Raw genomic sequence first — 144,179 nt, 5'->3', positions numbered from 1 at the left:
AATTCGATCATTATGCCTGTGACATACCGCGCAGTAAATACATTTCCATTGGCAGTGTATGGCGAGCGATATGCTGAGATAGGTCATGTTATGATGCGTGTATCGTAATGTGTTGCATAATTTATACATTTCAAACCGATTATAACACCCATACGATAAGAAAAATAACAAACATTTCGTTTAACAATTTCGATCCGTTAAATTAATATATTTGTTTTTTTTTTTCAAAACTAGATAGTTCTATCCAACTTATTACGGAGGTAATCAACTGGCTCTTACAGCTGCTTTAAATGTATTTAGGAAGGGAAAATGGAAGGGCGCATATTGTGCTTCTGAATGCCTCAAAAACTGCATTCGGTAATCATTTCATCACTATTCTAAATTCTCCACAATTTCGTGGTCCAAACTGCAGCCATTGAGGTTCTGTGAGGGTACAGGGAAGCAACGGTGGGAACAATTAAAATTTTCTCATTAAAGTCTCTGAGGGCAATTGTTGTCAAAGAGTGGTGTGAAACGCCTCCAGTACCAAAGTCGTTGAGAGCAAAGGGAAAACTATTTAAATTAGCCTCATTTTATGCAGGATTCCCTTTTTATCTTCTGTAATAACGAAGAATTTATAAAAATACAAATAAAATTATATTATTATTATTTTATGACACAAAGACAAAAATTATGATGGCGCTCATTAATTTATTTAATACAAATACGCTTTTTTCAAGATATTTGCTGTACAAAATTTAGATAAGTGATTTATTTTCGCCGGTACATTCAAAATATGAATGAATGTGTGTTTGAACAAAATCAGAAAAAGGATGATTTATCTGCCTACCGATAATATAATGTTTAACAGAAAATAATGTTTATTGTCTTTTAAAAATTGTAATTTTTCTAATATCTGGTGATTTTTCACCATATATTTTTATTCATCAGCATTAAATCAGGAATCAAGAAAGGTGTATATGTATATGCTGTTATTTATAGATTACCAAACACGAGTAAATGCGAATTCTTAACATATTTTCAAAGATGGAGCATGGAAAATTTGCAAGATGAAAATGAAATAAATACTCTTAAGACATAAAAAGAACGCATAATGAGTACATAAAAAATAAAATAAACTCGGAAGAAGGGGATCCCAAAAAAATTTGGAAAAGCATAAAAGAATTAGTACATGGCGATAACAAATACGACATAAAAATAGTCAACTTACCAAAAGATATAAACAAAGAAAACATCGCTATTAGCTTTAATAAATATTTTATAGAAAGCATCACTCAATTGACATTCGTAAATTATTTATATTACAAACTATGAAATATTTATTTAAAAACAAAAATAATTTCAAAATAAATGAAAACAGAATGAGCAAAAGAATAAATAATATATTTTACACCCCCCAAACCAATACTAAATTAATGCAGACACATAGCAGTTTCATTAGTCCTCGTACATTTAACCTTCTACCACTACAAACTCAAATGATAAATAAAAAGATAGAATATATTAAAGAGGTAAAATTATGGCTAAATGAGGCAGATATTGAAACGCTTTTACTATAAATTTATTTATCCTTTCTACAACTCACTTGCTGAAACTTTATAAACTATTGTACATAATGTTTTCTCTTTACTTTTTATAATAACTATAAACAAAAAAAAAATTCTACTAATGTATATTATACTTAAGGTACTTGAAATATAGTAATCGTTTTATATTACCCACACTCAGGCAGTGCCTTAGTGGGTTTTCATTTCTTGTGTATACTATTTGGTATTATATATTGTGTTATTATATGCTATCTATTAATATGTATAATATGTGTATAAAATTGAAAATAAATAAAGTAATAAAAAAAAAAAAATTTAAAAAATGAACGAATTAATACCTAACATTGTTGTCGACCCCACAAATGATAATAACAACTCAAACAAAGAACTATTAGTCTTCGAAAAATAACTGAACAATATTTATTTAACATTTTAAACAAAATTAAATAAAAAAAATAGTTCAGATGGATTAACTATTAGTTCAATAAAATATGCTTTTCCAGTAATTGGCTCTACTCTATTAAATATTATTAATCAGACAATTGAAGAGGGAAAATTTCCACAGTCATGGAAACTATCTACCATTTTACCGGTCCTAAAGGTTAATAATACCAGAAAATGTGAAGAATTTCGACCAATAAACACCTTACCGAAATATGAACGGATACTTGAAGTGATAATAAAAGAACAAATATTGCAATACTTAGATAATAACACAATATTTTATACCAAGAACAATCGGGATTAAGATTTAATAATTCTTGTGAAACAGCGTTAAATGTAATCGTTGAAGATTGGAAAGAAGGAATGAATAGTATTAAATTTATCTTTGCAATATTCTTGGATATTTAAAGGGCATTTGAAACTATAGATCGAGAAATATTGATAAGAAAGCTTAAAGAAATTGGTTTCTCAACTGTAGCCAATAAATTAATAAAAGAGTATTTGAAAGACCGAATACAGGTAAAAACAAAAATAATAAATTTTCAAAACCAATGGAAAATAAATAAGAAGTACCACAGGGATCAGTCCTTGGACCTCTATTGTTCATACTCTATATTAATGACATGGTGAAAATATTTCCAAAATGCAAAGTACGACTATTTGCCGATGATACACTAATATATAAATTTGGAGAAAACTATGAAGAACTAATACATATTTTAAGTAATAAACTAGATAACGTATCAAGATGGATAAACATAAATAAGCTTAAATTAAATACGAAAAAATAAAATGTATGGTAATTGGTTATAAGAAAACATCCAGTGAAAGCAAAATCAAAATTGATGGTGAAATTATTGAAAATATTACCGATATTAAATACTTTGTAGTTATAATAGATTCCAAACTCAACTTTAATAAACATGCTGAATATACCCAAAAGAAAATTGGAAAAAAAGGTATCTTTTTTGGGAAGAATTTGCGAAAAACTGTCCGATAAAACTGCAATCACCATTTATAACTCCATTATTGCTTCACATTTTAACTACTGCTTAACTATTCTTTTCCTGTGTAATGACCGAGAACAAAATAAATTTCAAATTCTCCAAAATAGAGCAATGAGAATAAAACTTGTAATGATCTGCCCTTTCTACTTCAAACTTTTCCTTCTCTTCTTTCTACGATAAATTTTCTGTAAGTCCCATAGGAAACTTTTCCATAAGGCTTTGGTTATGTATATCCGGGGTAGGAATATCCTCCCTGTGGTCTTTATAAGCCTTTGCTCCTCTATTTATTACACACCCCTTCAAGTGTGTACATCCTAGATTGTCTACGTGACGTACGACCTTGAACGTACTCATTTCACGTGACGGGTAAGTATAAAAAGGCTTCACCGAACGTTGTGTTGGTTTTTTGTTTCTCGGTTTAGAATCCTAGTTATGTATGTATGTGTGGTATCCCTCGGTTCTTTTGAGATAGAGTGAGTTGAATCCATTACCGCTGTGTTTTAAAACCATTTCACAAACCTTATCTTCTAAGTCGCCTGCTCCCCCAACTAGCTACGCGATTCTATCTATCGTAGGGTTATGTGAGTATAATAAAGTGTTAGATTTTATATATGTGATATACATACGATAAATTTATGGTGTTAGTTGTCGGCGCCATCCATGTATATATTTTGGGAGGGGAAGGAGAGGAAAGGAAATGAATTTTTTTCAAGCTAAGATTGACTCCTCCGCTTACCAAACAAAACTGATGGATGATAATTCGAACAAGGCAATCGATATCTGCGTGTCTGGATATCACAACCAGCCGGGTCTCCCCTTGTTCCAAATCGGCAACCTTCACGCCAGAATAAAGAAAACCAGGTCTCTTCACCAATTTCAGAATTGCCCCAATCTCAAACACCTCCAGGATAAACTACTTTACTGAGTGTAGAAGGGGAAAACCATAACATCCCTTTATCACGAATCTAGTCGCGAAAATGTGACACGTAAGGTCCTAAGTTACGTGCCACCTCTAGAAAACGTTGTAACTCCCACGTCGTCGGGGATTTACATCCCTTTCTAGGTCAATACATAGATAACACACGACAATCTTGTCGACATTTTGCCTGCTTATTAACGATAGGTTGTGTGCCTACCCATTCAGCCAATTATCATGTGAGATATATGTAAGGTCTACTCGAAATGCCAAATTTGGGATGAGGACTGTCTGTATTTTAATATTTGGTTCCAGTATTTATTTTATGAGGTTACTAGCATCCTCGTGTATTAGGTATGGGTAACTTCTACTGAATACCTATCCTCTCAGGTAAGGTATAAACGGATAATTGGTTTGATTTTTTGCATTTAATTTAAAGAGGCTGCCTACCTCTCGAAAGATACCTGTTGAGAAAAGTTGTTCGGTTGGTAGTTTTATTTCGGAGATTACCATCTCCCTCTTTCGACTTTAGATTTGTTTTTGTGCATCCCAATTCGTAACTTAGAAAGTCAAATAATAGATGAAAAGTATTAAATTAGAAAGTCAAATAACAGAAGAAAAGTTTTCATTTTGTTCCGTCTGGTTGCATCCGATCGCTTTCAATTCGGGACGGCATACGCTAGCAAAACTTCCCCTTTGACTGACTGTACTCCGCGCCTCTCGGCCTATATATGAAAAGGTCGTTGACTCGTCTCTCGCTCACAGCTGATTGACAATGCGTCTAGCGTATCCCTTCTTATGGGAAGATTATTTGGGTTGCAGGCGTTGCAAACTCGGTTCCTGTACCTCGGTTGTATCCTATTATTAAAAGGGTCCTCTGAAATTTAATAAATAATATAAAAAAACTCACCCTGTTAGTCACCTCCAAATCCTCGTGTGAAACTTACCTGGTTACACTATATAGCTAAATCACTTTAATTTTCGACCTCCTCCCTACGCTTATAAAAGGGTAATTAAATATTCCTGTAAATAAAATTGTACCTCCCTAATCTGTTAGGATTCGAACCCACAGTTAATAATCTATTTGATTCTCTGGTTTTCGGTCTCCGTGGATAGAATGCCATCTCGCCAAAACAATAACTTAGCCCGATTAAACACTTCCTGCCTTTAAGTACATTCACTCTATTTTAAAACGCAATCAATATTTTTATTATTTTCATGTTTTTAAGACAAGCAATCTAGTTCGAACTGTATACGAAATCACGTTTAAATCAACACAACTTTATAACACAATCGCGATTGCACAACACCTGGCGCCCCTGAGGTGGGTTTTTACAAAACGGCGCTCTACAAATTATCCAATTATTATTATTGTCATTATTATTAATTGTTTTCCCACTGAGTCGAACCACTTTCACTTCACACAAACACCGGATCAATAATCTTTCACTTTAATTCAATATTCCGCAATATTCTCTAATACCATTTGAATTCAATAATTAACTGCAATTTCAAACAACACTTCTGATTTGTATCCCTTTCTCGGGGCTGTCAATCCACCCAAGTTCAAAACTCGACTGCCCGTCCCTGCGCCCTGTCCCGTGTGAATGTGTTTACTCCAGCCCTGTCTGTCAATAAAATCTCCCGTCGTTGTCTAAACAAAATTTTTTTTGAGCACGTTCGTTTCGTTTATTTTATGTGAGTGTCCAAAACATCACAAACTCAGGCGTAATAGATATTCAAAAGTAAATTAAACTTTAAAAAAACTAAATTGGCTAACGGTGAAAAAGATGTTCACCTTGAACACGATGATATTTGTACACAAAATAGTAAACAACCTGCTACCCAAATATTTTGCATATAAAATTGTATACAACAAGGACATACACAAACATAAAAATCATAGAAATCAGGCTACCAAAGGACAAGGTAAATACTCAGAATAGTATACTATATAAAGGGATGAAATACTATAATGCGCTGCCGGAAAACCTAAAGTCTGCCCCAATTGGAAAGTTCAAGATGTTGTGTAGAAGCCACATCAAGAAAGAAAAAATGTAGTATATAAATTAATTAGTAATTTGTAAACTTAAATGTACAAATTACTAAAATAAATTTAATAAATAAAAATGAAATAAATTTAATCCGAATGACGAGGTTGGAGCGCAAGAACCCGAAAGTAGTATAAAATGTCTCGCAAAGGGCGAAAGCCAATAATGATCTGTTTAATGAATCCGGGCGAAATGCAGCCGTCACTAATTGCAGCGTGTATTCAAACCAACCAATGCCATTTGCATTTATTTTTCGATGTAATCACTGAACCGTGCTCTTTCTTTTTAATTAAATTAAAGCTGTTCTTCAGTTAGGATTTTATTAATTTATTAAAAAAAATGTTAAGGAATTTACTATCTTATTTAGTAGCAGTATTATATGATTCACCACCGGAGAGTAGAAAATAAGTACCCTTAAGCAAATATCGATGATTGACCATTTTTGTGCTAGATTGATTTATCTAGTAATCAGGTTTCGGTTGACATGGACATGGACAGTGTTTGTACTTATTATATATCAGAGTGTATGTAATGTCTGTTTTTACATTTTAATATGATACTTACCTAAAGATACTACTCGACTTGCTTGAATTATTAGTTATCACCATAATAATCTTTTAAACAAAATGTCAAAAAATACGATAAAACGGCTTTTTGTCATATTTTTTTAAAGATATAATATTTTATGGTTTAAATGACACTGCGACCAGCGATAATCTAGTTATTAAATGTTAAATGGAATGAAAAATATATTTTACCTATCTCTTAGGACAGCCTTCGTTGTTGAGTATCTTTAGGTAAGTTAGGCCCTCGACCATGAATCCGGAGGTCACTAGTTCGAATCATAAGTAAATTTTATTGAATTGATTAGTAATATTTGTAATTAACACAACCTTAACCTGAAACAGAAAAGACTTAGATTCAGTCGCATCTAAGAATTGAAACCAGGACCTCTGGCAAAGCAGATTCACATTTTTTGCTTGAAAACTGTTACAATTGTCTAAAATGATTGAATTTTACGTCTTGATGTTGTACTCAATAAGTTATTCCACTATAAAAAAACTATTTGAGAAATTATTTCGCTATACAAATATTTAAAAAAAAATTAGTGTACCTACAATAGCTGCATGCATTGGAGTTAAGAATCTGAATGTTGGAATCATATGAAGTATGCATCTTAGAACTAGAGGTGGGTCCTATGAGTAGGTATTTTTCGTTACTGGGTACAATGAGTACAGGTACAAAAAAATACCTGGTAAAAATACCGGTGACAAAATACTCAAAAGTATTAGAAAATGAAAAAAATGCAAATACTGCAAAATAAAGCAATGCGAATAATACTTAAGCGCAACATATACACACGGATAAGAGACATGTTAAAGGAGCTGAATATTTTGACGGTGAAGCAAACTGTGTATTTGAATGTACTTATTTTTATACATAAAATTAACATAGGGATGATGTCTAAGGAACTGAAAAGAAAAATAAATTACAATAACGAAATACACGGACACGGGACGAGAAATTCTAAGCAAATTAGATTGCCAACAAGAAAAAAAACAAGCACCCAAAAATCTCTGATGTACCAGGCCGTTCAACTCTTTAACAAAATCCCGAAGGAAATTGCTGTGATAGAAAATATTAATAAGTTCAAAAATGAATTAAGAAAATATGTCTATCTCAATTATTAATGTTTCTTTTTTTGTGACTTTATTGAAATATTTAAAGAAAGATTATGTTTGCCAAACAATGTACATGTTTATAAAACTATTAGCACACACGAAGATGTGAGCTAACTTAAGATTAATAAATAAAATAAAAAATAGAATAAGTAATTCTAATGAACTCGCATAAATTCTGCCCACATATTCCCCACAAATATTCTACGGGAGCTTGATTCCCCGTTTTATTATTCGTAATCCATGGGGGGGGGGGGGGGGGGTTGTTAGAGAATTTCTATAAACCATGATTCCCCACAAACTTTATTCAAAATAAGTACTCCCCGCAAAATTTTGAAATCCATGGGGGTTGTTACAGAACTTCGCTGAAAAAAAATTCCGCACAGGCAAAATCATCATATGTGATTCCCCACAATAATTCCATGAGGGGGGGGGGGGGTAGCTACGGAATTCCATTTCGAAAAAAATTCCCCACATTTTTCCCGTCGCTAAATAGTCGCTAAATATCAGGTCAAATACCAGTCACAAATGCTACCCTTCAAGAAAATACCTATCATAAATACCTACTAAAAATACCCAACAAATATACCCGTAAAAAATACCTATCAGAAATACGTACTAGAAATACCCTTCCAAAATACCTATCAAAAATACCTACTAAAAATACCCATCAAAAATACCCATCAAAAATACCCATCGAAAATACCTATCAAAAATACCTACTGAAAATACCCATCAAAAATACCTACTAAATATACCCATCAAAAATACCTATTAAAAATATTTGTCAAAAATACCTACCAAAAATACCTGGTAAAAGTACCTATTAAAAATATTTAGTCCCGGTATAAAATACTTATGAGTATTTTGGAACCAGGTATTTTAGAGATGTGTTACAAGTACAAAGTATCGCATGGAAATACCCGGTACTTTTACTGGGTACGATAAATACGCCTCACCCCTACTTAGAACTCGGCGTTTGCTACTTTTTGCTGCTTTATACAAATACATATCTGCCTTATTTGAAATTGAATTGGATTAATATAACTATTTCAGGAATAATTTTAAAATACAGATTTACTTTAGGGGAATATAACAAAATTTCTCAGAAATTGGATAAATCCGATAAGTTTTTTTTAGGTATTACCAATCGATAAATAACATTTAGGGTACATAATAATAAGTAAAAATAGTGTTTATGTGCATATTTTAGCAACCAAAATATCTCCCAATCAACATTAGAATTCCCGCATCTAGGTACGTAAGAAAAATAAATTGTGAAAAACTTAGGATTCCATAGGTTTCTAATTTAATTGTAGTTTTACGATAGTGAAAACTTTACCTCATTTTCATATAGATCAGGGTGTATGTATAATAGTTATAACTCCACAAAGGAAGGTATAAAACTAAATTTAGCATTTTATCTGCATGACAAAGGATACGTAGTATCTTTTTGGTTTTCCCTTTGGCCTTTTACGGTTTTGTGCGCAGCGCCCGCGCCACTACAAGGCCCGAGCGAAGGCTAATCGCTAGTGAAATTTGATTATTTCCATGTAAAGAGGAAACGTTTTCCCGATGGTGTGTTTGTTGTTTTTCGGTATTTATTCTGCGGTATATTAGAAATTTTAACCCTTTTTACTGCATTTTGTCGCAGCGTCTGGCTTTAGTCTAGGAAAAAATACCAGAACAAAAGTTTTTCATGTATGCAATCGCCATGAGAACCAGCGAAGAGAACTTTTTGTACGCGGTGTTAGAATCTACAATAAGACAATTTATATAAGGCATTTTTAGGGACAGGAAGGAGATGAAGTTCTGGGAAATAAAAAAAAATGGTTTGAGTGGTGGTTTAGGAATCTGGGGGTAAATGTATCCATCTCAGTGCAGTGCAAGGTGATGGGTCAGAGTCCGACGTGAAAAGTCCAAAGGTCTCCCTTAGCCATTTTCTCCCGTTCCGACCCGCCATCGCACGAACGGATAACTCATAACATCTTTAAAAAGTTATATAAAGTCATGGAAAATGATTAAACAAAAACTTTATTAACTGGGTTAAGTAGATTAGGGTAAGTTAGGTTAGGTTTAAAAATTTTTTCATCGTTTCTAATGATTTAATATCACTTTTTAAAAGTGTGTTGAATTGTCATTGTGTTGATTTATCATGGAACCCATGGATATATCGTTACTTTTGTAAAATGTAACCCTTTGTCGGATACATCGAGCCATAATCGGCAGAACAGCGTAAGCGACGTTTTTTGTCAAATTACGATTTTTAACGAAAGCTGTTCAATTTTACCTAATACCTATGCGATAAAAATATAACAGTTCTATCTTACGCCTGACGCTTTTTCGGTACCTGTGCCTTTTAGCGTATGAACTTCCTTACAAATCTTGTAGACGAGCAAAACAGCGCAACCGACGTCATTTGATAGCGTAAGCGACAATATGGTCGGTTACGTTCTTACGCCGAACGGTAGAGAATGTTCCAGTTTTGTCAGTTAGCGTCCATCGGATGACCAGTGCGAACGTGTCAGCGGGTGGCGGCGTCGCTTTCGATTGCAACGGAAATTCTACACGGTAAATCTATTTAATTTAACGTTACGTATTTAAATATTAGCGTATTTAGTTATATAATATTAGTATAATTACTGTTACCTACTACGCACTGTGCGTTTAAGGGGTAAAATGTCATTGTGTTATGAAGTAAACTAATACAAAATATTTTTCTTGTGCAGATGGCTCTACAAACTCGAACGCGTAAGATGGTAGAAATAGCATTACAGTCTATAGCCAATACCTCTTCAGGTTCACCGATTATTCTGCCAAAGATAGATAGTGATTCAAGAAAGTCACCTACATTACCGAAACATTTGACTACCGTTCGTCTAGTAGATTACACTGATAGCGAAAGTAATTCGATGGACATTCTGGAACCCTCCGATAATAATTTAAGAACAATTTTATGTATTGACGAAGAGCCCCATAATCAGAAAATAGATGTTTGTGATGGGAACACTTCAGCAACAGCACATTTAAGTCCAATTGTTCAATTCTCCGATACTGAATTATGTTTAGATTTCGAACCATCTGAAGAGTCTTGGAAGCCTGACTCAGATGATGCAGATGCAGAAATGAGCGATGAAAGCTTACTTATTGGCAGTGTTAGTGATCCACATTTATCTGTTGGATATGCTGGGTTAAGGAAATCAAAATTAGTCCCAAAGAGAGTGCGAAGGAGAGGAGAAAAATGTACTGGACAGCACAAAAGTGTTAAACCAAATCCGTTTCTAAATAAAAAATGTGGCAACAATTGTGCCATTCAATTCAGTGAAGAAGATCGCCTTAACATACATGCATTTTATTGGGGCATGGCCAGCAACCAGCGGCAGAGGGACTGGCTTCTTTTGTGTATAAACAAACAGCCAATCAAAAGAGAAAGGGCTAAAAATGATAGCAGAAGAAACACATCATATAAATATTTCATAAATTGGAACAAGAAAAGAGTTCAAGTCTGTCAGCAATTTCTTTTGAAAACTCTTGACATCGGGAAAATGACTATCAGGCATGCATGCAATAATATTTTAGAAAATAATTTTTCTAAAGCCGATATGAGAGGAAAGCACGAACCATCCAATAAAACGGACCAAGAAAAAAAGGACATGGTAATAAAGTTTATTACACAATTGCCCGCTGTTCCATCTCACTACTGTCGAAATAAATCTTCGAAAAGATATCTTCCTGCCGATTTGCGTAATGTGAAAACTGTGTATAAAATATACATTGAAAATGTTAATTCATTAGATGAATCTGGGCATAGTAACATTTGTTGCGTGTCGTATCTTGTGATTGTCCTTTTTTATTTAAATTTATTCAAGCCTAAACTCTTTCACTTTTTCATTTTATAATCTCGATGTGTAGAGCCTTTTACATTATCTTTTTCTGTCTGTGCCACCTTTTATATTAAATCTTTTTGTCTATGGCACGTCATAGTGTAATATTGTCATTAATTTCGCATCTATAATATCTTGTGTCTGTATTCACGTCAAATATTAGTGTTTTGTTTTATATAGTTTGTTGTGATCGAGATCTTTTGTTTTATTCTTATTAGCATTCAATTTTACATTACCAGTATCACCCAACTCTCGCTTCTCTCTCTCGGTTTAATGTCTACCCTCTTCTGTGTTACATATTAAACATATTAACCAAAAACACAAGTGTTTTTAATGAGAAGCGAACCTCCATCTATCTCAACGGCAAGCCAATCCTTGTCGTGATACGAAAGAAGCCTACACGAGCCGATCAGCCTTACAAACTGACTGGAGGCTTCTGGACTCCACACGAAGACGCTGCTCATGGTCCTTCGAGCCGGATTGCACCAGCAATCATCACCCAGGCCACCACAGGAGAAATCAGCAATCATCACAGCAAGCACCAAATTAAGTCAATCCTTTCAACTTTCCCTCCTTACTGTGTTAATATTTTTGCTGTTTCTCAATCATAACAGGCACGGATCTCTAGTCATCTGACAATGGCGGACAACCTGAAGGCTTTCATAGCCAGAAGAGGTCAGATCAAAGGGCTGATAACGAAGTTTCAGTCATTGTTAGATGAAGACCGAACGTATCCGTCAATCATCCAAGTCCGATTGGCAAAAATCGAACCTTTGCATGACTTATTCATGGAAATTCAACTTAAAATCAGTATGTGTGATGAAAGTTTGAATTTCGATTCGGATGATGACACCGATCGCTTTGAAACAATGTATTTCAAGGCCATCTCCGAAGCAAAATCGCGTCTGGCGAGCGATTCCAAACTTAATTCACATCAATCACAATCAAATATAAATTCCAAAATTCAATTACCAATTTTGAGACTACCTACTTTCTCCGGAACATTCTCTGAGTGGACTTGTTTCGAAGAATCTTTTCAATCATTAATTGAAACAAATCAGGAATTATCTGCAATTCAGAAATTTCACTATCTTAAATCGTGCTTAACCGGAAACGCTTCCAAATTATTAACATCTCTGGAAATCTCATCAAATAATTATCAAATTGCGTGGAATTTATTAACAGATCGATACGCAAATAAACGCTTAATAATTCAAAACCACATCTAAGCTATATACAATATTGCAAACATTAAATTTGAATCTTCCAAAGAAATTCAAGCCTTTTTAGATCAAATTTTAATTAATTTACGGGCTTTGAAAAATTTAAACCTACCTACAGAACATTGGGATGCCTTACTAATTCATCATTTATCAAAAAAACTTGATCCAATAACATCTCGCGAGTGGGAACGAATTCCCATTCCTGAACCAAATACTTACGTTCATTCTATGGAAACATTCATAAAGTTTTTAACCGATAAATCTATTATGCTTCAATCTATTCCAAAGTCATCTGCAACAGCTCATAAATCTGATAACATTAATAGCAAAAAACCAAATTTCACTTTTGTAACATCTCCAAATTATTGTTGCAATGTCTGTTCTGAAAATCATACTATCTATCAATGCCCTAAACTTCAGAAAATGACTCTTCAAGACAGAATAAATGCATCTAAGACTTTTAAATTATGTTACAACTGTCTAGGAAAGGGTCATTCTTATGAACAATGTCAAAGCAAATTCCGTTGCAAAACATGTAACAAAAAACATCACACTCTGTTTCACAAAGAAGTTTAAACTGAATCTAAACAAGGTCCAATCATCTCCGCTACATCCATGGCGAACGAATCTCATGCCTTACTATCTACTGTTATTCTCAATGTGAAGAATGCGCAAGGACATTTCATCCAGGCCAGAGCTTTACTCGATTCTGGCAGTCAAAGCAACTTCATTACCACAAAATTAGCTACGCAGCTAGGCGTTCAGCTAATAAAGTCAGATAGCCCAGTTACTGGAATAACCGGCGCATCATTCAACAGTAATTTCAAAACTAATATAACCATTGCTTCACAATATAAAAAGCGTTTTGTAAAACAATTATCTTGCATCCGTTTAAATGAAATTACTCCAAACATTCCAGTACACAAAATCACCAGCAACGCAACAGCTACGCTCCCATCTCACATGAAGCTAGCAGACCCAACCTATCATGAACCTGCATCAATCGACATCCTTCTTGGCTGCGACATGTTCTGGAGTTGCCTAGAACAAAGGCGAACAAACATCTCAGGAATGCAACTTCAACAAACCGCTTTCGGCTGGGTAATTACACACACCGACACACCAGCTGACGAAGGTATTTCTTTATTTTCCATTAAAGACAACAATTCCCTTCATGATCTCATGTCTAAATTCTGGCATATGGAAGAAAACCTTTCTCATCCACCTCAGTCCTTGGAAGAAAAGGCTGTCGAATCACACTTCATTGACACACATTACAGAAATGAAGATGGTAGATTCATCGTGGAGCTTCCGCTCAAGGGAAACCCACAAGACTTGGGTTCTTCGCTAAACACAGCTACAAAACGATGGCTCTCCGTTGAACGGAAACTCTCACCTCCACTACAATTGCAATACTCTGAATTCATGAATGAATATATTCACCTAAACCATATGTCTGAAATATCTATTAAGGACAACACTTCATCCTCTAACCATCATTTCTACTTACCTCACCATTCTATTCTACGTGAATCCAGCGAAACCACCAAACTGAGGGTCGTGTTTGATGGATCTGCGAAAACCTCCTCAGGGCTCTCTCTAAATAACATCCTCATGGTTGGACCGACCATTCAAGATGATCTCCTTTCAATAATCCTACGTTTCAGAACTTACAGATATGTAATATCTGCGGACATAGAAAAAATGTACCGTCAGATCTTAATAACTCCCAAACATCGTGATTTACAAAGAATTGTTTGGTCAAACCCATCTTCAAACAAATTGTCTCATTTCAGACTCAACACAGTTACGTACGGTACGGCATCTGCTCCGTATTTAGCGACAAGATGTCTACGGCAACTAGCACTGGATTCACAAGAATCGTCGGCAGACGCAAGTCAGCGCATCCTACATGACTTTTACGTCGACGATCTCCTTACAGGAAGTAATGATTTTGAGACAACGCTAAAACTCAAGTATAGTATAAATTCTATATTAAGTTCTGCCTGTATGAATCTACGAAAATGGAAATCCAATGACGACAATCTCATTGCAGACGAAAAATCCCTCAATCAGTCTGTCGATTCGACATTACTGGGAAAATCTGAAACCTCCAAAACACTCGGTCTGAGTTGGAATTCTACTCTGGATACACTTAGATATCAACCTGCTACGTCATCTGTAAATTCATCTATAACTAAAAGAAATCTTTTGTCACAAATCGCAAAACTATTCGACCCTCTCGGTCTAATTGCTCCAATAAATATCACTGCAAAATTATTCATCCAGGAGTTATGGCAATTGAAAATTGACTGGGATTCAGACGTTCCAAGTCATATTCAAACTTCATGGCTCAACTTTCAACATCAGTTGAAAGACATTAATCTAATATCTATACCTAGACATGTACCTACAATTAAGGAATATTCTGAATTACACGGATTCTGCGATTCATCAGAACGCGCATATGGAGCATGTATTTACATACGGACATTCGAAAACGGCATCTGGATCTGCAGATTGCTATGCGCTCGCTCAAGAGTGGCGCCTCTGAAAAAAATCTCCTTGCCTAGATTAGAACTATCAGGAGCTCTTTTATTATCTCAACTCATGAAGAAGGTAACAGACTCATTAACATTTCAAGGATCCACCTCTTACTGGTGCGATTCTACGATAACTCTCGCGTGGATCGCCGCATCGCCCGCACGATGGAAAACCTTTGTCGCCAATCGTGTATCGGAGATTCAAGACACAACCGCTCATGGACAATGGAGACATGTTTCAACCAAACTAAACCCTGCTGATCTCATATCTAGAGGCGTTTCTCCAATGGATCTTGCATCTTGCAAACTCTGGTGGAATGGTCCTCTATGGCTATCTCAAAATGAGACACATTGGCCAACTACCGTCATCCCAGATTCACCAGAACTTCCGGAACAGAAAACCACTACTCAAGCATTCATAACACAAATACATAACACTGACATCTTTGATCGTTATTCTACTTTACATAAATTGCAAAGAGTAGTAGCTTATTGTATTCGTTTCAAAACTAATGCTCTCCGCAAGTTTGAATCTCAAACAACCACACTAACTGTACTTGAACTAACTACTGCAATGACAACACTTGTTAAAATAGTTCAAAGGCAATGCTTTGCATCAGATATAAAGGCATTACAGTCAAAATCAAAATGTCTTTTGTCAAATAGTAAACTTCTCTCATTGAACCCATTTTTAGACTCGGAGAACGTACTGCGCGTTGGCGGACGTCTATCAAATGCAAACCTCACCTATAATCAAAAACATCCTGTAGTTTTACCTTCCAATCACCAGTTTACTAACCTAATCATAAATCATTTCCATCGTCAATTATTACATGCTGGACCGCAAGCGTTACTCGCATCCATTCGTTTACAATTTTGGCCACTCTGTGGAAGACGCACCATACGCAGTGTTCTTCGTAAATGTATAGTTTGTTTCAGGTCAAAACCTACAACAATTCAACCATTAATGGGGAACCAACCGCAGTCTAGACTGCAACCAACACGCCCGTTTCTTACGTGTGGTGTTGATTACGCAGGACCTTATTACATTAAATCTGGAAATATTCGTAGTAAAACAACTCTCAAGGTTTATTTGTGTATCTTTGTGTGCTTTTCTACCAAGGCAGTTCATCTTGAGCTTGCTACTGATTTATCTACTACGGGTTTCCTCAAATGTTTCAATCGCTTTATCGCACGACGTGGAAAATGTGCTCATATCTACTCAGACAATGCTGGGAATTTTGCAGGAGCTTCAAATGATCTCAAGTCCTTAACCTCTTTTTTGCAGAACTCTTCGACTCAGAATGAATTTTCGGATTTTTTCGGTTCTCATTCTATTCAATGGCACTTTATTCCAGCTAGATCTCCTCATTTTGGCGGATTATGGGAGAGCGCAGTGAAGTCAGCCAAGCATCATTTGACTAGAGTTCTCCGTAACTTGTCATTGACTTTTGAGGAGCTGTATACTGTCTTAACGCAGGTCGAGGCATGCCTCAATTCTCGTCCGCTCACCCCCCTTTCTACCGATCCATCTGACCTCACTCCTCTCACCCGGGTCACTTCCTTATTGGCGAATCTTTGGTTGCTGCACCTCAACTGGACCTGACCGCTACGAATTCTGGAAGGCTCTCCAGATTTGAACGAACCACTCAGCTCGTTCAACATTTTTGGCAAAGGTGGTCTAAGGAGTATCTCACTCTCTTGCAGGAACGAGCTAAATGGAGGACCAAAACCCCAGACGTGCTGCAACCAGGCTCCTTGGTACTGCTCTTTGACGATAACTTACCTCCTACCAAGTGGGCTCTTGGTCGCATTCTGACACTACACCCTGGCACTGATGGCATCACACGAGCAGCTACTGTCGCTACCTCTAAATCGACAGTAACAAGGGCTGTCAACCGGCTCTGTCTACTACCCGTTGACCAGACAACATCATCATCGTCATCAGCATCATCATCATCTCTGTCACCTTAGTGACTTTCCTACAATAACTTCTCCAGTGAATTCCTATAAAAACTTTCTCCAGTGAAATTTATGCAATGACTCTCCAGTGACATTCTCCATAGTGAAACCCAGTGAACTTTACTTTCATCGACTTCATCATGATTTTGTTAACAAACTTAGTTTGTCAAAGCCGGGAGTATGTTGCGTGTCGTATCTTGTGATTGTCCTTTTTTATTTAAATTTATTCAAGCCTAAACTCTTTCACTTTTTCATTTTATAATCTCGATGTGTAGAGCTTTTTACATTATCTTTTTCTGTCTGTGCCACCTTTTATATTAAATCTTTTTGTCTATGGCACGTCATAGTGTAATATTGTCATTAATTTCGCATCTATAATATCTTGTGTCTGTATTCACGTCAAATATTAGTGTTTTGTTTTATATAGTTTGTTGTGATCGAGATCTTTTGTTTTATTCTTATTAGCATTCAATTTTACATTACCAGTATCACCCAACTCTCGCTTCTCTCTCTCGGTTTAATGTCTACCCTCTTCTGTGTTACATATTAAACATATTAACCAAAAACACAAGTGTTTTTAATGATAAGCGAACCTCCATCTATCTCAACGGCAAGCCAATCCTTGTCGTGATACGAAAGAAGCCTACACGAGCCGATCAGCCTTACAAACTGACTGGAGGCTTCTGGACTCCACACGAGGACGCTGCTCAACATTGTGAGTCTGAATATTTTTAGAAAAATATTTAATACGAATTTCAACTTGGGTTTTCATTTACCTAAAAAGGACAAGTGTTCTTTATGTGAGAAAGTGAAAAAATTGTCCGGCGACGAGAAGCTTCAGCAAACTGAAATGGATATTTACAAAAGTCACCTCAGCGAAAAGGAAAAATGCAAAGAGATCTTCATTAATGATCAGGCTAAAAGCAAAAATGATAATGATATTTTGTGCGCAAGTTTTGACCTCGAGAAGGTGCTAAACACTCCCCATGGAGAAAGCGTAAATTTGTATTATAGTCCAAAATACGCATACTATAATGAGAGTATCTACGAAAGTGGAACGAAGAATGGATATTGCTTTCTATGGGGTGAAACTGATGGCAAGCGTGGCTGTAATGAAATCTGCACAATAATATACAAATATTTGAAAATGATTGAAAAAGCGAGGAAGAAATCCAAGGTTTTATTGTACTGTGATAGCTGCGCTGGTCAAAATAAGAACCGAGCAATGTTAGCTATGCTCTCTTATTTCATGAAAAATGCAACTTTCATTGAATCTTTAGAAATACATTTTCTGTTACCAGGTCACACCATGATGCCGGTCGATTCCATTCATGCGACAATTGAAACTTTCATCAGGCGCAGGGTGATTTGGGCTCCATCAGAATGGCCCACCATAATTTCCAATGCCAGGACACAGCCCAAAAATTATCAAATCATTGTTGTGTCACATGCAGAATTCCGGGACTGGAAATCCTTTGCTGCTGCTTACATTCCTTCAAAATTTAAAATTAAATTTGGAGAGTTACGACAGGCCTCATTTAAAAACAACTCGTCAAATATTGAAGTAATGTACGGCTTTTTCAATGAGAGTTAGATTGAGCTTTTAGACCTGGACAATGCAATCAGATCCCGATCAAGTGCCGCGATACTTCAATCGCTACCACCAACATTATACAGTGCTAAATTGCCAATATCGGAGATCAAGTATAGGGATCTTAAAGGTCTCTGCGAGAAAGGTGTTATTCCTGAGAGGATGAGGCATGAATTTTTGGAACTGCCACATGGATCCTCAGTGGAAGATACCTTACCTGAATCCGACCAGGAAGACATGTGAATAGTTTTGAAAAATGTGGCTCAAACCAACAAACTTTTGAAAAATTGCCGATATAAGTGCTATTATTAAAAAAATATATACGTTGTATCTATTATGTTTATTATTTGTTAAAATATTTTCGTTTTATTTTTATTGTTTTGGAAATAACATTTTTATTTTTATTGTTTTTAGAAAATAATATTTTTTCTTAATTTTCCCTGTAAAGTACAAGCAAGATGATTAAAAAATATTACTTTAAAAATATATATGTTTTTTATTAGTAGTTAATTATGGAATACATTTATTGCATGATAAAATTTTTAAAAAAATCTACTCCAAATAGCGTAAGCGACATTTCAGAGGGAAAAAAATCTGTTAGGGTTACAGGCAAAACAGCGTTACCGCCACTATCTTGACAACTGGAGGCATTCAAATAAAAAGTATTTTCATTTCATACAGGCAGTAACCAAAGATTATCAATCTTGATTAACCTAAATCCTTTTTGGAATCAATTAAGAAAGTTAATTAAAAAAAACCTTCTCCTGTATAATTTACAAATTGTCGCTTACGCTGTTCTGCCGATTATGGCTCGACATGTTCGGCATTTGAAGTGGAATAAATTGAATAATATTATACGACTGCTGGTCTGGCGGAAGAACGAATTTTACAATCTTACAATCTTTCAGGCTTGTATGTACATGTTTTCATAAATAAACTTTTTTTATATTTTGAAATATTAAAATAATGTTTCAAAAATTATTTTTTCATTCTCGTAATAGGTTATCTGAATTGATGAAGGTAGTAGTCACAGACAGACGAACAGAAATTATATTAACATAATGTTTCTTTTCATATTACAGCGTATGTATAATATTTTATATTGACGGCCTGCGTAGTCAAGGGGAAAGGCTCTTTATTAGCAAGCTGGAGGTTACGCGTTCAGAATGCGGACGTGCGGAAGTAAATTTTGATTGATTAATTAGTTTTATTTCACAAATTACTCGTTGAAATTAATTTCAAGTATATTTTCGGAATATAATAATAATAATAATAAGTGTTTTATAATCTTTTTTTTGTGTAACAAATAGATATAATGATATCCTCACTGGGATCTCCCATGCTGAGGATTTCATTTACATATTATGTATAATTTAATTATAAGAAAATTAATATTACAAAGTTACAAATAAATTTAATTATGAACAAATATCATGCAATATAATTTTTTTTTTTAATAATTTTAAAATAAGTAAGATGTTTTTTGATATATATATATATGTTTTTTGGTATAGTTATACATATGAAATGTTTTTTGGTATAGTTCAGTTGATTCTGTTTTAGTCTGTGTTTGATTTCAGTAAATTTTCTATTTCAGATCTGAAATATATACTGAAAGCCCTAGTGTAAAACCAATATTCAGAATTGAAACGTTGCTTGAAATGGCTTTAACCATGTTTAGTGACTAGATCTGAATAGCCAAGTACTTCCCCACCTTCTTCTTACCCATCTCCTTCCCCTTCTCACTACCTTCAGCCTCACAACATACCTCATTTGGGGATGCCATAGTCTCACTGGCGCCAGACGTTTGGGGGCAGGTCGGACTCGCGCGGTTTCACATTAAAAAAAAAAACAATTTAATAAAATTTTTGCTTAACTGAAGGCCGGGAGGAAAAAGACCACAAAAATACATCGAAAGATAAGGACGTCTTAAATTATCCAAAACCAACAAAATTAAAAAAAAATACAATTAAACTGCAATGGTATGACAGGACTGAGATTTACGTGCAGCAATGGGTAGAGCTTTGAAACAATATTATTATTTTTTTTACATTATAGAAAGAAACAGTAGGTACACCGGCTACAGTGAAAAAACAATTAACAGACAATGAATATTTCAAGGGGGGTACTTATGATATGTTTCCTTGAAATGTTTTTTAATTGCTTGCTTTTATACATACTATTTAGTAATTACCTGGTAAAATGGGTAGTGCGTGGGTTTTATGTATGCGTGAGCGTATATGTATGCGAATTGAACAGTTTATATCAATGACATGACGCTCCTTCTAAATATAGTCAGTAAATTCGAAAAAAAAATCAGACATATATTACTGAACGGATGCAGACCCCTGTTTATATGCAAATTATTTGCTGCAAGTATCTACAAAAGAAATCATCGAAACGATATACTGAAATATTTATCAGTAAAACAATAAACCAGGTATTATATAACAAAACTGTCAGGGTTACCAATATTAATTTTCAGAATGTAGAGGAATCATTTCATGGTAAACCTTTTTGATCTTAAGCTTTTTTATTCATTTTTTAGAGAGGCATGTACTCTCAGTATTGTCTTGGTAAAGGACCTCCATTTAGAATCGTAACATTGGTTGAAATGGATTTAGTCGTGTTTGGTAACTCCCCAACCTACTCACTCACCACTTCCAGCCTCAAAACATACTCAAATAGGAAATATTGGGATGTCATAGTCCAAGGCAGTTAAAACTGTTAATTTCACATAAAATTAATTTTATCTGAATTTTTATGAATTCACTATCGACGCTTTATTTTACTTTGATTCTAACAGCGATACGTATATAAAAAAAAAAAATAGTTGACTAACTTAAAGATTATGATCTCATACGTTAGTTATACGTGGTGAGACAGGGTTGCGGCAACACTTGGAGAACTTGGAGAACTAATTAAGCCGGCGGGAAACAGCCGGGGTTGGAAGTGTCCTTCACAGTCAAGACATCAACGGGGGAGCAAGAGATCTTACAACTTCTAACTATACTATTTTTCTGCAGTAACAAGATCTGTTGTTTTAGATTTTTTCAACAAAATAGATCTATCTACTACATACGAAAATCAGGAGAAATTATCATTCTCATTTCATTGACCACAATATTATATTATACCAGGTAGGTACCTACCCTACCTAAATGTATTCTTTTCTTTTTAAATTACAATATTTGCTAATATTTTAGATATTTTCGCTATCCACGGTTGATATGTAAATTGTCATAATGGCTATTTGTGAATTGCAGTGGCATGACATTTGACTGGTCGGTGGCCGAGTTGACATCGTGCTTGGGTCCCACTCAGGCGTAGGGTGTTCAATTCCTCGGCTGGCTAAGTCCTCCATCACAACACAAGCAACATTTTCAGCTTACTGTGGTGGTAGTAGGAGATTTTCAAATATTGTCAGGTTATTCGTAACCCGGGAATGTTTGTCTTTCTTCAAAAAAAAATATACATATAGAATGTCATTTTTTGGGATTTACTTTTTTTTAAATTTAGAAATATTTAAGCAATTTTTTAATCTCAAAAACAAGATCAAATTAGAGGTGTACCTACTTCAACTTTTTATTAAAATTTAATACTTATTAGTATTAAAAATTGTAATTTCAAAATCGTCTATGTCTAAGGACGGGTTGTTTCGGAGAATTTGAACAATTCATCAAATTTCAACGTTCATTTCCGGGTTCTGTGAAAGTCCTATTCAAGTTCTGTTAATATATCATTATAGGCTAGTTGCTTGACAAAACTGAAATTAAAACAGAACTTGAAAAAATCTTTCACAGAACTGGAAAATGAACGTTGAAATTTGATGAATTGTTCATACTCTCCGAAACAACCCGTCCTTAGTCAATAACGACGATTATATCGTTAAACCCAACTATATATCGACACAATTGCCTACCTATATTTCCATAAAAACTGGATTGGTGAGTTATGTTACCTTTAATATAAATTGGGGTTTTTTATTTGCTATCTCAATGCATATGTATATTAAATAAGAAAAAAACTAATTTCGCATGCAGTCAAGTTACTCCTCGTATCATCAAAGCAATGGGCGAAAATTTCATTTCTGGAGAAAAGCGTAATATTAGAAATAGCAAAACAGTTTTCAAAATAATTACAACAAAGTCAATGACAGACGTCAAGTATAATTTTGCTCCGTATAAAATAGTGGAATAACACGCAAAAAGTTTATTTTAAACATTATATAACTTGTGTATCTGTGCATCATAGTGCGGCGGAAATTCTGGAACTAATTTTATGTATGTACTGAACTGCATTCTTAAGAGAAACTCACTTAAAAAATTTAAAAAACTGAGATTTTAACAAATTATTTGGATACACTACCTACATATGGCATATTTATTCTACTAGTCAATAGATGTCAGTAAATACCTACATGCATTAAAATTATAAAATAAACTGAGTTACGCCTACGAATCAATAGATGGCAATGTTTGCACACTTGTGAAGGAAAATATTTTTAATTCAACTATTGCCCAATAGATGGTGATAGTGTTTATAAACATCAAAATAAAATTTTATTTTATTTTTATAAAAAATAGAAATCAAAGTTTTTATTGCACATTGGATCATTTACTAACCTTATGTCCAAACCAACTAAAAACATGGAAACAAGGTCTAACAAAAATACCAAAGATGACCCAATATTCGAATTCATCAACTCAAAATTCGAAGAAATGAAAACAATTATGTTTAAAAAAATAGAAACTGAGCTTCAAGAAATAAAAACGTTTAACAACTTTATTAACGATAAATATGATGACATCATTCTCAAACTGTCACAAATCATGGACTCACCAAAACAAATAAACAAACTTAAGGAAGAAATGGCAGAAAAGGAGAAAAGATTGGCTGCGATGGAGATTCACCTGGCAGATATTGAACAATCAGGCCTATTAAACAGTATCGAAATAAGCGGCCTTAAATTACAAGAAAACATACCCCCAGCCCATACTGTAACCCAGATTGCTGAGCTCGCAGGAGTCACCATATCACCTGAGGATTCATTTAAAATTACAACTACCAAACCAAATAACCAAAAAAAAATTACAATTAATTTTGCAGACAGCAAAAAAGTTCACATCATGTTAGCAGCGAAACATACTGACCCGATAAAAAAATTCAACGGGAAAGAAGACCAATACGTCTATCTAAATCCGGCATTAACCCAGTATTACAAAAATTTACTTTGGAACACCAAACAAAGAGCCCTAATAAAAGAATATAAATATGTTTGGGTGAAATCGGGAAAAATACTTATAAGAAAAACTAAAGATTCAAAGGTTGTCGAAATAAAACATCTTAACGATATACCTACTAAGATGATTTAAACAAATCAAAAAAAAAACCTATAGACACTTCATCTACTCTATATCTTTATAATGGCCTCTTTCACAACGGAAACACTTGAAAAACTGATACCTAACCCAATAATCACCACAAATACCTGCATGTTAAACCGTATAATCCAGGACGAGTTACCGATCCTGAACATAATTCATCAAAACATTCGAAGTATTAACAAAAACTTCGAAGATTTCACTGTGCTGATAAATGAATTATATTTAGAACCTGACTTATTAATCCTTACAGAATGTTGGATAAATTCCTCAACATATGTGCATAAAAACATCAACAACTACAAAGTCTTCAATACTAAACTTCACAAACATCAAAACGATGGAGTAATTGTATATTGTAAAAATAAGATGGAATGCAAAATAGAAGAAATCGAACTACAAGACGCAAACTGTTTGAAAGTAAAACTTGATCAAGACACATGCATCTTCGCTATCTACAGATCCCCTTCATCTACAAATTTGTCACCATTTCTTGAATCACTAGACTCCATTCTACTTCAAGAACGAAACATCAGGAACTTGTTCATCATAGGGGACATCAACATTAACATATTGGATACCGGAAGGCAACATCCACAAACACAGGAATACCAATTACTACTCCTCTCCCACGGGATGACTGCCGCTGTAAGGGAACCAACAAGAGTGGATCACAAAATTAATAAATCAATCCCCTCGCAAACCTGCATTGACCACATAATGACAAAAACAAATAAAAAATATTCCACAATCATACATCAATCCACTATCACTGATCACTACACTTTAATTTTTAACATCCATGCAAAGGAAAATCGACCATCGACTCAAAATTTAACGGGGAATAGACATGTTATAGACTACAACGAACTAAAAAATTCACTAAAAACTGAAACCTGGGAATTAATATATAAAACTGAAGACCTTGAAGATGCTTGGAAATTATTTATTAAACTATTGCAATTAAAAATACATAACCACACCTCAATAAAAACTTACACATATTCACACAATAAAATTATCAAAAAAGCATGGATCACACCTGGCCTACTAAAATGTATAAGAAAAAGAGACAAGCTCCATCAGCAAGTAAAAAACTATCCATACGACCTTTCCTTAAAACTATTTTACAAAAATTATAGAAACATCTGCTCCAATCTTACTAAATCGGCCAAACAAAATTACTACAGATCTAAAATTCATCAATCCAATAATAATCCAAAACTTCTCTGGCAAATAATTAAAGAAATCACCTACACAAATCAAAACAAAGCAAACCCATTGGAAGAAATCAACACAGAGAACGGCACACTCTCGCTCAACAAAAACGTACATCAACTAATTAACTACACAAACAACTTTTTTGCAAACATAGGCTTGAACTTAGCGAATAAAATAACCAAACCCCAACACTATAACCCAAAAATAAACAAACACCCAAATCCACAAAGGTTTAAATTTGCTCTAAAACAAATCACTAAACAAGAACTAATACTAATATTTTCTAAATTCAAACCAACATCTTCATCTGGTAGTGATGAAATCACAATGAAAACATTAAAATTTATACAAGATGAAATTACCGAACCGATACTCTTTCTAATAAACAAATCTATTACGGAAAGCAGATTTCCATCACAACTCAAAATAGGGACTATTACACCAATCTTTAAATCAGGAAATCGTACAGATATCAATAACTACAGACCAATCACAATCCTGAACACATTATCTAAAATCTTAGAAATAACAGTTAAAACTCAACTCATCGATTACCTAGAATCAAATAAACTATTATCACCAAAACAATTTGGTTTCAGAAAAAATCTAGGAACATCCAACGCCATAGCTTTAGTAATTGAATATATTAAAAATTCTCTAGATTCACATAAAAAATGCATTGGAGTATTTCTCGACCTTTCTAAAGCCTTCGACACAATAAATCACCAACATCTTTTTGAAAAACTAGTTAACATAGGGATCACTGATAATGAACTGATATTCTTTAAAAGCTACATGGGAAATAGAAAGCAAACTGTGAAACTTAACAACATAACCAGTGAGTGTATTGATGTCAAATGCGGGGTGCCTCAAGGAAGTATTCTGGGTCCGATTCTGTTCCTAATATACATTAATGATCTATGCCACATAGAATGTGACGGAGAAATCATAAGTTTTGCGGATGATACTGTTCTCCTTATAAATGGGAATAATTGGACAGAAACATTTAAGAAAGCAGAAGACACACTAAACAGGATTAAAAAATGGCTAGACTACTATTCACTTACACTAAATGCTAATAAAACCAAATTCATCACTTTCAAAATAAAAAAATACAAAAAACTCTGAAGAAAACCATAACTTGAAAATTCATAGCCCGCATCACTTAAATGAGCATTGTAATTGTCCCTCATTAGAAAATGTTGACCATATAACGTATCTAGGTCTAAAAATAGATGGGAATTTAAAATGGACAAATCACATTAGCTATTTAGATAATAAAATTAAAAAACTTAGTTATTTTTTCAAAACTATCAGGAATGTGCTCATTAAAAAAGACTTAATCAAAATCTACATGGCTCTCTGCCAATCACTGTTAGAATACGGTATTATCGGATGGGGCAGTGCAAATAAAAACATACTAAATCCACTTATCAAATCTCAAAAAGCCATAATGAAAATCATACTGAAAGTTCCTGTAAGAACTAGCACTAACGAAATCTTCACCAATCTTAACATCATGTCTATTAAACAACTATATTCTAAAACTATACTCATTTACATTCATAAACACAAAACACAAGAAATAACAACAAACACGTACAATAGAAACACTAGATCTCATGATCAAAAACTTATCCAACAAATAATTACAAATACAACTTTTGGGCAAAAAAGCTTCTTATATCACAGTATTAAACTCTACAACAAAATACCACTCACACTCAAAAACCTCAACACTTTAACATTTAAATCTGAAATAAAAAGCTGGATACTTAACATAGGAAGATCTGAAATAGAAAATTTACTGAAATCAAACACAGACTAAAACAGAATCAACTGAACTATACCAAAAAACAGTACCTTACTTATTTTAAAATTACTTAAAAAATATATATATACTACATTATACTTTGTTGTAATATTAATTTCTTATAATTAAATTATAATATGTAAATGACATCCTCAGCACGGGAGATCCCAGTGAGGATATCATTATATCTATGTGTTAATAAGAAAAGAAGACAATAAATCATTATTATTATTATTATTATTATTATTATTATTTAAAATTCAAATCGGATTTAGTTTCGAAACTTTGTGCTGCATTCCGACTGACTATTTACTTAGAGTGAATGTTCATGCCTTTTATAACAGGTTAATATCAAAGTCGCATGCACAGTTATATTACAAATTCAATTGTTACCATGCTTGTTTGTTTGACTAACAGAACTATCTGATGCATGAAAAACTTGAGTAAAAATATGACACTGTATTTCATGAAGCTTCGGCATTACAATAGATAGTGATCATTTCGTCGTTTTTTGTTAAAGTCATTGTTTGTCACATTTGCGAGAAAAAGTACAAAAATATGTAATATACCCGTACATTTAAATTTATGAAGTCTTGTCGCGTGAACGTGTGTCTAATAAACAAGTTGGAATACTTAATTTTTAGATATCAATCCATGGAAGTTTCTCAAAGACAAAAGTATTATGAAACGTTGGCTCAAGAAGGAGAATGAAACACAACACGGCAGAATACCATGACAATGTAAGTCTACATAATAACATGTCATATTATTTAACCAAGAGTATTAAATAATATACCACACATCTAAATGGGAGGTGAAGATTGCCCTAATTATAGGTAATTTCCAAATAGGGGGCACCGGCAGATGATGTAGACTATAGAAACGACTAATGGTATTTTATAGAGGTAACTTAATTATTTTCTATATTTTCTATAAGTGTAATAACCTATTGACTAAAACCTCAAACTGTTTTTTTTTTTTTTTTTTAAAAAAAACAAACATTCCCGGGTTACGAATAACCTGACAATATTTGAAAATCTCCTACTACCACCACAGTAAGCTGAAAATGTTGCTTGTGTTGTGATGGAGGACTTAGCCAGCCGAGGAATTGAACACACTACGCCCGAGTGCGACCCAAGCGCGATGCCAACTCGGCCACCGACCGGTCAATTTTTGTTATTGTAATTTTTATTTTTATTTTATTTGGAAAACCAACAGTTATAATTATTACAAGGTATGGTGTAGTAAATGTTAATTATTTAACCAATAATAGGTTTTCACTTAGGTATTTTAATTATTTAGTGAATATATATAATATTTATGTAAGAAAAAAAGTTACATTAGCCTATAGGGATGGGATGGCGGAAGGGAGGGGTATGGGATGGATCTAGTCTGTGTAATGTGTAGCATGTACGTATGTATATTAATAAAAAATAATAATGATAGTATAATTATTTATAGATTTTAGGTTTGAAATTGTGGGGTGCTGAGTTAAATAAGTCTAATTCACTGTATGAAGTATTAAAATTGTATGAAGCACGGTGAATAAAAACATTTTGTTTTGAGTTCGTGTTACATTGAGGGATGTTTAATGTGTGATTATGTCTGGTTTGTCTGATGGGTACTCTTAATTGAATTATTTCTAGTAATTCCGGGCAATCTACCACAGAGGTGGCAATTTTTTGTACTTAATTTTTTATACTTAATCATTGAAGTAACTTTAACATCTTTTGGTTGAGCCCTTTACTAAATTACTTTTTGCATACACATACATTTCACACAAGAAACACACACGGACGAGACCATTGTGCTTTGATGAGATGTTATTATTGTGTTCCGTAATTCCAAATACCGTCATCCGATTTCCTACGATACTATACCTTTACCGCTGATAACAGCTCTTCTTTCACCTCCCGCCGCTACCGGTGCGTTGTTCGCCGTTAAAAGTGCCTTCACCGCAATCAGTGTATTTATCGCTAAAATACACAAATTCGTCAGTGCCATGTTCGTTCTTCGTCCATGTCAAGTAACAACTCGACCCGCGCCTTGTGAATTCCGCGAGTGATGCAGCCGCAGCAGAAGTTCAAAGATTTCATTCGGTAAGTCCATTTACAACTACATTTGTCATTAGTTTTAAGGTCCTTGAATTCAACACACAAAATTTACACATTTACATATCAACTCTCAAACGAAAAATGTGACCCAAAAAATCAGAAAAAGATTCGGTCGTATCTAGAAAATTAACCTGGTATCTCAGCCTTACCCGGGCTTTGCTTTGACAACTGAACTGATCTGACCCTATACCTCTCAGTCGTATTGAACTACCAACATTATCTTCATCTCTTTAACGCATTTTATTATTATGTTGCTATCTTTATACATGATTTGCAAGATTCTATCCGAATTTAATTGCAATCTAGATAGTGTCTTGGAAAAACGTATCCATTTTTATATTTTATTTATTTAGGTATTTTAAATATGTTCACTGTTATCTATGTCCCAATCAATCCTTATACATATATTTAAAATATATATATATATGATTTTAGAATAATGAAGAACATTTTTTCAGTAATTTTCATTTATTTTGTTGATTCGTAAAATACCTTTTTTTATTTTAGAAGAGCTTATTTTAATTATTTTCTACGTCGTTTTCAATTTTTTTTAGAAATTTAATTGATGTATGATCATTAATTATTTTGTACATTAAACATAAAGTATAAATATAAGCGGAAAACCGAATAAATAAATTTACAAAAAAACAACTGTTCAATCTTAAGTTAAATGAACAAAATTAAAAAAAAAACATCTAACGTAGAATAACTCTAAAGACATGATAAAGTAAATCATTATTGTTCTATTATATTAATTTATTATTGTCATGTGTGCTTAACGTATTTATGCATAGCAAAAAAGACCACCATTCGGAAAAGAACAATATTTTTTTGTGTCACATTCTTTGTTTGAAAGTTGTTAAAATTATTTTCAAGAAAAACAATGGTTTGGTTTTCTTGAAGTATTTGCTATGGCTTATTAACAAATACAGCTATTTAAATTTTTATTGTTAATTCTAAAAATTGTCTGTATTCATATTAGTTATAAATTATGATGATTTATCTTATGTACATGTAAATATTTTCGAAAACAAGTTACAAAGCATGCAAAAACTACTTTTCTTCCCATACAGATGCAAAACGGCGAGCATAATTAACTCCAGTTCTTTTCCTCCTAGGCAAACACGAACATTGTTTCAGGCAAAAGGCGGGAGTAAGCGTGTTTGCCGACAGCAAGTCACTTTTCTCGCGTAAGACAAATAACTGAAAAAAAAAATCAACACAAAGTGCCGGAGAAAAAAATCGTTTGTTCCCCTTCCTTTGGTCGGTATGAAATTTGAAATGCCTTTGTACTTTGCTACGTTTCCTTTCACCTTGAGCACTTGTTCTGGCGCGGAACGAGAATTTCCCCGCTTGTTGTCGCTCAAGATCCCGCCGCTACAAGCGCGCCGCGGCAGCTTTCTTTTCAAGAATTCGAAATAAAGGCGTGTGAGTGAGTTGTTGTAGTATGTAAAACAGCCGTCGTAAGAGAAAATGCTATTGCAAGCTTTATTAAGATTTATGAAAAAGTATTTATTATATACACCTACTGTGGTTTTGTAAAATAAATTTCTAGTAAAGCCGTTGAAAATAACAGCCGTGGATAAAATATTATTGCTAAATCCTTTTTTTTTTAATTTTTTTTTTTTTTATTTTTTTTTTATTTATTTATTATTTAACATTATAAATGATAACAATATGCAGACTTATAAATAATTTGTTCATTATTATTCTATTTCTCCATAAGTTGAGCTCCAGGAGCTCGTGTTTATGGGAGGAGTCTTTACATTTAGTTCTAATGATTTTTTAAACAATAATCAAAAACTTTTGAAATAAATACAAACATAATACTAACATAGGTACACAAATTAGAAAATTGTTTTTTTAAAGATAATTAAAATAATTCATCTTTTTACAGATTAAGTAAGCGTGAGGAAATTAAGGGTACAATATATAATATACAATATATACAATATATTATCTGTCTTGTTTTAATTTCAGCGTTCATCCTGTTCATCCTACCACTGGCATCTTCAAACGGCCTCCGTGAATGAATGGTTAAGAACTTTGTCTAAGAATCCCTTCGAGCGTAAGATATATTTTTTTGATTAGTTAATGTTATTATTCAGAATTGAAACTTTGCTTTAAACAGCTTTAGCCGTGTTTAGTGGCCAGATATCAATACCCAGATACTTCATTTCCTTCCCTACCCCACTACCTCCAGCCTCACATCAGTTATTGCGTGGTCTGTCATAGGAGGGAAAGAGAGAGTAAACGTATTTTTAATTTAAAGAATGATCTGTCGCAATGCGTAAATATAAGTATACAGATACACACGCAGGCAAGACTTTGACAAAAAATGGAAATACTAAAAAACCACACACAAAACTATTGTGTACGTTTAAACTTTTTCCAGTTACAAATTGGCCCCTTAGGGTAAAATAAACATACCTTTGCCAGAGAAGACCTGGAATTAGTAAAGTTACGTTTTCCTGGAATAAACTAGTTTTTCTCAGGCAAATATGCTCTAAAACGTTACTTGTATATTTAGTTGAGAAATATAGCATATTTATTAACTTAAAAATAAAATTTGTTCACATCTCGAAACTGAATTTGTTTATTTGGCCCTTAGGAGCTGATTGGATGTACTAACTTAATCAGATAAACATCATACCTACGCAATTAGCACAAAATATAGCATTTATTTACAGCAGAAATCTGATATGTTATTTATCTTTAGTAGATCTATTAACAGCCTTGATTTAAAAAGTATGTTTTTTCTTATATCTTAATTGATAAATCTAACTAACTAACTCACAGATGGCCAGGAAGGACCGACCGACAAATGACTCGATCTTAGCACACGCTCCTTGCCTCATTCACATGCATCATCGTCTCATACATACTTTTCTGTTATTTCGACCTTGACATGACTATCAGTTATCTGGTTTCCTATCGTGTGATGCCTTCCTTGGGCGTCCCCGACTAATTCTGCCAATCACATTAGCGTCAATTTTTCCTTAAATTCGAAGTCAAATTTTCCTTAAACTCCTTTCTTTGTTCACTAGCTCAGCATACCAAAATCATCTTATCGTCCCTTTTTTAATCTTACTCGTTACGCTTACATCTGCCTTGCATTATCAGCGAATCTCCACATTTCTCATACGATCACACATGGATTTACACACATAAGTCTCAGGAATCTCATTTTTATAGAATTCAGTATTTTTTATCATTCATCTGCCAGTTCCATGCCTCATTGCCATTCATTAGGATAGATCCCAGCACTGCATTGTGGACTGCTTGTTTTGTTTCTTTAGACATAATTATTATAAGCCGTACATTTGATGTAACATTTTATTTCAAACAAAGAATTACACAATTTGTACAAAAAAACATCACTATCTCAATAAAAATACTTATATCAAATTTTCTTCAGGCAAGCAGGGACCAATTCCAAATAAAAAACGAATATATCAGACTTCCCACAGAATAAATATGTTTTACTGAACTTATTAAAATGGCCACGATCTTGAAATGGAAACGAAATGAGTAAACAAATTTTCACACAGACGACATTCAAAACGTTCGAGTTTACACAGGTCTTTACTAGGATTAATCAATTACACGTAATAATTTACGTATCAATTACATCAAACCTTTCTAAATTTAGACAGTCTGTCAACACTCCGTATTTTTTAGCACCCATTTTTATTATCCTCTGATATTTGAGGAACAATTTCCCTATCAAGAAACTCGTAAAAAAATGGCCCCAAATTGATATCAAACGGGCTACGCATAATTTCCCACCAAAGTTTCGCCGTTATGATAGTTCTAGCTATCGAGGATCTGGCCCGTTTATAAGGTTAATAAATTCGGTGCCGATAAACTCGCTATAAATAATGTTTGAGCACCTAAATACAGGCCTACGATTTTATTAGTTTGGTCAGGCGATATATTTACACATTCAATAACCCGTCAAATATATTGTGAACTCGATATTTCATGTTCGAAATTATGCTTTAGTAGCTTTCGTTTACGAAGAAAACAACGGCTATTAAAGTAATTTTACATTTAAACTATGCAATTTAAATCTACTGTTTGACCATGAACTAAGTGATTTTTTCGCTTTCTAAAACATTACATAAATTAGTCGTAGATTGAAAAATAAGATTTTCAGGCGATTTCAAACACTCACATAATTTTTATCTCTGTCTTTGTAAAGAATCAATTCGCTTCATTTACTACAGTGTCGAGAAAAACTAATAAATAAGACAATATTACATTTTTTTTATCAAAAACTAATGTTTTGACAAGGTTTTTTATGCATAGCACAAAGGATAACAAATTATTGTAAATTAATAGCCTGAAATATCAATAAAAATTGAAAATATTTCACGAGTAAAAATAAATGCCGCCAACGGGAATTAAACCCGCACCTTATGATGTCCGGTCAGGTGTTCTGGACCACTGAGCTACTTCGGCTTATTTCCAACATGCCAAATAATTCAATATGTACTAGTACTTCAACCAACCATTTCTTGTTATTATATTTTTTTTCAACTGTAAGCAACCAATTCTATTTTTGTAGGCATTGTTAGTGCTAAATTTCCCACTAGATGGCGTCGAAACATATAATATCTACATTTGTTGGTAAAATATTTTGACTTATGAAATATTATTATTTTTTTAATGATAAACTAATGTTTATATGACAATGTTTCGCCGACGGGAATTCGGCGGCATTTATTTTTACTCGAGAGATATTTTCATTTTGTATTGATATTTCAGGCGACTAATTGTTGCTTATAATAATTTGTTACAATATTACCCATTTTTATCATTAAACTCATTGAAGAAGGCAAGATAAACATAACTGAGAGGGGGGGAAGAGATGAATGAGTGAATAACCATAATTTTGATTCAAAATATTGATAGTTTCACTAAAACAGAGAAACATTAATTTTCTTTAAAATTCGTTATTTTGTTTCTTATTTTCGTTTTCTTCATTGAAGTCTAGTAGGACTGGGGATTGACAAAACTTAATTCGACCTGTTTTTTGGAAGCTAGTTATGCCGAAAATATCTACCACACTAAATCATGGTTAATTAAGTTGGTTATTAATCGGAAAATCTTAAACTAAACGTTTACCTAGATTACAGCTTCGAATGAGTGGAATCCTATATCTTATGGTTGTGTTGTTTAATTTTGGTAAGCTTTCAGTCGAGTACTCCATTGTTCAGATAAGTACGTACTTTGTGGTAAGTAATGCATTAGAGCTAAAAAATTTTTTGCTGTAATAGTTAAGCATACCAATTTATAACAAAACATAACAACTTGACACACAGTTTTTTTTTGCAAATACTTTTATTCCAATATATTGCATACTGTGTCATTATTAACCATAACCTACTGCTGTCCAGTGATTTACATTCGCATTTCATCATATATTATTATAATGCATGGTAGCGATCAATCCATTAGACTGCAGCACAGCTTGGAACACACAGCGTCTTAAGCTGACAAATGATCATCATAATGCCAGGACTAAATCACCCCGGTTCTGTCGAGGGAGCCTGGGCGGAGTTTGCAAGGCATTTGAATTGGAGAAACTGTGCTCGGCCCACTTGCCTTCGCTATCGTTTAGTTCAAAATGAATATTGATTCCAAACTAAAACGTGAATTCAGTGCGTTTGACTCGGGCAAGGCATTGTGCGCGATATCCTGGCGCGATTCAGCTCAACAACAATACGTTCTATCGTAAGGAGCTTAGGTGGTTCTGAACACTTTGTCTAATCTATGTTTAACATGCATTGATATCGGAACGTTTTGTCTTTGTGAATAATGGAAGATAAGTTAACGTTTGATCTAGGTATTTTATAACTTTAGGCCGTTGTTCGCTGCCTTGGTTAACATGACTTTGCCTAACTCACTTCTCTATGGAATCTCAAAAGCCGTAGAATTAACTTTCTCTATAAATTTATCTGCAATGACTTAATTGTTTCAAAAATACTGTTTTTAATTGTATTGACCGAGTATTGACTCGGAAATCTTTTATTTTTAAAATATTCTGTAAATATGGTAACAAAATAATACATTTAAAAACAACGAACGTGTTAACCTGAATATTATATTGATACAAAATCTTAAATTTGTGTACTTCTTTGAGATTTTTGGGAGAAAAATGAGTAATTTATGTAGGAACTAAATGTTGATTTGTATTTTTTACTATATTTTATGATTATCAGATCTCTCCAAGAGAACCTTTACTGTTGTGGTCAGGTTCCTATCGTATTTGCGCCGGCAGTATTTGGGTGATGTTTTAAAATCCATTTTAATATTTCAAACACATTTTTACAATAAAAAGGAAAATGAAAATAGTGCATTCTGTCACAGTATACATAAAATAAATTTCAAAAGGATCAAATGATGAACAATAATTGATATGGATTTATTCCGCCAAAAATAATATTTTGGACACAGTGTCATTTAAGAAACTTTGCCGGCACAACGACGCTATGAAATGCTATGTTGTATTTAAACTTGTATGCTGAATAAAATTGTTTTTGAGCTGTTCGCAATTTTACTTATTACTAGTATATTTAAAATTTTGTGAAAGATTAGTTAGATTAAATTTATTTCTCTTCTTTTCTTCGTGAACTTTCTGGCTCCAGCTTTTGACATAGGTCTATAGAAAATTTCTCCAGTTGTAATAAATATTATTGGCCACCTATTTTAAGCTGGAAGTTCTTTTCAGGCTGTTAGCTATCTTATATGTGGGCCATATCTGATCTCTTTCCTATATAAGGGCGCCATTGGAGAGATTGTGATTTCATCAACCATCTGTAAGTCGTTCCATGTGTCCATCATACTTCCCACTTGAGATTGAATACTGTGATATAATTTATTTTGATAAATTATGAAATAATGGCACATAAGCTGTAAGCCAGCTGTCACAATCGCAATTTAAATAATACTCTCTAGAACATGGGTTCTTACCCTTTATCGGTATTCTACTCATAAAATTTGATTAAACGTTGAATAAATATAATCATAAAATAAATAATATTAAGGTTAGATATTGCGGTATATTTCATTATAATACGTTATGATACACCGGCTGCAAGCCAGCTGTCATAAACACAGCTTTAAAAAGATTTCTTTAGTACCATTTATCAGTCTGTTACTCATAAAATGTAGTTAAACTTTCAAATGAACAGTAGAAGTACGTCGTACATTATAAACCCACAACAATATGAGAACAACGGACTTGAGATCTTATAAAGCGTCGCTTAGTTCGATAAGGCGCTAAGCGTCGAGGCGGGTTCACCCGTCCGCTTTGTCACTGACTCCTTTCTCGGGTCGCAGTCGGAGAGACTGATTTGTTTTTTAAGGGCTCGAAACAAACCAAAATAAATGGCGCCGCTATCCGAGACGTTTATCGTCAGTCGAGAGGAGATAAGGGCCGTTCAGGATCACGAAACAATGCTGGCACCATCGATCTGTCTTCACAGAACGGTACCTACGGAGGGAACATTTCATAAATTGCCTATAATAGTGCGGCACGGAATAAGATGACAATGTTTTAAAACGATCCGCTCAATGTTTTCCTGATGAAATCGATAATTATTTTCAGAATAATATAATAACTTTGTTATTTTTTTAACGATAAACTAATGTTTATAAGACAGGGTTTTTTATGCATGGCACTACGTATTATATGTAATTAATCGCCTGAAATATCCATACAAATTGAAAATATCTCCCGAGTAAAAATAAATGCCGCCCGCACCTTCTGATTGCCGGTCAGGTGCTCTGAGCCACTAAGCTACATCGGTTTATTCCCAACCCCAATATATGTGTTATTATTTGTAATTCTTTTATTTTATTTTTTAGAACGTTTGTTTTATTTAACTTCTCAAAACAAAATCTTAAATAACTAAAGCGGCAAAACCCTCGAAGCAGTGTGCTCTGGCATCATGAAAATCGCACCTTCAACCTGTTTAGTCATTCTTATAAATGGGGTAATATAAATACATTCAGTTCGCATTGTCATTGCCACGCATTAGACGCATTAATAGTTGTTCTTCATTTTTCATATAGAAAAAAATTGTTAAAACTCGGGAGAAACCGGTTGGATAGCCATTGGAAAATAATCGAAATGTTGCTATTGTTTTTATAATTAAAAACTTCAATAAAACCGTACTTTGTGCCCTATTCCGCAATCTATTTGACCAAAAGTTACTTGTTAAAATTATTAATAAGATTCCGTTCTTAGACGGTTTATAATGAGAGTTGTTAGTATTCCAATCGGATGATTTTAGTTCTATTTATAAAACAAGTAATACATTAAGCTCAAAATACAAAATTACATTAATTTTATTACCAACGTTTTATTGTTGAAAGTTGAAAGCTTTCCTTCTATTTTACTGAAAAGAAAAACTGTTGTAATGTAAAAGCAGCAGACAATTTTCCAAATGGCCGATTAGTAGTTCCAAGGTGAAAAATTATTCTTAATTTTGTCGTAAAAGCAACCAGTTATAAAAGGGAATCGATAAAGATTATCGCACTAGTTAGATGTTAAAATATACGCGAACAATGTTCTAAATAATGCCATTTTAGATAGAATCGTTTTCCGATTCATGAAGGTTAATTACTTTTGTTGTAAATGTTAAGAAACAAACCTTTTTCATTGAATTTCATTTAAAAACTCAATCGTACATCAGGTAATAATAGTTTGTTGGGCTTTAGGAGAGGAACATACAACGCATAAGATAATTGAATTTGCAAATAGGTACATATTTTTGAACACTTACTTCTATCTAAATTATTAACTTTCCAAGTTTTTTTGGACCGAAATATAATGATTATTTTTCAATTATTAAGTCATCGGCATATTATACCTTACAAAAGTAAGGTAAAAACAAAAAAAAAAACATTGAGTTGTAAGAAACAATTTTTTATTATTTTATGTAAATACCGCACAAGAGTCGAAACTGCTCCACATTGTCCAGAGCCGATGTACTATGGCATCCTTAGTACGGTGCGAGGCTAAATAAAGTGAAAAAGGGAAGGTGTTGGGAAAGAAAGAAATTGGAAATTACTTTACTAACGGATCTGGTCACCAATCCATTTCAATGCCATATTAAATAATATAAAAAGCTTCGACAGATTTGAAATATTTGTACAAATGTCGTTTATTCGAACGAGCAGTTAATCAATTTGATAGTGGGTCTCAAACTTATGATAAACATTTTTAAAAAAATTGATTAATTTTTTTCAAATTTGACCATTTCAAACTTTGTACTTGATTTATTCAAAAGCGAAAGCTCAAATCAAAAAAAGTTACAACGAATCAAAAATAGGTAAATAAATTAATTACCTCTGTTTTTTATTTATTATTTACGTACATTTAATTGTTGGGTTATGTAATATAATTTGTATTTGTTGGGTTAGCTGGAAGAAATAAAATGTAACCTTTAAGCTATACCCTTTGTACTCTGTATTTTTTTGCAAAAAATATTTTTTTGAATTTGAATTTGAATTTCGAATTTGAATTTTACTCACCAGATTCCCGCTTTTACCACTAGTTTTCGAACACCATGTACATTGCATTATATAAGTACCTACCTGCATATCTAGATATATTTTTTACTGGTATTCATGATGATTCAGTTTTGAGTGTTTATCTGAATATAATGACAACATTCCAATACCAACCATCTTCAATAAATAAATCACCAAACTCTTAAAATAAATAAAATGGTAACTTGAAAATCACATTAACATTTGAAGCAAACAATTTATTTTCTCAATAGACTTCTAGAATCTACACTCGCTGAGACTATCCAGGGAGCAGTATTCATGGAGCGGGATGACCATCCCTTACAAAAGGAAAAGAGATGTAAAAAGCACATCCGATAAAGACGATTCGTCCTGCGTAAAATCCCGGGCTCTGGCCAAATGGATCGACACAAAATGGACGAGGGCTTTAAGTGTTTGAAGCGAACAACAATTACGATTTCCCCGATTTTCCCATATCCTTGCCAGGGTTGCCACTCTTTGAGGAAACTTGAGATATTTTTAATTAATATGTTGCAGTATAAATGAAAATATTTTTACTAATATTGCATTTGAGATTGATTGATATTATGTATAAATCTTGAAGGTCCAAAAGATTTACAAATTTTTGAAAATTTCACTTTTTAAACTTTATTTTTATTAATGTAAAAAACCGAAATCATGCATTCCTTGCGCAGATGTCGATAAAATTGAAATAATCGGCCACATGATTCGCGTTATTTTTTTTTACACGCCTGCTTCTTATTTTTTCCTAGTGTACCTAGCAAAAAAAACGGTTAAGACAAAAACCATTCGTCCTCCTCGCAGTATCTACACAATACATCTATAATATTTCTAGGCGACCGCATTTTCAAAACGAAAACACATGATTTTGATTACTTGAAAAAAAAAACAGAGTTATTTAATGACGATTTAAAACTTGCCTATTATTCGAAAAAAGTGTCTTATTAGAAAAGACTGCTCGCGAAAACAACTCATTCATCAGAATGCCCACAAATATTTTTTTACTTCCTAAATTCCCTCATGTTTTCTTTATTTACAAATAAGTTTCCAATGAAGTTATAAATATGTCATACGCTGATGGAGAATTCATAAATACTATATCACAGAGAGAATAAAGTAGCTTTAGAAAACCATTATTATAAAACCGGATATTTTTGTAACAACTCACATTCACCCGTTATTGTAAACATCTATTTAATATATTGTCCTCAAATATCTAACAAAATAACAAATACCAAGCACGATATAAAGAAATAATGAAAACGAAGAAGTAAAGAAAATAATAACAAATCGATAAAAGTCGTTTTGTCGCATCTCACAACCCTAATCCCGCATTCTTCCTGTTTCTTCCGCCCGCGCTGTTGTGTGCTCTTTTGTCGGCATTCGGGCAGTTTTGGGGAGAGCTATACAGATATTGTATAGAGTAAAGACTGTATAGTATAGAGTACTATACCGAACAGCCAAGTGGATTGACCGATCCACCCAAGCGTCTTTTGATAAGTGCTCGCCTAAGTTACTGCCAACACAATTCAAGCTCGAGAATACATTTGATATTTACGACTCGTAGTTAGACGTATGGAAAATATTGAGGAATTTATTATTTCTTTTTGTGTGAGATTCTGGAGATTTTCTTTTTGGGCTGTTTACGCTTACGGACTTATTTCGGAAGTTTGTTTTCAATGGGTTGAGACCTCAGATTGTATCCGGATTTGATAAATAGAAAACAAATAAGAGAAAATAAAAAATCGTTTTACCGAAACAGTATATTTTTTTTCTTGTTTTTGGTAATAATGCGCAATAAATTGCTCAATGGCACGTTACAAATGCGACTGTACACTAACAAAATGTTAGTTTATTCAACAGATCATTTAAATAGGTAAGTTGAGGGAATCGAGCATTATGTGTTGACATGTTTATTTAGATAGGTATGCGATTAGTTTAGGGGAAAGGTTGCGCGCCCTTTTTCATACAAAACTTGAAATTGGATTCGAGGCCAAAATATCCAATCAAACTAAATAATATTTTTTTTTATCAAAGGGTGTAGCAAAAATCTTGTTTTTTAAATTATAAAGTATGTGCAATTAAAGAAATCAAAATGCAATTAAAGAAAAAAATAATAAAAAAAAAATCTGTAAAACAAATCAATATTCTGCTAGTGAATAGTACTTATTTTGGGAAACCTTTGAGATTCAACTAAAATAGGGGAAAGGGTTAAGGAATGTAGAGGAGGATGATCAGAAAGCACCTAGCTAACCCGTACAGGTTACCAAAAATTGTATGAATATAGTTTTAGCCATTTCGTTACCATCTTTTAGCCGTTTTTATATTATTAGTGTCGTTGACACGTGCAAAATAATACATTATTTTCGCATTTGCCGAGAGAACCTGAACCCACATTTCCTGGGATTAGAATCAATGATCGTCACTACTCAACAAAGTTACAGATATTTTTAATAGACATTCCATTAAGTACATCACAAAAATTAACTACCTATATCCTTTACACCAAAATACATACATCATTCATGCATAAACTACTTTTAAAATCAACCGAAAATAATTTCGTGGTGGAACGATAATTAGTAAATAAATAATAGTTTTCTGTAAATTTATAGATAAACAATGCAAAAAGGACTCAAATATCAAAATATAACACCAGTTTTTGCTCGTAATAATGACATTCTGTACATAAGACCTTACCTAAAACTTGGTCATGTAACCGTAGCTTTCCTTGTTCGTCAAGACAAATACTGTTTTCCCTCAAACTTGAAGTGATCACATTACAAAACCTTTAGAGACCCTTCGCAGGCCGGCCTTAAGATGGCGGCGATGATACTATCTCAAGTGCCTTTATTTCACATTCTCCTTTCTTCTTCGCCAGCAAACACAGTAGTGGTCAGTGTTACAAGTTCTGACTGTTTTCCCGGCGCCTTCCATCATCTGCCGTGATCTGTTTGCTCCTAACGAGTGTTTACCGTTCAAACACAACACTGCACTCATAGATTTATATTTTACTAGGTAAGCGTTATTCTAAATAACTATAGTTTAGTTTAAATATAATATAAACATATATTGCAAATATACTTAATTACCTAGATATAGACATAGAGCCTAAGCGAAATCCGAACACTAAGTTTGGTGATCGTGCATTCGGAGTATCCGACCCTAAGGCTTGGAATAAACTTCCTATGGAATTGAGATGTATAACCAGCCCAATTAGATCCAAACTAAAAACTCACTTTTTCAGACACTCATTTCCATAAATCCGTCATTCTATGCAAATATTTTTTTTTCTTTTTTTTATACTGTAATTGTTACATTATCTAGCGATTCCGTTCATTCAATTTTCCTATTGACTTGCCTACCAATGGCCAATGGAAAAAATCAGCGGGAACATAACAAGTCGATCGGTTTAATTGTTGGCAGATGAATCATTTAAATGCGTTTAAGATTGCCGTTTTATTTTATTCATTAATTTCATTCATTTAACATATATATCCAGCTAACAATAAAAAACACCCTAATAAAATGGAACTTCCTTCTTCTTCTGGCGTTAGTAAGATTAGATTGTTAATATTAATTTTAGTTGTAAGTTGCTAAATATGTAAATACTCGTATATATGTCGTTAAGATAGTAGTTATAGGCCTTAGTCGTAAGTCACTAGATATAAGTCTTAGAGATAAGTCAGTAGTTCTAGTATTAACTATTTAAGAAATATATTTGTACAGCGCCCTTGAGGTGATTTCTCACGAAAACGGCGCTATATAAATTAGCCAAATATTATTATTATTACTATCAAAGATAGCAATCAAAGCCAAAGCTCCAGGATAAATAATTTTTCAAATTTCTAGTAACAATAGTATTCCGGGGGCCAGAAAAGTAAGGAGAGTAAGTTATGGGAAGGGAAAGGTATAACAGGTGGGAGGGAATTTAGAGATCAGTATATCCAGGAGTGACAGACGTATGAATCTATCCCTCCGAGACCAGTAGAAGAGGTGATATAGTCTCCCCAAAGCAGCCTCTCCCGATCTGGCCCGCTACATAGCTGGCGCATTCGCCGCCAATATATGAACACGCCTCACCCGACAAATCCAGAAACCCCTACTAAATCATCAAATGCAGCGAAACACTTGGGTGATCTATGGTAAAAGTGTTGGTTATGCAATAATTAATATTCCCGGGGCAGCGGTACCCAAATTGTAAACGAAGGATAAAAAAGTATGCCTTAATGTATGTATAAAAGATCCGTAGTTTATTTTGAAAATAACGCTAGAAATTAAAACAAATTTAACTAGAGTTGTGAGCAAAATCTGTGCGAATTTTTTTTTCTTTTTTAAAAATTAATTTGAGAGTTAAATATTTGGAGGTTGCTGGAAATACACACCGCCTTTAAAAGGGATCAATATGAATATTTATATTATGGATCGAATCCCAGCGTGCGCAAGTAAATTTCACAAATTACATATTCAAAAAAATATATAGTACATCCTGAGTGGAAGATACTCTCAGTATCGCGTTGGTGTAAGACCACCATTTAGAATTGAAACGTTGCTTGAAATGGCTTTGGCCGTGTATTATGACCAGATGTCAATAGCCATTTACTTAACCACCTTCCTCTTCCCCATCTCCTTCACCTTCCCGCTACCTTCAACCTTACAACACACTCCAATTGGGGTTGCCATAGTCTCACTGGCTCCAGACGGTTGGGGGAAGTTGGGACTCTCGTGTGGTTTCTCATCAAAAAAAAAATAAAAAAAGGTGAGGTTCTTAGTTCATGACATGGAAGGCCATTCTAACCGATTATTTTTAAATGGTTGCAGTATATAGTTACAATCAAAACACAATTCAAACTTTCGAATCTGGGGAGTAGATTTTCTCGTAATATTAACCCTATAACGATTAATCAAAATCAAAGCCTTAAAGCTAGCATCATGAAAGAAAGGTATTACGAAACCATCTCATACTAGCTGAATTCACAACGATCAAAACTTCAAAATATTCGTAAAGATTTATTCCGCAATGCGGTAGGTGTCTTTGTATACATGTTTGACGTTTACGTAATATTTTAATTTACTTCTTAGATCTCTTATTATGATACCCGGAATTTTTTATTTACTCGTGAAAATACAAACATTGAACGACCGTCATCCATAAGCATCAATATTAGTTTATTTATGCGTTTACAATTGATTAATTGTAAAATAGTTATGATGGATAGCGCGGTTTAAAAGGTGGAAGAACAAAACTGTACAGGGGTGAATAATTTACGTGTTAATATAAATTCTACAGGAATTATACCCGGCCGATATTACATTTTGAGAGAATTAAAAAAAGTCTTTTAGCAGAACTATCTACCCACACATTGTTAACCCCTCCTGCGTTTGAGGGTCATATATGACCGGGCGTCCATATTTTTTAAAAGTACTTTTATCTTTTTTTCCATCATGCGGAAAAACTAAATTTTTTTAAAGTTAAAGAAAAATAATAATTCTTTCCAGTTTGCTACAAATATTTACACTGGAATCCATTAATAAACTCATAAATCAGCATAACTTTAAAAATTATTTTTTATCATATGAACGATATTAAAGTGAAGGTGCAGTTTTCTTACAAATTCCCCAAACAAAACGAAAGTGTTTTCGAAATTTCGAGTTCTCTCAATTTTGGATTAAAAATTTAAGTAAAAATCTTGGTTAGTGTTTTCGACAATATTTTTTACGTTTGATATTAAAATTGTGCTATTTAGAAATGGTAATGTTATAGAAAATTATTTAAAATACATATTATAAAACAGTATTTTTTTTGACGGAAAATTTAAATATAAGATGAATAAATCGTATTTGAAATACACATAAAACATTGCAAATTGTAGAAATGTGATGAAAGTACTGAAGGGTGCAATTTGACGAATTTTTTCTTGCGTTATCAACTGTAAAATATTAAAGGTATAAATACTCATCCCAACTAATTGCGTCTAAAATATCTACAGATAACTTAATTTCAAAGTTTTTTTGGTGTTAAACCTACGTAATAAAATAAGTCAACTTGGTGATTTTCATTGAAAAATACATAATTTAAAAGAATTATTCAATATCAATTTGTCAAAGCATAATATACGGTTAATAAACCTAATACGTTTATAAATGAATGAATGTATTGAAGCGGTTGCTAAAAATAAATTATAAACACGCGAAGAACCTACTTATTTTTCAAAAGGGAGCAAGAAACTCATATTTTTAAGATCATTAATATTGAACGAGTATAGAATATGAAATCCCCAAGCTGAACAAATAATTTGGAAAATGTGAAATAAACCTAAAAATCGTTTTTCAATGTTTTTTGTGGCTAGGTTATCTGGGAGTGATTTTTTAAAATAATATCCGGGTTCTTCATACTCTAAATAATATCTTTTCTAAACTCAAACATTGACTTTTTTCGGATTCTTTGCTCATATTCAAACGTGGCATCACGTATAATAATAATAATATAAACTGTTCAATGCGCATAGATATATAGACACACATACTCACACATACCTATATACTACACACGTCACCTGGTAATTAAGGGATAAACATACCACTTGCCATTATTACAAGTAAACATATTATAGGTACGGAACTTGAATTATTTAATTCCTGTAAATCGTTTCATCACTGTAACTCATGTTACTATCATTCAGTCACAACAAAAGTTTAACCTTGAAAAGGTGAAATGAATTTGAAAATACAAATTAAAAAAAACCGCAATCAAACTTTTTATAATAAATGGGTTAAATAAAAATATTCCAAAGCTTGACTTGGTTAGCATGATTATTTGTTTTACTGTACCGAAAAGGAAAAAAAAAACAATGTTTTTTTGGGCATTTTTCGCCCGAATATGGCAACAGGATGAATATGTAAAAAAAATCTAATTAAAATATAAATTTCAGAAGTCGAAAGAAAAATCCCCTAAAAAGAGCGTAATTTCAGGACGCTAAACCCTTTGATATTTTGCGCTTTGTTTTTCTTTTTGTTCCCCACCAATCCATCATGGCGGTACAGGAAAAGGGTTTTCGGTGAAATATTCAGGTACCCCCACCTCCCGTCATTTGGTCAAACAAAATCTTTTGTTACGCCCGTGTTTAAAGAGTGACGTATTATTATTGTAACGACGTTCATACCGTGGCTCTGAGAAAAACAACTGTGGGTCGGGTCGCAAAATATTACGTTATAATATTGCATTCATTTTTCCAATAATATTGCATTAAATCGGCCTCTGTGGACATTCAAAATAGCACATATTCTTGTATTATAATTTCTTACTTTTTCTCGGTACATTCCAGATACCATTCGGTACATTCCAGGTATGTGGATGATACCATTCGGTACGTTCCAGGTACGTGGAAGATACCATTATCGCTCTAGTGAAATGCCATCGTTTAGAATCAAAAACCTTGTTTGATTTGGCTTTAGTAATGTTTGAAGACCATATATGAATAGCCAAGAATTCCCTTACCTTCCTCTTCTTTTTATCCACATTACAGTCAGCCTTACAACATACTCCGATTGGGGAAGCCATATTACCACTGGTTCCAGACGGTTCGGAGCAGTTGGGTTCTTTTAACATTTAAAAAATATATTTATTAGTCACGGCCCTGGCGGGAGTTAATAAAGTGGTGCAGACAGGTCAGAAGAGTTATTCGATAGCTTAATATCAACCATTAATTTCCCCACTAATTTTATAATAAATTTCATACCCATAGTAAGATAAAAACAATAGCAACTGTAAAAATATGCAATACACAGAGTTTTTAATAAAGTGTCCTCTGACTGTAAAATCGTATCTTTTCGAAGCTTCGACTATATAATAAAAGTAGGTTTATGCGAAGTGATCTGCCAGGTAAGTTTGTTTTCTGGATATTTTTGTAATAATTAAATACAGCATAAACCCATGTTTTTACACCTAAATTATATTTGTTTTTCATAAAAACGTAGCCAAAATCACAGCAATAAGTGAGATTGATAGTAAATATTTTAATAAATTTGCATTTTACGTCTTAGAATGTACTCGTATACAGGTGACAGGAGGAGTAATTATTGCTAAGGAATATCAGAAAACGTTTTCAGAGAACTCATCATACTTTGGGTGTCTGGAACTACTCTTCTTAATTGTACCAATAAGTGAACCAATCTTACATATTTACACCAGGAAAAGAGAACACCGGGTTACAAGTTGCTAAAACAAAATTATAAGTAGGTTAATTTTTCATATTTTTTCATACTAAAAAGGCATTCAATCAATAACCAACTTACTTACATTGGCATTGTCTTTTCTTAATTCATATTTCATACATTTAACGACACGTGTAACATATCACGCAAGATAATCAATTGTCGGGAGCCAAAGAGATTACGGAATTCCCAATCTGGGCGTTTTGCAAGGCTGAAGGGAATAGGGAGAGAAAGGAGATAGGGAAGATAAAGGCTTGAAAGTAGCCTACTCTTCAGATCTGGTCACGAAATACGGTTTTTTGCCATTTTGAGCAATATTGCTGGTCTGAAAATTAGACTTTCACTTGTCTGGGTCAAGGACTGGTCTGGGTCTGGTCACGGTGTCACATTTCTCTGCTAATTATACTCTTGACATGACCCGACTTGAGTTATTAATAATTCATGTCTGTCCTCAACCGCTATACTAAGTGGTCAAATCAAAAAAAAAATTGTTCAAATAACACTGGAAATTTATTCTTCATTTTTTTTTATTTTTTTTTATTTTTTTTATGTGACACCTCACAAGAGTGTCCCTGCCTGTGCAGTGCACAGACAGGGGAACTATGTCACCACCCGGTTGGGCGGCGTTGTGAGGCGGAGTAAGGTAGGGGCTGTAGGAAGGGATTTGTTAATGCGGGCCTTGAAGAGGCTCGGATTATAGGAGGGAGGAAAAACAGATGCCGGTAGCTCGTTCCACATACGAGCCGACTTACACAAAAACGAGTCGTAAAAACGGCCCGTTCTCATGAAGCCAACGTCAACCGTGAACGGGTGTTCAATTCGTGTCCGTCGAGTTTCGCGCACGTGCACCGGTGCATCAGGAATCAATGCTGCTAGCTCCTTGGAGCAGGCTCCATTGAAATACCTGTAGAACAGACACAGCATGCCTACATTGCGTCTATGCATCAGAGAAGGCAATCGGTCTGTTAACAACGGATTGTCAATCAGACGGATCGCTCTCCTTTGCACAGACTCAAGCAGGTTTATCAAGTATTTTGGGGCACCAGCCCAAAGGTGGCTCCCAAATTCAATAGTTGGGCGGACTTGAGACTTGTACAGGGTCAGCAGCTGGTCACTGTTGAAGAATCTCCTAGCCCTGTACAAGACGCCCAACTTTTTGGAGGCCTGATTTACTCGGGCTTCTATGGATCCCCGATACTTGAGCTGGTCTGATATAGTAACTCCAAGCATTTCAATGGAGTCTTTATTGGGGAGAGTGCTCCCATCAAATTGCACCAGACAGTCATTGATCTCCTTCTTTGACGAAATTAGACACGCTTGGGTTTTTGAGACGTTGAAACTGACCAAGTTGGCCTTACCCCAGGCACGAACCATCTCTAGGTGGTGGTCAATTTTTCGCTTCAAAACTTCCCGAGCTGTTCGGACATCATAGGTGGAAGGGGGCCTGTTAAAAAGATAACCCTCGTGAACGGTGCTGTCATCAGCGTAGCAGTGGATTGGTGCACATTCAACGAGATCGTTGATGTGCAATAAAAACAGCGTCGGAGACAGCACAGATCCTTGTGGCACCCCCGCATTGATTTGGTGCGGTGAGGAAGAAGAGCCGTCAACCACGATTTGAATTGTTCTTCCCCTCAGAAAGTCCGCAATCCAACTATGCAGGGTTGGGTGGATCCCATACCATGGTAATTTCCCGATAAGCGCCCGGTGCCAGACTCTGTCAAAGGCTTTGGAGATATCCAACCCAACGGTTTGGGTTTCACCAAAACGTTCCATGTACCGCCCCCAAATATGCGTTACATATCCGAGTAGATCGCCACACGATCGGTTTCGACGAAATCCATATTGCCGATCGCTTAGGATATTGTTATTCTCGAGATATGTGAGCAATTTGTTGTTAACCACCCTTTCTAATACCTTCGAGAGTATGGAAGTGATGGCTATGGGGCGGTAGTTAGAAGGGTCGGGACGGTCCCCCTTTTTGGGATTGGGTGGACAATTGCCTTTTTCCAAAGATCTGGCACCTTTCCACCTTTGAGAGAGAGCCTAAATAATTTCGCGAGCACTGGAGTCATTTCTGCAGAACACCTCTTGAGGACCAAGGCAGGTATTCCGTCCGGCCCACTGGCTTTGTCGACTTTCAGCTCGTTCAAGACTCGGAGAACCTCTCTGTTCCGGATCTTCGGTTCCTCCATTTGAAAACCGCAGTGCGGAATGGAAGGGGGAGTCTCTTCGTTATCTTGAAGAGTTGAGTTTTCCGCGAAAATTTTGCCTAATAATTCAGCTTTCTCGCGGGCCGAGTTAGCCAGCCGACCATCAGGCTTGGTCAGAGGTGGGAAAGTGGTTCTGCAGAAATTTCTTCCGATCGAGCTAGCGAGTGACCAGAAAGCACGGCTACCAGTGGGGCAGTCAGCCAGCTTTTTTGCAATTCTCTGGTCGTGATCGCTCTTAGCTCTATTTAGAACTCTCTTACAATCCCTTGCCCGTTTTCGGTATTCCGAAAGGTTATTCATGGAGCTAATCTTCCGGAGTGCATTAAAAGCCGTATTTTTGAGTCTGACAGCTTCAGCACAGCGATGGTCAAACCACGGTTTTGTGCCCGCTCCAGAGGATTTGACGGAGAAGGGAATGTAGCAATACATTGCTGATGTGATTACTTCTTCTACCTCGCGTGCACAAATTGATGGGTCCTCGGAGCTAAAGCATACAGTACTCCAAGGAAAGGCGCCGAAGAAAGACCGCATGCCGTCCCATTTTGCTGCCCTGTAGTGCCATACCTTCCTCTTTACATGTTTGTCGGTTGACGGTTCATGGAGGATGGGACAGAAGTGGTAATCAGGCAGTGGTTAGAGGATCCTAAGGGCGCTGTCACCTCCACTCTGTACCCGAGTGGCTCACTAGTGAGAAACAAATCGAGTAGGTTGGCTCGATGTGATGGTATGTCTGGTATTCTGGTCGGAGATTCTACGAGTTGGCTTAGTCCATGGATAAGGGCAAAGGATTCCGCAGATCTACCGGCAGAGTTTGTTGGGCCCGAGAACTTCAGCCATTGTTCATTATGAACATTGAAGTCCTCCAGGATTACAAACTCGGCCGATGGGTAACGGGGCAAGAGAATATCTACAGTGTCACTCAAGTATTTAAACAAATCAGCAGTGTCTGATTCGGCAAGGTTTGGTGAGCGATATAGGCACGCATAAATTCTCATCATACCGGTGAGATCCACACGTACCCATAACACTTCGTGTTTTGCGCTCTCGATATTTGCGACACGAGCGCAGCTGATGTCAGCACGGCTGTAAAGGCAGATACCTCCTTTTGGCTTGAAAAGGCTTTCCAGATGATATCCTGGGCAGTTCAAATAGGAGGTATCTGGGGGCTCGGCAATCTGTGTTTCCGTAAGGAAGAGGAGATGGGGATTTTGTGAGAGAAGGTGGTGGTGGATGGGAGTTAGGTTGGTGTGCAGACCACGAATGTTAGCGAAATTCACCTTCATCCTCGGTCCACACTGAAGACTCCTTCTGTTCGCTGTCACTGAGTTTATATTAATTTATTGTGAGTTCATAGTTTTTAAGTTTGTTTTATTTGTTTGTGGGATTTAGGATGGGTTGGGAAGGATTAGGTTAATAAAGTTGGGTGGGGAGTTGGAAAGTGGAGCAACTCGATACACCAAATGTAAGGTATGTTCTTCTGACTGCGGTTCTAGGCAATGGGCAGGAGAGTCCGGCTGTGGAGGTCGCCCCAAACGCTAGATGCTGGGTCCTCACCGATCACGAACCGGCACAACATCAGCGGCAGGGTTTTTTCGCTGGCTGATGGGGCAGCCCACCCTTGGTCGTGAGCCCAAGGGTTGGGCCCCTGTTCTATCCAGCGGCCCGGACAGCGATAACCGGTTTACTGGATCTCCCTCAACCGGCCTCTCCCAGCCCGGCCCGCCCCGCAGTGAGTAGGCCGACCCATTCATCAGTGTGATCCAGAACGCACAACCCTCCATGAGCCCGGGCACCCCTGCTAAGTCACCAAACGTAGCGAACCACTTCAGGTGACCTGTGGCAGAGGTGTTGGTAACTCAAAGTATGGTTCCCGGGGCGGCGGTACCCATTGACCACCTCCCAAATTAAGCATTAAGCATCATTGAAAACAATTGGCCAAATAACACTGGCAATTTATTCTTCATTGAAAACAATTGGCCAAATAACACTGGAAATTTGTTCTTCATTGAAAAAAAATGGCCGAAAATTGATACCCATACAATAAATGCTATAAAATCAAAGAATAGTGCGAATAACAGCCAGAAAATGGTCAGTTTTTGGACAATACCTATCTCGTAAAGTAGTGTACTTTTTTGTAGGTGGCAATTTTTGATACTAATTCTCACAATTTGTTTATCTTGCCATTACGCTTTCTTAATTTTTTTTTAATTTCGATTACAACATTACTTTTAAAATATGTGCCAAAACTATATCTTGCAGAGGCAAACAGTTAAACACTACGGTAATTACGTCCGCATGTTGCAGCTACTAATAATTTGCAGCTACTAACTTCCAAGAATAAAAATGAGTACCATTTTTTTCAATAAAAATGACTACCATTTTTTTCAATAAAAATGACTATCATTCTTGTAAACAGGAGAAGTTATTTTCTGCTTATCTGTGCAATTTGTTTATTTTCTACCGAAAGCGTTAAAATATTTCTGATTCTAGTAGTACGATCATAATAATTTTTAGATGGTTTGGAATATTTCAGCATATCCCTCGCCTACACTACCAATGTGAATGTATAAAATAGGCCAAGCCACGAAAATATAGCGCGCTTATAGCTTGATCCGTCACAAGTTTAAAAGATGGGAACAATTTAATTTCTACTTTTTATTAATAAACTCTGCGCTCTATCCGTATCGGTTTTCTGCACCTAAATCAATGAAAATGAGGCTTACCACCACTATAAAGAGGGGAATGGCGTGATGTGGGGATTTGTAGTATAATTTTGCAGCCACTAAACAACCAATAAATACGTCAAGCATCAACCGCGCGATATGAGCTTACTACGCGATGGGCTATCGCCTTGCGAAGCGTGAGCAATGTGAGCATGCATTATTTATCTATTTATAAGATTTATTCCAGCATCTTTTTAAAAACAACTTTAATATAAAAATTCATTAAAAATAATTATGAAAATATAAATAAAATCAAAAATCGTGATCAAACAGATATTTTAAAGATCCGCTTTGTGGAAAATAAATAAATGATTCCGTATAATTAAGGCCTTACAAATAGGTTAGTAATTAAGTGGGGAGTAAGTAAAAATGTTTCCGCGAAACACATTTTGGAGGTTTATATTATTTCCCGGGATATCTAGGAATTTAGTTTTTCACTAAAATGCTCCTACCCTCTCGATTCTGGTTGTAAATTTATTTTGAAAAGCAAAACCTACGTAAAATCTTAAATACAAATTTCAAAATATTTCCAATTCGTCATTCTTGGGTTCAGACTAGATGAAACAAAAAGTTTTTAGAAATATTTTCTATTCTGTGTGTATTATTTTTGAGGTAAAAAAACTTAACGATTTTTGTACACTTTAATACAATATTTTGTTTTGAGAAACTCTTATCTCGGTACCCCTTATCCAAACACATGATTTCCAACACATACAAAGGATGCGCAAACAGGACCCAATGATGTCTATCAAAGTTATTAAGGCTGATGAGTCTCGTCATTCGTCACCCTGCTCGACATAAGTGTTTACGTTTAAGGACAGATTAGTTTTCTGCGATCGATTTACTGTCAATTCATTTGAAATGGTCGCTTTGTAAACGTAATCGTTTATAATTCCCTCCGTGTGTGACATTAAAAAAAAAACCTAGGAATAATGAAGTAAATAACTGTTGGAATTATCAATCTACGAGTATAATCAATACGGGCGGTAAACATAATTAATTATTCAAAACCACTAATATTGGAAACCACATAGGTACACTAATTTCTGCTTCATGACGCAATATTTTTTTAAACGCTGATGTATCTACCTACGTAGTACCTACCTATACTTACTTCGACATTTATTTTTCTATTAACAATGTTCGAGGTGATGTTTTCCGGGGTTAACGATTAATGGGGTTGACAGATTACGCTTTACGCATCATGGTTTGACCTGTTCCCATTGGAATTGTATGGCAAGCGATATGCTGAAATAGTGCGTGGTCTGTCACAGTTTATAGCGTGGTCTACCACAGGATTAACGGTCTCATCTTTTAATAAATCGGTTTTCCATCTTTTGTTGTTGTGTAGAGATTTGATTTCCTAGAAAAACGATAAATTCACCAAAGAAATCTTCAATTAACGGAATTTTCGTCGATGAAAACCACCATAAAATACATATACAGTATATACACACAGTCATATTTCTGGTTAGTTGTGAAGATTACTTGCTTACTTACAAGTCTATAATATTGTAGATGTAGGAACACAACATAGTCAAACATCACCCCCGAAATAGTAATAACCACAAAATAATACTGATTTCGGTTGTCTGTGATGATGTGCGTGATGTGAAATATTCCCTCGTAATTAACTAAAAAAAAATTCTGATATTTTCAAAGTTAGAACTGATGATTGTGTGAATTCAGACAAGCGATACAGTAGGTACTACCTACCTATTTTTTATTTATTGACAGGTGTATTTTCAAACTTACTTACGATTTTCATTTGAAAACTCTGACGTATCTCAATTTATCAATAAATAAATATATTCATATTAAAAAGAAAATTAGCTTTTGTTCGTCAAAGTGATCTTGAGGCAAATATTGAAAACATATTTTCAGCTCCACAAATCCTACGATTATAAAACAACGTGATTTTTCACGGGTCTGCGGTAGAACTTATATAATTATGTTGGAAGTTAGCTAAAATTGTCAAATTCTGTTTTATTTGGAAAGTAAAGCTTGCTAATTATGTATGAATTTAAGTTCCGTTGCACGTATTTCATACATCCGCTTATATACATAATGCATGTCGCCGTAATCAAGCTAATCTTATTAAATGTCATGAAAAAGTAATTACATGTGTTTCGGTGAATATCACACAAAGGGGTTGGCTCACGGAAGTAATTCAGGGATGAAAGCCGAGATTTAATCATTTTACCATGAGGTAAATTTTATACACCACAATACCTTCATATAAATAAAGCGATACAAAATTTTTATTACGAACAGTGAAGAATTTACGCGCATTTAATAATTAATGCTTTAAAACAGAGCACAAGTGTCGTGTTTTAAAAAAGATAATAAATAAACGATTAAAAATTATATAAGCTCATCTCCATTAGGATAATAAAATTTAAAATGTAATCTTTATTACAGACACGTATGCAGAAATACTAGAATAAATTCTGTAACTAAATGTTACTGTAAACGTCCAAATATTGATTGAAAATATGTACTCAGGGATGGTTGTGTAAAAGTTAGAAATGGTTTGGTTAGAATAAGTGACAACGATAGGTAAGGTAAGAGTGTTAAATGATATTATCAGAGTTAAGGTTAGGTTGGTTTAAAAGCTTCAAATCCTTCTATTTCAGTCATTAACCTTTACAATAATCAATTAACCTTATTAATTTATTTAAAGATTAAACTAAAAGATTTGATTATTTTTGGGGGATTTTACAATGACATAAATATATTATATTTGTAATATTTTTGATGTTAACCTCCCAAAATCGTTCCTGTCTATACAGTGTTAAAAAAGGAACTATATAGGGGGGGGGCAGAGTTGAGAGGCGGGTTAAATTTGAGATTGTAGGAAAGCGTGTTTTATTGCGGGTCTGGAAGAAGCCCGGATTATAATGTCGGTAATGTGTTTAAAACACGTATAGGTTGCGTTGTTTACATAAAAGTATTTAACACAGTCGATCGGTAAAGGATTTATCGATAGCGTCGATAACTTGTCGTCGTTCTAAAGCACGACTGAAAATCGCTGACGGACAAACAACAGTTCACATCGAATAAATTAAGAACACCATATAAACTTAGTTTTATCATCATTATCTTAATTTTTTTTTCTTCTGGTATAGTCAAATTAGCACATTGGTCAGAGCACTTCCCCGGCAAGGAAAAAGTCTTGGGTTCAGTTCCCAGATGCGAGTGATTTTTTTTTGTTTTCAGTTTTTCGTTTGAGATTCGTTACTGTTGACTTCAACGATTACAATTTGAGGTTTTACTCAGTTATTCCACTATAAACATTTAAAAAAACTTAATGTCTGTGATTTCGGATATCCTCTTATATTCGGATTTGCTTTGAATTGAAGTGTTTGTTTGAACAAATTCAGACAAGTGGTAAAGTCCTCAGTTACCTATGTTTTTAACAGAAATTTACGATAATTGTCTTTTTCAAAGTTGAAATTATAATTAATAATAAATTTGATGAAATTATAATTAATATAATAATAATTAAAAAAATAATAGATATCGCAAACTTTGCAAACAGTTACTTTTCATCTGTGGGTGACACACTTGCGAAAAAAATTCTCGATAAGTGTAAGAAATCAGAAACCGCTCTCGCCAATTTAACTATCCCTAGGATCGGTCACAAAATAGACTCAATCACAACTTCAACTAACGAAGTCATGAAGATAATTGACGACCTTAAGTCATCAAAAGCATGTGGTCCCGATAAGATTTCATCAAATCTTCTAAAAATCATTAAAGTATACATAGCCATACCGATTGCGTTCATTGCGAATCTAAGCTTTAAATCAGGGAAATTCCCTAACCATTTAAAGCAGTCAATCGTCATTTTACTGCATAAAAGTGGGGACAAATCACTGATACATAATTACCGGCCTGTTTCCTTGCTCAACTCTGTCTCTAAAATTATGGAGAAAATTGTAAAGAACCGTCTCATCCATTATCTCGAAAATAACAACATCCTTTCTAGTAGACAATTCGGCTTTCGCAAAGGTTTAAGCACTGAAAACGCCATCGCTAATTTGACAAAAACCATCTCTAATAATCTAGGTAAAGGTAGTAAATGCATTGCACTTTTTTTAGATCTAGCTAAAGCGTTCGACACTATCTCGCACAAAATTCTGCTGAATAAACTACAGCGAATTGGGATACAGGGTCAAATTTTCAAGTGGTTGGTTAGTTACCTAGAAAACAGGAGCCAAAGAGTGGATATTAACGGTACTCTAAGTGATCCAGCCAATATTAAATATGGCGTACGGCAAGGAAGTACACTAGGTCCCATATTGTTTAATGTTTATATAAATGACTTATGTAATACTTCATTTGCAGACCACATTATTACATTTGCTGACGATACAGTACTTTTATTCGAAGGCAAAACCTGGAATGAGTCTTGCAGTAAAGCTGAATTTGGCATAAACAAAGTTAAACAGTGGCTAGATAGTAATCTCCTCACTCTAAACTCGGATAAAACGAAATTCATCTGCTTCAGTTCAACTCAAGCGGGTCAACCACAAGAAATTATTAACATTAGAATACACCATTGTTACGACATTATTACATGTAAATGCAATACCTTAGAATGTGTGGACAATATAAGATACCTAGGAATTATCTTTGATAAATTTCTGAGATGGGACAAACACATAGCCTTTACTTCCACAAAGGTCAGGAAACTTACACATCTGTTTATAGCAATAAGAAATATTCTATGTCTAAATGATTTGAAACGAATTTACTTTGCAATGTGCAATTCCATATTAGACTATGCTTCCTTAGGTTGGGGAGGTTGTGCTAAAACCATACTCGATCCCTTAGCTAAATCCCAGAAATCGCTTATAAGAGTCATACTGAAAAAACCTTTCAGGTACCCCAGCGATTCATTGTTCGCAGAGTTTCGTGTTCTTGATGTAAGACAATTATACATGAGGAAAATCATATTACATACTCAAAAACAGAGGCACTACTTAGCTTCCGTAAACCACTGTCATAATACAAGACATGCAAAAAAAAACCCAACAGTTCCGCCCACCACTTCCTCATCTTTAGCACAGAGACAATTCTCATACTTAGGTCCTAAACTGCTCAATCTCATACCTGATGCATGGAAGGCAAAGAGTACTAATATTCTGCGTATGCAGGTAAATAATTGGCTTCTGGTCTTGGGGAGAGCTGAATGCGAGAATATGCTAAAAAACAGTAATTGAATTGTAAATTTTGTTTTTCTTTACATTCTTCTTTACATTTTAATTTATATTGGTATTATATTAGCATTACAGGAACTGTATTTTTACATAAAGAAAGTTCGAAAATTGCTCAATTCTTCGTGATATTTTTCCTTAAAGGAAAAGTTCCTTCTTTACTTTCATTTTTTATTTTTTTTATTTTTCATTTCCTTGTTTTATCTATTAATATTTCTTTAGTTTATTTTATCAGCTAAACAATAGTAAAAAAAAAATGTCGTGGTATAACTGAAAGTATACTAGATTATGAATATACATTTGTATTACTTTACCAACAGAATTTTTTCAATTCAGTTTCATTTTCAAATTCATTTTCTTGTTTTTATCTATTAATATTTCTGTATTTTATTATGTCAGCTAAACAATAGTAAAATATGTCGTGGTATAACTGAAAGTATTCTAGAATATGAATATACATATGTATTATTTTAACTACAGAATAGTCAACACTATAATTTACTATAAGTTACATGTAAAAACATTATCATATTGGAATGTCCTAAAACGGGCAATCGCCTAGTTGGACATTTTAAGTTCATTAATTGTATTATTTATTTATTTATTTATTTCACGCCTATTAAGGCTTTTACATACATATATATAAAAAATATTTACGAAATTATACATGAAAATAGTGCAGGAAACGACTATTAAAACAATTGCAGAAAAATAAATATAAAGTCAAAATATCACTCAACTTGATTTGATCTACACAGAATGCAGGCACAACATATAAAAAATCCAAAATATTTTTTTCTATTTCAGTTGACAAAATTATTATATGTTAGTCAAATCAAATTAAATACCTTTATTCAAATATTCCACTACTCGATGAAAAAAAAAACTTCAATAGGGTATGCTTATATATTGAAATTGATGTACTAAATATATCAACAACATCTGAATATTTGTTTCCTAGCTGTTGAATCCGTCGCATAGGAGTATGATATTGGGACGTTGACATAGAATTGCTACAATAATATGGTAGGTACTGTCTTGAAACCGACCTGCTTGGAGTATGAAAAGAGATTACATATAATAAATCAGGGGTATCAAACATTGAATTAATGATTTTATACAAACAGGTTAAATCGGAAATAATTCTGCGATCAGATAATTTTATTAAATTTAATGAACAAAGTAAGTTATCGTAATTTAGGTTTTCTCTAGGAATGCCCATTTTGAAATTTACATATCTTAAAAATTTATTTTGGATTCTTTCAATCGCATGTGAATGAACCTCATAATTTGGGGACCAAACCGTGGAATTGTATTCTACATGACTCCTTACTAGTGACATATATAATGTTTTTACAGTATTTACCTTATTGAAATCACTAGATACCCTTAAAATAAATCCCAACATTTTCAAAGCTTTATTGGTTATTATTTCAATATGCTTGATAAAGTTAAGTTTCGTGTCAAACCAAATACCTAAGTCATTAATTTCCGAGACAGATACTAACGACATGTTGTTAATGGAATAATCAAAAAATATTGGATACTTTATTCGATGAAACCTCATAATTTGACATTTGCTTATGTTAAGTTGCAAGCGGTTATCACGACACCATATAATTAATCTTGACAAGTTATTTGACAATATATGGCAATCGTTAATGTTTCTGATTGCTTTGAATAATTTCAGGTCGTCTGCAAACATTAACACTTGAACATCATTGAAAATATACAATACATCATTGACAAATAATAAAAACAGGATTGGTCCTAAGTGTGATCCCTGGGGAACACCACTCGTAGCAGTGAATTTGTATGAAAATGTGCCATCAATTTTAACAGCCAGTAATCTGTCGGTCAAGTATTTACACTCTATTTATACCGAATTTATGGAGTTTATTCAGCAATAACTCATGATTGACTTTATCGAACGCCTTGCTAAAATCGGTATAAATAGAGTCAACTTGACATTTACTAGACATGGAATCAGATATATAGTTTTGATAGGTTAACAAGTTAGTAAGGGTAGATTTTCCAGTAGAGAAACCATGTTGCTTAGGAGAAATGACGTGGTTTAATCGGAAAATAACTTTTTTAAGAAGAATTTTTTCAAAAACTTTAGGAATTGTTGATAAAAGGCACACCGGTCTGTAATTAATCACCTCGTGTTTATCGCCTTTTTTAAAAATAGGTGTAAGAAAGCTGAATTTCCATTTAGTAGGAAAACATCCTGTTCGTAAAGACTGATTAAACAGCAAATATAAAGGGTACGCCAGATTGGTAGCACAATTATTCAAAAATACAGGAGGTATTTTATCTGGTCCACCACTTTTGCTTTGATCTAGTAATTTTAGTTCAGTCAATATATCATTATATTCTATGTGGATAAAAGATAAATTAAGATTATGATCAGTAGTAAAATTTGATACTGTACTAGCAGAAACTGGTGTCTCACATTCATAAACGCTTTTAAAAAAATCAGCAAAAAGGTCAGCGATACTTTTAGTGTCTTTGGCCTTTTTACCTGCATATTCCAAGTTGGCGGGTATACCAAAGTTGTTATTTTTCATTGATTTTGCATAGTTCCAAAAATACTTTACATTATGATTTATTGAAGTTTCAACATTATTAATAAAAGAATTGTAGCACATTTTTGATAAGATTTTACAATCTTTTCTAACGTTTTTAAATTCAATATAATTTGATAAAGACCTGTCTTCTTTATATTTCTTATGTAAAACTTTTTTAAGGGCAGTTAATTGAACAAGTTCTTTGTTGAACCATCTCGGATATTTTGATTCTTTAAAATGAATGAGTGGGATGAGATCTGTAATAATTTTATCCAGCAAGTAATAAAAAGATTCAATATTTTGATTAATATCGCCTTCCTTAAGAAATGACCAATCTTCCTTGTGGAGACGATCATTTATGTCCCGATAATTCGCATTTTTAAAGTTATACGTAGGAATTGAATTATTTTGATTGCCTTCTTTAGTACAAGAGATAAGTATTGCTAGTGGGGGATGGTGGTTGTCTATCGGAAGAATAGACTCTAATGATTCATTTATAATAACGTTGCTTTCATTTGACAAAACTAGATCAAGAACACGATTATTAATATTACGTACATGGTTATATTGGGTTAAATTAAAAAGTAAAGACATATCTAGAATTACTCGTTCGCAGGCGGTTGCTGGTATTGAATTAAAATTACTGTCTAAAACGTTGAAATTGCAATTAGGTAAATTATAATCACCGCAAATAATTATTTGATGATTTGGATATTTTGTTTTTACTAACTCAACATCTTCACAGTGTTTTTTATAGATTGATATGTTGGCATTAGGAGGAATATAAACAGTTCCAATAATAGTTTTCTTGAAATCACCACTTAACAATACGAACAATTGTTCCACATCAGTATTTTTGATTTTGAGTGCTTTCGAAGTAATATTTTTGCGGACCGCTATCAGGACACCACCTCCTCTTGTATTGGAGCTGGTATTCTGACTCCGGTCTGCTCGGTGGACATGGTGCCTATGTAGTCCTAGCTCCGCTGAGAAGATTGATGATGTTAGCCATGTTTCAGTGAGTATGATGACATCATTTGAGAAAGATGGAGCATTTACTCTGAACTCCTTTAATTTTGTTCTGATGCCCCTGACGTTCTGGTAGTAGATGAGGCGTTTATATGGCTGGAGTTTTTTGGTTGAACATTGATAATTTTAGGTGAGTTGTTAATATATTTTATGGTTAAATTATTTTCTCCCTTATTTTTCCGGTTTTCTAACTCCTTCCATACATTTTGAATTTCTTGGCGCTGAACCCATGTTAAGTCTTTTTTGGTTTTAATACTGAAATTTTTGTAGTCTATCGCCTTTTTTTGAAGAACCAGTTTCACTTGATGTTGATCTGACAGTTCAATCTTGATCGGACGTATTTTATCCATTTCTTTTTTACCTAAACGGAACATTTTTATTTCAGAGGTATCAACATTTTCAACTTTGCTTAGAATGCTCAAAACTTTGTTCTTATCCACCCTCATGCAGTCAGTTTGAGTACCAGTTGAGCACTCAGGTACATTAAACATTATAATATTCTTAGAACGTAATTTTCTCTCCTCCATTTCCGCTAGTGTTTCGCAAATTCCAGGTAGGTCTTGTATGGTGTTAGGTAGAGGTTGGACCTGAGGTGGCTTCTGTTGTGAGATGTTTGTATAGGCCTTCAGCTCTCCTTCCAGGAAGCCCACTTTCGCACCAACAACACTAATATTCCCCAAAAGTTCCGAAAGTTTAGGAGTTAATTTAGCCATTTGCTCTTTGGTAAATTTATTCGATGGATCCATAATGGTACTGTTCATAGAGTTTATTATATTACTTGCCATCGTAATAAAATGGTAGGGATCACACGAATCCATAATTAGTAGATCGAAGCAGAAATATAAAATATGAAAAAGTTTAGCTGCCCTGATCACGTACTCGGGATAGTATGCGTAAATGTGAAGGTAACTTTACTTACACACACACTAGAAGCAAGTGCGAACTAACGAATCGACAGTTCGATTGACAGATTTATATTTATTTTGGTTTTGATATATCTTTTAACTGCGAGATTGGAATCACTTGGAATTCTATCACTACACTAAAACTCGATTTGCACTTGTAATTTAGTACTTCCTATACGCACAGGTATAAAATTAAGTATTCTTATTTATGTTTTAAACTGGAGCAGAAACAAAACCGTGCACTGTTTACATGTAGTATTGTTGTGATATTCATATTTACAAACAATATGTAATATGTAATTACAAACATATTTACAAACAATATGTATTTATGTAATATTTACAAACAAACAATAAATAAATTAAATAAATTAAATAAATAAATAAATAAATATCCCGTAATTTATTAATATGCTAGTCAAATTTACTAATTATTACGGTTATCTGTGAGTAGTTGTTTGTCCCTGAAATATTACTGCGTGAAATCTGTTTGAATGAACTAAAATATGCTTTGAATTTAAGGGTCATTTTCAAAATATCATCTGCTGGTACCAATGAAGTAGGTACCTAACTACATTTAATATTATATTTTAATAAAAAAAATATTTTAATTTTTTTCTTAAAATTTGGAATAATAATACTAATAATTAATGATTTTCCACAGGTCTTGTACAACGCTCTTCTGCATTTGATAAAACGTCCCTTTTCAGCGACTTTTTCTAGACTTTAAAGACCATCCGGATTTTTTTTTTAATAAAAAGGTAGCATATTCCATTTCAGCATTGGCTCTAAACCAAATCTCAGGCTGAAGAAGTTTAATTCAGTTTGAAATCTAATCAGTAACAGGGGATGAGAGCTGGTTCATGCTTTGACTTCGCTTTTCTTTAATGCATTTGTTTGCATTCATGCATTATTCATAGACCCGACTTAGATGGCAATGTGAAACTCAATCTCACTCGCACCATTTTTAATGGAATACTCCAAGATTATATTTTATTTTTATTATTATTCCCCATTCCAGTTTCCACCCAAATTGCAGAGATTTAAAAAAAGAAGATCGATGACACAATCATTTGTTTTATGTTAAAATATTTGTCATCGTTGAAAATTATTTCGTCCGCAAAATAGTCTAAGTTATAATTCCCAAGATAACTACAGTAAATAGTATCGTGTGGAGAATACAAAACAGTTCGTGACATTTTTAGATGTACATCTATTAACTAATAAAAGTACCCACAGAAGCTTCCAGAAACTACTAGAACTTCCAAATGAAACTAACCTCATTCGCAAGGTAAAGGCCTCTTTTTCTCACTCCTAATTTTCCTCGTGATAAAAAAACGATCGCTTGATCAATGCCGTCTATTACAATTACCCATCGTCGGCACGATACATTATCTTTTAATATGTTATTTTCGTTACTTGTTCACACATTTATAACAATGATTTTGCAATGTATGTATCAGTGGGAGGAGTGACAGTTTTGAGGATGGCATCATTAATCGTGTATTTTCTTTCCATTTTATAATCTGTTTTATGGGCTAGAGAAATTTCACGAATCACTCAGTTTTCAACTGTAATTGTTTCGTGGGCGAGTTTCTTCATTCCTCTAACTTTGATCGCTGGAAATCTTTTATTATATTTTAATGCTTTCCCTATAAACTCTAGAAAGTTCTAGTTTAATCTAAATAAGTTTATCGGAAGCGTTTCTAGTACATTGTTAAAAGCATTATTTCATATTACATTCGGAATAAGATATTCAATAGATATATTAATAATTGCAATGGATACATTTTTAATAACGCAGAGTCTAAAATCAATTTTATTACAATCACTGGCCCAAACCTCTAAAAATGACAAGCTAATATAATTTTAAAATTTGTGAAGTGAAAGTATTTGTTTCAGGATTCCTGCCTTTCAAAAACAAACATTGTTGATATTCAACCTTTCGAATGAACACTGTTAGTAAACATGAAAAATTATTGCGTCTGTTTATAATTTTAATATTGAAATATAAGTTTCAAATGGATTATGAATCAACTAATTCAAGTAAAATAATTTTAAAAGTACAGCTGGGGTTCGACGCAAGTATGTTTTTTAACAATTTTGTAAATAGATACTTATGGATTATATTGCTAGTCCTCTAAAAAAAATGATTTTTGATAGACCTCTAGAGACAGGCTTATCATTTTGACAGGCTTAATCCGAATGCACTCTGCGAGAGTGTAATGAAGATATATTGATAAACAGCTCTAACTCGAAAAGAGGGATTCGATTCTCAGAAGACAGAAAAAGGTCTAAAAGTGGAGTGCAGCTTCCTTTATGCAGCCTGCTTTTTAAGGAGAGTAGTAAAACATTAAACTGATATCACGTTAACGTTCTTTTTATCAAGCTTGAAAACTTTCTTCTGATTCCAAGATGTCCGTATTTTTGAAAAATTTACACATTCAACACAGAATTACAAGTTCTGAAAATAAGTTAATGTATTTTTAAGCAACTGCAAGCAATACCTGTATAATACGTTAGTAAAATGTAACTAAACCTAAAAATTAATATTTTTTAACCTGGAGTCCGCACAAAAATCCCTACTGGTCCCAATCATCTGAAGCTATTGGGACTACGGCGTTCCAAATTGGGATGAAAAATAATCTGTAAAATTTTTGACTTCATTGGGATATTATTTATTTTTCGCATTTAGCCTAGCGATCCGAGTTAAAATACCATCATGCGCAAGTAAATTTGACTTGATTAATTTTCCAAATTTCAAAACTCATTCATTAAAAATAATATGTAGTAGGTATATTTGCAGAACGTTCCAGAGTGGAAGATACTAAAATACTCTTGGACAAACGTTCACAATTCAAATGTTGCTTGAAATGGCTTTAGCGGTGTTTAGTCACCTTCCTCTTCCCCATCTCTTTCTTCTCCCCTGTATACCCTAATAGGGGATGCCATAGTCTCACTATCTCCAGACGGTCGGGAGCAGCTGGGACTCTAGTGTGGTATTTACATAATAAAATGTCTATGCATTTTTCATAAATGTCAAAATGATTGAAAATAATGGCTTAATTAATGTGCAAGTTAACTGAGATTTGAAAGCTTAAAAAAAACTTCGTAACATTCGTTGTCATCTTGGGCTAAGGGAGGGTTAAATTACTAACATTACATACATTTTCATGGTTTGGAATTAATTTCTACCAGCTTTCTAATTAATTGTGACCAGAATCAAATACAAAACAAACAAAATGTTGAATTTTGTGCATACAATAAAATTTCAACTAGCCAACAATGAAAATTTCATTCGTTTGCGTAAAGCTTCCGTCATTGCCAGCTTTGGGCAATTAGGAACCGTATTGCAGTAGGCGAGTTCTGGCGTTTCAACGGCTCTGTGCGGGTATGAGAGTTCAACGCTCAACAGATGAGTTGAGTCGAGACTGTGGAGAGTTAAGCGGGCCGGCATTTTCATGGGTGTCTATTAAGGGTGCCATTAAAAACAATTATTATTATATGAGCGGTTACGGCCAGTGGAGTGCGGCAATTAGGGCGCGGCGTGGCACTGCGACAGACTGGGCATTCAGTATTTACCTACTACGTGATCGTTCACGTCGTTGAAAGTGAATAGAAACAGACCGTTATTTGAATTATGTATGAACTGTGAACGCAAATCAACAATTACGATTGTATTCATAAGAATAAAAATGATATTGTTAGTTATTTATTGGGTACATTTTCTCGCGATGTGATCAATTTATTTAAATTTTAATAATAAATTACAAAGACATATTTCATATAAATAAAAATTGGTCACTCAGTAATGAAAATCAGGATCCAATAATATTGTTTTTTTCGACTTTTTGGGTTAAACCTTCCCGGGTTAAATCTTCCCCACAGGAAAAACTAAAACCTTCCACACACTTTTCCACAAATGATAATCTAGTCAATCCACATTACGCAAGTGCATTATATAAGCATAATAAATACAAAACAATACAAAATTTTTAATTTTAATTTTAATTTTTTTAAATTTTTTCAATCTTAGCCTTCGAAAACATTTATCTATTGTATTCCCAGAGAGAGGTGGTACATACATCATCGAAGAACGTCCGTTTCCTTCTCCCACGTCTTGTATGAGAACTTAAAAGACAGAAGCTACTAGAACGATACGACCTTTCCCTGGTACTACTTTAGCCAATACTGAAAATGTATTATTTCATTTAGTGAAGACCAAATCATGTATTATACTTAAAATGCATATGTCATTCGGAATACATTAGCAATATATTAAGCAAAAATTGTATTTATATTAAATTTTATTGAAATTGGTTCTCGTGAAACCGTAATGTAATGCGAAATAGCAAATCAAACTCTCAGAGTAATGAACAATCATGCATAATTATGAATTTTTCAATAATATTTTGAATTTCTAGGAAGGTTGCCTCGGCAACTTATGAAAGAAATTAATAAGTAACATGTTATTTTAAATCAGTTCCATGAAACAGTTTTCCTACAAAAACTGAAACTATTACGGTTTGATTTTGCAACGCAAACGCCAACCTATAGTACGATATTATTCGTATCATCAAATCAAAACCTCATACATATGTACCTAATTAAATCAAAAGATGGAATTACTTACGACATAACTATTATAATTACTTATGAACGACAATAACATGTTAATAATCAATAACTATATGTAATTAGATAGGTACTGTAACTGTACATAACACACTAATAGACTTTTTCAAAATTTTCCAATTTGTATTCAGGAATAAAGATCATAATTATTATAATTCAACTTTTGTGAAATCTCTAGGGCATCCAGAAACGAATAAAATCAAATAAAAATATACTTATGAATGAAATTCTTTTTTTTTTAAATAAATTAACACATAGGACGTTATTTTTAAATTGTTTCGGTCCATCTCCATTGAAAAGAGATAATACCAAATTATTACATTAACGGGACGTTGAACATCAAAACTTCACACAATTACTACATAAAATGATAAAACAACTAACATATGATAATAATACATTTATAACAATATGTAATAAGGTAGGTACTGTAATAAACAAATATAATTCCTACAGCAGATATTTAAGTACTATTCAAATAAACCAAAGTTGAGCTTTGCTTAAAGCTACAAATTTAAGCTAAGCTTCTGGATGTTTGGGTTCCAAGCAAGCCACCCCTTGACAAAACGGTACCTACAAACAAGGAGATTCTGAGTAGTACGCCGCTGTTTGGCGTACAAAATCACACAATATTATCTATTGTTACAGGAACTGAATCAATCCAGTTTCGCAATACCCAAGGGAATAATTACTTGAGCCAACAAATAACAGACGTGTTGTTTTTGGGCGAAGCATCAATCATTTTACAGCCATAATTGTCTTCAATCGTGTTGTATTATTTCCTCTATTTTGAGCTACGAGTAAATTGAAGTTAAATGTTTTTTAATGAGAGTTTTTATTCGGGTAGTGTGAGGTTGAGAGGTTTTTTGGTACCTTCGCTAAGAACGCCCGCAGACGAGGGACTTGTCGAGGACGTAAGTTGCAACAGTTGGAGGCATACAATCCATTACATTATAATATACAATGGAGGCGCGCACACGGACGCGACTTTTCATGCCTTTATATAAATTTTGGAATAGTTTCCAAATGTCGTCGTGACTACAGTTTCTCGTCTGCTGGCGCTTTTACTTAACTATAGAAGAGCAAATTTTTTTTTAAATTTTGTGTTGATATATTTTTTTTAAATTAACTAACATTCTTTAATAACTTCAAGGGATTATAAAAATCGTTAATATTTTTTTACAGAGGATATAAATATTGCTTTTGTGTTATTTGTAACAAAAAAATTTTACGTACAGAAAAAATAATTGTACTGAAAAATCAATGGAATTACGAAAAAAATATATATCTTAAAAAAAAAAATTTTATTATACGGAATATAGATAGGTACCTACACAAATATTTTACAATACAACATTTTAGATTATCATTGGTTATGTATACTTTATCAGAAAAGAGGAGTTTTTGTGCTGATAAGTGAGCCACGATTCTTACATATTTTTTTTGTTTTAATAATATTTTTGTATATAATATAGATTTTTCAATGTAATATTTAATTTAAGTTTTTTTTTAATATTCTTATTTATTTGTTCCGATTGGTTGACAATACAGTTCGGAAGGGAGATTACTGTAGTTTTTTATGGTTTGGTAAATATAATGGTTTTGCATTTGCGTTGTTAAAATTGCGTGTAATAAATTGATTTCCATTTTCATTAGTTTGTAAAATTCTTGATATTCTTTGTTATTTTTTTCTTTGCACATTTTTATACTAGAAACTTGCTTAAATATGTCATTGACATTTGGTACTGGGAACAATTTAAAAAGTTATTCTGTTGAGAATGTAGAATTTTTTTTTAATTACTTTTATGATGATTTGTGACTTTTACAGAGTTTAGATTGTTTTTCTCACAAGCCTATGATTCCGCAGATAAGTAAAGAGTGGACAAGGACAAGGTAGACATTTTTAATTATTTTCAAATTTGAAATATTTCTTAACCTAACAAATATATATAATTAATTATAATAGAATTGAAAATTGAATTGAAAAAAATATATACATTTCCGTATTCTCTTTACTAGCTCAATTATTACTTATTAATATCCAACGTTTAGAATCACCTCACGAAGTTTTTTTTATCAGTAACCCAATAAAGAAAGCCCTGAAGAAGATAATTTACCGTGGGGCCTATGTCATCCTTGGTGATGCTGTGTGGAGGGTTATTTATCGGAAAAGAAGGAGATAAAGTTCTGGGAAGGTAAAAGGTATGTGGGTTGAGTAGGAATCTAGGGATCAGTGTGTCCAGGAATGACGGACATATAAATATATCCCTCCCGCTGCACCGCAAGGCAAATTATCTCCTCAGACCTGCCTCTTCCCATCTGGCACGTCGTGCAAGTAGGCAGGCTCATCCTGAACCCACCTCGCCTGATGAATCCAGGCTTCTCTGCTAAATCTCCAAAAGAAGGAAGAGAATCTTTTGAGGTGATCTATGGCAGAGGTACTGGTTATCCAATAAATGGTTTCCGGAGCATTGGTACCCAACTATTACCGGACATTATGCCCATAAGTTATGTCAATATTGACAAATAAAGACCACCACAGTAAGTATATAAACAGTTTTTCAAAATCACATAAAATTATCTACAATAGTAACAGATTATAAACCAAAATCTAAACATAGATTAATAAAGCCATGGATAAGAAAAGGATAGTAATACCAATCAGAAATAAAGAAAAATATTATCAGGACTCCAAAAAATTTCCAAACGACCAAAAATCGTTAATTTTTACAAAAAATATCGAAATAAACTTATGCTCTTAATTGGACTGACAAAAAAAAAGTAATTTCGTGACAAAACTAAAGACTCTGGTCAAAACAGCGAAAAATTCTGGAAGATCATCAGCACAATAACCAACAAAAGCAAAAATCGAAAAAGACTAAAGGAAATCTCACATCAGGGAATTACCATTTGGGACGGCCGGCATAGTCCAGTGGTAACGCATTGGACTGCCATTCCAAAGGTCGCGGGTTCGAACCCGGCGTGCGCAAATAAATTTTATTTGATTAATTTGTGTTATTTCACAATTAATTAATTAAAATAATATATAGTATATTTGCGGCACGTTCCAGAGTGGTAGATACTACCAGTATCGCCCTGGTGTAAGACCACCATTCAGAATTGAAACGTTGCTCCAAATGGCTTTAGCCGTGTTTAGTGACTAGATCTGAATAGCCAGGTACTTCCCTACCTTCCTCTTTCCCTTCCCCACTTACCTTCAGCCTCACAACATCCCCCAATTGGGGATGCCATAGTCTCACTGGCTCCAGACGGGAGCAGTTGGGACTCTTGTGAGGTATTAACTTAAAAAAAAAAAAAAAACATTGCCACCGAAAAAAACACAAAACTATATGGTAATGTTTTTAATGATTATTTCTCAAATTTTGGTACAAACCTTGCTCGTAATATTATCTTTGACAATAAGCTAACTAATCAACAAGAACAAAACACATTTTCTGAGGAAGGTTTCCACACCTTTGTTTCCGTATCTGACAAAAACTTTAACAAGTTTAAGAGCATCAGCAAGTCCTGGATACGACAGTATAATGGTTACAATATTGAAAGCCGTACATAAGGAAATCAGCAAACCAATTGCTTATATAATTAACCCCAGTTTAAAAAGGTGTGTTTCCAAATAATTACAAGAAAACTATCGCTACCCCATTTTTTAAATCAGGTGATGAAGAAAATATTTCTAACTAACGTCCAATAGCTCCATCAAACATAGCTAAAATTTATGAAAGAAACAACGCAACGATTACATAAAAGACAAGAAGAAAATGAGTCCACACCAATTTCGCTTAAGGAACAATCTCAACACACAAGATGCAATTGCTAAATTAACAACGACACTAATGCAAAAGTAAGATATTGGAGAAAAGTGTCTTAGTATCTTCATTGACGCCCACAAGGCATTCGATAGCATATCACATTCCAAACTCATAGAAAAACTTTAACAAATTGGAATAGATGGAATAGCGCCATCGGTTCCAGAGTTTTTTAAAAGAGAGACTCCAATATGTCGAAATACATAATTCCTTAAGCGAACCCAAAACTGCATCTTTTGGCATACCTCAAGAAACTGTCATCGGTCCAATACTTTTTACTATCTATGTAAATAATATATTCACACTCCCAATAGTTGGAGATATCATATCGTTTGCAGACGACACTGCACTGAAAATAAAAGGAAAAACATGAGAGGAAACAACGAGGATAGCAAATTGCAACATAAATATTCTCAAAATATGGTTTGACCAAAATTGCCTGTCACTAAATACTGAAAATTTTATCTCATTCTCATTGAAAAAAAACGCTTCCGAGTGTGAAAATAAAAAAAAATGTAACCATGTGAAATTTTCACACATAACGGGCAAAAATAGAATAAAGTATCTGGGTGTTATAGTTGACAGTCAATTAAAATTGAGCGAGCAAATAAAACATACTATAACTAGAGTAAAAACACTATTTTACATTTTCATTAGATTAAGAACCATCCTATCATCCAGTATGATTAAAATAATTTATTTTTCTCTTACCTAATCCATATTACAATATGGTATAATCGGTTGGGGAGGGATTTAAAAGTCACCCTAAAAATACCATCGATATTTCCACCAACGCAGATGTTTAACTCTTTCAGAGTGCTTAGCTTAAACAACATTTTCAAAAAGAATGCACTGTTTCAACTTCATAAAGACCATTTCCATTCAATGATTTCTATAAAAATAAGTAACCGACCAAGATCACGTGGTAATTTAGAAGTCCCTAAATGTAAGTATAATTATGTTGACAAGCTGTTGTCAAGCAAGTCAAACAAGTTGTTACCCAACAATAATCACAAGTGTAAGTTTCATTGGATAAGTTTTTAACATAGTTGATTATATGAGCCCATTTGTTATTTGATTGATTGAACCGTGGTTTGAATCTAAGGGTCATTAATTAGTGATTCATTAAAAAAATACCTAATGTATTATTTTTAAAAAATGCTGTATATTTTTTTATTTATCCTCCAAAATAATTTTATGAGTTTCGAAATATTTCTATTGTGTCCTGGGAGTGTGATTGATTGATTTTATTAGTTTGCATTTATTGTTGTTGCATTTTATTAACGCGATGCACTACATCGTGTAATATTTTAAATAGAGCCGCTATCAATAGCACCCCTTACGTAGATGGCGATAAGGTTTAAATTCCCGCTTAACACCATCCACCTGTTTTGATTTATGCAAGAAAAAAACATGGCCAAAAAGTGACTTTTATTTTATTTTGTGAATGTTCAGGCATAAATATTTATTTTTTTCCGAACATTTTATAAATAACTTAATTTACCACACTATACAATAAAATCATAACCGAAAATCTGTTCGTAAGTAGAAGATCTTGAACTTTAAAGCAGTTTTCAAAGGCCTTATGTATTATTTTTTTCTAGGCTTTTAAAAAGACAGATCTAAAAATACTCGATTATTTCAAAGGCCAAGATGTATTATTCTCGCAGTATTTGATTAAAGCATCTGAAACATTTCTAGGCGACAAAATTTTCAAACCAAAAACACATGACTTAGCATTACTACGTAGTGCATCGCCTTAAGTACCCATTTCATACAATATTGCCAGCTCGGTCTTTGAACAATTTACTACCAGCTCTGTACCTACCTTATATTATTTTTTACCTAACGTACAAATTAAGAACATTTTTATTTTTATGTCTTGTGTTTTCTTAGTTTAATAACTATTAAATTATTTAAGTTACATTTTTTAAAGTTTGTAATTACTTTCTTATTTTCTTAATAAGATTACGTTATTTAATCTATCATGTAGGCTTATAACTATTTGTTTTTTATCTACATCAATTAGTGAAATTTTACGTCTTATAAACCATAATTACGCCACTCCCCAACTAAAATACGAGAAATAATTTCTCAATTGAGTTGGGCAGTTTCGTTACAAAATTTTTTTTCGCCATCAGCCTCGATATATCTACATTTGTAAAGTATTGTATTGTGTTTGTGTACTTAATTTTAAAAAATTGCTTGATCGAAATTCCAAACCAAAGTAATAAACTAGGTAATATGTACGGAATAAAGAAAAAAATGACATTCTGAAAAACGTTCATCGAAACCGGCCATAAAAAACAATTGACCTTTTTATTTGACGATTTTTAAAAAGCATTGGTCCAAAATGCATGTGTCAGAATGTTACAAAATCAAAAAAAAACATCTATCAATTACATTTAGTGAATTTATGATATTCGGGTACGATAATTCCTCTAAAAGGGTTTTGCCGTGGATTGGGTATTTAATTAATGTGAAAAATATCCGTGAGTTTCTCTGCAGCTCTGGACTTCGTTTTTCAGTGGGCTGCGGATGGAAGTTGATGAATTGAAATAGCTTCTACTGCTTTTTTCGTTGTTTCCATTTAATTCTAACGGAGAATATCGATCTTCCCTACAACGAGCTGTCAGCTCGGACACCAGTGAAGGAAAGTAAATCTTTCACTTAGTTTAGAACCCCGGAAAACTTCCTTTAATGGTTTTATGCAATAAAATTATCCCATTAAACACACTTTGTTCAAAATGTTGAACTGAAAAATAAATACGAACCTTTGAAATAAATAACGGAAAATAAATTATTTAGATATTATTATCCTGCTTCGCCCTAGTTTCAATTGGGATTTACGTTGTTTTATTTTTTTTTTTTGAATATTTTTTCCTAATAAGTGTAGTAAATTTAAGCGATCCCACATATCCTATAGTCACAGCTTACAGCGCATGTAAAGAGCATGTTTATTATTTACACACATAAAATGGAAAATTTGTGTAACGGTGTTATCATACAATATTATTTCAAATATACGATAAATATTATCAATGATCTTAACTTTTTTCAAAATATGTAATTTGTTTTTAAATGAATTATTTATGTCAAGTAACGAAGGGATCGACGTTATATTCTGCACTACAGTATTTTATATGATCATGCTTTCGATAGTTGTTATTTGTTTGTAAAAGCTCCAAGCACATCACATTATCAAAATTGTGTATAAGCTCCGAGTTCAATATCACATTATCAATATTTTGGTGTGACCTGATTGTTGCATTAAACTTTAAATTAGACGAAAAAATCGTTATTGCGGTTTCTGATATATTCATGGGTAGTATAGGAACTTGTGTAAAAGTATCTTTTGTAAAACTTATCACATATTTGTAATTAAAATTTTTATAAATCATAGGTAAGGATTTAAGTTACTACCGTACAATACATAAGCTATTACGAACAAAAAGAAGCTATTTGATGGAAAAAAACTATTTACCAAGACCCCCAACCCCGCTATCTTGGAGTTACTTTGGACAGGAGCTTGAACTACCGGCAACACATGAAAACAGTGGGTAACAAAACTAGGACAAGGCTCAACTTAGTTGATAAGCTAGCTGGAACTAGCTGGGGATGCGACGCCAACACGCTCAGAACAGTATCCATTGCCCTGGTTTTCTCAACGGCTGAATAATGTGCTCCAATATGGGCTGGAAGCGCCCACACTTCCATGGTAGACATTCAGCTTAATGCCACAATGCGAACCATCAGCGGGACTTTAAAATCTACTCCTCTTCCTCGCCTCCCCGTACATGCAATCATAACTCCGCCAAACATCAGGCGAGAAATTGCAACACTGAGGGAATACAAGAAGGCGCTGCAAAAAAGCGCAAAACCCTTGCACGAAGATGTCGTCTTCCACCCGGCATGCCGCTTCCCGAAAACCTTTCTGGCTCCTCCGATTACCTCTCACCCCAGAAGATAGGTGGAAACTTGAGTGGCAAACGGCCAACGTGGGAAATGCCCACCTCATACAGGGCCCCACCGAGAGACAGCCTGGGTTCTCATTGCCTCGCAAAACCTGATCCGCCATCAATAGGTTGAGGTGGTCCCATAGCCGCTGTGCCCACATGATACACATACGGGGCCTTTAAGAGTCGGCGATATGTGAATGGGGTGCGCTGCAGACCACCTAACATATGGTCAACGAATGCCCGCTCCATTCATTCCCAGGCGGGATTGATTTTTTACTATCGATTAACTTCAAAGAGCAGTTTATGTGTTTTGATACAATGTGTTTATTTTAACCAACTCTACTTCCTCAAAATAGATACAGAGTTTCATTATTAAAAAAGTCAGGCGCACAGGGAGGTCCGAGATGTGAGTTACGATATTAGAGTGACTTTTTTACTCTCTTTGGATTTTGAAATTGTCAGTGCGACACAAGTCACGTGTGTGCCTGACAAATGGCCAAAAATAACATATATATTCAAAAAACAAATGTACACAATTTTCAAAAGGAAAAATATTTGTTTTCCAAAATAACTTAAAATTAATAAAGTACACACATTTTGGCACATGTTAACGTTAACAGATTTGTTGTTTGTAAAAGTATTTTGCGAATTTGAAATTCAACACGAATGTTAACAACAAAACACCCACTCGGTCGGATTAAACCCGCGTAATTTCTTTGTTCCGATCAACGAGAAAATTATTTTGTTTCCGAATAATTACCGATAATACAGCAAAATACTGCCAATGACGATCATTACGACCATTATGTTCAGGTGTATTAAGTATTTCTAGCTTCGAGCGTTGGATTAGGCGAATTACCTTTAAATATCACTCAGGAAGCCTTGGGCGCTGGTGATTAGCTCATAAAATGTGGATTATAACGGGATAACGCACAAAAATTCAAAAGATCAATGTTTACAACTTTTATTAATCATAACACCATGTCAAAACAAGGATTTTCTGTTTAACTTTAGTGAAATAAAGTTTTACGACCAGACTTAGTAGGCCCAGGAATTTTTTCTCTTAAAAGTTTTAACTTTTGACGAATTTAAATTAAAATTATGTTATAATAAGTAGGTAAACTGATACTATTAGAACTGTAAATTACAGACTGGATTTCGACTGCTTCTTTTTGCTATATGCGAGCAGTTAGGTAAGCTTTTATAAAAAATTTAAACGTTGTTCGTTAACAAAACAATGTTAATAATTTAACGGATAAAATATTTTGGGAGCATTTAAAATCTTTTTGGACATCCGCCCAAAAGAGCGCCCCTGTGTAAAGTCAGAGGAACTATATCGCCACCCGATTGCAGGGCAGCGTTGTGAGGTGGGTTAAGGTAGAGACCGTAGGCAGGGATTTATTAATGCGGGTCACGAAGCGGCACGGGTTATATGAAGGAGGAAAAACAGATGTCATGATCAAAAACAGATCATGCATAAATAGGGAATAAGCGATTTTTCTAGATATACGTTAAAATTTATAATTTGATGGAGTTCGAAAATATTTCCTAACGTTACGGAATATTTTCCGTTCCATATGTATTCACCTAAAGTATTATATATTATACCTATCGCAGAACGTACTAAAAGCGAATCAAAAACAGGACCAAAAATATCCATTTTCAGTTTAAGGTCATCTATTTGCTGCTCCAAAATGAACCAACAGGTTTCTTCTAAAATAATCGCACTTAATTTTTAATGAATATTTAAAAGGCCTTGACAGGAGACTAGCCCTTGGAGACTACCGGTATTAGTATCAGAGCTGCAACCAACCACCAGCGGAGGTTGGGAACCAGTGCCAGTATTGCGAATGCAAATTTATTCTAATTTTTTAATTTGCGATATGAATTCTGTAGCCGTGGAGACTGTGTCAATATAATAGCGGGGCTAATTGTTAGTGATGCACAACGGCTTCTGTATGTTTAAGAATAAGTAATAAAATAGCAGGGCTAATTGTTAGTGATGCACAACGGCTTCTGTATATTTAAGAATAAGTAATAAAATAGCCGGGCTAATGGTTAGTGATACACAACGGCTTCTGTATGTTTAAGAATAAGTAATAAAATATCAGGGCTAATTGTTAGTGATGCACAACGGCTTCTGTATGTTTAAGAATAAGTAATAAAATATCAGGGCTAATTGTTAGTGATGCACAACGGCTTCTGTATATTTAAGAATAAGTAATAAAATAGACGGGCTAATGGTTAGTGATACACAACGGCTTCTGTATGTTTAAGAATAAGTAATAAAATAGCAGGGCTAATTGTTAGTGATGCACAACGGCTTCTGTATATTTAAGAATAAGTAATAAAATAGCCGGGCTAATGGTTAGTGATGCACAACGGTTTCTGTATGTTTAGGAATAAGTAATAAAATATCAGGGCTAATTGTTAGTGATGCACAACGGCTTCTGTATGTTTAAGAATAAGTAATAAAATAGCCGGGCTAATGGTTAGTGATGCACAACGGCTTCTGTATATTTAAGAATAAGTAATAAAATAGACGGGCTAATTGTAAGTGATACACAATGGCTTCTATATATGTTTAAGTAGTAATTAAAACTACTTTTAAACATTATTATGACTAATGAGAATATAAAAAGTACACATTTGTGAAATTGTTGTCACACAATATCAGATATAGCAATAAAATCAATTGGACGTTCAAAAAAAACTGCATACAAATGGAATGATCTCCAAAAATTATCGTAGGTAGGTACCCAATATTTTGAACCTTTCTAAGCTAACCCAAAATGCTCACCAAATCTGTTTACGAGCAATCTAAATATATGAATGAAATAATTTATTTTCATTTAATACCGCACTAATGACTAAAACTCGGAGACAATGAAAGATAGTTATGTGGCTATTTGAACGGGTGGGGGGGGGCAGGAAGAAGATAAGGAAGATTGGAAGTACATGGCTTTTCCTATCTGGTCACTTAGCCTTTCCATGACGGATATTATTGATTTTAAGTATGTACATAATTAATATATGGAATATTTCACAAAAAGTATTTTATTTTTTAATTATATTTTGAATAGATATTTAGTTATCTATGTCCTAAATCAAACATTATGCACACATTCGTAATTTGAGTTAAAATTTGTTTGTGTTTTCTTCTAAGTGTATATCTTCCAGAAATTCGCTAAATATCTTCATTGTTCTGTAAATCAACGACTTTTGAATAGGTTCGAATTGTTTTTTTTTTGTATTTTAAAATTTCTGTTTATCGTTTCATGTGTGTGATTGTGTGCAGGTTTTCAATTGTTTTTAGAATTTTAATTGATTTTAGTGTTTTAAAGATTAAAAACAAAGGGTTAAAGTAAACACTTTGTTTAAAAGATAAGATGTTCAACTCCTCCAACATTTCCTTGATTTTAGGATATCTATTTTTCTTCGGTTTAATTCTCATAGTTCTATTTTGTAGTTTTGTTATTGTTCCATTAATTCATCGTTGGCTTAGAATAGCTAAAAATGCTGATAAATTAATGAACTACTGTAAGTATGTACAATTAATTACATGCCATTGTCTGGTTTCGAAATTTCAACCACGGAAGTTCCTTGTACAATGTGTTATGAATTTTCTATAAAAAAGAGGAAAACTTCTTGTAAATTGATAAATCTACAAGAGACCTTTTTCAGTTACGAATATATTTCAGCACCTTCTAAACATTATAAACCACGTAACTTTTACGTGTCGTGAACCCTCTCAAGTTCACTAACTGAGTTTCGGTTCGCCACCGTACACGAAGTCAGCTTTAACGAAAAATATAAGATAAACCTAAAATATGCAAAGTGAGCATCATCGCTTACGTAGCCTAACTAGCCCTAAACATTACGGTGGTTCGTGGGATCCCAAGGGAAGCCGATTTATTCCGAAGTCAGCAGGGTAACCAAAACATACATTTACCGGGTTGCATACAGGCATAATGTTTTGCATATGAAACAACCATAACAAGGCTCTAATGTAGCCTTTTTGCATAATTATTACCTGAATTAGCTACTCATTCTTCTGCGTGTGTGATTTTTATTAAAATGGAAAAATGCTGGATTTATTTTTCAAAATTTTTATATGATATTACATGCATTGATTTGGTGAACATTAAACAATGAAATATTTGCATTTCGTCTGTCTGTAAATTTTTGTGTACGTTTCGTTTCCGGTTCAACGTGGTGATCTTTTTAATGGTTCGGTAAAGATAAATTTTTCAAATGTGAAATCGTCATGTTTATTTGGAATTCAATTTTTTTCAATATAATGATACCAGCCTACCTGGCTGAAAATAGTTTTCAAATATAATTGTTGTTGAGACATTTACGTTTCTTTGAACCAATTGTATAATTCCTTATTTAAAATATTTTTTTTACATATAATATATGGTTTGTATATTAAGAAGGTAGGTATTTAAGTACCTACTTACAAATCTCATGATTTTAGAGGAAATTTAAATTTAAATTTTTTTAAATAACAGAAAATATGACGCTTTTTCGGGCACGAGGTCTACAGTTCACAGAATTACTAGTTATTACGTTCTTTTTTCGTTTTTTTTCGTAACGAGTTTTTTCTCTCCAAGTTTTTTTTCTGAGGTCACCATTGTTATAAGCAAAGTTAATAGAATATATCTATTATCTTTGGTTATAAGTGTTGATTGTAGAATAAGAATTATTAGCTAGCATGGTGTTGAACCCGCGATGCCTGGGTAGGAACCCGACGCCTTCAACCACTCGGTAAATAACCGACTTTTGTAGTTTTTGTTATGTGGGCGCTTTGTTAAATTAAAAACTCGATAGCAGAATTGAGGCATCACGCTAATTTATTTCATTGCCAATTTGAGGGCTTCACGTTTACTTGCCAAAGGGCATACCACATTTAATGTGAATTTACATGCTAATGTTTAATATTCCCTGTCGCGTCGGTAAGGTAGGTACCTGCCTGACAACCAAAGCTCCACAATACGTCTGTCTTCAAATTGTTGCCAAATTGAGGTTAATTCATTTGGTAGAAGAGATCTAATTCAGGTATGTACCTACGTGTCTGAGGGACTCAAGTAAGGATTGGTTCGCACCGGTTCTAGGAAATTACCTCATCTCATTTGAACCCCCCTGTTCCTCTACGTCAGAGAAGGATTAATCTCCAACTTTAAATAATGTTGATTCATTCAAATGGAAATGCCAACCCTTTTCACTAAGAAAGTTTTACGAGTTCAAGTTTATTGTATGTGTATGTTTTTTGGGGAATGACCGGGATTAACACAAAACCATACAAAATTAACGACTTGACAGTCTTGATTCCATTGGTGTAAAATGAAATAAATGGTTTAGCGAGGACTCTCTAGATCTGGCCATTTTAATAATGTGTTCATCCAGCATCGGGAAATCTACACCTGATACTATGTTTATGAGATGCACGAGGTTTTCGACGGAAGACCCGGCTATTCAGATTCGTTCAATTGAGAAAGTTTTGATCAAAAACATCTTTTGGCACGGCTAGAGGGGGTAAAACCGGCGCTTGCGCAGCAAGCATGGCAAGTCGGGACGACGGGGTGACGCTGCGACACTTTCCACCCGGCCGCCAATACTTTGTGCGGGGAAGACCTATTCTTGCGTGGCGTGACGGAACGATGTTTCGTTCGGCCAGTCTTGCGATTCTTCGGCTCCTTCGTCCTCTCCTCTCCTCTCCTCTCTATATCGTCGTTTCCTTCACTACATGCTCACCGATTCATTAGTTCATATCTATTTTTATTTATTTACTATTTTTATACGCCTTACATTTGCTACACTGAAATTTTCACAATTTTGTACTAAAGGTACAAAAATTATTTTGAATTGAATTTAAAAACAAGAGCGATGTTTCGAGCATAGCCGTTTTCTTTTCTATTGTTTAACTCCACATAGAAGGCCCTAAGAAAAATAATTTCCCTCATCCGTCATCGAAGTAGGAAGTAGAGGAAGGAGTGAATACGCAGAAGGAGGGAGGAAACAGAAAGGCCTGCAAATCGTTCCATAGCTGAGTCGTAGAAGCGACTCGTTCTCATAAAACATATTTCAATCATGTACAAATGTTGACGATCAATGACGATAGTTCTTGGGAGCATCTTGCATTGTAATACCTGTAGAACAAGGACAGCATACCTACCTGACGCCTGTGCCATAAAGATTTCAATCCGTTTGTTAAGAGTGGGGAATCTAACAAACAGACCTCCCGTTTCTGCACAGAGTCAAGGGTTTTTCTCAACATTTTCGGGGCTCCAGGCCAGAGGTGGCCATCAAATTAAAAAGTGGGGCACACTCGCGATTTGTACAGGTTCAGCAGTTGCGCACTATTACAGTACCTGCGGGCCCTGTACAGTACGCTCAGCTTCTGAGGGGCTAAATTGACTCTTGACTCTATTTGTTCAGTGTTATTTTTTAAAGTGATATGAAGTCATTAGAAACGATGAAAAAAAAAATTTAAACCTAACCTAACCTAACCTAACCTACTTAACCCAGTTAATATAGTTTTTGTTTCATCACTTTCCATGACTTTATATAGCTTTTTAAAGTTGTTATGAATTATCATTTTGACGATTTATCCAGTCACTATTTTTTTCGTAACGATTTAAAGAACAAAGTATGTTACAGGTTTGAGATTTTTTTTCTTTTAGCGACAAATGTTGCTTATTATTCTTAAAATCTTAGGTACTTCAAACATTTGACATCTGATTCGGCTTGAGTTAAATGCAAACCAGAGCGTTGTTAACTACATGTTCCATCCTCTGAAAGTTACACAGTTACGTCCTGTATTAATGCTGTAGCAATGCTATTTTTAGTACCAGAGTACCAGAGAAAACTTCAATATTGTATTTGTAATCCGGAAATGTCAGTCTTCGTTTTTTTTTAAATGAAAGATAGTAACTTCCGTTTTCATTGATTTTATTTATCCACTGGAGCGATTTATGGCATATTTTGCCAAGTTTGCAAAACGTTTTGAGCGATCTCTTGCCATAATGTGAAAAATTTATAAAACCTAAAAATATGGGATATGCTGGGAAATCTAGATGAATTTATTGGCTTTAAGCCGCTGCAAGCAGTTTCATATGTTTCAATATTAATATTTTGAGGAATGGTATTAAATAAATATAAAATACAATTTATATATAAGATACCAATCGCTCGAGTGGTTAAATATCTATTACGACCATCATTCGAAAAAATTCTTGAGAAAGAAAAGGCTTGAGATATAAAAACCATAAAATCAATTCTTTTTAAAAAATATGTGGTATTCTTTGCCTTTGAGCACACAAAGATTCATCCCGTTAGTCAGTTAAATCGGCACAATTATTTTAAATAACGTAACACATTAAAAACGCTAAAAAAAATGCTTTATTGAAATTTCATTATGTAATGCAATTATACTGATTTTGCAGCGATTGTGTTTATGTTAAAACTTTCCAAATTGTGATGTGTTAATGAAAACAGTTGTAACAGTAAAATAGTTTTCAATAAACGATAATCAAGCAAAGCTTACTGTGGTTTCGGTTACCAAAAACAATCGTAATAACGCTAGTGAATTTATATACATTGTTAGTAGTTCAATTATGTTTAATGATATATATTGTGTCGTGTAAATTGATAAGCCCGCGTGAAATTTTGTGGAATTAAATGTGCTCCAGATATATTAAGTAATATTTTAAATCAACGAAATGAATATGTTCTAAGGAGCATATATGGCCGTTAGCTTACGATTTTATGTTTTGAGCTTTAAGATTTTGGCTTTAACTTTCGACACAATAGATGTGCAGTTATAAGTTTAAAGCTTTAGTTCAGCTTAAAGTTCGAGCTTTAAGCGTAGAGCGATATACTTTGAGCTTAAGATTTAAATGTGTTTTATTTGAACATTGAGTGCGCATGTTTGATAGCAGACCTGTATTTAAAAATACATGGGATTAATCTTTCTTTCTAGAAATAATTAAGTACTGAAAATACCAGAAGCATATATTATATTAACTGAACAGGTTAACGAATTAAAAAAAAAAAAAAAATTACCTATCGATCGTTTATTTGAGAGTCAAACTAAATGAATTCTGTATTCAAACTTATATGTAAAAAGGAAACAAAATCATGAAAACTTTTTTAATATACGCCTAAAAATGTCACTTTTGTAAACTTCACAGTTCTGAAGCTATGTACATTGCAGGATCATATTAAGCAGGCGTCAAAATTGGCGCTGAAACGTTCACCTCCTCAGTAACTATGTCCTTCTGGTATTTAAATCAAAAGTATTAAGATTTTTTTTATTAATCATTAAAATTTCATACCTCTCCTATGCACTCCTGGTATTTTAATTGCGTACTATTTTACCTTCACCAAAAAGGTCTGTTTAGGAGTATGTGTAGTAAAACAATGTATGGATTAATTACGAATCCAAGAGAATACATGACGCGCAAGCCAATTTAAAGTTTTAAACATTGAGCTTTTTAAGATTTGAGCTTTTTAGGCCTTGAGCTTACTAAGTTTTGAGCTTATTAAGCTTTGAGCTTTATAAGTTTTTTTCTTTTAAAGCTTTGAATGTTCAAAAGGTTGAGGTTTACAAGCATTGAGAAATTGTAGTTTTGCGTTTTTCAAGCTTTGCGTTTATCAAGCTTTGCGTTTTTCAACCTTCGAGTTTTTTTAAGATTAGAAGTTGTACCCGCCAAGCTAATTTAAAGTTGTTGCAAGTAGTTTTCCACAATCAATACTTTGTATACGAGATCCGTGAAAAATTACTTTTGTTTTTTTTATCTGCACACTTTACCTTGCCGTATTTCATATATTCCATCTATAAACTGTTTTTAAAACCTGAATACGTGAAATCTATGTTTTAAAACGTGCATCTGCTGTTTTCTGGTTGAAAAATGTAAAAAAAATTTCGAAAGATTAGTAATACATAAATTTTATAGTTTTCAGCATATTTCCAGAAAACGAAAAGATTAAGGATTTATCGCAACATGACGGAGAGACGAAACACTTGGATATTGTTTATTTAAACATAAACTTAATCGTTGGCATATTCTATGATGTCATTATTTTTTCTTCTTTTGGTAAACGTTCTAGTAAACATGAATTTATGTTTACATATTTGTAATAAATTTACATTTAGACCACATTTTTTTAGCTTTCAAAATCAGCTTTCAAAACCAATAATATAGGAACAAACCTTAAAAACTCCAAAAGTAGAAATCCTAAACTTAATAATAGTGGCATATTAGAGATATGGTGAAATTAGAGATATGGCCCTGTTCTTGGGACTAACTCAGTGTAATTGTGTTCATAATATAGGTGGCCGTACATTGGACTTGGTCTTGTCTAATGTGTCTGATATATGCGTTGTGAGAAGTACAGAAATACTTTTGCCCGTCGATGTTTACCATCCGCCACTAGAAATATGTATGTCTAATCTTAAACCAATTCCCACTGTAAAAAAGATAGAAGAAACTCGCAATTTCAAAAAAGCAGACTATGTTCAAATTTCTAACTTTCTTAAATACTGACTTCTTCTTCTTAGAGTGACTGGTCATTTTTAGACACTGATGCTGATATTAATGTACAGCTTGTAAAATTTACTCCATTGTCAATTCTGCAATCAAAAATTTTGTACCTTTGACAGTTTATAGGGAAACTGAATTTCCGAAATGGTTCTCAAAAGAACTGATTGACTTAATTTACGTCAAAAAAATATTGCACAAGAGGTTCAAACAAAGTCGCCTGGCTATCGATTATATTGCCTTTCAAAAAATTAGGGCAGAATGTAATAAGCTCTCTACTAAATGTTATAACAGTTACATGTGTGTTGTCAAAGGCTCTCTCATAGAGGACTCAAATTTCTTTTGGAAATATGTTAAATCCCAAAAAGAAAATGGAACTTATACACCTAGTACTATGTCATTCGATTGTAAACAATCACAAAATCTACAAGAAACTGTTAATCTGATTCTGTTTGCTGAGTTTTTTGGTGGTTTATATGTTAGTAATAGTGTAGACAGTAAGTACTCTTGTTCTAATTTGGTTGAAAACCTTGATATATCTGACTGTGCAGTAACTATAGAGGACGTTATGTCTAGGCTGAAGAGTCTCGATTCCCGCAAATCCTCAGGACCCGATAAAGTTCCACCTAGATTCCTAAATAATTGTATGCATTCATTGTCACATCCCATACATAAGTTATTTATGAAGTCACTCTCATCAGGTGTGTTTCCTGACCTTTGGAAGTTTGGTCATTTGACGCCTATTTTCAAAAAAGGAAATAAGAGCGAAATAACAAATTATAGGCCAATATGCATAATGTCTTATTTACCCAAACTTTTCGAAAGCCTAGTACTAGACAAGTTGATATCTCAATTTAAACGAGTAATCTCACCAATTCAACATGGACATTGACAGGCCCATTGACAGGCCCCCTTCCACCTTTGATGTCCAAACAGCTCGGGAAGTTTTGAAGCAAAAAATTGACCACCACCTCGAGATGGTTCGTGCCTGGGGTAAGGCCAACTTGGTCAGTTTCAACGTCTCAAAACCCCAAGCGTGTCTGATTTCGGCAAAGAGGGAGATCAATGACTGTCTGGTGCAATTTGATGGGAGCACTCTCCCCAATAAAGACTCCATTGAAATGCTTGAAGTTACTATATCAGACCAGCTCAAGTATCGGGGATCCATAGAAGCCCGAGTAAATCAGGCCTCCAAAAAGTTGGGCGTCTTGTACAGGGCTAGGAGATTCTTCAACAGTGACCAGCTGTTGACCCTGTACAAGTCTCAAGTCCGCCCAACTATTGAATTTGGAAGCCACCTTTGGGCTGGTGCCCCAAAATACTTGATAAACCTGCTTGAATCTGTGCAAAGGAGAGCGATCCGTCTGATCGACAATCCGTTGTTAACAGACCGATTGCCTTCTCTAATGCATAGACGCAATGTAGGCATGCTGTGTCTGTTCTACGGGTATTTCAATGGAGCCTGCTCCAAGGAGCTAGCAGCATTGATTCCTGATGCACCGGTGCACGTGCGCGAAACTCGACGGACACGAACTGAACACCCGTTCACTGTTGACGTTGGCTTCATGAGAACGGGCCGTTTTTACGACTCGTTTTTGTGTAAGTCGGCTCGTATGTGGAACGAGCTACCGGCATTTGTTTTTCCTCCCTCCTATAATCCGAGCCTCTTCAAGGCCCGCATTAACAAATCCCTTCCTACAGCCCCTACCTTATTGCGCCTCACAACGCCGCCCAATCGGGTGGTGACATAGTTCCCCTGTCTGTACACTGCACAGGCAGGGACACTCTTGTGAGGTGTCACATAAAAAAAAAAAAAAAAAAAAAAAAAATAATAATAAAAAAAAAAATAAAAAAAATAAAAAATGGATTTATTAAAGGAAGATCAACGCTTTCTTATTTAATATTACACACTAATGATATCGTTAATGGCTTTATCACATCATATCAAACTGACTACATATGTACTGACTTCAGTAAAGCATTTGATAAAGTAAACCACAGAATCTTAATACGTAAATTAAAATTGTTGGGAGTGAGAGGGAGCATGTTTGAATGGCTTAAGAGTTATCTGTTGGGAAAGTACTTAGCGGTAAAGGTAGATTCATTCACTTCTTACAAATTTGCGGCATCAAGTGGAGTACCGCAGGGATCTCATCTGGGCCCAATATTATTTTGTTTGTTCATCAATGACATAGTAAATATTTTTAGCAAAGTCAAAGTTCTGTTATTTGCCGATGATTTGAAGATCTAGAGAATAATTAAAAATGATAATGATCGCGCTATTTTGCAGTCGAATCTGAATAAACTATTTGGTTGGTGTTCAGAAAATGATTTGCAACTTAATATTAGTAAATGCCAGATTATTAGTTTTTACAAAGGTAAAAATCCTCTTCATTTTTCTTATTTTATTAATGGCGCTAATCTTCTTCGAGTTTCACAGATTCTAGATCTCGGTTTCTTACTCCACGAAAGTCTACAGTTTAACTTACACATCGATGAAACTACTAGCGATGCAATGAGAATGCCCGGTTTTATTTTGAGAATGGGGGCAAAGTTTAAAAATGTGTTAACTTTAAAACATTTATATTGCTCATTAGTACGAAGTAAAATAGAATATAATTCAACAGTATGGTCACCGTTCTACAAAGTCCATTCTCAAGCCTTAGAAAAGATACAAAATAAATTTCTTCGGTATATCAATTTTAAAATGAATATTCCCATCGAATTTATAAATTATAATAACTTACGTACCGAAACCAGACTTCTCAAACTATCGGATAGAAGAGTTCTAACTGATATATTATTTTTATTCAAAATTATCAAATCTCTCATTGACAACCCTGAATTATTGGAATTAATTTATATGAATGTACCTGCCACACAAACTGGAAGCATAGACACTTTTAAATGTAACAATAAACTCAATACTAACTACTCTTTGTACTAACCAATTCCAAGAATTCATCACCTTGCAAACAAATATTGTAAACTTATCGACATATTTGGTGTTAATAACTTTGAGAGTTTCAAAAGGCAACTAATTTTAGACCTATTTGGTAGTTATTAACTTGTAATATTTATTAGCTTTAGAAAAAGGTCTTGTCTTCATACTTTGATTTACTTTACCATATTATTTTCTAATTACCTTATGAGTAAATTATATTTAGCTATTTTATCCATGTACATGTTACACTTATATACATGTACTGTCAACTTACTATGTAAAAGCCCAGTAGGGCGTTAGTAAATAATAAATAAATATATTAAAATGTGACCACGCTGACTGCAACGCTACTTATATCGGACAGATGGGAAGGGCTTTCTCAACTAGATTCAAAGAACATAATATACAATATGTTATATTAATAAAATCACTTCTAAAAAATTTGCATAATATCTTTTAATGAATAATCACGTCCCGCTTGACAACAATGAACTTAAACCCATACATATGGAAAGAAAGGGCCTTGGATTAAATTTACTTGAACAATTGGAAATCAATAAAAGAACTAATTACATTATAAATTAATTAATTATATATTATATTAATTAATAAAGTAAGGAAAATTATTTATTTCCCGCTTCTATGTATGTTCACAAAACCCAAAACAATATAACACATTTAAATAACTTAATAGCATCCACATCATTACTAAGCAATTAAGATAACATTAATGTGTGGAAAACAGACAGAATCCGCAGAATATGAAATCTATTGTCACAATTATTTTATTAGTAAATCGGTTTAAACGGAAATAAATCATTTTAAATTGGAAAGGGGTAAAATGGAACCATATAAATAAGTCATCTAAACGTGGTTATAACCACAGATTGAAAATGGCCTTGAAAACCGAAACAGCTGTAACAATAACAAAAACCAAAAATTCTTGCAGAACTTAATAATTATATTATTAAATTTGATGTAAATTAAATTTAAAAAAAATGGAGTCCTACAAATTAAACACAAAAACCATAAATAAGAAATAAGGTTATCAGACGTTAATCGCTAAAATGAAACAGAACAACTCGACTGCAGACTTCAGTCCTCACACGTCAGCCAAGCAGTGGGAACCGCCGCCCTCGCTCTACAATAAATATATTAGGATTTCATACGAGTAATGTTGACACACAAATGGCATTGCACGCGATGCTACGTGGCAAGTGACACGTGGCGTGAGACTTGCTGCATGTGCACTGTGCTCTGAGCAACGTGCAGCTTGCCCAAATAATCCACCGCTTGAACAAATAACCAAAGTTAATATTGTGGTTAAAATCCTTGAAATATTCATGTATTTTTTAAGGACATGTGCAAAATAAATATATGTGTTCCGGGTTATAAATAACCCTACAGTATTTTAATTTTTCCAACATCGATCATTTATCGCGTAAAAATTTTAATAAATAAATATATTTTCAAATTTTTTTTTTATTAATAGTTAATTTTAAGTTTAACAGAATAAATATAAACCGAAGAAGAAAATTTTATGTGAATACCGCCCAAGTGACACTATAGAATCCCATTTGGGGTGAGGTTTAAGATAGAGGGTGGGAATGAGATTGTGACGAGAAGGTGGGGGAGTATCTGGCTGTTCAGATGTGATCATCAAACACTGTTGAAGCCATTTCAAGCAAAGTTCTAATTCTAAATGTTAGCCTTATACCAGGGCGATACTGAGAGTATCCACTCCGGAACGTGTATACTATATATTAAATTAAGTAAACCAATTGTAAAATAACACAAATTTATCAAATAGAAAAATACTAGATTTGAACCCGCGACCTTCGAATTACGAGTCAAAAGCCTTACCCCTCGACCACGGAGGCTGTCTTTTCATACAGTAGCAAGTAAAATTGTACAAAGTGTTATGATAAATGGTAGAATTTTTTTTTTTTTCTTCTGCCTGTCTACATCCCGATTACAACAGTATGATTTGAGATTTTTACGACCAAAAGTATCTATATTGTGTTACAAGTTACAAGTTTTTTAGTTTTTGCAACATAAATAAATCATCTTAAATTATAATGTATTACCAGCTTTTAGAGGTTTGGAATTGGCGATACGGTATCATGTCTACACCCAACCTTTTTACATCTGCCTTGATGATGGACACCATGGATAGTATCCCAAAAATAAATCAATATGAAAATAAATCATTTAATTAATCAGCCTAAAGGTTAAAAAGCGTATATGAAAACAATTGTGACTAATGGTGTATCCGAGCACCCTTTTGACGGCATCGCCCAGTTTCCATTATGATGCGTTCATTCTATTCTCAGATCTGAGCTCTAAAAAAAGGTGAGAAATGGCAATGGAAAATATAATTGATGATAACACCCGCGTCGTCGATTCTTTAAAGCCTTACAAATGCCCCAGTTTCAAGGTGAATGAATGGTGATGTATGGTGGAAATTTTTTTTGCGGTTATAACGTACGTCAATTTTCCGAGTGACATTCGGCGCCTTTGCTAAATTGCTTCACTGAACATTTTGATTTCTATCTGAATTTGGTTCACCCACCTTTTTAATTCACATGAAGAAAACATTGAAAGCAACATAATATATACATACGTTAACATTGAATCATCACAAAATGATTATATTTTTTTGGTTTTATGCCTAGCCGGGATTTTACATGGATGTTAAGAACAGAATTCTTATCGAGATATCAAAAACTAAACACAAAGTTTTTGAAGCATTAATAACATTAAAGTGAATATGAAAAATTATTAGTAAAACATGTAACAGTAACATAAAATAATATAGAAAAAAGAACAATACTACATATGAGACAAATCACTACAATTACATTTCCAACGCTACTATAATTTGTAGGATTCAACAAAGTGCTGGTATGTATTACGCTTAATTCTATAAATTATGTCGGTAAATATGTCAAGAGTACCTCCAAACTTGAGTGTGTCTGATGGTTGGTTGTGTATGTATTGCAAACAAATGTAACATTTTGTCTTGTGTTCCTAGTTGGCTCGTGGAATTTAATAGTGACAACGATGTCAGGGCTGTCAATTAAGTTGTTAATGACTCAAGCAGGACTGAAATAATTCTCCTGGCAGACAACGATTTTTGATGCAATTGATTCATTATCATTAATCTATTCAATTGGAATTTTGAGCTTAAAATTTACGTGCCTAAGAAATTTGTTCTGAACTCTTTCCATATTGTAAGAGTGAACTAAATCTAAGGACTTATAATCAGTTAAAATTCTTCAAAGGAAGCCAAGCATCTATAAAACCTTATTAGTTTTATCGTTAATGTTTGCAATGAATGTAAATTTTTCATCGAATATTACACCCAAGTCACGAATTTGTGATTATGAAGATTCTACTTCAGGTTTCTTTCCTGAAAGTTGCACAAGTGTATAATATGTAGGTCAAAGCACCTTTATTATCAGTTCTGTTGTCAGTTCTGAAATGCATTTTCATCAAAAACTATAATAGAGCTCTAAAAATACATTTGTCCTATTTTGTTCTTTTTGGAATGACATAGTGAGTTTAACCTTAAATTGTAATATTTAATCATTGAATACACTGTTAACGACTCTCAACCGATTTTTTCGTCGCTAATATTATCTTCATTGATTTTACGGTTACCTGTCTTATCGATAAGAGGAGACCATAACATATTGTTGAATCTAAATTATAAAACAAATTATAAAAAATTCAACTTAAACATATTTTGAATTTGTTTGAAGAGCGTTTTTTCAGAATTGTTTGCTAGATATCTCATTCATCATTTAAAAACATTGTTCGACACCTACCTAAGTTTTTTTTGTAATATATTAAATCACTTGATTAAAAAATCACTTCTCACATAAAAAACTTAATACCTACTTTGTAATTTCATAGAACTTTTATGTTTGCTATATTTCCCAAATCTGATTTATGAAGTCTTAACTAAAGGAACGAGAAGAACCCGTTATACAATGCCCTGGACCTATACTAAACCTTGTACCGTTGCCTCTTTGAATCCAATTTACCTTTGGAAGTACAAATTGCTTTTTTCCCTCTTTTATTCGACTCAGTGATCACCATTTTCTACTCATAATCAGCTTTTGTCGGAGCTGTGATTGAATCTTCAATACAATATCTCTTCTCGGTAGGCCGTACAATATTAAAAGCTGGAACCGTAATATAATGACGGTAGATTTTTCTAATCTATAATATTGTATTGACAGCGTGCTGCGTGTTAAAGTATTATCACAATTTATATGATAATAATTCGCACCGAAATTATACGTAAATGTCAAAATTTTCGTGAGCAAAATTATTACACCTTTCATAACGTTATCATAGAATGTCATTTCGCACTAGTGCGTCATTTTAAACGAATACGGGAACTCTCTGAAACAACAATGTGTTTTATTTTCCTAAAACAGATTTATTTATTCTAGTCTAAAATGTAAAATGAAAGAACGTAACCACATTTATTGAATTGGTTTGGAATTCAATAAAGTGGTCAAATATGATTAATATAGTGTTAAACATCGATATCAACTAACTGTTCAGAATAAAATGATAAAAATATAAATGGGCGGACTTTTCCAGGGGTATGCAGTTAAAAGTTAAGAGTAATAATCGTCACGCGATTCGCTGGCCATGCGCAGTGTCTCGTCATGTAAACATTTTTGTCTTTTGCATTATCACTGTTCAAAGAGAATTTATTAAATAATCTTAAAAGGTCTGGTAGTCACTGCAATATGTGTATCATTTTCGTTCACGTTCTAAACTACAAAAGTTGTAGAAAAAAGTATTCATCTAGCAATGAGGATTTTAAGATCGGAATTAGGTTTAGTCTAATGCCGATCTTTTGCCAGCAAAAATCAACGTCATTTTATGTAAGTTGTGTAAAGCCTGACGTAAATATAAAATATATGTATCATTAAAAAATTACGCGATTAAAACAAATATACATAAATATTTTGTTAATACAGGAAAATGGGAAAACGGATACTGAGATAAACAAATATACATTGATTGCCTCATTTTTCATTTGTCTGCGATTCATTTCTTATTTTTGGACCTATCTTCGCTTCCATGCTAAAAATAAACTTAAACAGCTTAGTCATGTGGGCAAATGATGTCATATGAAAAATAAATATACGAGACATGTTCAAGTGGCCCATGAGCCCATGTATACAAGAAAGAATGAGACGTCTCTCGGCTGACACAATACAATTTCTACAAGGAAATTTCATGTAGACGGCTAGGACAGGTAGGAAAGTAGTACTTTTATACATCCCGAACTGTTTGCCGAGGAAGTGATGGTCTCTACCTGATATATAATGAAAAAAATATTACATTCTACTGACGTTTTTCATACTGGATGTGACCAGCTTGACACACCTGTATTTAAGTGGAGCGTATGTGAGTGTGGTGTAGTGTTTCTGGGGCGGTGGTACCCAAACCCACCTCCGAAATTGATATTTAAAGAAGACTTAAAGACAGCTGTCAACCGCGGCTTCCGCGCTTAAAATATATCATAATACGCCTACGTGAAGCTATTCCTAGATGCAAAAAACATCTGTTGCCAAATTTAAAAAATAGAGTTCCAGATATTTTTTAATAGTACCAATTGGAATATAAACGTTTACAGTATTTATAGAATGTGTAACAAAAACACGGTTTGAAGGTGTGAAGTGGTTTTTATTTAGAAATGCTGTTAATCATCAGATTATTTATATAATAGATGGGATATTTTTTTATAATTATCATTATCTCACAAATAATTGCCAACGTTGCTCTAAAACTACAAATTTTAACCATTTCCCGGGGGATCTCGCAAATACACGTAAAAAAATATATCAGTATGCGCGTTAGAAAAAATAAATAAAAATTAAAAAGATCATTATAAAATAATTCGCCCGGGAAGCGGCTTACTTCGCATCTTACAAAACACTAATGATCTAAATAAATAAGAAAAAAATCTTGTCAATATTGTGAGAAAGGCCATCACCTACTAGTTGCGCAGTAAATATATAGTACACACTGTAGCAACGTTGAAAGCTGATTACGTCAACGGTATATATTGCTCTACATGCAACCTTTCACCGTGTTACAACGTGCCCTTATATCTCTATATTTTTGTTAACAACGGGTTATCTGAACCTGTAGGTAAATGAAAATTTGGAATAACATTCTGTGAGGATTGTTGGTTCTAAAAGATTTGTTATTTCGCTCTGATTTCCTGTATTTTCAGAATAAACATGAGTTCATGATGTATAAATACTGGTAACTTGATAAAAAGATCACAGCGTTTATCATAATTTGTTTTGTTTGTAGGGAACAAACATCAAAACAAACAGCCAAACTATAAATGATATAAATCGTCTGCATAAAAAATTTAATCGGTACCTACATGTTTATGTGTTGAATTTACGCTAATTATTTTTGTAATGTCATGTTTTTTCGATAACTTTTCCATTGTTTTCAATCATTTATAATTTATTAGAATTTGGCTTTGCCCGAATATTATTATCACTCATGTGTGCACAATTGATTCCAAGTATAATTACTATTATCTGTATGAAAGCTTTGAAAAATACTTATTCAATGCGCAGGTCTAACCTCGCGTTGTTGCGTTCATCTAAAAAAATCAGAAAGAAAAACTGTGCAAATTTTGTGACACCAGAGCTCGCAGTTTGAAAGTTCTTTCACCTTCAGCAACATGAAAACTTCAGTGAATATATTTAAAAAAAAGATAATTCGTAACCACAATACATATTATTTTAGGCCGATACCTACTGATGTAAATAATTTATATTTAAGATTAATAAAAACAGCACTTTACCATTAAAATATTTTTAGCAAAATGGTTTGAAAAAATAATAAAGCGTTTTTAGAACTATAAAATTAGGGGTAAGCACGACATTTTATTTTTCTAGGCGATGAATGAGTCTCTTCCCAAGAGATTCCTCTAGAAACATCTGATAATTTTAATAATACGTTCATCAGAAATAATTAAAATAAACCCCACGGAAAGATCAATTTTATTGGCCAGCTAGGGAAAATTCGACCATAAGTCCGGCCATTACGCTGAGCCATGTGCCAAATATTTTTTGACATGACTTCTTCACTTATATCGTTGAGATTTCAACTTTATTTTAGAGATTTGCTAGGGAAAATTCAACCGTAGGTCTCGCCAATTCAGCAGGGCCGCGTGTCGCATATTTTTGTGCATGGCTTTTTCACTTATGTCGTTAAGATTCCGAATTTAAATTAGGGTATTATTTCCAAAAGCATACAAAAATTATCTGATAAAAAAATTAATTATTACGTATTAATAAATTCAGATGATATTGTAAATAATTAAACAGATAACTAAATACATACGTCGGTGAAATATTTTATTATTTTAAAACTATTCTCATTGCGACTGAATGCTAAAAGAAACATCAAAAGCATAATAAAATGCAAAAAAAACTTGTTGAAATATAGGAATTAAGGTGTTTTCCTCGCATTTCCCTGGCGGTACGTACGTCGTTCACGCCAACAGCCAGAATAAATGTGCCACGAACGATATTTCAGATTTAAGCAGCACAAGTATGAATGTCTGTGCGGTTTGACATAAAGATGAATATATGTAAGGAAAGCAATCCCCGTGTTATCTTACACAAATTCTTTTCGGCATAGGCAAATTTCAGGTGCTTTTGGAGCTTTATTTATTATTCGCCCAGCCAGTGTTTACTCACATTTTCCTTTGTATGTAAAAATTCATAAAGGGACAGAAATCATTATTTTAAATCTGATACCTTTCTGAGAGTCCTTGTTCCGTTTTATTATTTTCGCCGATAGGAAATAAAAAAACGGTCATTTTTATTGTTTTGGAATGTATCAATATTAGGGGTTGTATTTTGTGGTATTGGGGTTCATAAAGGGATTTTACTTCTTATTTGTACGTAAGTAGGTATAAAAACCACATAAATTTTTTTCTGGCAAAAATCTACGTAATATTTTTTGTTTTGCCTACATTAGGAGATTTTGTGAGGTTCACAGAAATGGAGTGATGCCTCGGAGTGTTTAATATAATAGAGAACGTTTGAAAACTATTTTGGTTTTTGTTTCATGCTATAATGAAATGTTTCAAAACATTTTTTTCTGATCACGGTTCGAAGTCAGTCGTGGGTTTTGAACATGGTCTCTGCAAGGTTTAAAGAAATGAAGAAGAAAGTGGAATAATAAAATAATTATGCAGCATTATTCCAGAATGGAAAATATTTACACTATCACCCTGGTGAAAGACCATCATGGCATTAACTACAAGTACTTCATGTTACGCGATCAGATCTGGTTAGCTGAGTACTTCTCAACCATCTGTTTTCTGTATATATATATATAAATATATATATATAATATATATGTGTACGGGACGTGTTAGCCTGCACAAGAGAAAACTGTAAAATATAAGCACCGGCACACATTTACCTTTGTCCTGTGTAATGATTCAAATAAAGCACTTGAGGTATTTCATTTGAACCATTACAGAGTTATTTAAAATATCATAAAAATGCAGGGAATATCGACTATTGTAATATGTTTGCCTCAATGAATGCGTCTTGAGAAAGACGATATATTCGAAATTTGTAATTTGCTTTTGAAAAGAACGCCTTTAGAAAGGCGGTTGTTTTTATTGCGGATAAAACTCCTTGTATTTGTCCAAGGTCAGTCAGTAACGGCTCTGTGACATCGGGGCCAGTGAGCAGGACCGCACGCTGGAGGGAAGGCTCTCCGGGACTGGCTGGCAGGCGGGCTGGCAGGCGGGCTGGCTCAGTCGGCAACGTTCAGTCCCCTCGATCCAGGGAATACCGACTCTTGTATGTTTGCATAAATGAATGCGTCTTGAGAAAGACGATATATTCGACATTTGTAATTTGCATATTGAAAAGAACGCTTTTATAAAAGCGGTTGGTTTTTATTGCGGGTGCAACTTCTTGTATCCCTCCAGGCTCAGTCGGTAACGGCTCTGCGGGGCGCTGGCTGGTTCAGTAGGCAATGGCAGATCCCCTTTCCGAGGCTGGCTGTTGGGAAGGCTCAGTGAAGCCCGAGGCAGAGGCGCCGCGACGTCGGGGCGTCGTTGGCTTGTCGGTGAGCAGCGAGCTCAGCAGCAGGCAGTTGCAGTAGACAGCGGAAGTGGAGCGGGGGGGGGGAACCGGGTTGAAATCAAACACAGCGAGTTGGTCTCAGGTAGCGAAGCGGGTCAAGCAGAGCGAACAGTGGTAGATGTTGCTCGGTCCAGGGCTTATGGCGGAATGGTGAAGGGACCGGTTTTTGCGGCGCCTTTATAAGATTCTATAGGACCGCGCCTCCGACCCTTGATTGTATTATGAAATTCCCGTAACGAGCTTGCTTTTTTCTTGCTATGAAGCTCGCCACGCTTGTAGGATTAAATCTGTTTATCTCAGAAATATAGGAATATTTTATAATATTAGACCTTATCTGCCTCTGTCGCCCTGCCAAAACCACATCGTCGCAATATTGTTTATTTAGTTATAATAAGACATAATCTACAAGATAAGTGGTCAAATCTCTGTAACATTTTCAGAGTTTCGCTGATTACATAATTATCTTACGTGTAACATATTTTATTTCTATTCGAGCTTATTTAATTAACATATAAGTATCTTTGTATATAATTATTTAGTTAACATTGTTTCCTATTATTACAGGAAGGGCTTGCAAATTTGTATTTTTTTACAAATCACTTGGATACACGTGGGCCGTTCAAGCAGGTTTTGTGCTTAGCCAATCAGCGGCTGCCTAGCCAGAGTAAGATGGTTGCTTGAGTTGAAGCGAGACAACTGTTTTTTAGGTCCGAGCGATAAAATTTACCGTTAAACGGCAGGGCAGGTTTTTAAACATGAGTTACCTATATGTAAGGCAGGTTTATCAACATTAGTTTTATGGAAGGTTTTACATAGTTTTCGACAGTGGTAAATATGATGGCATTTTGTTGTGTTTTTTATAATTGATGTACATTTTATATTGATGATGCTGATGACGTTCGATACAATATGTTTAATTTTCTTTTTTCTTGTTAATTATTTATGTATCTATTTTATAAGAACAAAACAGTAGGTACATTGGTTACAGTGATGAAACAATTTACAGATATTAAATAAAACCTATGATAAATTTCCCGGGAGTGTCTTGGTTATGGTATGTATATTTAGTATTACCGAGTGAAATTTGTAGTGTATACTCGTATATGTGTAGCGGTGCGTCACTAGAATATTCTGGAATGTTCGCCCGTGCAACACGCATCGTATTAGAATTTATTAGCGAAGCATCGAACGTACAGCGGATCTACTTACTCGCTGGATTATTCTCAATGCATGCGCGCCAATATAACGATCAGTCATAGTCAGTCAGTCAATAATCAGCAGTTACAAGCGAGTGCCTGCTGCGAGCGCCCGCCGCCGTCATCAGCCGGCTGCTATGGTTGGCCCGCCCGCGCTGCCTTATCGCACCGCCATGAGCTATGGACCCACTACACCCGGCATTACTCGGACCTTAACGAAGAGGCTACGGATAATCATGGACTCCGCGGGATTATAATTAGCGTCCTGGCCTTGGGTATCATACCTAGCCTGCGCTACCCACGCGACTAGACACAGCGACATCTTTGCCCGTCTACGCTTTGGTCCTGGTCCTCTCGCGCATCTGCCTACCAGGTCAATAATACCTTTAGCTATCCTGCTTCACACTGGCTGGAAGACTCAACTTCTTATCCAGTGCTGAACACATAGACAAGTCTGGTCTCTACCAACGCGGTTTCGATCCATCGACTTTATCGCTTCGACCACTCCACCGCCATCATCACCGCTTAACCCTGGTGTGATCTTCGACATGGGGGATGCACCAGTGATAATATCCACCGACGCGGTGTTGATCTTTGGCCTGGGGAATTCATCGTCGATTTACATCCATCAACCACGCGAGCGTCGGTCCGGAGTCATCTCACAACTGTACTGACTCAAATAAACACTGTGAAATCTACTTTCCTTCAGTTCTTTTATATATTTGTAAAACATTTCTATAATATTGAGAATTGTTTTCACCTCCCACTAATTTTTTTATAAATTCCTCCAGCCCCAAAATTGGTACTTACAATAAGTTTCCTTGTAATGCCTTATTATGTGGTTTATATATTTAGTAATTACTGGGTGACATCTGTAGTATATAGATGTGTATTTATCTAACATTTATTTCTATAAATTACCTATTTTATTCACTACCCTTAAAATATTGAGAATTGTACTACCTCCTAATAATTGTTTTGTAAATTTTTCCAGTCCCAAAATGAGTTTTAAAACTCTTTTGAATTGGCGTGCAGCAAGAAATGAAAAAAAAAAACAAAGTAAATATATTATTCCTTCCATAGCTTAACTGACGTTTGGGTTCCACCCAAGCGTAGTGTGTTCAATTCCTCTGCTGGCTAAGTCATCCATCACAACACAAGCAACATTTTCCGCTTACTGTGGTGGTAGTAGGAGATTTTCAAATATTTTCAGGATATTAGTGACCCAATAATCTTTGTCTTTCTTTAAACAATAATAGTAAAAATTTTATGCTGTATCACATAGTATATTAGGGGATGAGACGTGCAAAATCTCACTACGACACACTTTTGATTTAAAATCAACATTATTGGTTCGTTATAAAATGGTTGTCAATATATATTAAACAATTGTCAAAATTGTTAAACATCTCGATTATGCCAACTTAAGTCAGGCGGCTGATATATTTTCGTAGAAAAGAAAAATTTAAATTTGCTCTCCCTATTTCGGCAAACTTAATTAATGTCAAGGGATGTTGGCTGCTTAACAACAAATTGCATAAGTCAGTCTTCTTATGCTTAATAATGCCGTTGCGGGAGTTCTGGTATTGTAGAAATGTAAAGAATGTAGCACATGGATGAATGGTTCATTCCCAGCTGTGTTCCTGTAGTAACAATTTTATATATTTTAAAATATTGTAGTAGGTATACGCATACAATATAAATAAAATAGTCAATAAATACTTAAATAAAATGTAAAGATATATATAAAACAGTGGCCAGTTAATTTAGTAGGTTTATTAAATATAGGCATGTATTATTTTGTAATTCGTGATAACTGTTTTAGAACTAACTGTATGGGGAAAAGTTTTTAAAAATAATTAAATTTTTTTTTAGCTCATAAAATTATGCTTTCGAACATTACAATTAAACAAAAGTACCTACTATTATTTTCAACAAATTCAAATAAATTGATAAAATAATATTAATTATTACTAAATTAATTAATAATATTAATTATTACTAAGTTAATTAATTATTACTAAATTAATTAATAATATTAATTATTACTAAATAAATTAATTATTATTTATTACTTTTGGTTATTTTTTATTATGTTACTTATTATTATTAATATCTACTTAATTCTCGTATTATTATTTACTTTAATTATTGTCTAGCTAATTTATTTACTTACTTAATTTTTATTATAATATTATTTACTTACCTATCGGTTATTATTTACCTATTTTTATTTAGTTATTTTATTTTATCTTATAATTTATTATTCATACTGTCCATGTTGTAATTGTTAGTATGGTTACCCTATGCTTGTGTCTGATAAGCCAGCACAGGTACCTTGTACTTTAGTTAACAGAAGAATATTATTGTTGCCAACTTACTATAAACGTACTGCCCAATGTTGACATTTTTGTTTTTATTTTTTCATACATTTGTTACTAAAATTTTGTTTATTTTTATCTACCGGTCTCGAAGCGATCGTCTCATAAACTTTTATTTTTTTGGTTTAAATTTAATGTTGTTATTATTTTAAGTTTACATATATGTATTTTTTAAATGATATTATTGTAAAGCTGCACATCTTGATACAGGAATGCCCTAGTGAGATGTGCAGAGTATGTTTTTTTATGTAAAAACTGTTTTTTTGAATAAATAAATAAATAAATATGGCAATTTGTTTTATACCGGACTAGAGTACCAAGTCTCAAGGGCTCCTAACTGCCTGGAGCTAATGAGATTATGGCATCCCCCATTGTGACATGTTGTGAGGCTGAAGGTACTGGATCAGGGAAGGAGATTGGCAAGATGAAGGTTGGAAAGTGGAATATCTGGTCACCAAACACGGCAAAGCCATTTTAAGCAATGTTTCAGTTCTGAATGGTGGTCTCTCACCAGGGCGATAGGTACTGAAAGTGTTATGATCAAGTTCATTGCATCAAACCATATTATCAAATACTCCAAGGGCTAAATTATGAGAAAAAAATCATTTCAAATTATATTCATTATCAGTAAACTAAGAATCTTGCCATTAAAATAAGTGTGGCCATAAATAAGAAAGGTTAGTTAGTTCTGTTCAGTAAATGAAAAAAAGACCTTATTAGAATGAGCTCAACAGAGATCGAAGAAGTAACTCTTCTCAACTTTTGCCGAGAGCCAAATAAACTCTCTGGAAAGTTCCATAAATAAAACTGCTAAAAGTATGGTAAAAAATTAAATAAAAAAACATGTTATTTCCAAGGTTATGCTGCTAAAACTTTATCATTTAACTATTATAAAAAAGAACATAGAAAGATAATGGCACTCAAAAACACCTTTTAAATGTAGGTGGGTACGAAACTAAATAGTGACTTCAAATATAGTAACTTTAATTGCGAAAGGGAATTTTACACAAAAATAGATACGAGTATATATGTGATTTAAATTATGTCAACAACTTTATTTGTATCATTATTTTGATTAACTAGAATAATTTTGAAGGTATTTAATATTTAATCATTGAAGAAAGTAATACTAATAAATCGAATAGAAACGCGAAACACACCAATCGCAGAAATTAGAAATGTAACGGTCGCAACATGGAACTGAACCCAGGTTCTCTGTCTAAAAATATGTGAATAAGTAGAGAATGTTATTGATAATTATAAGATTAAGATGTGAGATCGACGTGAAATAAATAGATTTCAATGGCCGAGTGATTAAAGGCGTTGTCTCGGTAAGACAGATAACCTCGTTTGGTAAATGTTTCGTTTAGATTTTTTAGGATAATATTCTTCTTCAATCAATAAAAAAATTGTGATACCTGATAGTTTTAAAAATGCTTTTGAGGGAGACCATTGCAATACGACTCATCCTCTGCACTTTCACCATCCGTGTGTTAGAGTCGCTGCAAGTCTAACCCGTGTCATTGACGTATCGGTGCATTAGTTGGCAGCACAAAGTGCAGTCGCGTATTAGATGCGCGTCATCTATCCCGTCCCTGTTACTGCTCCTGCACCGCTCCGCCACTGCAACTAACTTTGTTCACAAACTAAATCCAATTAGTTTCGCGATTTATAAACATAGATGATGATCAATTTACGCCGAGCACTGGGGGAAATATCGTGCAAAACTTTGAGTACTGACATTTAATGTGATTAGTTAATGTACCATGCATTTTCAATCCAATATTTCGATGTGCTTTTGTGTAGGAAGTTAATATGTGAATTTATTATAATACGATTTAAATCACATAAATTCATTTAAATTTCAATCATTTAATCCAGGTAGATAATTTTATGGCAATAAATTCGTTGAAAGTGGTATTTTGAAGAATGGTAATATTATGATGATTTTAATTTTGTATTGATATTTTACTCCAGAGATTAGGTATGATTAAAGATCTGTTAAAATTAGCTTACTGTTATATAATAATTATATTATAAATGCATCAGCACATTGCGAAAAGGCTAAAAAATTATAGTAAAAATGTTTAATTTTGCAGGTTAGTAAACTATACGATAGATTTTTTTTTAAATTTCCATTATTTTATTTGAAAAATGGAAGCTTCATCATAAACAGAACACATCACAAGTCGGACTCGTATCCAATCGCGGCCTATGTCATTGGGTGTTCTCAAAAATAAAAAGAGAAAGTAAAGAAAAAAAAACATCTATTTTTCGATGTAACATACATATTTATTCTCAAATCTACGGGAATCTTATTTCATCAATGCACTAGAGATTAGAATACATTAAAATACTGTTCAATGATAAATTAAAACTTCTGTAGCTAAATAATAAAACGTATCCATAAAACATGATGATAACAGAAAATATCTGATGATTCTTGCAAAATACTATCCCATCACCTAGTGAAAAGTTTTGTAAACTATTTACTAGAACAAAAAATCCCATAGTCGCAAACATTCATAACGCACATATTCATTTCGGAATTGCTATTGGGCCATCTACTTTGGTCGGTTATATTTTTGAACACGGCATTTGAATGGTGCGCTGTTTAAAGTATGAAAATATTATAATGATGAAGGCTTTATTTTATTTATATTACTTTATCTTATTGTTTTTTCTAGTAGTTCACTGTACAAATGCATCAAAGAGAAAAGCGTCACTGCTGAAAAATATGGTTATAAATAAATTACCGGAAAGTCGAATTCAAGGTAAATATAAAATTTTCCTTAATAATAAAAAAAAAACAATTTTCAGTTCTCTTTCACATCAGCATGTTCTGCAAGATATCGATTTAGTTTTTACTCTGTTTAAAAGACGAGCGGGTGAACCCAAGTGTTCTGACGGTCCTAACTCGGAAATTGTTCGTGTGCCAGAAAGTATGAACTGCTCACTCGGAAATGTGTTTTTAATTTCCCTCCCATAACTCACCAATTTCCCTCCGTGAAACCTCTTGAAAGGATAGTAAATCGACGTAGCATTAACATACGCCATAGCTATATGCCGGCCTGAGGGAACTTTAAAAGAAGATTCAGAGAAAAAAAAAACTGATAGATACATTGAAGTAGAAATTGAACATGAAAAGGTGGAGAAGAATGAGATGTATAAAAGACAAGGTATACGGAGATTGTAATACATCGCATTATTTAAGGAAATACTAAAATTTAAGGTAATCGCTTAAGGGGTTAAAAAGACAAAATACCCATTTGCGTAGCTATAGCATTCACGTGAGGGGAGGGGAGGGGTGTTGTTTAGATCATATTGCAAAAATAGGTAGGTGAAAATTATTTTTTTTAAACAAAGTAATCTATGATTTTATTTTTTCCAATAGAAAACAGAGGTCGATGGGGCGGGTTTAAATTACTAACCTTAGTTATAATATACGTACTATATTTTTGGTTCCTTATTGGGGCTCACATAATAGATATTGGGTACCGCTGCCCTAGGAACCATTTATTGGACAACCAACACCTCTACCATAGGTCACCCAAGTGGTTCACTACATTTGGCGATTGAGCAGGGGTGCCCGAGTTCTCCGGTAGAGGTGTGTTTGGGATGCACCTGCCCACCAGCTGCATGGCGTGCCAGATCGGTAAAGACTGGTTTGGGGCGACCCTTTGACCTCTCCATCTGGCCTCTCGGCCTTGCGCCACAGTGGAGAAAATATATTCATACGTTCGTCACTCCTGGACAACTGATTGCTAGATCCCTCGCCACCCCTCATATCTTGTTCCTTCCCAAAAGTTCTCCTTCATTTTTTTAAAAAATACCCTCCACACTCCATCCTTTAAGATGAAAAGGCCCTGAAGGACATTATTTTTTTCAGGGCTTCCTGGTGGGGTTAATGTAAAAAAAGACTTCGGCAACCATTATAATAATACTTCATCCCTTTGTATAATAACATCTTTTGCATATTCGCTTTTACCTTTTTTGGTAGCCTGATTTCATGGCACATGCCTTGCGTTATGTCTGTGAATGTCTTAGTTGTATATACATAGTTTTGTTGAAGTATTTTGTTAACAAGTTGTTAATTATTTTATATATAAATATCATTGCGTTTAAGATCTGTTTTACTGTTAGCCAATTTAGTTCCTTTTTATAATTCATACAAAAAAATTGAAGCATTGTTTTAGGTTAATAAATTATTATGACGAAGAAACGTATGTCTTTTTTACATATAACTATTTTAAATTTTGCTCAACTGCGACATCCGATTTGGTGACGTCGCTTTCCCAGCGTCGACCAAAAGCGACGTCTAATGCTAATCCGATCCTTCTTCTTACTACCTTCCTACCTTCGCCCCTTCCTTACCCCTCCCTCCCACCCCTCAACTCTCTCCCCGCCAATCCCAGAGCGGCTGTAACTCAACGTTTTCGTGACAAGCCATTTCAAAATCGGAGCTCAGATTGTTCGCTGTATATGTACTTCAAGGTTGAGATATTAAAAGCTCCGGAAATTTGCATCTAAGAAATAGTTTCTACTTTGCAGAAGAAAATAATTCGTGAGTTAAAAATACAAGATTTTAACAAATTTATACTTTTTTAAAGTTGTTCGAATTTATTTCCCAAAACACCTTAACTAAAACAATAATTATTATTATACGAAAAGAGCCCATTACAGTAAAAATAAAAAATAATAAAAATGACGATGATGATGATGATGATGGTGACAATATGAATAATAGTAATGGGAAATGACAATAAAAAGTATCCGGAGAACAATAATGATAGTATTAATAACGATAAAAACAATAACATAAACAACAATAACAGTAATAAAAAATACGGTTTTATGTACAATAATAACAGAATTATTAAGAATAACATAATTATTTATTAATTGTTATTTATTCTTTTATTATCTATTGCAGAAAGTTAACACAGGGGCAATGCCAATTCATTCCATAAAATACAAAATAATCAATAACTAATTAATTTATCAATCTTATTTTTTTATTAAATGTAAGTATGTGTATTTTACGATAAACAATAAATAAAAGCTTTCCATCAAAAAGCGTCAAGGCTCGTGTTTGGTGAGGGAACTCAAAAAATAAAGTCATGTAAGCAATTAAATATCTACATAGGTAAATAAAAATGTAAATGTTCGTTTGTTCAAAATCTTGATTCTAAAAAGTTCTCGGCCGATTGCTTTGACATTTTGTCTTGCATTCTAATACTTGAGTATTTTTATACCCCTATATTTTATCGATGTCACCTGAAACACATATGCTTTTTTTAAAACAGTGCCATCTGTTGGACGCAATAGCAACACGCGCTATTATTTCTCTATCTGCACTGAAAGACTGAGCTACAGGAATGCGTGAATGAGTACAGCTAGTTATAAATAATAATAAAAATAAAATAATAAGAAGGGAATAAATACAATAAATAAAAATAAACAAAAAAGAAGTTTAAAATAAAAAATAATAACTTATATGGACTCTTATAGAAGTATTTTCAATAGTTTTATACATAAAAGGAAGGTTGGTAAAATAAGTGATTCCTAGGTAGAGAGTAGAGATACTTACATTTACAATAACAATTATAATTCAAAACTTTAAATTTAATTTTTTTTTATTTAGTTACTTCTTTAAATAATAAAGTACATTTTTGTATGGCACATGAAAAAAAAAAAAAAAATTAAAACAGGTAATTGAAGTCCTCCTCACTAGGAGATCTTGTGCTGAGGGGGATTATATATATGTTAGTATACGTTTTTAGCGACTAAGGTGATGTTTTTAATATATTAGCAAGTTCTTCTTCCGATATTTCCTTAAGCCAAGATTTGATGTCCTTAATGTAGTTATTTTTCGTTTTCCTTTGTTTGATGTTGAGAGGGAGTTTATAATATAATTTTATTGCTAAAAATTCAGAGCTTCTTTGTCCAAAGGTAGAATTACATTTAGGAATATTTAGTATGTCTGTTTGCTTGGCTCTGGTTTTATGATCGTGAGAGGGGTTTGCCTCTAGTTTATTTTTTAGGTGATGAACTAGAATATTTTTAGCATAGATTTTTTGTAAACTTGGAACATCAAACAGATAAAAAATATCAGTAGTTGGCGTCCTTACAGGGAGCTTAAATATGGTCTTTATGATACAATTTTGAGTTTTTTTTAGTTGTTTAAGATGGTTTGATGATGCTGAGCCCCATCCTATTATTCCATATTCTAATATAGAGTGGCATAGAGCATAATATACTCTCTTTAAATTTGTAGTTGACAAGATATTTCGTAATTTTTTGAAGAAATAGTTGAGTTTTGTTAGCTTTTTGAGGTTCCTTCGATGTGTGCATCCCAATGAAGTTTGTCGTCAATTACGATGCCAAGATATTTAATTGTTTTAGTTTGGACTATATGCGGGCAAGAACATTGCGGATATTTGTTTAGACATTCATGTAATTTGAGTGTATGCTCATTAGTTGGTTGACCTCTTTTGTTTTTAGAGAACGTTAGATATTTAGTTTTACTCACATTTAATGTAAGAGAGTTTGCTTTTAACCAGTTTTGGAGTACAGTCAAACCTTGCTCCGCTTTTTTATGTGTGCTTGTCCAATTTTGTTCATAGAATATAATGACAGTGTCATCTGCAAATCTCATTATGTCTCCTTCGATGGGAAGACTCATAAGGTCATTAATATAAATGAGAAATAATATTGGACCCAACATGCTTCCTTGAGGGACACCGTACTTGATTGATAGAGTTTTGCTCCTTTTTTACCAATTCTTACATACTGTTCTCGTCCAGTTAAGTAATTTTTAAGTAGATTTAGAGTTGTTTGTGTTATACCATTTTTTTTTAAATTAAAAAATGGTATTTCATGGTCAATTCTATCAAAAGCTTTTTGAAGGTCAATAAATACTGCCAAGCATTTTTTACCTTCATCCAGTTTTTTTATAATTGTATTTGTTACTTTAGCTAAAGCATCACCAGTAGTGTAGGTAATAGACTAATTGGTCGATAGTTAGATATATCATTTTTGGGACCGTTTTTTTTTTTTTTTTTTTTTTTTTTTTTTTATTCTTTATTTTGGCTTTCACCCATTAAGAGTGATCTTGGCCATACATTTCTTATTAATAAATACAACAAATTACAGGATAAAATTGACATGATTGACAAAACAACATTGATAAAACAACATAACATAACATAAAGTAACATAAATAAACCAAACATAACATAAACATAACATAAACATAACATAAACATAAACATAACATAAATATAACATAACATAAGCATAACATAACATAAACATAACATACTTAAAATAAACGGTACACAGCTGGTAACAGTAGATTATCACAAAATTATAAAAATAGGAACCTGTGTACAATATAAGTGGGCGCTTTTCGTTATTAAACCAAAGATTTTTCTAAAATTAGTAGCGTTTTTTAAAAATAGAATTATGAAATGGGCAATCTTATAAACAAACACAGCATATGGGAGTAAACAAATTTGATTATAAAACATAGAGAAAAACATAACACAAACATACTATTAACATAACATAAACATATCATAACATAACATGCACATAACCGTTTTTGTATATTGGAATAATGGTAGCAATTTTAAGACGTGTGGGAAAAATACCTTTTCTTATTGAAAGATTTACAAGGTACGTCAGTGGGTAGATTAGCTCATTTAGTAGATATTTAATTGTTCTGTTTGATATCAGTTCATTTCCCGATGAGGTATTTGTGTTTAGGGAGGCTATGCTATTTTTTATATCTTCACTTGTTATTTTGAGTATGTTAAGGGAGTTTTCTTAATTGACATTTTCATTCCACACTGTTTTTTCGGCAGTAAATGAATATTGTTTGATTTTATTTGCTAAGTTAGAGCCTATATTGCAAAAATAGTTGTTTGCAAAGTCAAGAATTTTTTCTGGATGTTCTGCAAAAGATGTTGGTATCCTTTCAATGTTTAATTCTTTAATGTTTTTAACATTGTGCGAGGCTTTAGCGTTTGTAATTTCGTTTATGATCTGTCAGAATTTCTGGGAATCATTATTACATTCCTCGATTTTCTTTTTATAGAATACTTCTTTAGCAAAACGGATAACATTTTTACAATTGTTACGATATCTTTTGAACAAGCAATGTAAATGGATATCATATGGGTGGTTTCTTACCTTTCTGTGGAGTTCGTCTCTTTTCCTGATTGAGTTGATAATGTTCTGACTAATCCAGCGTTTAATGTGAATATTTTTATGAGATATCTTTTTTTCTGTCGTTATGGTGTTTGATAGAATAATGTTATGAGTAAAGTCAATAAAATCTTCTTAAGCAGCATCAGTATCATCATTTCCAAGAAGGTTTGACCAGTCAGCAATTTGTAGCTTGATTTTAAAGTTTTACCAATTTGTTTCAGACTTTGCTATGACAGATTTTTTTTTGATTTATAGATGTATTTTTATTATTAACACGTAATACCCGGAGGTTCAAAATAAAACACATGCGGCGATGGTGGGTCCAGATTGACCCGGCTGAAATGATGAAATTGAAAGGCTTTTTAAACAAAGTCACAAACAAAAATCACAATACTAGAAATGTGCCCGAATGGTTGACAACATTTGCGCGGGACTGTGAGAGACAAAGACGGAAGGACAGAGCAAGAGATATGCTATTTCGTCGGCTGCTCGAATTCAACTGAGAAGAAATGGAATTCTAATAACTTTTTTAAAACGTGTCTGATTTTAATCATTTTTGAGTCGAAATGTGGGTAAATATTTGATAAAAGAATAAACAAAAGGAAATTAGCCTAAACGAGATATTTGCGGCAAAATCTTTTATTTAAAAAACACTGGGTCAAATCAGACCAATCACCGGAGTTGAGGTGTTAATAGATAGAAGTATTGTATAGTGATCGATCAGTGTAGAAGGGTAAATAATGGTTTGAGTTAATTTATCGGTCTTACTAAAAATATGATCTATCTAACAGCATAACACTAAAATAATAATTAACACTCAATAATGTCAATAATTGACAGGGTAGATAAAATGAAAAACCATATTACATCTGTTAATCTAAGAAAAGATTCCGTTTCGGGGGATAATCTGTCAAGAATTAAGTGGTGAACGAGGACGAAGAAGGTCTTAATTTACACAAAAGATAATAACACATATTAAAAATGCTAAAATTGAACCGAAAGGTAGACACTTTGACAGATTATTATAAATATTAGAAGAGGTAATCTGATTCACGTCATACGTTTCATTATTTTGATAGTCCGATTTGCTAGCATTGATAAGTTTTCGGATTTCATTACGAAATACTAGAAGTTGGAATTTGTTTCAGTGAAAAAATTCTGGTACTAACTGTCATATGTATTCCTAATTGCCCAGAATACTTATATCTACAGGTAATAATAATTCTACTGAGTCAGTGGACATCTTTAATTTGTCACTTAACAAATACCAGATAATTACTGAGATAGTGTAGTTATGTTTACTAAATATGTGCTGTATATACCTTTAACTACTGATTTATAAAAGAAGGTTAAAAAAGTAATAAATACATTTTATTTTATTTTATTAGGAACATTAACAGGTTTATAACATAACACGCAAAGAGAGAGAGAAAAAATAAGTAAAAGAATTAGGTTACAACCCAATAACCAATGTTCACATATTATACAATAAAAGATATAAATTTGTTTTAGACCATTTTTATTTTAATTGTACTCTACCGGTTTCGGAAGCACCCTTCCTTCGTCAAGAGAATATTACAACGAGTTTTAATATTCTTCTAATAAAGGAAGGGTGCTTCCAAAACCGGTTGAGTACAATTAAAATTAAAGTGGTCTTAAACAAATTTATATCTTTTATTGTAAATTATGACAAGGCACAAAGTAAATGCTTATTACAAATACATATATTATAGTAAAAATATAAACAAGGGTACGTGGGCACAAGTCATTGTTGAATGTAACGGTAGAGGTTGTATCATTTATAGAGCGGAAACGGTTTACATATAGTTCCAGCACTTAGGCCATAGGCCCATTGTGCTATTCCCCATTTTACCTCATTCCTTTAATAGTCACCCGGTCCCTTTTATGAAGTTCACCAGGGTTGCCATTGGATATCTGGCTATGTCTTTTGGTTCCACAATGTGTCTTCCCGGGTCTCATCTCTCCTCTCAATCCCCTTTGGTTCCCTGATTATCTCATTAAATAGAATCACAAAAAATAAGGTGATTTGGATCTGTGTAACCTTTTCAGGATTCGCTTTACATAACAATGAAAACAATAACTCTCCTATATTAAATATATAATGTACCTACATCCTACATGCCATTATTTTGTTTTCACGATTTCATATTCATGTCCACCGGTTTTATGATCATTATCACTTTTTCAAGTCAATAAAAAAAAAATCAATAATGTATCGCGAACAAATAATATTTCCTGCATATTTCATGAAACGGTGGGGCCAGGGAGGCGGGATTTTTATGAACAACTTTTCCAATTATCCCTTAGAAATCAAATGGTGGCCCCGTTATATTTTGAACTCAACCTCCCCTTATTTACCCATGCAAAAATTTAACCTTACTTCTTAACTCCATTTATTTCGAATAACTTTATGAAGAGTCATTATGCCGATTCCTTCGCGAAATATTTTGGAAAAACTAATTTGACGTTTACATAACAGCTTAGTGCCGAACCGCGTGTTTTAAATTATTTTATAGTAAACGTAAAGACTTAAGTTATTTAAGTCGATAATTTAAAAAAAGTCCCAATGGCTTAAAACATATTTATTTTCATTAAATTAATTTTGACGCTGACAGATTTTCCTTGAAATTTGGGATATTTTTGTAAGGTAAAAATATAAGACGTCGACCGACATACCTGTGAATAGTGGATTAATTGGAGCAACACAAATAGCATGTCTATATATATTTCTGATCTACTGTAAGTAATTGGTTTGATTTGAACGCTTCTTTAAATATAACTAATGTAAATATATATGTTACAATTTGATAAGAACTTTTTGAATGAACATGATAATATTTTCAATTTAAATATAATGTACTGAATATACATTGACGTACAAAAGTGTAATTAGGGGACATTAACACCAAACTATTAACATAGCCTTGAAAATTAAAAATATTATATAATAGCACCAAACCTTGTATCTTACTACGTTAATCTAACATATTCGTTCTGATACGAGCATTATAATACAGCAGATTTACTAAGTAGTTTATTAATTATGTACATATTATTTCAATATGCGTAATTTACACAACCGTTTCTTCTTATTGTATTATAATGTATAATTAAGTTGATAAAATGTGAAGGATCTATACCAGTTTAAAGTGGGTTAAAGTAAATCAATCCAAATAAACAATGAACATTGAGTTTCGTTTGAACGTGTTGAGAAATGGGGCACATCCATCAGGCAGTATTAGGCTAAGTGATACAGTTTCAACGCTGAATCTTCCAGCCTTTTTGAGGCTTTCTGGCCCGGAATTAATGGCAGCCGAGATAGCTAGCAAGTAAGTTAACCAAAATTTGATAATCTCATCCGTTTACTCGATTCGCCTAATATTTATCAACTGGAAACAAGGAGAAACAATTACTAACCGGCAGTTGAAAGCGATAACAGAGCGAGGGCGTATCGCGAGTATTCGCTTTGTAGCGCCAAGGACGTGAATTGTGTTTACGCCTTAAATCGGTGATTTATATCTGGCCCGAAGATATTTACGCGTGAAAAGATATTCCTCTCGTTGGATATTTGCGAACCAATCATCGTTTCGGTTATCTTTATTACAGAATTAGGAATAATTTATGATCGAAACATGGAAGCCAAACACTGATTTTGATTTTTTAATAAAATCGTATGGTTAAAAACCTTTTTTTGTTTGCTACAGGGTAACATAAAATTATTATTTTTTTTACGTTCGAAATTTTCATGACTTCCACTCAATGTATTCATTCCCAATAAAACAAAGTTTTAGATAATAATTATGAATATTTATAGCACTTTTATTCATAGGTCAGAATACAAACTGACTAAAAATTTTAATATAAATTAAAAATTCTTCAATATTTTCTTAACATAATGGATTCAGTTTAATTACGGGCCACCCGGGCGTTTATTTTACATACTTTTCTTTACCTGCCTCACTTTGTTCTGAAGCGGGTAATTAACACACTTAATATGTTTTATAAATATTTATATTGTAATATTAAATATTAATACGTGCATATGTATTACGTTTTATTATTTAATTCACTTATATACAAAGTATATAGTAGATATATTATATCAAAGAAAAATAAAAAATACACATAGAAATATAAAAGTTATAAAAAAATAATTAACGTTGTAAATACATGACAAGGAACATTACTTTTTTTTACATAATTATTTAATTATAATTCGTAATGCTGCCTATAAACAGGATCAAATTTCCGTGAGCCAAGCCACGAATTATGGGAAATTAACAAAGCAAACGCAAATGGAGCGAAACACCTTAATTCGAGGCCCGGTTCACGATATTTTTGTTCTGTTCATACGCACCCTTAGATAATATAATTAATAATTATTTTTCCTGATTGTGAGTAGAATGTGCCATACCTACCTACATTATTCTAGAAAGCTACCATCAATTTTATTTTATTTTAAAATAAAGATAAACATTCCCGGGTTACGAATAACATGACAATATTTGAAAATCTCCTACTACCACCACATTAAACGGAAAATGTTGTTTGTTTAGTGCGGAGGACTTAGCCAGCCGAGGAATTGAACGCACGACGCCTGGGTGGGATCCAAACGCGACGCCAACTCAGCCACTGACCGGTTTTTACTTAAGAATTCCTCATAGTTCGTTGAACTGGATTTATAAGACTTTAATGATATTATTATTTTTGATGCAACAAAAGGCATGCAAATAAACCCAAAATTCATTTTTTTATAAGATTTAGTTTCTTTTTTTTCAGTAGCTACATGCCAAATGAATTTAATACAGAGTAAAGTAGGGGATAATAATTGGGAGATAACTTTTAAGGAAACACCAAGATGGAGTGTTACTATGAAATCTAACACTCAGGAATATGTTGTAAATCCACCAAATCTTATTTATACAAATACTGCGATGTGTGTACTTCTCTGCAAAAATAGATCCCATACCTTGAAAACACCCTGAACCACAGATTTTACCATTCTGCCACAAAGTCAGCTTATCTAATGATTGTGAAAGTTTATTCCTATTCGAAACCGTGTTTTAATGTGGTGATAAACCTAAAAGTTTCCATTACAATTTATTAAATCGCTCCAACTACTTGACTTGGGATTCCTTATTTGGGGAACAGCCACTCCTATCCCTGAATGTATGACTCCATTTATAAATCTTGATAAACGTTTTATGTGAAAAGTTGATATCCTCATTCGTCCTGAGCAAGAGAATTTAGGCCTCAGAATTCGTTCGTTCACACAAGGATCATCGTTCGTTCACACAATCTAACGACAAAAATATACAATACATATGCAACTACCCCTTTAATCTAACGCGTTTTGATAAAACTAGTATTAATACTTGCTTAAACCTTAGATTTTTGTATCCCTTTATGAAAACCTATTTTCTTATAGAACAAAAGAATACTCGTAATACGTGATCGAACACTTGTCGTATGGCGTCTTGTCAGCTGTCTGTTTATTTAAAAAGTTCTGCATCAAATGATGTAAATTATGTCGCGGGTAAAAAAAATTGCGTTTACGTTGAAGGTCATAAAAAATACTTCAGATTCAGATGTCAGATTCAGGTTCAGTGAATGGACTAATACATTTCTATAAATAATTTAAAATAAAAAATTTCAAAATCAGAGAAAAAAAATAAACGCTAGTCAAAAATACGTTTGTGTAATCACACCGCAAAAACCCTACCCACCCATTTTTTCTAATAGTTTATTTCTCAACCCTTTTAAATGTCTATATTCCCGAAGTCAGTTCAATAGCTCAGGATAACAGGCTAAGGCTACATGGTAAACCTTGCAGCTTCGATTGATCCACATCAGAAGAAGTTTCTCAATGCGTTTAGTTGCCGGGGCCTAAACACTTTGCCATAGATTTAGCTTGCCAGAACTATTTTGGTATATGTCTCTGATGGGGAAAGCGAAATACTTCACAAGAGGAACTTTAACATAAATCGATTTGGGATGAATATATTATATTTATTCAACTTAGACTACAAAGCACAGCGTGTGCATGCGGGCTTTTGAGATATATATTTTTTAAACTGTTAACGTATTTTATTTTAAAATACGGTAGATAAAGGTGATATTCGGTGGGTTAAGTTAGAGCTATCGCATTATCGTACTATATTGCAAATTGGATGATCATAATTTTATATTATTTTTAAAATCACATTACTTACGGTTGTATTTCCTCAATTTTCTGGTAGGTAGTTCTACTGTCAATTATTTGAAAATATGAATTGATTATTGATTATAATTAATAAATTAAGAAGAAATTTTTTATGTGCATACTGCACAGAAGTCCAGTGAAACTGCGGCATCCCCGTTTTCGGAATGTTATGAGGCTGAAAGGGGGGAGGTGAATTATTATACTTTTTTTATGTGAAACCGCCCAAGAGTCCCAACTGCTACCAACCGTCTGTTAGTTTGTTGTGAGGATGAAATCAGTGGCAAAGATAAGGAGATGTGTAAATACCTGGCTTTTCAGATCTGGTCACCAAACACTTATCACAAAGTCATAAAAAAAATTAACTTGCTCACGCCGGGATTTGAATCCGCGACCTCCAGCTTGCCAGTGGAATGCCTTACCCTTAGATCACGGAGGCCATCAATGACATGAAGATAAAGTACTGGCTATTCAGATCTGGTCTCCAAACACGTTATTTCAATTTGGGTTTCGATTCTGAATGACCTTTCACCAGTGCGTTGCTCTGATTATTTATCTTACAAATAGATATATTATAATTCTATGTTACGTATAAATATAATGTTATAAAACAAATATCAATAAAATGAATTTTATTTGCGCATGTTTCGATTTGAACCCGCAATCTTCAGATTTATAGTCGAGGATCTTTACCGCTCAGTCATGATTATGCTGAAATATTAATGGAATATCAAAATATTGTTGAGCCGTGATTTGAGAAGGCACATTTTAATTTAGATTGATTTAAAAGATTGTGACGAATCCATAAGAAAATATCTAACAATACAGTTAACCTTGGAGGCAGCGTTTCTTTTACGTCTCATATCAACCTTTTTCTTAAATCAAAAGGCAAACATTAAAAAGGTAGGGAGAAAGCTAAAAGACCGAAATTAAAAGACAAAGTTATCACTTGACAAACAAAGGAATTAAGTATTTGACTAATTTAAAAATGTTGCTGTTTCGGTAGGTGTATTCTAGAATAAAAAAGGATTTCAGTAGAGTTTTTGAGGTGAGATAAAGATTCAGAAGCACATCACAGATATATATGAATAAGTTACCAACCCAGATATAAGAGGGGTGAAGATACATTTGCTCGGGAGGTAAAAACCCATGTTATGTGAATAGTGTGAGATTGATTAATTTACCCTTTGCCTGTATTCATATGTAGTAAATAATACATATTATTTGAAAAAAGTTAGTTGTAAAATAGCTTTTTTTCATACCTCCCATGTCTTTGTTTTAACTCTGTCATCAACCATCTTCAAACACTCTCGTGGGTCTAAAGTGAAAAATCCGTTTGAGCTGGCTCAGCTAAATAGATTGGATTAAAATTATTGATTGAAGATTTAAGATTGACGTAAAAATTAAATTTTTTAATTTTATAGGCTAAGTTAAAAAAAGAAGCGTTATTGAGTTTAGGGTGAGCAGCAAGTTATTTGAAAGCCGTTCTTAGAATAACGTTATTCAGCGGACAACTAACTATTTGCTGGAAAGACACCCCTTCAAAGTATTCTATTTCCCAGGAGTGATTACTCTCGGAGAAAAGTGCTCGCGCCCCAAATCTCAAATTGGAGATGGATATTGTATAATACATCACGCGGAAATACAAACCAGGAACTGGCGCGTGTAAGGACCAAAATGCTATAGCACTTTAATGTGGACGCTTGAAATAAAAAATACTCATTTCTTGGGGTGAAATCAAGCAATTTGGCAGGATTAATGATTGCGGAAGTTTATTTTTTTATATTTCAGTAAAAGAGAACGACAGGTTTTTAACTAATTTCCTGGTAGAACTGAGAAAGTCGTGCATTCAAACGTCGTACATTTTCTGAGAACCTAGATTTAGAAAGAACCTAGAAAACGTTATTTTTCAAGTCGATACAAATTTATTTATTTTGTTATTAAAATATTTTAACCAAAATAAATACATGCATAAATATAATATAATGTAAATAAGATACGATTGTTCTAAAATATATTAGGAAATTTTAACTATAAGAGATAAATTTAGTCTCCTTCAAATTAATAACACTCCGTCCGTTTATTCTGTGATCCTAACGAGCTTCCAAAACACATTCCAATTTAATGTGAACGAGGTATTCTATTCAAATTCGGATGGCGTGTTTTTACTAGAGCTAACAATGCACCATTCGCGCCGGGAAGTGTGGAGTGTGGAGCCTACCCCATCTCGAGCAGTAGCGAGTTCATTTGTCACCGTACTTGTAGGTTGTATGTTCTAGATTCCAGGGACGGGAGTAGGAGTGGGAAGTGGAAGTGTTGGGATCGCAGTACGGTACTAGCAAAAAACGTATTTCATTCTACGTAGCTAAACTCGGGTTCTACTATTGCTGGGCAAACAAAATCCTCAATATATTATTTTTCTGGGATATCACACGTGGGAGTTTTTGTTTCTTTATTGAACGTGTGAATAGGCAATTTTGTTGCGTATAACAAGCTTAGTTATCAACCCAAGGCATTCGTAAAAAATCCGTTCACACACCCAGAGCTTTATTTCTTAAAATAACCTAAAAATTACAGTAGCACTAAGGGCTAATTAATTAACAATCACAGAATTTGCACGCGGGGATAGGCAGCAAGGATTTTTCACCACTCAATTCTGCTATGGCAAACCATCCTTCCATCATTTCATTTTATACATCTTCTCATACGTATTTGACTAACTTAATCATACCTCGTCTTTCAAAGGTGTACCGATTTTCAATCAATTCAAGGAAACATATTACAAATTGATAGATTTTTCATCGAATCATGTTCAGTCTATCATTATTATTACAAATTCATTCACGATTTCTATTGATTTGGCCTCGTAGAATCCGAGAAAACGAAAATATATCGTCTATTTGTCCCAGTTAATCATCTATTTATTTTAAATAAAAAAATAATAAAATGTACTAGAAAGATGCGAGGCTTTCGTTAGCACTATCATGGCTTTTTTCTCAAGCTCTATCGAACCATTCAAATTTTGATTTTGATTCAACTAATTTATACGTAAAATATTCTGATACGCATGCTTGGACGCAAAAATAATATTTCTCTATAAATCGAACTGTTCTTTAAATGATATAATTAATAAGGTTACTTTGACTTGGTAAAAGCATTATTATTCCAAAGCACAATGGAGGCTTTAAAAGGGTTGATGCTTGAGTTAAGGAGACCAGCAGTACCGAACCCTTTTTTAATTAGGCGCGATGTGTTAACGTACCGAAGTTTGCTAACCAACTCCATTTTTCAGCGGCTACAAGAGCTAGTTGATAGAACTAAGCTTTGCTAATCCCGACCCCGAACACTTAAGTAGATAGAAGGGTTTCAATTCTTTCAATGGCCTTCTATTCAATTCTCCAAATAATGTTTTTGGAGAGAGGGTTGTAATGGAGAATTTTGGAAAAAATCTATTTTATAATTTTGCGCTTATTAGAAGAAAAATAGTTGTTTTAAACATTTTAAGGATACGAGTTCTGACATTAATTTTCACCTAGTGAGTGTTTCTGATCTTTTTGAATACTGTAAATATATTTTTGTTGTTTGTTTTTGGGGTGTTATGCCGTGTTGCGCTACAACGGCATAACACCCCAAAAACAAACAACAAAAATGCTTTTGGCCGTGAGAATCTAAAAACTTAACTGTAAATATATGTTTTTAAATACCGCACAAAAGTTCCAACTGCCTCCAATTGACTAGATCCAGTGAGACTATACTATCGCCGACCGGGGTATGTTGTGCGACTGAAGAAAGTAGGAAAAGGAAATAGATGAGAGAGTGGAAGGTTGATAACCACGCTTTTCAGAACTGTATGCGACATAAACCCGGTTTTATAGTAGTGGTTGGATTTTTATTTTTCATTGTAAGTTAAGAGTCGTTAATTTTTATCAAAGGTTAATGAAACGTGATGTCGAGGTCAGGCATTGAACCCAGAATAGAACGCTGATAGAGGGTCACTCAAACAATCAACGTAAATGGGATATTTCAAAATGTGTTTATGCCAAAACATCCTTATTATTTAGAACTAGAAGAATTTATTAACTTACGCTAAAGATAGAACATTTTTGTTTTTTTCAATTCCATTACATAATAATTGGTTCCATTGCGTTATTAAAATTCGCGTAACTGCGTACTTCCTCTCAGTGATCCAACATCGACCGTTTCTGTGAAAGATGTGTCCATCAAACCCCAATGAATATCTGTACGGTGTTAATATATTTAATAAAACCCAAAGTACAAAATTGTTATATTATGTTTTAACTTTAAATGACCAAAATAAATAGTAAATATAATTTTTGGACTATGTTTAAAGTAATTACATAAGGTTATTGAAAGGATAAAAATACTTAATCAAAGGATTTTTCATTATTAATTCTTCCTTTTTTTATAAACAATAAACTTGGGTTACATTCATTGAAAATCCGCGAGTAAATTATCAGAGGCCGCCATTTTGTTTATTTTCAACTGAAAAAAATGTTTCGATCAGGCACTAGATTAACTATTATACTAATGATTTTTTTGTTTGATTGATTTTAGATGAACAAGTAAAATGTTATGATGATTTCCGCAAAGACAACTTGTGGGACGGGGTCGAACAAATATGGCGATAAGTTGGTCTACAGTAAAAATATAAATACATTTTTTTTTTAATTTTTGTCAGATTAAATTAAAACGTAATATAATATTAATAACTTCATATTTTTTGTTTTATAAAATAAATTAAACTATTGACATTTTTTAAATTTATTTACTATTAATATTTTTCATGCTGCTGACTACACCTTACCACTTAAGAATATTGTCATTTTCTTAGTTAAAATACCGCTTATTGTTGAAACAGAACATTTAACGTTAAAAAAGAGCAGTGCCGAGTTGAACTTTCACAAGACGTTGAAAGAATGATTAAATTGATAAATTCCCTCGACGAAAAGTAATACATACTTCAAAAGTATTAAAATACCTATTTTGAAAAGAATGCATAAATAAGTTTAAGCCATAAAATAGTTTTACAGCTTAGTTAATGTTTCATGCTTCATAAAACAGTGGGATGAAGAAATTTTTAAGTACGCTGGATACCATATATATAATATTTTCACTTAACAATGAATTTACGTAAAATATTAATATTAAATAAAAGTTTCTAAGTTGTCTGAAAACGCGTAGTGTGCCAGCTACCACTTGGTTCGACTAGCGCCAACGAACAGAAAATCAATAGAAGTGCGACTCAAATTGATTTGTAAGAAAACTAAAATCACCAAATCACAAAAAAATTTCTACTCGAAGAGTGAAAATTTTTCGATTGATTTTGAAGTTGTTATTACTGTACAAGACTCACAACTGCTCGCAATCTTACGGAGCCAATTAGATTAATTTATCCCGAATTCGGGTGTATTGTAATAGTGGGGAAGGGGAGGAGCTGGTGAAGTAGTGTAAATAAAAGGTGAAATTTGAAACCGCCATCTCCGGATTGCTAGTTGAAAGCCTCACCCCTCGAACACGGAGGCCTTCAGCCATTATTTCACCTGAAATAAGATGAAATTTATTTTAATTCATGCTGTTTATCTCTTTAGTGACTGACTGACGAGATTTGAATAGCATCTGATAATAAAATATTAATCAAATTCTACTGTGTTATAGTTTCACAGTGTTTTAATCAAACTATGTAGTAAACATTGAATTCCATAAGTCGATACTGAAATATTCGGGCGTTAAGTTTACGCCCGCGCTGCGCAAACGGGTTCGCTACAGATCGTCGGACATGAAAAGATATGTAAAAACCATGTAAATCTCTCTTGCGTTGATTTTAGAATGAAAGTGTTGTTAATTATAAGTTACAAATTAATACGTTATTATACTCGCTTGTTAAATACGTCAGATTCTTAAAAAAACCTTTTTTCCTTTACGTATCCCTGTGAATTCACGAGCTGCCAGGGGCGTAGGCTATAGCGGAGGTTGTATAATACTATTCCCATTCCTTCACTATTTCATGACTTAGGTCCACGAACCGACGCCTGCAGTAATTGCTCCACGGCCATCCTCGTTAGCGCATAGGGGTTGAAATAAAATTCCGTAGATGCGCATTTTAGCGGAAAATCGGCGATTCTAAATTCGTCCCGGACAAGTTAAATATTAAAAGAGTTATATTACAAACCCATTTCAGGCATTTCTTTATATAAAAATATGGTTTTTGGGTGAAAATAGTGGATTTCCGTTTAAAAAAACATATTTCAACACAATAAAAGTTTGCAACTAAACGTAACGTCATTTTCACAATAGAATGCCACAGGCATTACGAGCAGTGCATATAGTTTAATTTTGCCCGGAACATTTTGCAACTTTGCATACATAGTAGTGTAATGAAAATATTACGCAGACCGGCTGGAACATCGATTTATTAAAGGCCACTTCTTAGAACCGACTGAAGTAATTCGCTGGAATCGATTGCCGTTAACTATTAATGTAAGAAAATATGTGCCCCGTTCAATCGATCTAAATAGTATTTGGGTGCTTAGGCTTCTTTTTTAATTGTAAATTTGGAGCTTGACTGTGTCTAGTTAATTAAAGAGTACCTACTTAACACACTAAGCATAGTGACATATTTTAATGTCATCGTGCATCTCATTTTGTCAAAATAGTGTTTAGGTCCTTAGGCTTCTTTTTTAATTGTAAATTTGGAGCTCGACTGTGTCCAGTCAATTGAAGAGTACCTACTTAACAAACCTGTACATAGTGACTTATTCAATGTCATCGTTCATCTCATTTTGTCAAAATATTATTTCTGGAAATTTTAGATAATTACAACCAATTTTTATACAATGTAAACTATGTGTAATCATTGTTTATTACTGACCCTTCTGTATAAAATTGAAACCATTCAAATTACCCCGTATGAAAGCCCCATCATCATATAGAAGAGTAAATAAATAAAGATTTATCCACAAACCTTTTCAGTAATAACATCTAATTTAAGACAAACTTGACCCACTGTGTGCATCGACCTTGATTATACCGACTGCTTGTCAATTGTCCTACACACCGGGCTCTCAATCACTTTCATAAACAAATTATGTTTGGTCGTGATTGATCTTTGGGATTTATGTCGTGTTGCGCTTCCTCATTCTTAAGCCAACATTTTGGACAGCGTTACAATATCCACCATTAGCCTTGCCTTTGCTGTCTTAATTATACTGGCATAGTAACGCTATCTGAAATGTTGAATAAAGGAGGAAGCTTTAAGAAAAAATAATCATGACATTACTTTTTAGGGTAAAATTCTGAAATCATAACTAAATAAACTTTTCTTCAAATGCACTGAAATGTAATCGTAAGCTTAAAAGGAAGTGCAAGTACCCCTTTTTAATATTTACTATTCTCTTAACCATTTACTAAAATTCGAGAATAGTTTTGTTTTATTTCGCTAGCACATTCCTCCGTTTTTCTTTTATCGTGTTAAAAAATAAATCAACGTTAAGTTCTCGTCTTGACACGAAAATATAAAAAAGAAAACTTTTGACATACACCTGTAGATTAAACTAAAATACATTTAAGTACAATGCTCGGGGAGCTGGGCTTGTTTTGACGAAGCCAGTGTCTATGGAACTTTTCAAATTCACGAACATAAAAAAAAACTTTGGAGAGAAAATAGCGAATAACTTCGTTACAGAATTGTGTTAGATTATACAAAGGTAAAGATACGACCTCTAGATGAGCACAAAAATTAATTATTTTAACATCTTTTGGTTCTCAAAAATGTTTTTTTGACAAAATGCTCATGTTTGTCTTTTTATTAGTGTATTTTGCAACAATTATTGTGAAGAGGGCAAAAAGGAAGTAGGTACTTTTCACTTGTATTATATCATACAATTTTGACAGCTTTTCTGTCGAAACGTCATTTCCATTTTACGCCATGAAACTATGAGATTTTTATTTAACTGTTCAATTTCAGACTATGTAGAAAATGATTGGAGAAAACAGATAACAATAAATTAAAACGGTTTCAAATCATTTGTGAAACCACGTTGCACTGCCAGTTGATTATTATAAATTTGCACCCGACCGACAAAAGAATTTATGTGATCTCTGTTTAATTTTATTTCAATAATAGTACAATAAAGGGTAAATTTACAATATGAGAGAATATGCCACATTTAAAAAAAGGAGTGGGTTAGTAAAAGATTTTTTAACTTTTAATAACAACGTATACTTGGCCTATGTAAGTTTTTTTCACGTAATGACCTCTATTCGGTGTGATGGTGTATCTACTGTCTAGATTCTAAAGAGCACTGCAACACATTCCTCTAAATTCTTTCTACGCCGGAAATAACAGACACCGCTCGCAAAGCCTTCCGAAACCTTCCTACGAATTTTGTTTCCCTATTTTTTCGGCGCAAATTGGCGAAATATATACCTACCTAAGTAAATTACGGCTTACGGGCCGGGCTAAACTTCGAAACGCTAATGATTTATAAAATAATATTAAAACCTGCCGCGCTTTTAAGATGGAGGCAAAACTTGCTCTAAGCGGCGAATATATTTATTCTTTTAATGAAACTTAACTTTTTCATTGTTATGGGATGACAGTCTCTCAAGTACAAAATGAAAACAATGATTTTGTGTCAACATTATGAGTAGGTATCTTGATTTTTTCTACAGTTGTTAGCTTTGAAGTTGGACGCTGCTTTTATAAATATATTTCATTTACTTGCGTCGATTGAATTGAAAACGTGTTTAAAGAAAATTCTTCACTAAGCATGGATAAAAGTATAATGATTCAGTTTTTGTGTAATCGCTGTGTTGAGTTTGAACATGCAAATCAGAGCAGTCTGACTATGTACACCGCAAGGCTGTCCAAAACGATGGTTACTGGGGGATGCGCAAAACAAGTTATTACTACAAAAATCGTTCATCGTAACGAATATTAATAAAAATTACTATGTATATGTTTTTTTTTGTTATTAGAGTGGTAAACATTTTTTTTGGGTGAGTGGAGAAAAAACTACAAACCTTTTTTACAGTGGTGCTGTACAGTACAGTAGTGTTGTTTTATAATCTTTTAGTGTAAATGTAAAAAAATATGACCAAAACCCTTTTTTATTTATTTATTCATTTTCCACCCATTAACAATGAGCACGCATGTGATTAGCTCGCGAAATTTGATACTTGTATAGATTATTCCACAATGTTGTTGTCTAAGTCCTTGTCTGACATTAAAAAATAATTCTGGCTTCCGAAGAGTAGGTGCTGTTTTGTTTAAAGAAATATTTCTATTTAAAAGGGTATAAACTTATATAATCATTATTCCACACCTACTGTTTTCTTCGCAGATTTCTCAGCAGACCTCTCGACCAACCCAAGGACTAATATTAATAAAGCGTTAGTAATAGCATAACATATGAAATACCAAGTGGCCGATACAGAATTTATCGTCGTGTTGTTTTCGCCCTCGAGCATATGTCACAATAAATAGAGGTGGCAGAAGATACGGATAAAATCCTTAACCCAGTTATTGGTTTTCCGGACCCAGATGTAAAAAAACATTTCTATCCCAACTGGAGCAATTTAATGTAAGAAATTATTTTAGAAATTTCGAAAAGGGTAAAATTCAATAATTATTTTTAGTTTTAAATTATCTGAAATAGTTCAAAACTTTATTTGACATACTTTCCAAGAAATTAATTTTTCGGTTCTATTTTATCATCGTGCATAAATAAATTGCTCAATTTTAAGACATCAAGTATTTTTTTTCTGAAAACATCTTTGAGTATTTTTGTTATTTGTTTTTGGGGTATTATGCCGTGTTGCGCTAACTCCTTCTTTAGCCAACGTTTCGGACAGCATTGCAGTGTCCATCATCAGGTCAGATGTGTTATTTGAGGTTTTGTTAAAATGTGAGCTTATGTATGAGGTTGTGATACCGTGTTGCCAGCTCCAACCCTCTGAGCTAACATTAACGTATCATTTTTTTTTATTTAAAGTGGTTTTCTTCGTTTAGCTCTGGTGTATCCGTCAATTACCGGATACCAAGAACTATTAAGCTTAGCTCCATCGTCTCTATTAATGTTTACGGGATTTTTATGAATTTCAATGGCCTCCGTAATCAGCCGTGCTCTATAAGTTTTCGGTCTCCCCAGGATTTCAGGAACAAATCCAAAGTAATGCCCGGTGTCAATTAAATGCTCGGCAATTGCCGATTTGTCAGGGTGGCCGAGTTTACAAGCTCTGAAGTGTTCTGAAATCCTTTTGGAGATAGTCCGCTCTGTCTGGCCTACATAGACCTTGTCACATCCGGAACAGCTGAGTTTATACACTCCATCTGTTTCCAGAGGAAACTTAGTCTTTGCAGACCTCAGTAAGTCCTGTATCTTTGTTGTTGTTCCGAAGACAGTCTTGATATTTTCCTTTCTCAAAAGCCTGGCAATTTTGTCTGTCACATTGTGCACATAAGGCAGGAAGGCACAGCCTTTCGACTCTTGTTCAACTCTGTCTTCGTTTGGTGCAGATTTGGCTCTTATGATTTGCCTTGTCTGACTTGCTGGGTAGCCGTTACGCTCCAGTGCATCGGTCAGCTTCGTAAGTTCCGCTCCGATTTTATGTTCTTCGCATATTCTGGTCGCTTGGGTCACCAATGTATGGATAAGTCCTCTCTTCTGCGCTGGGTGGTGGTGCGAATCAGCGTGTAAGTACAGATTCGTATGGGTTGGTTTCCTATATACAGTATGCCCTAGGCTACCATCGTGTTTCCGCATCACCTCCACATCTAGAAAGGGCAGGATTTTATCTTCGTTTTCCAGTTCCATTGTGAATTTAATTTTGCTGTGGAGAGAATTAAGATGGTCCAGGAATTCGTTTAGTTTCTCCGTTCCATGAGGCCAAATGGCGAAGACATCGTCGACGTAGCGCCACCATACTTTAGGGACAGCCGAAGCTGTGTTGAGTGCCACTTCTTCAAACTTCTCCATAAAAAAGTTGGCTAGTACTGGCGATAACGGACTGCCCATCGCAACTCCCTCCAATTGCTCAAATAGTTCACCCTGAAACGCAAAGTATCCCGTTTTGAGGCAGTGTTCAAAAAGTTTGCAAATGTCTTCCTCATATATCTCCCTGAGCATTGTAATGGAGTCTTCTAGAGGCACATTTGTGAAAAGTGATACGACGTCAAAGCTGACCAGAATATCTCCTTCCTCAGTCTTAACTTTCTTGAGCTTACTTATCAGATCTGTTGAATCCTTAATCCACGATTCAGTTTTACCAGTTTGCATCTGCAATAATCTCGAGAGGTATTGGAATTTTGATGACATTTCGACCCTTGCGTTGAGCCCAGACGCAACTTCTGTACTGGCAAAGGGGATGAATTTTGCAGTGGCCCCCAAAAAGAAACCTGTGGAATCCATCGTATGTGGTGTAGAGACTGCACTACATACAATGATGAAAGTACACAAAATGTCAGAGGTGCAAGCAATCACATATTTTTTTTATATTTTTTCTTTTTTAACAATTTAGTCTCATTATTATTTTTTTTTCTTTTACTGTGTATATTTTATCTTACAATATTTTTTATATTTACTATATTTATTCTATGTATAATATGGAGCTCATGGGATTGCACCACCCTCCCCGAGATCTGGAATAAACAAGAAAAAAAACTTCATAACTTTCCGTGTTTTTAAACCGGCTGTTTTCAAGGGCTGTCACATTTAAAACATAATTAACGAAGCATAATTTAGTTTTATTGGTAATATTAACATATTATATATTTATTCAAGATTTAAATACAGGGGTTAAATCGCGCTGACTTCGGAGGGGTAATTCTACATGACAGTACAAGTAATAACTTAATTAAAAGAATAACTTTTTTTAGAAATTCCTACGTTTAAAGTTAGTTCTTAAATAAAAAGTTGAATAATTTGAAAACGAAAATAAATAATCTTCTAATGAAGTTGGAATTTCGTAGTTATTTGTATTTTTGTTCTTCTACCATCATGTAAAATCACCTCCCGAAGTTAGCGCACTTTACCCTTGGATATCCTGTATAAATTTGACGGGAATTCATTTTTCAGTGAACTATCTGACTCTGGGAACAATTGTTTCGATAATGTTTCACTAACATACACCATTTTGCAGAAAAACGAATCGAACAAAAAAGAACTTAATTTTTTACCATTGTGCCAAAATTGAGAATGTTTGATTTCAAATACGTTAACTTGGAAGCAGTGCTATGTTAAATGATTGAAACATTTATAATGAAGAACCTTTTTCAGTTAACTTTGGCAGTACAATTTTTTGACATAGCGTTTTGAGAGTTCGGTTCTAGCCGAGTGGTTCAAAGCCACAGGTGGTGCAGGTTCAAAAAGGCTTCGGGGAGTTGGAACTTTTAGGCGGTAATAAAATGACTTAAAAATGTAACACTTTCTAACATTGTTTAAAAAAATTTATTAAATAGCTTTTTTAGAAACCTTTCATATTATCTGGCATTAATGGATACCCACGGATGCCTTGACAATATGGTATTAAATCAATCCAACGATCATACCAGTATTGTATTGGCGCTGAACAGGTAATCACCAGATGTGTGGTTTTTCATTAAGGAATACGGACGACGCCAATTTACAAAGGACTAGCTCTACACAGGCCAATTTAATTGTTTATTTCTCAAATATATATTTTTAAATTTCTCAATTTTTAAATTCCATCGTATAATTTTTCTTTATATTTTACAAAATCATTTGGTTTCATTACATTCATTCATTTAGTTAATTAATTAATAGTTAATACTATTTGACACTAAATAACTTAAATATTAATCTTCTGTTGAATTTTTTTTCGGTTGTCTACAAAATTTGATGCTTTACAAGTAGACAAATTTATATTTTTCACAGGTTTGTAATGCACGTGAATAATTATTTAAATTTATCCCTTCATACTTATTTCATGTTATTTCCTTGTTATCGTATTATTGTTATTATGTTAATGTTTAAAAAAATATATTAACTGTGTAAAATATAAATTAAATAATAATTTTGGAATTTGAAAATGCTTTGTCCTTTTGACCAAAAGTAAGAAACAAATAGTTTATTTTGAGCACACGGATACGCTCACACCAAACTACTTTATATTGTATCTTAAAAATGGCTACATCCCTTTTTCTTCAAATTGGTTTAAATTATACTTCTTTGTGTGTTATTTTTTTGTGGGTAAAATGGTATGAAAAAAGTCATTCAATCTTTGATTGAAAAATATTTCCGCAAATGAAAATACAACAAAAACATGCATTGAGTAGCTTTGCGAGCCTTTCAAATAATCTCGCATAAGCATATAGGCACTGTTAAAATAAAGGCTGTGTCGGTGCCAGTACGTATGGTGCCAGCACGGTGCCGCCGGACGATACAGCGATAGTGCCGCGGAGTGCCACGGAGTTCCGCCCGGCGCGGCGGGTGACGTATGGTGATGCGACGGTAGCGCCGCGCGGTGACGCATTGTGAAGCTGGCATACGACGGGGAAGAAAAATTACAGCGAATATGGGCCCAGAGCCCGGAGCATAAATCAACACGAATTTATGACTAAGGGCAGGTGTCGTAAACCATAATAACTTAAATAATAAAAATAAAATATAATATATTTAATGTTTGGCGGCGTATAATAATTGTTGGGGTAAGTCATTTTAAGTTTTTTTACAAATATTGTTGTACAGTACATTGGAGGGAAAACATATTAAGTGGTCGTCGAGTCTCTGTGGTCGAGGGGTAAGGCTATCAACTGGCAAGCTGGGGGTCACGAGTTCAAATCCCCATAATATTAATTAATTATACCAAGTCAGTGGACATCTTCAATTTATCGTTAAACAAATATAAAATGTTGTTAATGAACAATTCAGTTATGTACAATAAATAATGTATATTTCTTAATTTTCATATGTAAAAGCCCCGAAAAAAGGCGTTAATTAATAAATAATAATAATAAAACATACCCTCACCGAGGACGCCATAGTCTTACTGGCTCCAGACGATTGGAAGTTTTTTTTTGGTAAAATAAAAATGTTATTTAAAAACAGTATAAGAATTTTAGAGTAAGTGAGGCTAGTGATTTGTTAAAGTTTCGAATATTTTCGTATGGATGCGATATGGAAATGATATCATTTAAGATAATAATAACAACGCCCAAGCGAAAAATGTCTATCGAAAATTCATCTAGGAAGTAAGCCTACCTCAGCATTGCTATTTCCTCCAGAAAAACTTCGATCTTTATAATAAGCCTTTTATTCTGAACTTCTGTTAGATACATTAATATAAGAAATGTTTTATTTATTATAATATATCCCGAAGCTCAGTTTGCCTCTTGGCATAGGCCTCCTCTAACAATTTCCATTGGGACCTGTCACGCGCTACTCTTCTCCATTGATGTCCAGCCGTGAGTTTTAGGTCGTCTTCCATCTCATGTGTTGACGTCCTCTACTTCTCTTGCCATCTCTGGGATACCAGTCAGTGACATTTTTACACCTTCGATCAGAAAAACTTCGATCATATTAAACTAAATATTTCTTTGACTAAGAATTGCCAAAAATTGTTGATGTATATTTTTTGGCTGCTATCTTTATAGAATCTTCTTTCTGTCTCACGTTTGTAGCAGTTATTTCTGGCCCGCTACAGAGTCATAGCAACAATCAGTGCCCATCTCTGATTTACGGCTGTTTTAAAGGATGGCAACTTCGCCACAAGGAGAGACGGATTGGCGGTCAGCACAGCCACTTCCAGGCGTCAGTATTCAACAGGCGGCGGTACCAGAACGTTGTGGAGCAGAGGAGACACGAACCAACTCATGGGCCGATACGACATATAATTTACGAGCTACAATGACGACGCAGATTAGTTATTTTTACCTTGGTCATCCATCGCTCTACATATAAAACATTAGCATTGCCGGATGGCACTGCTTGGCGCCCTTTTTACCATTTATCAGGTTAGTTAAGTTTTTAATGTCACAAACCTTATTGTCATCTCTCAATGTAACTTTAAATATCCAACTGTGCATTCAAACCTTCGGTTGATGCACACCCCTGAGATATTTGCTATTGATTAAAGAGTTCTTATGTTATTTAAAGATGTAGAAATAAATATTGTATCTTGTAATCATTTCCTCCTTTCTTTTATTTTCTACACTTTGTTACCACATAACCTGAGATAATCGGCGCGCAACGTGCCCTTCACCTTTAATATCTCGTTTCAATACCGCCCAACGTGGTAATAACTTCGTATCGTTGGAACAACTCTCAATATTATCTTTAATGATTAAATATTACAATTTGAGGTTTTACTCACTTATTACACCATTGAAATATGAAAAAAAAATATTTGTTGAAAATTTTGGGGGGAAAAGCAAATTTTAAATAAAAAACATTTCTTACATTTAACCTTTCGTGACATTTTTTAAATTCACATAAATCTCATAATACCGTTCAACTAGCAGACGATTTTTGTAGGTCAGATTATACAAAATACAGTCGTATGTCAGAGTGATATGGTCGACAGCACAGTGGGTAAGATGCTTGACTACTGGTCGAACGGATTGAGTATAGAACTCACAGCGTTACTCACTTTTTACCAAAACTAATTATTCGTGAAAAGGTATGTACCAACACATAAAATAAAAAAAATTATAAATACTAGGATTTATAGGCCCTGTTAGAAGTTCTACTGAGCCGAACCCTCTGATATGAAAATATTTGGAGTCAGTGAATTATTTTCCCATTTGATATCTGGTGAGTTGACATGTTGTTCTTGTATTGTTTTGTATTTATTTTGCTTATATAATGCACTTACATAATGTTGATTGACTAGATGATCATTTGTGAAAAAGTGTGTGGAAGGGTTTAGTTTTTCCTATGGGGAAGATTTAACCCAGACAATAAAATCGGAAGTTTAAAAAAAAAAAAAAATAATAAAAATGATAATATCAATTTGTAATCTAAAAACTACATTGAAACGTTGGAATTTCGAACAAACCACTTTCACGTAGAATCACCTCCCGAAGATTTGGATTTTTTGACTCCACTTTTCCCCCGAAAATCCTGTATAAAACATTTTCCAATATTTTGCAGAGTTTTCGATAACTCAATATCTAAAAAAAAAGATTCATTGTTGTACCTGAAAAAACTTTGAAATCCGGTACAGAGTAAAAATGGTGTGTCGTATGGAAAATTTTCTCGTTAATAATATTAAATATCAATATTTTTCAAAATCTTAAATGCAAAAAGTTCTTGTTTATTGTCCTTAAGTTGAATCAAATGATTGTTTTATTTTTTAAATGCGTATTAAAAATGGTAGTCGTAGGTAAATATTGACCAGATCTTCTTACTTCTGGATTTCTAAATATAGACTTAAACAAAATACCGAATATGTTTACTCTTGGTTTGCGAAAATCAATTTACTTTAAGGTTTGCCACCCCTCTATTGTACGTATGAAAAACTAAACGTGACGACGATCGAGTCGTTAAGCTTATAACAACACATGTACGGGTCCATTCTCTCGACTGGTGATTGCTCGAGAATAGCGCGGAAGTCGATTTTTCCGAGGAAACAGACGAATTCCGATTTATGTACGAGTATGAAAAAATAATATTCCGTAACATTCAGAAAACGGAAAATGGAATTGAATCGAATTTAAAAAAAAGGCAAGACAAAAGAAAAATAGGTAAGCAGAAAATTAGACAATTTCTCAAAAACACCTACAGAACGGTGAGTTAAGGAAAATTAAATTTGCACAGCACATATTGGAGCGTGTAAATAGCTTCAACAAATGCGGGCTTTATACCCAAGAAAGTATGACAACGAATTATTACGCGGCGTTCTCACCTCAAAGATTTTGGTCGAAAATTGCCTATTGCCTAAATGTATAATAAAAACGTGCACTGACCCGATGGAGATCCCTTGCTGCAATAGTGAGGCTTCGTCCGGCCCATGCAATATGCGCAGCAGATTATTCTCATATTAGGTGGCACATAAGTCAATTTGTTATATGGTGGTGATGAGAAAAAAAAAAGTCAATTTTGCAGATGCCAAATTTTCCAAAGTTCCTGTAGTAAGAAACAATAAAACACCGAAAAGCGCGATGACAAATAGTTCTATTTTTGAAGGATTTTCTTGAAATAGACTAAGCTGTTTGTTATGCATTCGGGTAAGTACCTACCAGGTTAGTGCAAATTATATATGCATAGAGGCATGAATCACAATATTTGAGGTACTTATTTAAAATACTAGGAATGTATAAACTAACCGAAACAAAAATAAATTATGTTACGGTCCTTAATCACACAACTTCTATTGTGGTCAGTTAAAGGTCTGTTAAATAATATTTATACTATAATAAATATAATATTTTATAGCGCCCTTGGGGTGTTTTTGCACAAAAACGGCGCTATACAAGTCATCCAAGTATTATTATTATTATTATTCAGCTCGTACTGTGGTACGCGGAACTTTGAAATATCCATTTAAATAGACCTAGAAACGATATAAATTCATTGTTAGAATTGCTGAGCTCTCCGTCTGAGAACTATTGTTAACACAAAAAAAATAATTTTTCAGTTTTTCTGCTTAGGAATTTTGCTTTTATTATTAAGGTAGGCAGGTTAACGAGATTTTAATGTTTTGTGAGTGTTTTTTTTACGTTTGAAAGTTCGTAAAATTTTTAATTTTTGCCAAAAACATTTTCTGCAAAAATAATGTAGTCCGTCAAATTAAATTTAGTAAAAAAATAACAATGCATATGTATAAACAAAAATTAGATGCGATTATATTATTTATATTCAAATTTACCTATTACTTTGACGTATTCATTATGACCTTATAACTTTACCAATATTACTTTTGACTTATTCATTATTACTTTGTAATTTTACCAACATTACTTTTTACTTATTCATTGTGACCTTGAAATTTTACCGACATTATTTTAATTTGAAACCAAAAAAAAAACGATTCAATGATATTTTTCAACACAATCCAACAAAATAAAAAAAAAAACGTCGCACAAAATAAGGCCAAGTCTGTACACAAGAGAGAAAGCTTCCTTTTATTTGTAATTTAATCTAGTTCCATCGAAAGGCTTTCCCCTCGAATACGCAAAGTCAACCGTTCCGAGAAAAACGTTTTCCAAAGAAAAATATATTCCTAACAATCAAGTTAGCCATAATATCATAGAGGAAGGCGGTCCAATCAGCCCGGGGGTGGGATATTGAATTACGCGGCCATCTACTCCTACTCCTTGTTGCTTGAACCGGGAAACTTACTTGCGCTGGGTGTCTGTAAGGGCTGGCCTATAGATCCACAATGAAGTCACTTTTCACAATATTCACGCCGTATGTACTGTGTACCCACATTAATATTAATAGCTACATTTCATGAGCCTGTTTTACAAGGATAGTTCTTTGAAACGGCCAAATGTATAACTAAGTGCACTACAAATGCCTCCCTTATTTAATGGAAACCAATGTCGCCACCATTGATATCCAAATTGATAGGCTTATCATCACATGAAATCTGGGTATCATTTCGAAGAGGTGGAGGCAAAATACGCGACCATATTTTTGACATGAGAATGCTTCGAATAAACTATATCATCAGTCCTACCACCGAAGACCGCACTTTGAAATATCCAGAAAGTAAAGTTCGTTAAAGTAAGTCAAATTATGGGACTTTTCTGCGCATGATCCGAATGCGGTTGGTAAATTATAACACATTTGTTGTAGTGTAATAAATTTATAAATAAAGTGTTTTTTTTTTGTAAATTTATTGATAGTCTATTGAAAATATAAAAAAGATTAACAAAATATTAAATTTTGGGAATAAGTCCAAACTTTCGTTTACCCGATTTGGGATACGTTGTTAAGTTTTTTAAAAAGCCAAGAAAGACAAGAATAATACGTAAGCTGATTTAATTTTCGAGGATCGAATGGTGATATTACAATGCGTGTGGCCTGTAGTATATACAGTCAGATTCATTTATTAACAAATCACCAAAAGTGGGATGTTGTTTGTTCCCTTTTCCCTGATTTTCTCGTCCATTAATTTAAATGTCTATGCCAGTCGCCTCTGACTTAGTACATTTTGGTGATCTAGCTAATTTAGTACGCGCTTTGAATTTATTACACTTGCCTGACATCGTTTATCGCCATCCCAATTGAATTTCAGAATGATAGCGAAAAACAGTTCTACATATGAAACTTTAGCAAAGAATGGTCAAATTTTTAGATCAGGAAACACGCTATGGTATTTTTTGTGTTCTTTTCTATGTCCAAAAAATGTGTTTGCATTTTGTAAAACGGCCGTTTAATTTAAAAATTAGAGTATGGTTGAATTAGCAAAAATAAATTGTACTAGAAATTTTCATCTAGGATGAATTTTGAAATATTAAAACATTTAAAATTTTAAACATTCTTTTTTAATTTGTCTAAAATTATACTCGTGCATCTTGTCAAATTCAAAGTTCTACGATAAAATAGACCTGTAGTCCTATAAAAGACCTGTAAAAATGCATTGTTTTGTTGAATTTTTGCAGGAGACTTTACTTTTGGTATTTCCTTAATATATTAACGAGTAATTTTGGTTTTATAATTTTCTAAAGACGCGAGTCTTGCTCAGTATTTTCTCAGTCTAAGTTCAAATAATGATTGTCAATATTAAGTTTATGGAAGCGCGATCCCCAAACTATCAAGTCAGCGCTAGTTTTAGATTTGAGATTTTATGCTTCACACATCAATCCTCGGACTTCGTTTCTGTTTCAAGAAAGTGGTCTATTTTAGGAATTTGATCGGAAACATATTACATATATGAAGGGCTGCTCTGAGCGGACTCTTAAATTGATGGCCCTGGCAGACTTCCCACTCGCGCACCCCCACCCCACTTTCTTCGGTAATTTCATTTCATTTGGGGAGGTATTTTTGCTGCACTCTTCGAGAGTTACTTTAGAATTGATTGATAATGAAATTTTCCACTGCCGAACCAATACGGGAGTCAACAACAACAGGTTGCGGGGGAGCTTGGAACTAAGGGTAGCTTTACGCTCTCTGGGAATATTCCATTTTATGGGTATCGAATGAGGTTAGGAAGATAACAGCTTTATGTTAAAAGCTTTTCAAATCTGAGGCTTGGAGAGACATTTGTTCTTACTATTCTAGACATTGGAGAACTCAAATAAATAGTAAATCTTTTCCGATGGCTTTCAAACAAAAATCAAGCTATCGTAGTTGTAATAATATTATTTGAGGAATAATTCTGTAACTAAAGCAACTGTTTTGTTATCATTTTTAAGAACCTAGTTTAAAGGATATTTAAAAATCCTGTTACGACTTGTTTATAAAATTTTGGAAAGAGGTAAGGTGATTTAAATTAGGAATGATCCATTCAAATGAAGCTAGTAATTAGAGATAATAAACCGTTAATTTCTGATTTAAATAACTACAAAAAGGGTTTTAATAAGAACAACACATCGCAGTGATTTCTTTGTTTAAAAACTTAGAGCTTACCACTAAGAAGGTTACCAATTGGTCAATCCATGTGTGAATTCGTAAATGATTAACTCAAATTTTCGAGTTAAATATTTCAATCCAATTTACACTGTTAGAAATAACTTAATAATAAATAAATTTTTGTTTGTCATCTTTTTTTCCCTCAACGTTATATTTGGATGCCTCCTAAAATACAGAAATAGGAGTGTAATAATCCCACCAGTTCCGGAAAAGGGACTCCAGTGCATGGCGCCCGCAGAAAATTTTCTAGCGGGGGGCAAAATATTGTTAGTTTAGTTTTAATTTACTGTAGCGTATTTGTATGGTGAACGAACGGACATGACACTTTAGTAATGAAGGGCATACTGTCGCAACAAATTTTTACTAACAAAATACATATATATAAATAAAAGTAACATTATTTGACTATTTTCAATCAATCTAGTGTTGTGAGGAAGAAACATAATGTCACGTTTTTTATAAAGACGTTATATTATTATGCATGTTTTAGTAATTATGTTAACATAGACGTTATTATGTAAATATCGAACTAAAGCCTGGAATAGACTGCCAGATAATTTAAGAATGGTTTCAAACTCGACAGAGTTTGGTGTTTAACTCAAAATACACTTTTTTATACACTCACATCCATAGAGTCAGAAACTTTTCACCGTCACAGCTCGTGACATTGTAAATAACTAAAAGTAAATATGTTTTTTAAGCTTTTCAAAGTCATTTAATTCAAATTCTCCATTTTTAAAGAGTACTAAATTAACCAGCCTTTTAAAAATAAACATGAACTCTACTCTTGCCACTAATCTTCTAAAAAATGTAATATCAATAGTAATGAAGGGTGAAATAGCAAAAGTAAAATCAATGTCCAGTGTTTTTACTATAGTGTCCTCTGCGTGCAAAGTCCTAAACGTAGTATACTTAAGCTCACCCATAAAAGTGTGTTTATCTGAAATGACCATACAGGTAAGTATGTTTTTTCTGTTTGTAAATAATAACTATGTTTTTCTGAATCTGTTTATAAATAACAAAATCAAATAGATACCAAGAATTGGTAATAAATCATGCTGTGCCATTGGGGTAATTTTTCACAAAAACGGCGCTATACAAGTTATAAATTTATTATTATGCGATAAGCTTTGTTTGTAGCTAGTAGGGACCATCAACCAATGATTCTTTACAATTCTACGACATTGGTTCTACCTATGGTATGTTCGTGTAGAAATCTTTTATGGAAAATTTAACATTATGACCCAATTCGTGTTATCTGTGCATATTTTGATAGTATGTTCCCACCGTATTTATTGCGTACATTGCGGTGTGGAAGAATAAACTTTGACATTTTGTCTCAAAACCGTTATCCATGATTTAACGGAGCCTCGATTGTCCCATCAAAATGCATAGACATCCAAATAATAAATCATTTCATATTATCAAAACCGGACCCAGTAAGAACAGATTATCTTACACCACTTCGCTCATGTCTAAATAACTTTATCTGATTGAAAGTATTTTTTTTTTACATTAACATAGGAGGCATTGAGAAAAACAATTTCCCTCGAGGCCTATGTTATCTTTGGAGAAACTATGTGGAGAATTTTAAGGAAAGGAAGAAGAAAAACGTATGAGGGATGGGTAAGAATCTAGGGATCAGTATGTTCAGGAGTGACGGACGTGTGAATCTATCGCTCCCACTGCGGCGCAAGGCTATGAGTCAAGAGAAACCAGTTGGATAAGTCAAAGAGTCCCAACAAACCAGCCTCTTCAGATCTGACATGCCGCGCAGCTAGTGGGCAGGTGTATCCTAAACACATCTCACCCAATAAAGTGGCCTATGGCCTTTTGGTTATCCAATAAACGGAAACTAGCCTCCCAAATTGGGAGACAAAATCATACAAACAATACGGTGTCTTTTTCTTTGACGGGTTAGTGAATGCTTCAAATCACCACAACTTATGATGCAAATGATGTTGGGACCTAAAAATTAGTTGATTATTCCATAGAGAACATTATAAACAGACTTATGCATGTAAGTATGAAATTTTGCATTCTTTTAAAACTTTTTCTAAAATTCGAAGAATTTTACGATAGTTTTCAGATAAAAAAAGTTGAATTGTTTGTATGGGAAAATAAATATTCTTCTATAGAATTTGTTTTTGTATGCAAAAATAGACATTCTTCGAAATTTCGAAAAAAGTTATATATTTTTACTTCTACCATCATGCAGCACTAAATTACCTCCCGAAGATAGCGTACATTACCCATTACCTCCGGACAACCTGTATAAGTTTAACCTATTGTGTAGAAAAAAAACCTCGAATATGTTATATTTACCAACCTAATAGAATTTTTTTTACAAAAATGTGATATTTGCAAATAATATTTTTTCTCTTTATTCAGTTAATATTATTTAACAACGGTATGATTGTAATTTTACACCATTGTCTCAAAACATTTGTATTAAGATCGGTTTAACACGTTGATTTTGCGACAAATATTATGACTCGCCTAATAAGATTATAACAAGTGTTTGAAATCAAAGAGTTACCTACGGGATTTGCAAGAAGCCATCGCGTCACTTGCACGTAGAAGAGATTATTTCTTTGTCAACCGCTTCGTAATCGGCCTCCTTACCTGTGTATGTGTCCCAGCCTAAAGATTAGCTTTAATGCTATGTCTAGACATTTGAACCTTCTCGTAATGATGCATCGTTATTTCATTATAAAGTTTTTTGCAGATTCCTTAGAAAAGTGAAAATATTTTTAAAAGAAGGCAATCCTAATTTTAGCCGTTTATTCGTACACGGAGAAAACTCATTGATATAAAATATTTTCAATGTATTAAAAATTTTCATATTATTCGTATTCCTGTTAAAAAAGGGATTACATGCCTTTAACGAATGAATTTACAGATATTCTAATAAACTATCGTAACATAAAAATTCCAATAATTTCGCATTTCGTCATTATATAATTACAAGAAAAATGCAGCTGCATGAACACGTGTTCCGAAATATTATAAAAGAACTAATAGTTTGTTAGGAAATGGCATGCTGTCACGTTTATAACACGATTTTAATATTTCAGAAATACTGATTTTTTTCCGTGTACAAGTATTTATCTCTAAAACAACTAATCTGCTTTTTCTTGGATTTTTAAGCCACGTTTACCCTTGAAAATCATAATAATATAATTTAAAAAATCTGCGAATTTTTTTACAGAAGTATTAAAAAAACCTTTATATTTAAGAGCACTAAAATTCATTACAGAAATAACTTATTGAGCTTAAAAAATGTGCGTTGACTCTTAAATTAAATTTTGTATTGTTATTGGTCACCATTAGAAAGTTTTCAGTGCTATAATCAAACGTGATTTTGTATAAGCACTCTTCAAAGTAATTTTAAATGTAAAAAAGGAAATCATTGTTAAAATGCGTGCCAAATCTGTGTGACTTTTTACGTGGTTCAAAATAATCATAGTGTATATACTAAGGTATAATTTACTTTAAGGATTTACAAATGAGTTTTGAGAGTTTAATTCAAGAATTTCATTTGAATTACATTCTCTTGCAAAATATAGTACGAACGCTGAAGTTGGGAAGGGTTATACCTAGGTGGGTGGGAATTTATAATTTTCAAAGTGTTGTTAAACAACAAATGCAAACTTGTGGAAGGATTTGACACAGTGTTGATTTATAGGCAAAGTTTCGGAAGCAAAATTCATGCCATTTTCCTGATCCGTTCACAGGGTGGGATTTGTGAAGAAAGTTTTGTGAAATTTCTGCTTGCTCGAAAATAAATGATAGTCAGAAAGTACTCGCCAAAGTTTAAAAAAAATGCCAACCACCGCTATTTTGTTATTTTATCAAAAACATATTAATTGAGACTTTAACCATTTTCTTGAATTACTATTCGTTTTAAATCATAAATATAGAGCAGATATCTGTTTTCCAGGGTAGAAGAGATCAAAAAATATAAGTTCGGGAGTCATGACATTTTCGGAGCTATTTTCTGATAGTAACAACAAAAACTTTTTGAAAACGCGACTATTATGAGCTGATTATGTTATTTCCATCATGAGCTACAGAGATTTTAAACACTTTATTAATACTTTTAAAAAATAAGACAAACAGGGTGCAACAAAACAGAAAGTGCGGTTTTGAAGAGCCGGTACATCCCGTGAAGTGGGGATAGGAACCTGGAATCTTATTGTATAGGTAGGGTAGTGCCGTTTTCAGTCGTTACCATGGTTTAGTCCGGACAACACTGGGGCTTCGCCGTCCGCACGTTTCTTGAAAATGGAGGTTCTATCTTCGCCACCCAACAGGACTTCCGGCTGCAGTTTTAGACTTCTTTTTGTGAGGGTACCAGAAGTAAAATGTTTTTAAACATCGGCTACATACCTTGGAAGAACTAAAGGATCGAATTCAGGAGTAAATCACCGCTGTACCCGTCAAGATGTGATAAAATGCGGCTTCAAAACTTAAGAAATGGCATTCATTAATGTATGGCTGCTGGGGGCCATCACCTTTCTGATGTGATATTCAGAACTTGATGCATAAAACGACATGACGACGTACCGAAAAAATAAAATAAGCAGCATTTCTTTTATCGTTAAATAGTCTTCGTTTTTAAATTGCCCTTCAAAACTGCACTGTCTATTTGGCCGAACCTGTATTTATGAATTTTATATTTTGATGATATAGTTTATTGTTATTTTTATGATCTAATCAATTATTTGAGATTTTCACTACCAAAAATGTTTAATTTATTTATACCGAATTACTTTTGGGGTATTGTGCCGTGTTGCGCTAACTCCTTATTTAGCCAACGTTTGACAACATTACAGTGTCTAATATCTGCCCTGATGATGAATAGGGTAAAACTGTCCGAAACATTGGCTTAAGTAGGAGGTAGCGCAAAAAGGCACAATAGTAAGTTTTCATTTAAAAAAATATATATTTCCATATTACTGAAAGAGTACAATTGGATAGGTAACTTGTTCCTTTTCTATAATTTCTCCTTATTTGTCAATGACTTTATACTTACTATTATAATCCTGCTTATAATTTTGCTGTTGAACTTTTTTGAAAAACGGACATGAACCAAATAAATACTTTTTGTCACTTGTGAACCAGGGACTAAAGTATTACAAGGATCGTAATCACTCATTTTGTGGGTTAAGAATGTAAATGAAGATTTGTGGAGGCGGCTGAGTGCTTAATCCATTCCTGCTTCTGGGTACCAACGAACACCGTCGGAAAACACAAAGTGGCTGACGTTTCCGTTGTATGATTTATATTATCATTTTCCGCAATGTATGTATTCGCGCGATTTAGAAATGTAGAGAATGCTGTATCAAAATGAAACCGTAAAACTTTAGAGTATTTTTTAAAAGTGGAATAACTAAATGAGTAAAACCTCAAATTGTAATATTTAATCATTGATGACAATATTAAAGACTCTCTAACGAAAAATGTGAAACAGAAAACGATTCGGTGTCATCTAGGAATTGAATCCCGCACCTCTTTTCTGCCTGGGAAGTATTTTGATCACTGTGCTACCTCTACGATATCAAATTGCGTCATTTTAACTGTATCGTACTTCGACTGAAGGCTACCAACATTATCTTCTTAACGCAATATTGCAAGATTCTTGATAGTAGTTGATTTTTCTGTTCCACATTTTTCGTTTGAGAGTCAATATTGTTATTAGGGATGTTATGTTATTCATTAATTTGTTACTAGCTGTACCCCATCACGCGTTACTTTTGGTTAGTCTGTCCGTCCAGATAGCTATACACAATAGCGCGTTTTGTTTTCGTCCACCAGTTGGCGCTGTTTTTCAAAACAAGTATGTTTTTATTAAGTTAATGTATTATTACATCATCATCACTTAGAGATTTTATATGGAAAATTAAACCGCAGGTCTGTCCAATACACGAAGGCCGTGCGTAGCATATTTTTCTGCACGGCTGCTTCACTTATGTTGTTAAGATTCTGGATTTATTTTAGGGCATTGTCTCGCTTTAGCGAACGAATAATATAAAAAATTACAAATGTTCAAAATTGGTCAGACTCGATTATTTATTTGATACTTGTTACAATAGATTTGATGGATATTGAGAATATCTGAATATAAGAAAAAATAATTTGCCCCAAGAACCTTAATATTTTTTTTTATTCTATGGTCAAAGTCATTGAAAAGAAACATAATACTCAAACTTGTTGTGGTTCATTTGGAATTCTTAGTTATTTATGTAACGTGGATTATTTCACTGTGCAGGCTAGAAAACCTGTACAACGAAAAAGTAGCGACTACCCTTAAAGGATAAACTATGCGCGACCAACTGAATATCTACATAACATGATAGGCATGTGCAATATGCATAAGTATCACATTATGCTTTCTCTTTGCTCTATAGCTGCATACAATTTTTGTTATTGAAAATGTAACACTTTTGTTTACTGTGTTTATTTCAACCAGGTCTCACTTGTATCGAATTAGGTTTAATCATAGCTAAACATTTTTAGGTTCCTTAGCTTTATAAATGTTAACAACTATGTAGGAACTAGTGTTGTACGTATAACACCGATAAAACTCGGGAGAAGTGAATCTTGGTCAATATCTAAAACACTCATAAGTGGCCGTAATAATTAAAAATAATTAGTTTTTTTTTTTGAAAATTTATAAAAAACAAAATACCGTATCCTCTGTGCTTCACCCATAATTGTCGTAATAATAGTAAGTAGAAAGCGCGAGATTTAGAAGAGGTTTGTGGGTGTGTTAGTGGTAGGGGTGGGTGCACAGGGAAGAGAGTCCTACCCCTCGCTCTAACCTTTCACTTTTCAAAAGTGAAAATCAGTCGAGATTGTGAGAACTTGCGGAACAATTCTCCGGTGCGTTTGGAGGATTTCTCCTCAAAGAGGCTCCCGGATATTGGGTTTAACTTTGATAAGGAACGGGGCGCTTAAGCAGCTACGTCATATATATCATGCTTGATGAAAGGGTGGTCTCTTGTGAACATGCTCGTCTATTTTCGTAAACTTTGTCTCACGCTCATTCCGCGTATCCACCCCTTTTCCTATGAAGTTGAGTGAACCATCACTTTATAATATACTTTATCTTCTGCTGGTGCCTTTTAATATAAAATTTTAGCTATCGTCGGAGTAGTTTTCTACAGACGGAACATCTCAGTAGAACTGCATTTGTAACAGTCACACAGGTATCTAAATCAAGAGTTCTAGCGGCTTCCACAATTACGTTCTTCATTAATCTTCCCCTGGGTCATTTGTTAATAAGTATTGTTTAATTTTACATGCAGCACGTGCCGGAGCATCATAACAATAGTCCAAGAAACGTTGAAACATTTCGAATTAATGGTTGAACCGATTTGAGTGATACTAATTTTGACAAATTTCACTAATATTATATTAGGGCGTATTGTAAAACAATGTGTACGGTTACGTGCCAAATAACATTGTCAGTACTATTCTTGTCGTCATGTTAGTTTCGAACCATTAAAACCATTTTAAAATAGAAGTATTTTAAACAGAAACATTCAAGATTTCGGAGTTAAATAATTATTTTGGGAAAAAAGCATGAATTTCTACAAACGTAAAATATTGTTAAGAAACTTTTAGATTATTTTCCTTACATTTCACGTACAAAAGATTAGTTTTTATCGTAATTAATGAATTTATGACACCGTCAGCAGTTTATAAATAAAAAAAATTAACAATTCTTACATGGCGTCATTAGTTATCGTTGTTCCACGCTAAAATGCCACAACATTGTTTTCTGCTGAAAGTGCCAGTACGCTGTTCCACGTTCTGCAGTGCATTTTAGTTGGAAACCACTATTAATAACACTGCCATAAAAGCGATTCTTCAAATTTTACCGCCTCAATTTTTTAAGTAACAAACACGTGATCTAAAAATGGAGAATTTCAGCGAAAAAGCTGGAAAATGGGAGAGCTGTCACTGTTCCTATTGGTCAAGACAAATTGAGCTGTAGAAGGCGAGTGAGAGATTGGACCGGTTTATTATTATGGAATAGAAGGTAAATAAATGGTAGCAGACTGTTTTACTGGGTAAAGGGCTATACTTTATAGCCCTAGATTTAAATAGTTTTGAGTGATTGAACGCCTTAATTCAAGTGACTTTATAATATTGCTTCAGTTTGAAACAACATTAATGTTACCAAATGAGATTATATGTTTAATTTACACTGTTTATAAAATTTGCAGCTCTTATCTAATAAAACATACCTTTTTGTCAATAGAACAGGAATGTAGAGAACCTTTAAATTGAAGGTAAATTTGGTAAAGGCTATCTTATGTTTGAAAATATGCCATATTCTGTGTAAAAAATGCGGCTACAGATTTCCTTACTAAGTGACTCACGTAGGTAACCGGATTACCACCCACGAATAAATATTTTACAGAAATCAAATAATTCTTAAAAACACGAAAAGGGTTTTCGTAATTTTATTTTAAGGTTATTTTTTTAATGAGGAACCTCACAAGATTCCCAACTGCTTGCGACCTTCTGGAGCCAGTGAGACTATGGCATCCCCAATCGTGGTATGTTGTGAGGTAGAAGGTAACGGGTAGTGAAAAAAGTTAAGAAAAGGTGGGTGGGGAAGTACTTGGCTATTCAGATCTAGTCATCAAACACGACCAAAGCCATTTCTAGCAACTTTTCAATTTTGAATGGTGGTCTTACCTCAGGGTAAAACTGGGAGGTTTTTTTAGCTATGAAGTCCAGCAAATATACAACATATGTGTACTATTTGAAATGAATAAATTTGTGAAGTAACACAAATTAATCAAATAACATTTATTTGCGCACTCCGGGATTTGAACCGTCGACCTCTGGCTTGCTAGCCTTACCATCTCATATTATTTCATAATTCACAAATAAGCATAAGGGGTTATAATTGATGCCTATAACCAGCGGAATAACCTGTCAGTCACGCACTATTGATCTGGCGACTAAAATACTTTTTTTTTTTGTTTCTTTGCCTCTGGGAATCGACGACGTCTGATAACAGACTGGCCGCTGTTTAGTTGGTTATGGTAGACCTCACAATGAAAAAGGGTTAAGAAAAAAAATGGATGGGTATGATTTGAGATTATCACGGCCAAAAGAATTATAGTGATTTGTTTTAGGGGTATTATGCCGTGTTTCGCAACCTCTTTCTTTAGCCAACGTTTCGGACAGCATTTAAATGTCTATCATCAAGGCAGATTTGTAATCTAGGTGATCTGCGAACAATGGGACATATATATTGTATATATATATCTACTGCTTGACAGCAGAGCTATCAATTACATACAAGATGTCACATCATTTTGGAACTGTTTAATTATTTATTTATTTACGCCCTGATGGGCTTTTACAAAAGTAGTTACAGTTATACAGTTGTAATAACATAGTTTCCATAAATAATGATTTTTGATAAAATTAAGGTAAATTCAAATTAATAGTGTGGATTACGGAAAGCTTAATATGTATTAAGGAACATATAAATATAAAAACAAAAGTGTATTTACTATGGAGTTGTGAATTCATACATCTCAGTAAAGTGATTAAAAAGATTTTATAACTAATACGGAATCTTTAAACATGTCTACAATATTCCCAAATTTATTGCCAAAATGATGTAGTCTATTTATAGGTGTATGAGCTTCATAGTTGGTTTTAAAATTGCCACAGAAA

Source organism: Hesperophylax consimilis, chromosome 9, assembly GCF_061612785.1.
Source record: "Hesperophylax consimilis isolate HC1 chromosome 9, BYU_Hcon_1.0, whole genome shotgun sequence".
Taxonomy (NCBI): domain Eukaryota; kingdom Metazoa; phylum Arthropoda; class Insecta; order Trichoptera; family Limnephilidae; genus Hesperophylax; species Hesperophylax consimilis.
The sequence above is the reverse complement of the archived record's forward strand: the minus strand, read 5'-3'. Positions refer to the sequence as shown.